We start from the raw sequence: 142,852 nt of genomic DNA, 5'->3' as shown, positions 1-142,852 counted from the left end.
ACCGCGCAGGCTCGAGCCAGTGGCGTGGTACCAGAGCCAGAGCCAGTGCTGGTCTGGACTCTGGGTACCGGGCCCGACTGACCAGTGTCGGGCCAAGATAGCCTCCCCTAGCCCATTAGTGGAGGACTCAGAGGCAGGCTAGGGTTAGCTAGAGAGGTGTGTCCTCAGATAGACGGGTGAGGGGGCCGATACCCCCTCAATTGTGTATGTCACAACGTTGGTGTTAAATAAACAAGTGTGCCTCCAACTCCGGTGTGAACGAGTCGTGAGCGTTACTACATCTGGCGTCAGAAGTGAAACAAAGTACGAACATGGATACACGCCGGACGACTCGAGTCGGGGTACCAGAGGCAGAAGACACCACTGCAGTCGGAGGGCCCGAGACGGCTGAAGATGCCATCGACCAGCCGGGGCTGGGCGCATCCACGCCACAGCAGCTGGAGGAAGGGGAGCCGTCGATGGAGGGGCTGAGGGAGGCGCACGCGAAGCTGACCGAGCTGCTGTACGCCGCAGCCGCCATGCTCGACACCATCACGCAGCTGGGGGCTGCGGGACCGCCACGGGGCAACGGCAGCCGACGATCACAGCGCCTTCCCGCCATTTCCACGGAGCAACATTTTGAAACTCCCGCCATCGCTGCAGCTGCTGTTGAGGGCGTGGCCGCTCTAAGCATCGCGTCCAACGGCGGGAGTACAGTACCTGCCGCGTCACCACCAACGGGCGGAACGTCACCACGGGTGCGACCGGCGATGCCATCGCTGGTTCGTGCCGACGCTGAGTTGAGTGAGGCGGACGAGGGAGTGCGTTCTTCCTCTGCAGCCGCTGCCTTACATCAGCGGCTACCTCCACTCAAGGAATTTGTGGGCGAGGATGGCGACTGGGGCGGCTTCCAGCGGCGCTTCCTCGCTCACCAGGAGATGGCACAGTGGACAGACGCCGAGGCTCTCCGCGCGCTGCCAGCACTTCTCGACAGCGACGCCCTCGCCACTCTAACATCGGCTTCGAAGGAGAGGCGCTCCACGCTGCGGAAGGCGATGCAGGTGCTGTCGGCGGTATATGGTCCACCATCGGACTGTCGCCAACTCTTTTACGATCGCCAGCGGGGGACGAAGGAGTCGCCCCTGGCGTACCGCACAAGCCTCCTGGCACTGGCGAAGGAGGCCTTTCCACGAATGGATGACGAGGGTGTCGACGCCATGGTGACAGAGAAGATACTTTTGCTGGCGGACGACTTAGACATCGTCATTGTCGCACAGGACGATGCAGAGATGTGCTCCCTCCAAGCGGCCCGTCTTCTCCACGCAAACCTGTCCTCTCAACGACGGAAGGCCAGCAAGGCGGCGAGCGGGCGTGCCGTCGCTGCAGCCACCCTCCCGGCGGAAGAGGTTTGCGCCATCGACCATCAACGGCAGCATGGAGCGGGAGTACGGGAGGACCGGGCCGGTTCAAGCCGTCTACAACATCCATCGTCGTCACCAGCGCTTCCACGCTGTTACAACTGCGGCATCCGGGGCCACGTCGCCTCGGGGTGCCGCTCTCCTGGGCAGCGCAGGACGACACCTCAACGGGACGCCGGCCCTCGTCACAAGCTCCACCATCATAATCCGGCGAGTCGCGGCACCCCTCACGTTTGGCCCACGCACACGCCCGTCGCACACTTAAACACCGCAGCGAAGGGGGGGCCAATATCGCGTACCATGGCACCAACACGCACCGCTCTGGGTACTCAGATTGAACCCAGCCAGTGGTCCGTGTTGGCCCATCGGGTTGTAGCCGCGTCGTCAGGGTCGTCGGCCGTTGTGGGTCACATCGATGGGGTCGAGGTGCGCATCCTGGTCGATACAGGAGCATCGGCGACCATTATTTCGGAGTTGATTTATAACATTCTCCCTGCCCAAAGCCGTCCCTTGATGCCTGTTAACGTGCCATTCTTTGCTGCTAACGGGGGTTCACTTGGCATCATCGGACAAATTCGAGCCCAAATTTGTGTCGGGGATATTAAATTATCTGGGCCGATTTTTGTTTCCTCCTCGCTGGCGGTTCCGTGCCTGCTGGGGACGGATTTCCTGGCCAAAATGCCGATTAGGATATTAATCGACCAGGGATGCATTGAGCTCCCATCGGGCCGACGCATGGCGTTTTTGCCATCCCCCGCTACGAGCCGGACGGCGTTCGCGACGGTGCCGGCGTTCGTAGATAGAACGGTGCGCGTTCCTCCGGGGGCGCAAATGTTAATTCCTTTGAGACTTCGGCGGCCCTTCGCTAAGGGCATTGGGGCTCAAGGGGTTTTGCTGGGACCGTCTAGGGCCGGGGTCAGTGGACCTAATTTACTCCCGGCCCAGACCATAGTGAGAGGGGATGGAGAACCCTTCATCGCGGTCCTCAATGTGGGCTCGCAGACGGTGGTGGTCCCACAGGGGACCGTGCTTGCTCACGCAACGCCGGTGCCCTGTGAGGAACCCGTCGCGAGTCATGTCGGCGCTGCCCCTGCACCGCGACCACATTCAGACAGCGATGAAGGGTGGCTCGAGGCGCTTTGCGCGGGATCGACGGACCTGTCAAATTTAGAGCGCCAACGTCTTAAGACACTACTGAGGGAATTTTCCGACGTTTTCAGTCGGGATAAATATGATTTGGGCTGCACTCATCTGCTGCGTCACCATATTGATACGGGTGACAGCGCGCCAATACGCCTAAATCCTTTTCGGTTGAGTCCCGCCGAAAAGGACCATGTCAAATCGGCTGTTGATGACATGCTAGCCGCCGACATAATTTCTCCCTCCAACAGCCCTTGGGGAGCGCCGATCGTCCTGGTTAAGAAGCAGGACGGTTCGTTGCGGTTTTGCGTTGACTTTCGGCGCCTTAATAAAATTACGGTTGCCGACGCATACCCGCTCCCACGGATGGACGAATCGCTTGACGCCTTGGCGGGAGCGCGATTCTTCTCCACATTGGACTTACTTTCGGGATTCTGGCAGCTTCCTCTGGACGATGATTCAAAGTCTAAAACTGCTTTCCGTACTCCGCACGGCCTGTTTCAATTCAACCGGTTGCCGATGGGCTTACACTCAGCGCCGGCAACTTTCCAGCGGTTGATGGAATTGGTTTTGGCTGGATTGCAATGGGAGTCGTGCCTGATTTATTTGGATGACGTCATTGTCTTTGGCAAAACTTTTGAGGAACATCTCCAGAGGTTGCGGGCGGTTTTCCTAAAGATGCGGGCTGCTAATTTGAAATTTAAGCCCCAAAAATGCCATTTGTTACGCGAGTCGGTGCGTTATTTGGGGCACATCGTGGGGCGCTCAGGTATTTCTACCGATCCCGCCAAAACGCAGTGTGTAAGCTCCTGGCCGACTCCCACCTCAGTGGGAGAGGTTAGGAGTTTTATTGGGTTTGCGTCGTATTATAGACGCTTCGTCGCTAATTTTGCGACTATCGCCAAACCCCTACATGCTTTAACATCTAAAGGGGTTCGGTTTTGCTGGGGTCAGGAGGAGGAGGCTGCTTTTTGCTCCCTTCGGGATGCTTTGGTAAACGCTCCTCCCCTGATTTACCCTGATTTTTCAAAACCGTTCTTGCTCGACACCGATGCGAGCAACACGGGTATTGGGGGCGTGCTCTCCCAGGTGGTTGACGGCGTGGAACATGTGGTTGCGTACGGCAGTCGGGTGTTGTCTCCAGCGGAGCAACGATATTGTGTCACCCGTAGGGAACTGTTGGCAATTGTCCATTTCATCCAACAGTATCGCCCATATCTGTACGGTCGGCGTTTCACCGTCCGCACAGATCATGCGGCACTGCAGTACGCCCTGAGGGTTCAACAGCCATCGGGACAATTGTCCCGATGGTTGGAGGTCCTCCAGGATTACGATTTCCAAACCACATACCGTAAGGGCGTTCGCCACACCAACGCGGACGCTCTGTCACGCTTGCCAACCGCCTCCGAGTGTGCATGCCTCCTGGGGTCTGGACGTTGCAGGCCTCCAGGGGACACATCGCTACCTGTCTTGGCGGCCGCCAACGACGACGATGCAGTGGTTCCTAATTCGATCGAACAACAGGGCAAAGATTCCCTCTTGGGGTTGCCCGTCATTGAATGGGGGCGCCTCCAGATGGAGGATGTCTCCCTCCTCGGGTGGCGACGTCGCGTGGGCGGTGCGGCGGGGGGAAAAAGAGGTGGTTCCGACGCATGGGAAATGTGCCAAGGTCTGCTGATGCATTGGGACGGGAAGTCACGCCGACATCGGCTGGTGGTCCCTACTGGGTTGCGGGGTAGGGTGGTATGGGCCGCTCATGAGCGCCTCCTACACCTGGGGACCCAAAAGACTCTCGCCTTGTTGCAACTTGATTTTTATTGGCCTGGCATGACGAGGGATGTTGGGGATTTGTTGGGATCATGCCCTCAATGTGCACAACGCAAACCGCCGGCACGGGAGTCTAACCCGCCTTTGCAATCGATCAAAGTGTCCAGGATAAACGAGCTGGTCGCTCTGGACATTTTGGGACCATTCCCCGCCACCCCCAGGGGGAATAGATATTTGTTGACTGGTGTCGAGTATTTTACACGCTGGCCTATGGCCTGGCCTCTGGCCAACCAGTCGGCAGCAGCCATCGTGGAGGCCTTTGTTCAGGGTTATGTCCTGGACAAAGGTGCTCCGGAGAGGTTGCTGACCGACCAGGGCAGAAATTTTTCCGGTAAACTACTCAGACAAGTCTGCGATCTCCTGGGCACAAAGAAAATTCGGACCTCCCCATATCACCCACAAACTGACGGGATGGTCGAACGTTTGCATCGCACCATCTCGTCCATGTTATCACAACAAGTTTCGGACTCGCAAACGGATTGGGACCTACAAATTCAGGGGGTCTTGGCGGCGTACCGGATGGCACCCCATGCAGCTACGGGGTTTTCTCCCTTTTACCTCATGTACGGCCGAGAACCAGACCCGCCTGTTCGTGCCCAGTTGCGGATCCCCGTGCCGCAGGGAAAAACTAATCTGGCTGACCATGTTAAATTTAATCTGGACAAATTGACCGAGGCACGGGATGCTGCAATGCAAAACTCTGACCTCCGTCAGAAGGCGAATGAGCGCCTCAGATTGAGTCGAGCGCACATACTGCAGTGGAAGCCGGGGGACAAGGCATGGTTGCACTGCCCCCAGGTGCCACTGGCAACCTCCTCTAAACTGGTGCGGCCGTGGCGGGGCCCTGTGGAAGTGGTGGAGGTGTTACGTCCGCAGTGCGTGCGCATAAAGTGGGGGAAGCGGAGATGGTTCGTGCACCCCTCTAGGTTGAAACCCTTCGCAGCGGTACACAATCCCACTTCACACGCGCGTGGCCAAACGTGTGGGGGGTCGGCCGACTCGCTGGGTCCGTCTCCGTCGCTCTCACCTAATGCCTTGCCGGCTGTGCCACCTTCAGGAGCATCGGGAGTGACGGGCTCACGCCCGATCACCCCTCCTGCGGATACCGAGGGTCACGCGGAGTCGGATGAATGCTCACCCCAAGACGGACAGTCGCCACCTGATGGTCCGCCACGCGGGGTTACCCCGTGCGAGGGTCCCGCTGCAAGGACGCGCGCTAAAATGCGCAAACTGTTGTGAGGCCGGAAAATGTGTACATAGCTGTTGTGTTTATTGGGTGTTGTGTGGGTGGTGTGTTCCCCGCTCCTCGGATGTACATATGTTGGGTTCACCGTGTGTTGTGTGTGCGTGGTGGGTTCCCTGCTGATTGTATATAGGCTGTTTTTTTTACGGAATTCGTATTTATTCGGGGGGGGGTGCGTCGGGTTGTTTCTCATCTTGTTGTTGCGTTCTTGTTCTGGTTCCTGTTATTGTTCAAAAATAGTGAGGCACACGCGCGGTCAGGGGGTGAAGGCACCTTTATTGTCAAATTTTTGTATGTTGGCAGCCGGGACGGCTGCATGCTATGCGGGGGGGAGTGATGTAGGGGTGTTAGAGAGAGAGCCCGTTATGCATGGCAGCCTATGGTAAACAAACACAGTAGGCGGGGCTACATGTGTGCACAAGCAGGTGCCCTCTGCGACGTCCGCGCCAGACACCCTGGGGGGTCGATTCGGTCGTTATGATCCCCCGGGGCCCCACCCCTCAGGGAGGGGTTGGGTATAAAAGGGGAATGTATCGAAGGGCTCGGGAGTGATGTTTAGCTAAAGAAGAGGAGGCGGAAGACGTCTGAGATAGAGCCCTGGACTCCCCCTGGTACGCCGTCCTTATCAGGACCGCGCAGGCTCGAGCCAGTGGCGTGGTACCAGAGCCAGAGCCAGTGCTGGTCTGGACTCTGGGTACCGGACCCGACTGACCAGTGTCGGGCCAAGATAGCCTCCCCTAGCCCATTAGTGGAGGACTCAGAGGCAGGCTAGGGTTAGCTAGAGAGGTGTGTCCTCAGATAGACGGGTGAGGGGGCCGATACCCCCTCAATTGTGTATGTCACAACGTTGGTGTTAAATAAACAAGTGTGCCTCCAACTCCGGTGTGAACGAGTCGTGAGCGTTACTACATATATAAGCGTGGGAACTTTAGTGAACAAATATTCACAGGTTGCTGCTCGTTGCTCTCATACATCTACGTCACCCGGTATATAGGAGATTGGGGGTTCGACTCCAACTCTGTGTCTGTATATTTGGAGTTTGAATGCTCTCTCCCCGTGGTCACGTGGATTTTTCTCCAGGTACTCCGGTGTTTCCCTCCAGATTTAGCAACATGCGTTTAAAGTATTTGGCTGCTGTACATTTCCACATGATGAGCCACTTTGTTGCGCTATCATTTGTGGCCAGGTTGCTTCTGAAAAGAGCTTCATAGCTCAGTGGGCCTTACCTGGTAAAATAATAAAAGATAGTTTCTAGTTTACATAAAGAGTCTCAGAAACTTCAGTAACCTGCACTGATTCTGCTTTAAACTATTTCAAGAACTCTTTCATATTTTTCTAAAATTCTACCAGCTAGGACGACGCTCTTCCCGACTCCTGCAGAGGCCATCTCAGTCCTTGGCTGTCCTACGCTGATACAGGGTCATGACCCTGAGCTTTCGAAGCATCTTCCACAACATCCTCTCGAAGTTCATGTCATGGTTGACATAGAAGATAAGCTGCTGGATTGGATCGAAGTAGTGGTCGGGAAAACTGTTGTAGTTGCTGGTGATGAATCCGTATGCAGAAACCTGCAATTGAAGACCCTAATTATGACTTGAATTAATTATTGGATATGCTATTAGCAGATCCAATTATCCATGCACTTTATTTTTGTATCCGTGCTAATAAATTCAAATACATAACAGGATGAATTTTTCATAACCTCTGAGTTTACCACTCTTATTTGAAGGTGAGCACGGATAACAGGATGCATTGTCTTATGGATAACAGGAAGATCCACAAATCAATTTGAGTAGGCAATAGGAGGGTGAATAATAATGTCAAAATGACTGTCGGTTCAATTCCCACATCACATGGACCCCAATGCAGAGAATTCTCAATGGGTGCAGTGGACAGTACTTCAAAATGGATATGTAAAATCCTATTTTATAATTTGGCAAATTCCGCTCTTGTCTGCTGGTTTAATTCCAATGTTTGACAATTATTTTTGCATATAGAGTACATTAATTATGGTCGCTTGAGTATTAGCAGGCACTGCAGTCTCCCTTGCAAACGAGATAATACATATTCTTGGTTCTTTCGGTAAAGTCACGTAGAAAGGTAATAATAAAATAATAAAAATAAAACAATAATATTCTCACGACGTTTCGATTGCAACACAAGCAATCATCACCAGGTGTGAAAACCACAGCAATAAAATATTTTATTTTATTATTTCTCTTCTACGTGACTTCACCGAACGAACCAAGAATATTAATCCCTGCAGTCACGAAAGCTTTAAATCGAGAAAAAATACATGTCCGTAACATCTCAAGTTAAAATAGGGGCATCAGTCTTTAATAGAGTCTACACCAAATTCCCTTCCTGTAATTAGACTACAGTTAGTTAAAGCTTAGAGCTTTACCAAGTAAGAAAAATCCTGAATATGCATGATTGTCCTCGAAAGTATTTAATTAGTGATAAGAACTGGACGTTCCTAATTCTAGATTTGAAGTTTTCGTGACTGCAACGATTCATACTCTTTGGGTTTTTTCGGTAAAGTCACGTAGGTAAAAATTTTAAATAAATAAAATCACGTTTCGGAGGCAACACAAGCTTCCGTCTGTATCAAGTGATACAGTAATTTTGCTGTGACGGTTCCACCTGAAGACGGAAGCTTGTGTTGCCTCCGAAACGTCGTGATTTAATTTATTTTTTTACCTACGTGACTTTACCGAAAAAACCAAAGAGAACGGACGTTCCTAGTCTGCAACGAGACAACAAAGCTCCATACCGGCTCTACCAGGGAGGGCACCAGCAACAATTTGATAAATGTGACCAGTGCGCTCAGGTTATTGTCCTGAACTAGCAACTAAACCTTCATATTATAGCAGGACCTGGATCAGGAAGCTCCTTTCACTGGAAATCCGAGCTGTTAGCCTGATGATGCTTGATGTATTCTTCAGCAAAAACGTCGTACCAATTTAAACAATTTTTTTTATTTATTTGAAACTAAAATGTAAACAAAAAGGTCATACCAATTTAAATATTGTGAAATTACTCTCCAAAAACAACACTTGGATGCTGAGGCAGTAATAAATGTTGCACGTTTGTTCACGTGGCACTTTTATTAATTGTCTGTGTCAGATAGAGGAGAGATTACGACGCACTCTTTCCATGACTTGACTCATAAAACCGTAATAATGAAGCTTTCAACCTTAAGGTGGAAAGCGTTGAAAAGGTCGTAAACGTGTGCTTGGTGATGCGGTGTTGGTAGGTGGGAACCAGCCTTAACCGCCGTACCTGATCGCAGGTGTGCAGGGCAGTGAGCAGAGCAATGGCTCCAGTACTTGGTCTGTAAAGTTCCTTGAATCGAGTTTGTAAAATTGTGGATGGGAGGAAGCTGTGGTCCATGGGCAGGGGTGTGCATGTTGTTCATAGTTAACATTAACAAACCACGCGACTTAATTAAAAGTAAGCCGTTGTGCGCTGGTGTTACGGTACACATTTTAACTGCACATGCAACTCCAACATATACATTCCATACATAACCACAGCTATAGAGCATAGCATACAATAAAACACGAGCGCACTTTGTGTATTCAAAAGTCATTAAATTAAGTTTTTAAACCCATTACTGTATCTTATTTATATCAATGTATCGCATTCATATTTATCGTCTGTGCCTTTTTACATTACTATACGTCGTGGATTTTTAGCTTTAAATTTAGATTTTTGTTTTTTATCTACGTGACTTTACCGAAATAACCAAGAATATGAATATTACGATACAGTTTTGCATTTCAAGATACATCTGGAAACTCATCACAATGTTTACATCACATACGGCTTTCAAAATCATCATGGGAAGGGCAACAGTGCTATAGTAGCAATCAATTCAACTTGTAACCCGCCACACAGTATTCGCTCACAGTCGAAGAGAGTGAAAGACAGAATGACTTTAGAGGCACAAGGAAGACCACATATACAAGCGGGAAAGCGCAGCCAGTGAGACGGCGCCAAACCCCCCCCCCTGATGCTCTGCGGTCCTCCATCTATTAAGATGTTATCAGCCAATTAATAAGCGGTGAGTCAGTAGCGCACTGCGCAATGGAGTTGATCGCGGACAGGAATTACACAGGAAGCTGATGTGGAGGGACACTTAGAAGCATTAGTCGAGAGTAAAGAGTGGTGGGGTGGAGTGGTAGCATTGTGCTATAAATCCAGTAAAAATTTTGTTCGATTCCCAGCCATGGCTAACATCAGTGGTAGGCGATATTTGAACTGGTCCAGGGTCCCCTCCCCCCTTCAATCTGCACTGATCAATGTGGAGTTGGGTAAAAAAAAAACATGTCCGACATGGCACAGGGAGGCCTTAAACAAACGGTCGATTGTCAAAGGGCTGCGATTAATATAAAAATAACATCCGTGCTACTGTAACGGGTGACGGAGTTGGAATGTTAACGAAGAAACCAGAATATGAACGCCTCGCATTTGAATACAGATGCGTGCAGTGGATTCGAGGTGTTTCATAGAATGGTGGGGCAAGCAACTTGGCAGTTCGGAATTGAACTGTGCAACAAAGTGCGATGGGTGTAATCAGGCAACGGAGGTTTCGACGAGCGGGACACGTGTGTAGGATGGAGGAGGGCAGATTGCCTAGACAGGTATTGGAGAGAACACCCAGAGGTCGTGAACCATGGGCAAAACCTAACGCCAGTTGGTGGGAGAGAGTAAGAGAGAGGACTTTGAGGGTCACTTGTTGACTTGACAGAAAATATGGGATCTGCGAGAAGGAGATGAGTGATGGCAAGGTGTGGTGTCATCATCAGCATTGGCCATGATTATGTTAAGACCCTAACTTACATTAAAATAATCTGTTAAATAAATATAATTGACCCCTTTTATGATTAAGAAGAAGAAGAGAGCCATACACTTACTTGTTTTTCAGGTATCGCAGAAAATCAGGATGGAGCATTTTAACTTTCTTTTTTACATCTTCTGTCCCAAAATACGTGGGAGGACTGCAAGAGTGAAAACACCGAGGTGTGAATTCTTTGTGAATATAAATTGCACAATGATCGTCCGGCGACAGACATAATGCGAGGCTCTGGCACCCGATAAAGACAACTGCAGCAAGCCACGGGACATTTCACCCAATAATTGCATTCTCTGATCCAGGTCTGAGGTGTAGCAAAGTCACATCTTAAATAGTAATTTCCAATAAGGAGCAATAGGACAGGTAATCCAAGAACAAAATTGACACCGATAAACCACGGAAGATATACATGTATACGTGACACGAAAACCATTATAGGCTGTGTTAGGCCAGATATCAACACGGTTTGTTGGTCATATATAAGATTTACTTTTATTGGAGCTCTTGAGCATGACAGGAATGGTCGTGGCCTATGGCCCAACTTAAAGGGTGCAAATTCTCTGCGTGTAATTGCGTTGCATTCTTTGAAGGTTGTACAGGTATGTAATGATGATCAACAGTGATTCTTGAGTCAGTGAGAGCTCATCGTCGTGTGGAAGAATCGCTTACGGAGAGAGTCTATTTGTATATTCGCTGTTTTAGCAACCTGTTTGCTGGTGCTAAGGTCAGGGGTCGGTGGTAACCTGTAGCTCTGGAGCTGCATGCGACGCTTGAAGGATTGCTCCGTGATGTTATTTACATACAATTGCGACTCTTGATGAGTTTTTTTACTGAATTCGCAAAAAAGTTCTCATCTTGTTATGTTGGTTGCTGACCCCTGTTCTAGGTGGACAACCAAGGCGAGTGGGTTATTTACATTTATAAAGATAGATTAATGTTGTTTTCTTATAGAACACATCCACGCTGTCGCAGAGGAAAAACATTCTGTCATGTTACATGTTTACATCCGTGTTGCCATCAGAAACCATGCGACCCCCCCCCCCCACATCTAGCCAATCAGAGAAAAAATATATAGATCTAAAGTGACTTTATTACAGAGTAAGGAGCTCGCGAACCACACGCGAACTTGAATTCCTCTTTGTTGCGGTCCGTGTGGAATGGAAAAACCCACGGTTAACAATGACAGTGTAAAGTTGCACTGTTTAACTACAGATTTAATGTACTGGGCTGACTCTACTTATTGTATTGAAGTGGAACTCAAGCAAATATTTACCTTCAGCCTATAGAACAACACTTTTCCTAAAACTAACGCGATCATATATCACGGCGACCTTCATAAGCGGCGGAGCTTTCACCTCCAAGCATTGAAACTCTGGTTAAACATGCCAGTATTGACGCCAGCCTCAACCGGACTAAGTGACCGAGGTCAAAATGCGAGAACCCATTTAAACCTACGGCGAGCCAAAGTCACGTGAGGCCAAAAGGACATGCAGTATCTTGTACCTAAATTTCGATATAAAGCTTTCGTGACTGCAGGGATTCATCTTCTTGGTTCTTTCGGTAAAGTCACGTAGAAGGGAGATAATAAAATAATAAAATAAAACATAATAAAATAATACAATTCTCACGACGTTTCGGTCAGCGTCTTTCCGACAGACCTGTTCTTCACCTGAGGACGGCTGCTCGCGTTGTGGCCGAAACGTCGTGAGAATTATTTTATTATGTTTAATTTTTATTATTTCGCTACAAGTTCAGCACATCGATCTGCTATCCCAACAAAAACTCCATTATGGATAATTTATTTCTAGATTTGAAGCTTTCGTGACTGCAAGGATTCATACTCTTAGTTCTTTCGGTAAAGTCACGTAGGTAAAAAATGAAATAAAAATTTATAAAAAATCTACATTACAAAGGCTCAGTTCCAGCAGCAGTACTGACCATCTCACAACTCCTCCTCTCCCGCGGCCCTTCCTGGCTGTGACAGTTTCACCTGAAGACGGAAGCTTGTGTTGCCTCCAAAACGTCGTGATTTTATTGTTTTTATTTTTTTATTAATTTTAATTTCATTTTTTACCTACGTCACTTTACCGAAAGAACTAAGAGTACTGTATTATGGATCATGTTGGTCGTGAAAGCCAACGTGTTCAACTGGATGGAGGGCTCTGTTGGCATGGTTCAGATGTGCCAGCGTAAAAAATTAACCCGTAAAAACAAAGTTTTTCACTATAAATCCTTTATATGCGTGGCATCGGGGCGGCTAGAGTCCTCTCGTCCTCTGGCTTGAGATGGCTGCCACCTATGGGTCAGATGATTGTCTGGCAGCATTAAGCAATTGGGAATTAAATATTTATTTATTTTTCCCTAAACCGTGTAAAATTTTGGAAACATTTTTTCACGAAAATGCATTGTCACGCACAACGAGTCTGTGTGCAAAATGTCAGCTCGATTGGAGCACGGGAAGTGGGTTAAAAACGACCGAAAGATTTGCACGGTCCTAAGCAAGCAAGCAAGCACGCAAGTGAACTTAATATAAAGGATTTAAAAATTAGAGTAGTCGCAGCAGTGTCGTGATCCACCCACCTCTGGTATTTCTTAGGGCCCTTGGACACGCTCACACCCTTCACAGCGGCCGTCACCATGTAATAATCCTGATGCCCGCACGGCACAAACACGTACCTGGTTTCCTGAGGAACACAGATCGGGGGTTGGCACAGAGAGTTTGGGGGCTCAGAATCAAGTTATATCGTTGAAAGCAGATGAGGACTCGATAGACCACAATATAAGATCTCATTTGCAAAATCACAGATGAAATGCAGCGATCAAACAAAACATAAATCAGGGCCAAAAGCAACTGTATCACGTGAGATATAGAAAATACGATGCAGAAATAAATGTATATTAAAGAATGATCATAGTACAATTAAATGATCATAGTACAATTACATTTAAGTTAGAGACCACACTGTTTAATGTTTGTGTAACTGAAATATAAATGTACGTTCTAGTGTAAATCGGCTCGGGCGGATTATTTTTATACTGAACCATCGTACAATTACATTTAAGCTACAGAAACTTTCAATACGTATGCACTAATGTGTAAACAAACAAGCATATACATTTACACATAGGCTTTATATATAATGTTATCTTGATAGAATTTATATTGCGCCTTGTTCAAAGCGCCTTACACAAAAACACATTCCTGCGGAGGGAGCTGGTAGGAACGTTGGGTTGCTCGGTCAATGGCCAGGGTCAACGACAGCGTGGTGTATTCCGCAAATATGCCCGACTGTGAGGGCGGGCACAAGCCGGCGTGAGTAGGTTAAACGTTGAGTTTTATAAGGGCACCACGGGGTGACCAGCCCCTCCCCACCAAGCCCCACCCCTCCCACCCCCCACCCTGCCCCACTTTCCCCACCCAGTCCCTCCCCACCCTCCCCACCCAGCCCCTCCCTGCACAACGGACACAATAATCCCATGTGGGCTGGTGTAACCTGGCGGTTCCTACCAGTATCAACATATTAATGTAATGGTGGAGATGAGATGAATGAAATTGATAAGAGGAAACAATGGGCAATTCGGTGATGCGCGAATTCAGTAAAAGCGAAATTTATGACAGGAAATGATGAATGGATTGAATGAATGGGGCATGAGTAAAAGCCACGTAATGAAATTATGAAGAGAGAACAGTAACGGTGGCGGTTATGAGGGGGGTACTAAGGGGTCGTGGGGTAAACTTGGGAGCAAAAACTCACTGATTATAATCAGATTGTTTCATTTATCTCCACCATTGCCGAACCGAGCTTGGGCTGGACCCCCTGTGGAAACGAGCTTCGTAACTCATCGGACTCTTTCAGCTGAACCATTTCCCATTCCGATGATGTACGTGAGAGTTACGATGACGACGGAGAGTTTTTCCTCCGATTCCGGAAGAAATCAGAAGTAAGAGGCCTTGCGGGAGAGAGCGTGGCACAGTTTGGCACCGGCTATCATAAAGTGCGGTCGTGTCGTCACAGTTCTCTGCGATGAGTACAATGTCCTTAAAAGCAGCGTGCTACGCCTCTATAAATAAAATTAGTGCTAACCACTTATGCATTCCGAGATTCAGCGATAAGCGGGACCCCCACCCTGCAACTTGCGGATGTCTCGGAACGGGAAAGGGTTAAATAAGATGTCTGATATTCTTAGGTTTTTTCAGTAAAGTCACGTAGGTAAAAAATTCAAATTAATAAAAGTAAAATAAAATAAAAATCACGACGTTTCGGAGGCAACACAAGCTTCCGTCTGATGTCTATTGCCCTGTAAATCGCTCACGTGCATGAAGCGGGCGACTGTGTGGCCAGGAGGGGGGAAGAGTTACCTTTGACCACGGCGGGTGTTTGAACCCGAAATGCTTGTATGCGGCCATCGAGTTTGCCAAGGTGTTTGTCGAAAAAAAGTAGAACGAGGTTCTTGTTCCGACGTCTTTTTCAAAATTAGCTGTTATGGCGCCGTTCACCCTGATGCACACACACACACACAGTCACCCGGACGCATCGTGCACGCAGCAGTACAACGCCGCGTACCCGACTCGCAGCGGACGCACGCACAGGCGGATGTCGTGCAAAGGCCAGGGGTTTTGAAGATGGAAACAGAATGATCCGTACAACCGTCCACAAATTCTGCATTGGGTGCGGGCGGTTAATTCGATATCCGTTGGTCGGAAATGTGAACTTGTACCGTACGACTCATGATCATCCGCTGGTGGCACAATAAAAGGGTACGTTAAAATAAAATGTCTTACATGCACGCTGCTAGTCTTCTAAGTGCCCAATTACTTCAAGAAACAATTTAAAAAAATACAATGGTGCATTCCCTGTCTTCAACCACATTCTATGTAGGTAAACATTTAATAGCCTAGTTTATGTGCACTTTGTATTGTGTGTGTTTTTGTATTACCCATTTACTCTTTCATTGAGGCCTTAGTTTTTGTGAGTTTGGATCACTGCATGGATTTTCACGGAGTCGAAGCTCACTTCGTCGTTTGCAGAGGGCTTCTGTTTTATCACGGTTGCTGAGCACAGGCCCAAAGGCTCAGCGCATTGAGCAACAAGCAACAAACAGCACCATTGGAATATCTTAACAATAAAAAAATATATATATATAACAGCAAAGCCCCGCGTGTTTGTGTGTCTGTTCAAAGGTGGTCATTCAAAGGTGGTCATTCAAAGCTGGTCAGGCGTGGTGCTGGCCACCCACCCCCCGTCGTGTACCGTGCTGGCCTTTATAGGTGCTCACTAACAGCACTTGCCCCAAAAGTCTGTTGAGGCTATATGGAGGGGATCTTTGTCCGTTCAAGAGCACCACGCGGAGACCGATGAGCCCTGCCGACAGTACCTCTTGATTGACTGCCGCTGACCACCGATCGCGTTCGCGTGCGCCGATCGGTTCACAGTTCATATGATTGCTTTTTTCATTGCTTTCATGGCTTTATTTTGGTGATTTCGAAAAGTGTATTGGTTTAGCCATGTTTGTTTGTTGTAGTACAGAGATAGACTGATTGCCTTAATCTAAATTGTCTTATGGTTGTTGTTGTTGTTTGACTTGCATCCCACTGGGATTTTTGCAGACAGCGTTGGTGTACGGTGTTTTTTTCTGCGATATTTTGCTGTCTTTTCTTGGATTTTCTGTTTGCACTTAGTCACATGTTTTTGTTGCGGTTGCACCCGATTCAAGAGCCGAATGGCTCACAGGGCTATACCTAATAAATGAACTTGAACCGTTGCTCGAGATTGAACTGGATCCGACCGTCGATCCAATGAATTCCATAGAAACAATTACCGATCAACGATCAACGACCCTAACCGCGACGACGCTCGAACATCGCTCACAGCGGCTCCTACCTGAACACGTGGTCATGAGCGTCGATCTCCTCGCCCTTGCCCGAGCCGGCAAGGATGCCTCCGTTCCCCACGACGGCGCAGCGCACGCACGCCGTCGGCCCGCGTTCTCGCGTCGTCACGTCGAACATCTCACGGTGCTCGGGCCGCCCCAGGGCCTCCTTTGCCTCCTCCAAGTCTGCGTGATCGAAACGGGCGGGGGGGGGGGGAAGCAGGCGAGACGGCGGCCATATATAGTTGACCTTTCGATTTAAAGCTTTCGTGACTGCAGGGATTCATCTTCTTGGTTCTTTCGGTAAAGTCACGTAGAAGGGAAATAATAAAAGAATAAAAATAAAATTTATTTTATTATGTTAACTTTTTATTATTTTATTATTTCCCTTCTACGTGACTTTACCGAAAGAACCAAGAAGATAGTTGACCTTGTTTTAAAGGTCACGCTGTATAGCCCACCGTGCTAAATCGTGCACCTCCGATTAGCACGATGGTTGGCTATGTACGGTGCGAAAGAAGTTCAACATACGTACGTGCGAAGGGGGCAGCGTACGAAAACTCAGGGTGGGCACAACACGGTCAGTGTTCCAGCCCCCGAAGCTAGGGGGCTGGAAGGTGGTACAGCTGGCACCAGAAATATAACTATATTTATTAAACAGGAATGATGCGTTGGCTGGGTGGCTCAGAGGTCAGATCGCTGAACTTGGCACCGCTCAGAACCTGGGTTTGAATTTGGCGTTTTTAGCCGACAGTGAACTCAAAAGTATCGCGAGTTGGTGCTCTCAGGCCGGTCACCAATGACTGCACACAAACAAAAACGCCATCATGTTAAGTACATTTTTAACACCGAGAATTCGAAAAAAGATCAGATTGCCAGGTGACAAACAGTCCTGTGTAACATCGCATATGGGAAAGTACTTCATCCCATAGAATATCACTTGAAGGGCTCAGAGAAGTCGTTCTGTGGTAGCTACTCCGGCTGGCAATTGTCTAACGTGGGAGCGATGCCCCCCCCACCCCTCAACCTCTCTCTGAGAGTCCTGATCGGGCAACGTCTTCTCACGACACGACGGCGACAGCGCAAATGGAAGGAGAGAAAGAAAAAAAACCGACGAAACAATCAACGCAACAGACGAAACATTTGCAACGGCTCGCTCTTACCAGTCCAGTTCATCCCTTTCCAGCCGTAGGGAGTGCGGTAATTGCTCAGGCGCTCGAATTCACCGGCGGTGATGTGGTCGCTCCACAGAAGCACGGGAAGGTCGAATCGGAATACGGACTTGAGGGTTTGGTCTGCAGCAGTCACCCCGCGCAGGCTGCGTCCGCAGTTCTAAGTCAATAAAATCCACAATAGGTTACGCTGGCATCCACAAGGGAGATAGTATCTGAATAAGGGCTAAGAGAGAGCACCTTTTATCCACACCACAGTGGAGGGGGGGGGTGGAGATTCTCCTTTCTGTATTACACTTTCAATAGTGCTGTTTGTTGCTGGCCACGTGGCGTTCTGGGCTTATAGGCCTATGCTCAGCAACTGTATTGAAAAAATGAATCCTTAACTTGAACGGAGTCTCATGACTCCTCTGCAAGAGGGTCTCGCTTCGAAGGTTTATCCAATTTCCGAATTGAGCTTTTTTTTCTTCCATGCCGGTGTCCTAATGCACATTGTGATGTTGGCATGATCCACCAACTTCCAAGCCATGAACTCTGAGATGCACCTCCAGTCACTGTACGCACGTGACAATACACAGCGCGTAGTACCCACAATCAACCAAGACAGTGCAGAGTGCATTTTGCACGATGTTGCTGTACTGCTCCCGACTCTTGCTGGATCTCAGAAGCTAAGCAGGTTCGAGCCTGGATAAGTGCTGGGATGGGTTACCACCATGCGCAAAACACGGGTGGCATAAGGAGCTGTGGGGGCAACGGTGTGGTCAGTAAAGAGCGGTGCATCTACGTCCCTCACCTTCACCAGCCTGCGCTGGCCACCGTGGTCAAGTACAATCCCCCATCTCATGACTGACACGGTGTGGGGAGGCCCTCATCCAGCAGTGGATTGACCAGCGGCCTGTACTGACGCTTGCTCTCGGCTGCTGGCTCCTTTGCACTCGAACCCGTTATTCATGGCCGTGGTCGTCAGCGATCACGCATTGACGCGTGTAGTCCGTAACTCTTTCCAATATCGTTTGACCTCGGAGGTATTCAATTAGCGGTCGTAATAATAAAAATGTTACGTTCCAAGCTGCGTTGTGACGTGTGACATGATGTGTGACAACACGATGCACCGGTAAAATACATCTTTGTCTTGAAAGGGAAACGCTTTTAGTGCAAATTTTTTGTCGTCAATTTTCTGAACTTTTCTTTGATCAATTCGACCGGCTTTCTCTAGGGTACGTCTCCAATAATAACAACAACAACAACGCAACTACATGACACTTCGCCTTCCTTACAAATCCTTCTGTCTTCCATCATCACGATAGCTGTCGCGTCCCCGTTACCATCATTCCTCACCCCTCACCACCCAACCTCAAGTCACGGCCGGCGTTGCGGAGGGAATCCGACCGGCAGCAAGCTCCGCACGGCGTAGCCGCCGTGACGACCGCCCCTCCTCGTTAGCCGGCGAGCTCACCGCCGCGAATTTGTTCGCCTCCAGACGGTAATCGTCGTCGTCGTCGCCGCTCTTCCCCTTCGCGCGGAGCCACTCCTTGACAGTCGAGTCGACGCTCTCGCCGCGGTCCGGGTCCCACGCCGTCGGGGTCGTCGCCGCCGCCGCCGTCGCCGCCGCCGCGGGCTCCGCGGTTGAGGGGGCAACCGCCGCCGCCGCCGGCGCGTCCGTGCCCGTTGGTTTTGGCGGGAGAATCCGACCCCAGGTCACGAGGGGCGCCAGGTAACAACTGCGTCGTGGAAAAAAACATCGTTTGTGAGGAGCGAGTCAACGAGACGACGCCGCGCGTCTTCAAAACGCAGCCTTCGGGTTGGAAGAACGTGAGACGGGCGTTGCGATGTGAACCCGATAAATACTCTTTGGTTCTTTCGGTAAAGTCACGTAGTTGGAAATAAAATAAAAGAAATCTCGACGTTTCGATCGCAACACAAGCGGTCGTCATCAGGTAAAGGAGTCAGCCTCTAAAGGCAAACTGTTTATAAGGGATTTGGGGATGAGCGTAGCCCAAGTGCACCACCAACAACAGCAGAAGCACGAGCGGTGCACGAGTGCCAATGCAGCAACAATGCCAATGCAGCAGCAATGCCAATGCAGCAGCAATGCCAATGCAGCAGCAATGCCAATGCAGCAGCAATGCCAATGCAGCAGCAATGCCAATGCAGCAGCAATGCCAATGCAGCAGCAATGCCAATGCAGCAGCAATGCCAATGCAGCAGCAATGCCAATGCAGCAACAATGCCAATGCAGCAGCAATGCCAATGCAGCAGCAATGCCAATGCAGCAGCAATGCCAATGCAGCAACAATGCCAATGCAGCAGCAATGCCAATGCAGCAGCAATGCCAATGTAGCAGCAATGCCAATGCAGCAGCAATGCCAATGCAGCAGCAATGCCAATGCAGCAGCAATGCCAATGCAGCAGCAATGCCAATGCAGCAACAATGCCAATGCAGCAACAATGCCAATGCAGCAACAATGCCAATGCAGCAACAATGCCAATGCAGCAACAATGCCAATGCAGCAGCAATGCCAATGCAGCAACAATGCCAATGCAGCAGCAATGCCAATGCAGCAGCAATGCCAATGCAGCAGCAATGCCAATGCAGCAGCAATGCCAATGCAGCAACAATGCCAATGCAGCAACAATGCCAATGCAGCAGCAATGCCAATGCAGCAGCAATGCCAATGCAGCAACAATGCCAATGCAGCAGCAATGCCAATGCAGCAGCAATGCCAATGCAGCAGCAATGCCAATGCAGCAGCAATGCCAATGCAGCAACAATGCCAATGCAGCAACAATGCCAATGCAGCAGCAATGCCAATGCAGCAGCAATGCCAATGTAGCAGCAATGCCAATACAGCAGCAATGCCAATGCAGCAGCAATGTCAAACGCTGGGGATGCGAGGGGGGGGGGAATTAACTCGGAAAAACAGACTAATACCCGGCAGATATGATGGAACAACCATAAACTGTTAAGGTTTTACCTGGTTAATTACATCCTTCCAATGATTTCTCAATTTGTATCCAGCTTCTCGGTTGAAGTTATGTCTATCTATGTTCATATATCTGGATGGCTTCATGAACAAACCTTTGAAAGTAGCCCCTAGGTTTGCCGAGAACCTTGGTCTCGGAAAAAACAATATCATGCGAGCCCACAGCGTGAAAACAATGGTCAGCCACGGCAGAGGTATTGGTTCTGCCGTGTTTCAGATCTGCCTTGTGTTCGCGAACAACCGGATAAATATTCGGCGTGCAACAATCCACCAGCTCATCGATTACGATCGCCAAGATCACCGATCACGATGAGCGCGCATCGAATCTCTCGGGTGAGAATCAATTGTTTATATCCTGCGCAAATGAATATATTCCGGACGCTACATTGAGTCCAATGCTGCGAACAAAACTGTTCAAAGGAGACGGAAAAAAAAGAAAAACACTCCAATGGAGATGGTTAAAAAGGAGACGAGATCAACGATTTATGAATTTTGGCGGTGGGGGGGGCGTGGGGGCTGGTGGAGGGCATTGAAGTTGACACGAGAGCACATGGCGATCCATCTCTAGACACTCCACCGATGTCCAATGTACGCCGCGTACTTTGTACTTAACAAAGTGACTTAATGCTGGGAAAGTGAAGGCCCCTCCGTCGAAATAGTTGATGACTTTGTTCATATTGGTGGGAGACGTAAAGGGCTCTCAAATGCAATGTCGTTTAAGGGGCCGTCCATAAATGACGTCACGCGATTTTGGACGATTTTTTACCCCCCCCCCCTCGTCACACGGCGTCACAAAAAGTCAGACCCCCCCCTCAAATATGACGTCACAAAGCTCTGCCCCCCCCCCCTCCCAAATAAAACATGCTTCAAATCGCTTTAAACTATTGTCATTGTAGTGCGTATTTAATGTGCCGCTGCACTCTGATGTTGTAGGAGAAAACATTTATTAAAAAGTATATTTAATTAAGTAGAACGTGTTGTTTATATTTATTTAAAGTTGCGCATTTTGATGTGATGTCTCATTTCTCAAACCTCCCCTTGTCACACATCGTCACAAATGTCTGACCCCCCCCCCCCCCCTAGGTGCGTGACGTCATTTATAGCCCCATGTGGGGCTATCTGTAAACGGATCATCCTGTATATGGGACAAAAATGCATGCAGTGAAGCATTTCACATGCATCATGCTCTATTAGAAAAACAAAGTTTTGCTGGCTGGCTCCATTTCCAGTGTGGTGAAGTATCATCAAATAAACCCCACGTCTGAGAAGGTACGGGGAGCATTCATCCAGTAATGTATTGGCAAAGGGCTGTACGTCACCGTAGCTGTGTTAAGTACATACGTTTCGCTGTGTTTATTTTTCCCATACATTTCACTGCGACCATTGCTATTATCTTCGTTGAGTTGTTACAGCTTGGTATGCTGCTTTTTGTTCCATGGTGATGGTTCTCACTTTGTTACCAGGATGACAGTTAAACAAAAGCCGTAAACATTTTCAATGGGCTCTCACCTGGTCTATCAATCAATAGTGTCAACGCAAATTGCCCTTCTCATTGCCCACACCACGTATGCAATAGCATAAGCAATGTAGGGGAGTCAGACAAGGCGAAACGCTTTAGCTAAAGTTATATTTCACGTTTCACGCCATACACAGAAGATGTACGCAGTGTTCAATTGCCGCGTGTCGGTGTGTCACAGATGAGAGGCGGTGGTGCGAGTGGTTCGCTTTCCCCTACTCAGATTCCAGCCCACTGAGTTCCATTCCTGGCCAAGGATATTTACATCGGTGGCACGGGGGGAACGTGACGCCGCTCACGTCCTCCGTTGGGTCAAACAGCGCGTAAACGGGTGCCTGGTGCGTTGTGCGGTGGGGACTCAAACCACGTGTGGCCCATATTCTTAGTTCTTTCGGTAAAGTCACGTAGAAGGGTAATAATTAAATAATATAAACATAAATCAATAAAAATTCTCACGACGTTTCGACTGCAACACAAGCAATCATCATCAGGTGTGAAATCCACGGCAACAAAACCACGTGTGGCCCGCCAACGGTGTTCGAAATCCGCAGTCGGCCCTCTCGCCGAGGGAGAGGTTTTCGCACCCCCGTGGTGTGAACTCACCGTGATCGTGCCACCCACTCGCTGTGCCCTCGTCCGCAGGACTCGGTCCAGCTCTGGTCCTGCGCGATGTAGAACACCAGCAGCAGCAGCACGAGCACGCACACCACCACGAAGGCACGCAGCCACGCGTTCCTCATCACGGTTGCGGCCCGACCCGTGGTGGATGGCGCGTCCTTCACAAGGACCAAGAGAGCGTTCGACGTCGGCGCAGACATCACAGGCGGCGTGAACTTCCCCGCTCCCGGGTCCGCTCTAACGGACACGTCCGCTGTAGACGAACTCTGCACGGTGGATATTTGGTGCTGCTGCTGCTGATGCTGTCACGTCCGTGAAGATGTGACAGCCAGCTGGATCAGCGGTAGAGCGGGCGGGCTCGCATTCAGAAAGTTATACGAGTTCAAATCCCGGTTGGGGGGTTGACTCAGCCCGTTATCCGTACAGAGGTCACTACCGTGAGTACCACTTTGTTGGGAACTCAACAGATTCAGTTCAGTTCATCTATTAGGAAGAGCCCTGTGAGCCATTCGGCTCTTGAATCGGGTGCAACCGCAACAAACAAAAACATGCACAAGAAACATCTTAAAGTGACTACACGCAACAGAAAAATCCAGGAAAAAACAGCAAAGTCTTCCAGAAAAAGGTGGATGTTTAATGAATAGACTTGCCCCGGCCAGAGGAATGTAGAATTTACAGCATTGCTTCAGAGCTATAAACAGGATATGAACACCATCGCAATGCTCATTTGAGCAGCCTATATATGTGACTTTTGACAGGTGCTGTATAAAGTAATTACTTCATGCTGTCATATTAACCAAGAACAATTTAATTGGAAATTAAAACGGAACTATTTTTGTTCCATTAGTAGAGAAAAAAAGACAATTTTAACATCCGCTAGAATTATAAAACTTTGAGCAACGACGAGGCTTTAATATTCAAGATAAAAACATGTGTTTTTTTATGAAAGACAATCCATACAAACGAAACAACAGAACATTGCATTTACGTGTTAGTCTCAGGTACGCGTACTTCGTACAAATAACTACTCCAGTGGCTAGCTCTCATAAACCCAACACACACTCGCTCACTCATATATCTTGCACCCTCACCTTTTACTGTATTTTTCGAAACGTGAAGAACCTAACACGGTACTCTTCGAAAGAAAGCGATGACTGGACGGGGATCCCTTTGACGTCGGTTTTGCAGCATTCCGTAGTAACAAAAAAAAACTGGCCACAAATTCTTTCCAATTCAATTATCGCTATTCAACTGAACACCTATCACAAGCCTCGCTTTGAATGCGTTGTTGCCAGTGGAGGTGCGTCGTGTGTGCGGGCACTGCTGACGAAGGTTGTATTGAGTCACCTGTAGACGCCATTCATATAAGGCGGGTACAAAGTTCATTGTGCAATAGATCAGTGTGTCCTTATTTACATTTCTGTATCACATTCATTTGACTGTACACTGTTAACTCGTTACAAAACCAAACCCAACTTAATGTCGCATTCATTGTGTTTATAACGACACCTGTTTCTTTACCTGATGGTAGTAATTTGAAAATGAACATTCAAAGCCACTAGTTACCTCTAAACACAAAGTCTTACCTCTGAAGATCTTTAAAGACAAACGTCTTCATAGGTAACTGTTCAATACCTGGGATAATTATTCACCAGAATGAAAATTCATTCAGACGCTGTCTTCCCGACAGACCTGTTCTTCACCTGAGGACGGCTGCTTGCGTTGTGGCCGAAACGTCGTGAGAATTATTTTATTATGTTTTATTTTTATTATTTTATTATTTCCCTTCTACGTGACTTTACCGAAAGAACCAAGAAGATGAATCCCTGCAGTCACGAAAGCTTTAAATCGAAATTCACCAGTCTGTTAGGCTATGCGCTCACCTGTGGTATAACTGTTTAGTTACCTGGCTTGGCAGCTCAGCAATTGGGGTATTACTACGGAGAAAAGATTTAAAGTAAGGTGGTGTAAGTAAAATTATCTTAACAGCACCAAGAAGACGGAGTGCAAAGATATCGGTGTATCCCTCGCATTTAAAACGAGGAGCAGTTAATTCTAGATTTGAAGCTTTCGTGACTGCAAGGATTCATATTCTTAGGTTTTTCGGTAAAGTCACGTAGGTTGCCTCCGACACGTCGTGATTTATTTATTTATTTTACTTTTATTAATTTCATTGTTTTACCTACGTGACTTTACCGAAAAAACCTAAGAATATGAGGTGCAGTTATTTAGTGAACGCATTCGTTAAGGTGGGAGACCAAGGGATGAGACGTGATGGTATGACACGCAACATCACGTAAAGACACAACCAGACACAGGGCTGCGATCGCAACAGTCAATCACAATGCCAGACAAAATAATGACAATAGTAATTGTATGTATGTTGAACTTCTTTCGCACCATACGGAGCCAACCGCGCTAATCGGAGGTGTAGTTAATAATTGAGTACATTTACACAATTACACACGCGGGAACGCTTTATTAGGATGAGCAGAGACACAAAGCCACATAGACACAAACAAACATCAGGAAAGCAGACAACAACACTTAACATGCCGATAAACCGCAAGGCAGACACAGTGTGACACACTGGAATATAAATACCGCATTGGTTTTCCATTCACAGGAGCGAAAAAACAAACTTAGTCGCTTTGATATGGTTGGCATTTTATTATGAGTATTCTTCGTATGAAGTGAGGAACGTTCCGTTCCTTGAAACAAAATTTAAAAAACTCAACACATTTGTCAATAACAGTGGCCTTAAAATAAATATATAACAGGCGACGTTTCATGCAATGGCCCTTCTTCATAGCACTCATTATGTGACATAAACACGGGCCCATTGCCCAAACTTCACCTATTATATCCTTTTAGTTTCACATTTTAAAGCCGCAGCGTTATTGACGAACGCGTGGAGTGTTTTTTTTCTATTGTTTGTTAACGCACGTGCTTGTGCACCAATGGCAGAGCAGCGGCAGCATCACCAGATCTATTAGTTCCTTAACACTTCAAAGGCTTCACTTGAAGAGCCGAGTCCATTGAATGCACCGTGATGCCGTGCTTTCCATATAACAGATGGTTTTACTGGTAGGAACCACCTGGTTCCACCAGCCCACAGGGGATTATTGTGTCCGTCCGTCCGTCGTGAATCCAAAAATGGGAGGGGTCGGGCTGGGTGGAGAGGGGAGGGTGGGGAGAGTGGGGCTGGGTGGGGAGGGACTGGGTGGGAGGGGTGGGGCTGGGTGGGGAGGGGCTGGTGAGCCCGTGGTGCCCTTATACAACTGAACGTTTAACCTACTCACGCCGGCTTGTGCCCGCCCTCACAGTCGGCCATATTTTCGGAATACACCACGCCGCCGTTGATCCTGGCCATTGACCGAGCAACCCAACGTTCCTACCAGCTCCCTCCGCAGGAATGTGTTTTTGTGGGTTAGATTGCGTAAATATCAACGTCGTTAAACCCACGTGGTGTGTTTACTCTCCAACACACAACAGGGTGTAATATGGGACCTTTCTTGCCAATATCGAAATATAACAATAGGTTTGACTCTTTGGCAAAAAAACAGGTCAGTTTAACATGGAGGCTTTCGCGACCAATATCATCCATAACACAGGTTTGTTTTTGGGTTAGATCGCGTAAAGATATAAATGTGTCGTTAAACCCGCCACCACCCGACACAGCCAACTACTAAGGGTTGTCGCGTAAACAGAACGTGGCCAATTCGTCATGAGTACAGCACGTTTTGTCTACGTGACAACCCTCACTAATTAGCTGTGTTGGGTGGTGGCGGTGGTGGGGTTTAACGACACATTTATATTTACGCAATCTAACCCAAGAAAACCACTCTTATGGATAATATTGGTCGAGAGACCATCCTCGACTACGTGTTAAACTCATTCCGTGCTTTGTTTTTTTTTTCTCCACGGTAGTTTCCTGATGAGAAGGTTCAGCGACTGAATGGAACGCATCACGTACAGCTAAATTCTCATGCCCTGTGTCCTAAAGGCCTCGACGCTACCGAATACAGGGTAATGGACATCATATTTTAAAAATCCTTTTCACAAAAAACATTTTGTTGGAAGGACATGCAGTGCAGTAAAAAGCATTCTATTCTATTTATCATTGATATATTTTCTGTCCAACAGATTTTCCGAAGAAATGTTTCGCAAGTAAAACTTGAACAATATAGACGAACAAAAGGCTCACCCAGCTACTGAGAATAAAATGTTAAACAAACAACAATACACAACAGCAAGCACTGACACAGAATGGCAGACGCACACAATTAGAGGGACACACACACAGCGGTGTTGTCACGTTCTGACTCGGCCCTAATGGACATCTGTGAAAAAATAGCTTTTATTGCTAATCGGATTCCTCCACTATACATAAAGATTCTGATTCTGACAACCCGTTGACATGGACCTGAACACAGACCACACAAACATTGTACTCTTAGATTCTTTCGGTAAAGTCACGTAGGTAAAAATAATAAAATAGAATAACAATAAATGAAAATAACTAAATTAAATCACGACGTTTTGGAAGCAACACAAGCCTCCGTCATCAGGTGCAACTGCTCCATCCTTGCAGCCACGAAAGCTTCAAATCTAGAACACAAATATTGGTTTCACACACAGCACCGATGCAACACCAAAGGTAAACATTCCCCAGGTGGTCGCCTTGTCGAGGCTGTTGAGGCAAGTGCGATTCGTGAGCAATCGTGAAGGCCAGAAGGGCTGGTGAGGGCGAGTGGTGTGGATAGCAACCACCTCTGTCCCCCCCCCCCCCACCTGGTGATGTTTGCACACCGAACTATAGTTCTAGCTATATCCTGTCACTTGCCGAAAGTTATATATCTGAATTATATTTTACTTTTAAGTGAAAATTTATGTTTTTGTTAGGGCTTATACATATTGTACCGTATTAATGTACTGTAAAATGTTGCCTACATTTGTTCAGTTGTGTTCTAAAATAGTTTTAGACGCAACCCATGTCGCCCATGCAAAAGAGGCGACGATGTTTCACTCACGTCAATGGGATTAGGGGCCGTCCATAAATGACGTCACGCGATTTTGGACGATTTTTGACCCCCCCCCCCTTTCGTCACACGGCGTCACAAAAAGTCAGACCCCCCCTCAAATATGACGTCACAAAGCTCTGCCCCCCCCCCCCCAAATAAAACATGCTTCAAATCGCTTTAAACTATTATCGTTGTAGTGCGTATTTAATGTGACGCTGCACTCTGATGTTGTAGGAGAAACATTTATTAAAAAGTCGATTCAATTAAGTAGAACGTGTTGTCTAAATTTATTTCAAGTTGCGCAATTTGATGTGACGTCACATTTCTCAAACCCTCCCCCCATTCACACATCGTCACAAATGTCTGACCCCCCCCCCTCCCGAGGTGCGTGACGTCATTTATGGACGGCCCCTTAGTTCATCTCCGGTGGTGAGATGTTATCATCCTCGCCTGCTCTGCAGAAGGTCAGGGATGTGATCCCGACCCTGGCGCCAGTCGAGTTGAAGTTCGCGTGTTCTCCCCGTGGTCGCGTGGATTTTTTTATTCGGGTCCTCTGCTTTTTTCCCCTCCACACTTAGAAACATGCGTTTAGACTATTTAGATTATTTTGCTGCCGTAAATGTTCAAATGATGGGCTACTTTGTTGAGCTATCATTTGAGGCCGGGTCGTTTTTGAAAAATAAGTTTAATACTTCAGTGGAATTTGCCTGGTAGGATGGAGATGGTTTAGTTTTATTCGTATGTGGTTGGGTGATTTGTTCACTTTTCTTGTACTTTACACTCCTATTCATGATTTCTATACTGGGTGCCGTTGTCACGACTGACATCTGTGAAAAAAAGCGGATTCCTCCAGTCTAAATACACATCCATATTCTAAAATAAAGGGTACAACTCATTTGATGCCGAGCCAACCTAGGGGGAGATCCTAACCAGTTCAGATTATCACTCACCACGTACGTTTGGCACGGCCGAGAATCAGACCGCAGTGCGTCTCTTCGCTGATATAAAAAAAACAGCGGTGGCTTAACTGGCAAAAAGGTCCCATACATGTAACTGTTCAACCCGATCTATTAATGTTCTGATACTTTGTATCGCCTTTGTACTGTCCTGTGGTCCTAACACTGGTGGGACGAGGCCATAAAGAAGGCCGTATCTGGTGTAGGCCAATCAGTGCCAAAGACAGTGCGTGGGTTATCAGAGCATGCTTGTTTGCACGATTTGCCACAAGTATCTGGGGTTAATGCAGATTCGATGGCCTTGGAATAGGTATTGTGTTTGAACATCTTAACACCTGCTTTATTGGCAATAATGGTAAAGCTTATTCTTATTAAAATAATACAAATATAAAGCAATACAATTCTCAAGACGTTTCGACTGCAACACAAGCAATCGTCAGGTGTGAAATCCACAGCAAGAAAATTAGAAAAAAGTGGCGGTTTTCTTGCTGTGGATTTCACACCTGCCCAAGTGAAAGTATTTTTCATGCAAGCCATCAGCCGCACGGCCTTCTGGGAGTGCATTCCCAGAAGGCCGTGTGGCCAATGGGTTCTGTGAAAAATACTGCAGCTAAAGGATTGTGTGGAGTAAGAAATACTTTAACTTTTTAACGTGGAGGGACGGATAAGTCAAGGAGATAGTCTGCTATTTATGATTTATATTCTTTGCAACATTAATGATTACGTCGAGTTACTTACTACCTTAAGCGGGAGTCCCGGGTTTGAACTCTGATCTCGACACGGACAGTTCGGTGCCGAAACAGGCTTTAAACACCCGAGGCGCCTGTAAAAATCCCACCACTTACCGTATATATCTATCCAAATAAACCTTTAAGATCGCCGATTTAACAAAATAATTCAACTCGTATTCGTCTGCCTTCTTTAAACTTTAAAAAACTGCAGCGAAAAAAACGACAAGTACGAAGAAGTTTGCAAAATTTAGAGTTTTTAATTGACGTTTTCTTGTCTTTTTGCATTCACAAGAAGCAAGAAGAGCAAAGAACGCCACGACATTAAACCGCGAACGAGCGACGTTGGCGAAATTCCTTCCAAAGTCCAATCCAAGTTTCCAGCACAGCCACTGCTCCTAGATTCCGGGGGTGCACTCATCAGACAACACATTCCTCCTGCGGAGGGAGCTGGTCGGAACGTTGGGTTGCTCGGTCAATGGCCAGGGTCAACGGCGGCGTGGTGTATTCCGCAAACATGCCCGACTGTGATGGCGGGCACAAGCCGGCGTGAGTAGGTTAAACGTTGAGTTTTATAAGGGCACCACGGGGTGACCAGCCCCTCCCCACCCAGCCCCACCCCTCCCAACCCCCACCCAGCCCCTCCCCACCCTCCCCTCTCCACCCAGCCCCACCCCTCCCATTTTTAGATGCACGACGGACGGACGGACACAATAATCCCCTGTGGGCTGGTGTAACCAGGAGGTTCCTACCAGTATTATCCTCCGCAACGATGAGGCTGTCTGGATCGCCGATCCCTGGGAGGAGAGGTGACTTCGCCTGTCGAGTATTTCTCTCCGCGCCGTGTCTCAAATGTCCCTCTCCTCTTTAACGAGGTTTGCTTTGCTGCCTCCGCCCACCTTCGTCAACAACAACTGTGGTGTAAACAGAATGCTGTGTTTCTTCCACGGCAGTGAACTTGCAAAATAATTTAGCAACTTTCGCAAAAAGGGGGACCATAATTCAGTGCAGGAGCTCGGTGACCTAAAATGGGCACAAGAGATTACCGGCCCGATACTGTTTGCTAAACCTGGGTAAATTTAAAGTTTAGCGATTTCAGATATGGCACTCGGGGTGGAACAATGCATAAATTCATCGGTTTATATCGTTTCTTAAGCTCCCAATATACAGGCATCAAACCGTGTCGGAATAAATATATTTCGACTCGTATATGTTGCACGCGATGAGTTCACGTCACCCCTGTAACCACGAGGGGAGCACCCATTTACCACAAAGTTAAAATAAATAATTCTTAAAACGAGGCGGAGGGATGTTAATCGTTCAATCCATTACAAGGAACGAGCGCAACACGTTTGTTAAAAACCACTGCTTGATGAAAGCCTCCCCACGCCGCGTGGGTCGTGGTGCTTATTTGGCCAAACTTCACCGCCCTAATCAAGTGACAGACCCATCTCAAAAGCCGTTGACCTCCATTTCACACCACGACGGCGCAACTTCCCCGGCTCACCTTCAAGCCGAGACTTTGAATCTCACCTCGCTGCCGCCTGCCTTTCAACCAAAGCCTCCACCGACGTCATCCACCGAGGTGCGAAGCCGGCACAAGCGGCCTAACACTGTTTTTCGAACGACGCGGCCGCTACTTTAACCACCCGCTGTGAAGCAGGCGGTGGCCGCGTTTCGCCGTCAACGCGCCCGGCGCGGTGTTAACGGGAGCGGGCGGCTGCAGGACCCGGACCGTGCGCCTCTCTACGCAAAACAACAGCAGGCAAAGGCGCCGCGCCGCTCTCTGGCCCGGTCACTTGGCGACGATGTCCTCGATGTGGCGCCGCTCCTTGGGGCAAGAGGAGGAGAGCACGAGGGGCTCGGCCTCTGTGATCACGACGTCGTCTTCCACGCGCACGCCCAGGCCCCGAAAGCGTGCGGGCACAGACTCGTCCGCGCGGGGAATGTACAGGCCTAGGCCGGGGGTGGGGGGGGGGCGGGGAGTGGGGGGGGAACACCGGGGACGTTAGTTAGCCCGACGGCGCTCCGATGTCTTCTTCTTGGTTCTTTCGGTAAAGTCACGTAGAAGGGAAATAATAAAATAATACAAATAAAACATAACAAAATAATTCTTACGACGTATCGGCCACAACGCAAGCAGCCGTCCTCAGGTGAAGAACAGGTCTGACGGCTGCTTGCGTTGTGGCCGAGACGTCGTGAGAATCATTTTATTATGTTTTATTTTTATTATTCTATTATTTCCCTTCTACGTGACTTTACCGAAAGAACCAAGAAGATGAATCCCTGCAGTCACGAAAGCGCTCCGATGCTTTTTGGGGTTTTTACTGCACCCGTTTGTCTGGCACGGTGTCTGACGTTTCGCCGCAAGCGCTTGCGAGCTTTTTCCGGAACTGAAATGTCGGACAACGCGCGGTGCAACCCAGCAACGCAATGGAGAGAGCTATGGAGCAGACACTGCACAAAATAATAACCTGCATATGTTTGTGACGTAGTGTAGCAGTGAGCGCATTGCACTACGATCCCGGCGAATGCCGTGAACCTGGTTCAATTCCCCACTGACCAGACCCGACTCTCCCCTAGGTCAACCCGACCTTAAATGAGTACTCGGTGTGGTGAAAACATCAGCACTGGGAAGTCAAAGGCGGGCGGCCCCTCGTGCGCTGTGCTGGCCTTCGTGGGTGCTCACTTACAGCACTTGCCCCAACAGCCTGTTAAAGGCTACACAGGGGATATCTGCCTTTGTCGGGGAGAGTTGGAGGAGGGACTTGCCAGGTTCGATGGTGATGGCCATGCCAGGCTGCAGGGCGATGCTGCGCGACACGTCCGGAGTATCGTGCACGTCCATGCCCAGGTAGTGGCCTACGTGGTGTGGGCAGTACTGCCGTGCCGCCTGTAAATACACACGCTCACGCTCGGGTGGTGCTCTCGATTTTTCTGAAGAATCTGAAAATCAGACGATCCAAAAAAAGTCTACATGACCCAGCCAACGCAGCCTTGCCTGCCGGAGGAGCTCACCGATGGGACTTTGTCCAGATATTTCAAAAATATGTGAGCTCCTCACACAATCCAGTCTGGTTAAACCCAGGATGGATCGTAGGAAGGCCAGCCTAAATGTTTCTAACCGGCGAAGATGTTCCATTAGGGGGGGGTCCACGTTTCGCAAGCATAGAGAAGGGAGGGAATAACCGTGGCCGAGAAGACCTGAAGCTTCATGTGGAGCGACAGACCAGGTAGCTTCCACACAGCGTTATGCAGCCGATGAAAAGATAATTCCGCTCGACTGATTCGGTGTGAGACCTCTGCTGTCAAACCGAAGCTGGTTCATGAGCATGCTGCCCAGGTATGGGAAACTCTCCACTATCTCCACAACTGCCCTATCACCAATTTGGAGTTGTGGGAGTGGAGTGTCCGCCGATGGTAAGTCCCCACCTCTTCGTGGCAAGCTCCAGGTTCAGCAGCAGCACCTCTAACTCCTCCTTTCGAGTGAGCAGCAATTACCAGATCATCGGCATACATAACATGGTTTAGCAATAGGCAGCCATCCCTTGACCGCACCCGGGCATCGATCAGCCTCCCATTGTATCTGTAACAGATGGAAATTCCTCCGGTACAGCTATTGAAGGCTTCCCGAACTCCATGGTCGAAATGGATGTTAAATAATGTGGGAGCCAGAGGACATCCCTGTCGCACCCCAAAGTGAACAGGGAATGGTTCCGACTCCCGGCCACGTAGTTTTACTCGGGCCCGCTCACCATCATGAAGATCCTTAATGATCGTGAGCAGCGGGTCAGGGACTCCAAAAGCACGAAGAACAACCCAGAGCCCAGGCCTACTGATGGTATCCTAGGCCTTGACCAGGTCAATAAAGCAGAGATGTAGATCTTGTTGGAATTCTCTACATCTCTGCTGTAGTAGACGGACAGAAAATATGGCATTTGTGCAGGACCGCCCTTTCCTGAAACCGCATTGGGGCTCCGCAAGCCTCTCCTCAGCGTGCCTGGCAAGGCGAGGTTGAATAATCCTTGCCAGGACCTTTCCCGGCACACTGAGGAGTGAAATACCCCTGTAGTTGTTACAGTCTGTGCGGCCACCCTTTTCATGTACACACACACAAGCCACTGGGCTCAAACCTCCGCGATAACCGCCCGGCAACGTCGGCGACTGGACCCAGCGCCGCGATGATTCACGGCGACTGCTGTGCGGTGAAGAGGACGGCGTAGAGTCATAGATGGTTAATACGCCATCCGCAGCAGTAACCGGGGCGGCCTGCCAGATCAGAACCGTGAACCCCCTGCGCGACGAGCGGCGAGCGCTTGCCTTGGCGGCGGCGCCGGGGGAAAGGCCGCCGTCGAGGATGCCGAGCCCCTGGAGCCGTTGGCCGAGCTGGAGCAGCATGAGGGAGTAGAGGCCCTCCATGGTGGAGCCCGCGCGGCACCCGCACAGGCACAGCTTCTGCACGTCCAGGACGGCCTCATACAACTCCGCCTGGGGTCCCGAGAAGCTGGTGGGGGGGGAGGGGGGGGGTGCAAAAACGAGCAGCCGGGTAACTGAGGCATCGATTGGCAATAGATTCTCAATCTCAGGACAACGCATCGCACGTATCATTTGTGGGTGCTTTTTATTTATTTTGTATTCCCCTTCGTTAAGCCCTCGGGTTTTTGTTCGCGGAGTTTCCGTTGCCCCCTTCCTGGACTGTGACCGGTGCTTTGTACTGGGCTGGTGTTGAGTCGCAATTAAAAACAAAAATTTACAAATATGGACCATGACACTGGCACACAATGGCCGACTCGTTTCAAATGCCGCAAGCGAATCTTCAACGTTCACTGCGAAGCAGTCATAGCATACATTTTACGTATAATACACCCCCAGTGATAATCATATGCATTACACATTCTATGCAAGTGATAAGCTCTTACAGCTAGGCTAATGACGCAATTTAGAACGCGCGAGACGGAAAAACAAGAAGCAATATAAACGAGCTGGTAAAAAACGAGAAACACAAATTGATTCTTAAATATTTTTTTTTTACATTCCACAGAATCACTGGTGGGGGTTTGGCGGGGGGGGTTGGTGTCACAAGTGTTTGTAAGAGCACTGCTGCTGCTGCTGCTGGTGTGAACGCTGCTGCGTCGTACCAGCCCGACACGGGCCAGGTGCGGGTGACGTCACTCGCGTAGCCGTGGAGCTCACAGCCTCCATCCAACAGCACCATCTCTCCATCCTGCACAGCGTCACGCAAAGACAAAGATCCCCCGTCTCACCTCAACACCTCCGGTGGGCTAAAGAAGTGAATTATTTTGTCCTTTGAAAAACGTGACACGTTTTTTACTGTTTGGCCGTGTCGGGTTGGTGGAGGGTTACGACACATTTATAAATAACGCGATCTGACCCAAAAACCTATATTATGAATAATGTTGGTCGCGAAAGCCTACGTGTTAAACTCAACACCTCTGATTAGCAAAATTGGCTACATAAGGCATGAAAGAAGTTCAACAGACATACATAGGCTGTCGGGGGAAGTGCTGTTAGCGAGCACCTATCAAGGGCGGCACGGCACACGAGGGGGTGGGTGGTCAGCACCACGCCTGGCCGCCTTTGTCTCCTCGGTAGCGATTTTTACACATCGCACCAGGTACCTATTTGATGTTGAATTGACGTAGGGGAAACCCGGGACCGATTCAAATATTTGTCGCCGATATTGTGTGAACATGAATCGAACTCGGGTCGCCGGGTTCATAGTGCAGCCTGCTAACCGTTACACTACTGGCGCTGCCCATCACACACACACGCATACGTGCCTATTTGCAAGTGTGCATGTGGGTGCCCATCGGGTGTGCAGTCACCTGTATAATCTGGTTGTTCTTCACGTAGTGCAGGATGTTGGCGCGGTTCCCTCCAGCCACCACGGGGGGGTACGCGAGGATCTCAGCTCCAAGGGCCCGGCACTCAAACTCAAACTGCACCGTGCACGCACAACGCAACACAACGGCGCTGAAACGATTCATCCTGAATCAAGCGAATCCATGCTCATGATTCGGGATATTGATTTTATTCTATAAGCGATTCTTAATTGTCTCCTGTCGACTATCTCGACGAATCAGATAACACTGGCGAACAGTGGCACTAATTTTCCCAAAATATTATTGTGTTATATCAAGATTAGTCAAGTGAATGGACCGATAATCGGCAGAGTAATTGATTGCTTCAACAAACTGCACTACTGTCATTGTTTTTCTTTTAGTATCATTTTGTAATTTTTGTCCGGGTTATTCGGCAAAATTTTCCATGAGCATTCAGCATATAGCTTGCACAAAATCACATTTAACTGAATGTTACGGGCATAATTTGGATTTATGTATCGTAAGGGTTAATAGATCATTGATGCCTAGTTGCATGCAAACTAATCATGGCGGGTCATTTCTCCTTTCCTTTTTTATGACCAAGTGTTTCTGCTGTGGAAAGCTGGGATGATGAGCCCATTAAGTCAATTAATCGATCAGAAATATGAAGGAGGTCGTGGGTTCGATCTCGACCCTGACGCCTGTATTTCTGGAGTTTGCTCCGGGTCCTCCGGTTTTTCCCTCCACATTTAGAAACGTGAGTTTAGAGTATTTGGCTGCTGCTATAATTTGCCACGTGATAAGCCACTTCATTGGGCTATCATTTGTGGCCAGGTCGCTTCTGAAAAAGACCTGTAAGCCCAGTGGACCTTACTTGGTAAATAATTTAGTTCATAGTTTGTAGTTCTGACACTCTCTGTGAACGATGAGGAAGGCATCGGAGCACCTTGGCGTAGAGGAATGCCTCGTCCACAGGCGGGGAGCTCGCTCGCATCGTCTCCACCATCGCCTGCAGCACCGCACCATGGGGCCACAGAGTCAACTCAGTCACTCGTAGGGTTATTTACTCACATAGTCAGTCACTAGCCCACTCACTCACTCTTCATAGTACCACTCACACTCACTGGGATGGGTCACGCACTCGCTCACTCACTGGGTCACTCACTCCGTAGCGTCATCCACTCACTCACTGGGTCTATGTCTCACAGGGTGACTCCATTCACTCACGGGGTCACTCAATTGCTCTCGTGCACCTGTTACAAGTTTACTCACGCACACTGGGTCTCTCACTCAACGCGTCAAACACTCACTCACTGGGTCACTCAATCACCCACACCGATACTCACTCACTAGCCCATTTACCCCCTCGCTTACCGTCACAGCTCACACCCCGCCCTCACCTGCGCCGTGATCTCCGCAGCAGCCCTCATGACGCGCACCTCCGCCTGCGACTTGACGAGGCGTAGCGCGGCCACGTGTTTACGCAGCGAGTGCACGCGGCCCTGCGCCGCCGCTGGCGCCAGCATTGGCCCCACGTGCCGCTCGTGCATCTCCGGGTGCGGGGGGTCCCTGTGCGGGTAGTACCACCACGCGGGGGGTTCGCCGGCATGCGCCAACACGCGTGCCAACTCCTGCAGCGGGAAGGCCTCGTCCACGCCCGTAAGGGCCACCGCACCGTCCGGGCCTGAGCGCGGCCCGTCCCAAAGCTCCCGCGTCGCGTCGCGCGGAGGCACCAGCAGCACGGCCTTGTGGGTAGCCGCAGTCGCCCCACCTAGGCAAAAGTTTTTTGGTTTTGATCGCTTGCTCGCGTGATTCACTCTCTCGTGCAGCTGCTCCAAGGATTGTTTTTTTAGCTGAGATTCCCTCAGCTAAAAAGCAGTGGCATAACTATCATACGTGCTGGCCATACAAATGCACCAGGGCCCAATGGACCGGGGGAGCCGAGGCACCGAGCTATGAAGAGGGAAAGAAAGTAAGAGGTACCGCCTTGTAATTCTCTTCACCGGGGCCCATGCCAACCACTCTACTCCACTGCCCGCAACAGAGACAAATCGTCTGAAATGACTCTCGGAGGGGTTGATGAAAGAAGCATGTCAAAAAACAAATGTCGCTCATTGAATGAACATAGGCAGTGTGTTTTGAGCTTTGTGAAATATCACAATCCTTTAACGTTCTGGAGCGCTGCATGTGCGCCATCTAGTGACGTCAAGGGGTATAACTGCTGCACCTTTACCGTAGGGAAGACTTGATGCTCCAGAATTTCTACATTAAAACGCGCAGTGCATGATGGGAGTCAGGACTGCAAAGAGCTACGTCACAGCACACAATGCATTATGGGAGTTGGGCAGGTGAAGCCACAGTGAGCCAGCATTCACCGGGTAACTTCAAACCCAGTATCGCGGCACTCGATCCAGGAGCTGCCATCTCAAGTGAATGAATTGGCAGCTGCTATCTGTGAATAAGCAGAATGAATTCACAGGAGAAGACTTCAACTCCGGCACTGCTATTAATTGATGCTGTTTTGCTATAAAACAGCACCCAATTGTTTTTAATGTCGTGCTTTGCACGCCGAGGATTTAGGCACCTCGTCTGGGCAGCAGCAGCAGCAAGCTGTCGGGTTCCTGGAAGCCGGTAAGGTACAGCAGGTCGCTGTGCTGGTGGAAGGGGTAGGGGATGTCGTTGGTCATGATGCACGTCGGGTTGGAAGGCACCAGGACGACGCTGCCTGGCGACTCCGCCTGCACTGCTGCCATCAGCCGGTGCCGCCGCAGAGCAAACTCCTCGCGCGTGAACCCTGGCATCACCTCCCCTGCAAGCGTTAACCGTCGCCCCCATTGTGAGCGGTAGCACAATATGCACATGGTACAATACGAGCAGCAGCAGGAATTACAGAGTCCATTGAAAAAGTTAGTCATTAATTTATTTTGTCTGTAACATTTCAACAAGTCTCAATCTAACGTGGGTTCCCCTTCAAAGTACAGGCCCAGGAAAAGCTCCATGGCTCGAATTAGAGCCATTCTGAGTTCACCCTGGGGTGCGACAGTGATGTCCTCTGATCCTAGGATTATGAAACATATTTTTTGAATGTGTGTATGTACAGGTGTCTGCATTTTGTGCATGTGTGCATATATGGTACCTGGTTGGAGGAGATGAGGGTGCGTGTGAGGTGCCGGCTGGCCCAGGTATCGTCCCGTCAGCTGTGGGCTGGAGGCTCCCTCAGGCTGTCCGCTCGTCACGCTCCGACAGAACCACCGCGTCTGCGGAAGCCAGGCCCTCAGATTCCGCACTGCATCTGTAACCGAACGTGGCGGCCAGCAGCGATTCGTCAGGCTCAGGCAGACAGGGGGCTATGCAACAATACATAAAGTAGAGCTCCCGGAAGTATGTATGGGTTGCACTGCGTGTTGCTCCGCAGGATGTCCAACGTTTTGCTCCATGTGCTGGGAATTCAGTTCCTGAGATTTGGTGTCAGTTGGTTAGCTGCTCCTGCATATTGTCTTATGATGCTCCACACCTTACTGATAAAGACTTGATAAAATAACACCCACTCTCGATACGCCATTACATATGGGTATAATGATTATACACTTTGGTTTTTTTCGGTAAAGTCACGTAGGTATAAAATAAAATAAATCGCGACGTTTCGGGCGCAACACAAGCGTCCCACCTGATGACGGACGCTTGTGTTGCGCCCAAAACGTCGTGATTTATTTTATTTTATACCTACGTGACTTTACCCCGAAAGAACCAAAGAGTATGGATTCCTGCAGTCACGAAAGCTTCAAATCAAGATATCATGATTATTATATTTGTTCCATTGTAAATGTATTTCACAATTGTATTTGTTCGTGCTTTCTTTGCTGCACTTCCAGTACGAAGATTACTGAAGTTATGCAACTGCAGTCCACATCGACCAGCCTGACCTCAAGTCTTTTCATCGTTGCAACTTTACAGTCTACAACGCTTATAGGCGGCAGGATTGGGCGCCGCGGTGGAGAGGTGTTAACTACCCCCCCCCCCCCGGTATACAGGAGGTCGTGGGTTCGATCCCGATCCCGACCCTGACATCGACAAGCTGACAAATGATCTGCAGATGACACGTAGCAACATCACTCCTCCAGAGAAAAGTTTGTCAGGACACGCCTGAAAAAGTTTTAAGCCTCAATGTACTGTAGCTTTCTTGGGTAAACCGTAAAAAGGCAGATGTCAGTTACACAATAATTGCTTAATACGGTAAATTAATTAGCTGTTAAAATTATTACATCATATAAATCACCGTGACGTCAATTACTCTGGAAAGATTTGCAAACCACCAGTCTTGTAAATGCGTGCAGAGCGCAGCCCTGCAATTGCTCGCTCATGTCACTGCTGGCAGTAGGGCCTACAAAAAAAAGCCATCTAAAAAGGTAATTTAGGCACCCTTTTCATTGCTGACTAGACTCCTTAAAAATGTAAATGAATCCCAAGTTAAATTGTGAATATTATTATTTCATTGTCATAAAATATTAGGGGCCGTCCATAAATTACGTCACGCACCTGGGGGGGGGGGTCAGACATGTGACGAGGGTGGGGTTTGAGAAATGTGACGTCACATCAAAATGCGCAACTTTAAATATAGACAACACGTTCTGCTTAATTAAATAGACTTTTAAATACATATTTTATCCTACAAAATCAGAGTGCAGCGCCACATTAAATACGCACTACAATGACAATATTTTAAAGCGATTTGCAGCATATTTCATTTTGGGGGAGGGGGGCAGAGCTTTGTGACGTCATCTTTGAGGAGGGGGGGTCTGACTTTTTTTGACGCCGCGTGACAAAGAGAGGGGGGGGGTCAAAAATCGTCCAAAATAGCGTGACGTCATTTATGGACGGCCCCTTTAAAAAACAGAGCAAAGATATACTTTTTAAACGGACTGTAGAGTATACAAATACAACACAACAAGCGAACGCCGCTCCTTCCCATATCTGTCCCCTCCACATACAAAAAAACAAAACAAATAAAAAGGTAAATATTTTCTACACATATTCTTAGGTTTTTTCGGTAAAGTCACGTAGGTAAAAAATTCAAATTAATAAAAGTAAAATAAAAATCACGACGTTTCGGAGGCAACACAAGCCTCCGTCTTCAGGTGGAACCGTCACAGCACGATAGCTGTATCAAGTGTGTTGCCTCCGAAACGTCGTGATTTTTATTTTACTTTTATTAATTTAAATTTTTTTACCTACGTGACTTTACCGAAAAAACCTAAGCATATGAATCCTTGCAGTCACGAAAGCTTCAAATCTAGAATTTTCTACACATCTCATCAGGCACCCCGCGCGCACGTGCCGACACACGTGCCGGGCATGTTGACATCCGGGTCACGGGGTCACGGCTCGTCAACTCAACGGGGTCACGACCCTCACCGTTGGCGCGGCGCGCGCTCAGCGCGGCCCGGCACGGGAAGGCGAGCGCCATGGCGGGCTTGGCGGAGAGGGTTGGCGGCGAGTTGACAGTGCGGCGATACAGCAACGACGACGAAAAGTGTTTGGGAGAGGGGACCCCCCACAAGGCGGAGCGAGGAGAAAACCGCGAGATGGGGGGGCGAGAGAGGTAGAGGAAGAGCAAGCCCGGTACCGGTCACGTGACGCGAGCCCGGCCCCTCGGGGGTCATGACCTTCACATGCCCCGCCCACCGCCAACTTAAGCTCCGCCCAGCTTCCCCCCCCCCCCACCGCTGTAAGCCCCTCCCCCCCGCCCACAAGCATTAAAAGGTTCCCACCCATCATGGGACCTCCTTTGCCAGTACCAAAATATACTAATAGGGTTTTCCCCCTTTTTTTGGCAACAAAACTGACACCTTTTGCAAGGAATCATGCTTACATTAACCACAATACTTGCAGTCAAATGCAAAAAAAAGCTGTTTCTGGTGTGGACCAATCAGTTTCAAAGACAATGCATAAATTATCAGAGTATTGTTTTTTGTTTGCATTTGACTGCCAGTATTGTGGTTAATGTAAGCGTGATTCCTTGCAAAAGGTGTTAGTTTTGTTGCCAGAAAAAAGGGGAAAACCCCTATTAGTATAGGTTCCCACCCCTTGGTGTAGTTACGCCCCTTGTGTGATCACGCCCACACTTCACACCACCCCCCCCTCTATTCTGTGGATAAAAAAGCCCCTCGTTCCCCTGCTCGGGTTCCCACCTCTGTGGTACAAAATACGGGACATGTCATGGGGAATTTGAATATTGCGCAATGCCATTAAAAAGAACGACGTGGAAATCAGTGGCTCTCAACCTTTACTGCAGCCTTGGCACCCCCCTTTGGTTCTCAATCGTAAAAAATATATTGATAAATACATAGCTTTCATTAATTTGTATTTCGATGATTTACCTTCTAAAATCAGCTGGCCATGTCCCTCTCCACCCTCACAGTTGGGGCATCTCGCACCCTCAGGTGAAGAGCCACTGGTGTAAATGCATTGAGTTGTGTGACAGTCGGACGCGATTGACAAAAGCTGGGGCCTTTTAATGTCCATGAAAGTCTTACGGATCTCCAAGGATAACCATCTGAAAAGGACGAACCTGGGTAAACCAGCGCAGATGGCAACCCGAGCCCCCTGTCCATGCTCGGGGAATGCTTGGCATGGACTGGATCACTTTTCCCTTCGAGGGCCAGAGGAATTCAAGGTACCTGTCCCATCAACCACACATTCACGCACGCCTTGGTGACTTGTCACTGGACGAGGCCCTTGCAATGACAGACAAGACTGCACTTCAGTTAGAAGCATAGAATTGCCACTTTGAAAATGTTCCCCTCTCCAGAACCCAATTAAGGGTGGTGAGGATGCTTACAGTGACGGATCAAGGTCTTCGGAGCCGTATCGCTGTGGTTGGTCTCATGTGGCCACGGTCCGTGTGAAATGAAGGCACAGGTCACATCTAACCCACAAGTGTAAAGGAGCCCAGTGGGTGGAAGATAGGTCTCCTGGCTGCAGCAGCAGCTTGGACGTTGCCGAGGCGATATGGGGAGCTGAGACCCTTGAGTTTGTGTCTCATGGTAGACGCTACCACAAAGCGTATTGGCGTGAACTCCCTCCCCCCTACACGACTTGGTTATAAGATTGATACTGGTAGGAACCTCCTGGTTACACCAGCCCTCAGGGGATTATTGTGTCCGTCCGTCGTGCATCCAAAAATGGGAGGGGTGGGGCTGGGTGGGGAGGGGCTGGTCACCCCGTGGTGCCCTTATAAAACTCAACGTTTAACCTACTCACGCCGGCTTGTGCCTGCCCTCACAGTCGGGCATATTTGCGGAATACACCACGCCGCCGTTGACCCTGGCCATTGACCGAGCAACCCAACGTTCCTACCAGCTCCCTCCGCAGGAATGTGTTTTTTGGATTGTGTTTAAGTGAACAGCGGTGCATTTTTTTTAATGAAAGCCACATCAACACGAATCATGAAGGGTGGCCATGTGGCTTAGAGATCAGAGCACCCGAGCCGGCGCTGCTAAGATGATGGTTTCAAATCTGGGCAACCTTCCGTCATTTAACCTAAGTTTTCAAGCGTTGTCGATTGTCCCAGTCTGGTCAACCATGGTCTAAAAAAAAATCCTCACAAACGTTGGTTTCACACCAAACCTAAATTGCATCTCTTAGAATACAAAATAACAGCTTTCGAGACAATTCTCCCTCTACTATTCATCGCAATGGAATTTTTTTAATTCTTCCAGTACCAAAAAATGGCTTCTACAGGCAGCCCAAAATCTATTTTCAATGAAGTCGGTTTTAATTGGCTTGACGCATCATTGTATGCACTTCCTTCCAAAGTTGTCGCTTTTACGCAAAGTAAATTGGTTGTCGACGTCAACTGCGCACAAATGTACCCTGGGTTCATCACAGCCAGCCTCAATGCAGTCCCGGTGCCACCGAGTGGTGGGTGCCCCAGCCGAAGCACCAGACAGCACAAGAACAACAAGCTGCAGGCTGCAAAGATGACCAGCCAGATGTGCCAGTGTGTACAGCTTAGTTTCAACATTACACATTGCAGTGAAAAAGACTGCGCGCCTCTGGAACTTTGCTGCACTGGCTCGGCACAACCCTTGCGTGGCTGTGGAACGAACATTGGATGATACCGCATGCAGTCGCAATTGAGTTTGGCCATAACGTGTGCGTTCCGTGCATGTCGGGGCAGCCTGTTCCTTGCGGTCAGCTTGCACGAAATGTATTGAAACAGCTGGCATTTGGCAAGGTGCCCCATCCCCCCCCACAGAAACATGCTTCGAAGTGGTACGGAGTCATGGCCACAGCCCGTGTAAAATGAAATCGCAGGCTGGATGCATCACCACTGCATTAACTCAAAAATTGTCACGATGATGTACATGTCTTTTCAACTCCATTATATACCATTACATCTATTTAACTTTTTTCACACCGTACATATCCAACCGTGCTCATCGGAGGTGCAGGGGGAAGGACAAACTAAAACACAAAGCAGTTCTAAATAAAGTTTTAAATCTAGAATTTAAAGTGCGTCAACTCCAGTGACTTCCTAAGAGTGGAAGAGCGCTCAAGACGGCTGCATAAATGGATCTGAAAGCACATTATGCAGTGACTTTGTTTGATGGTTAGCCAAAAGCTGTTGGACAACTTGGGTTCATGTCAGAGTTTGCACTCCTTTGACGAGATCTGTAAAGTATTGTTTGTTTCTGGAAAGCGCTGTGCTGTTGTTTTTATCAACAGGCTGGGTGCGATTAAGACATTTGATTGTGTATTTTCCATTCGTTCCACGAAAACGGAGCAATCGGCCAAGCTCAAAAAACTTTCAATATACTAGTCATTCATTGTCTTGCGGCATATACTAGTTTGATGTGCTTTAGTCAAAGTGGCGTACGAATACTGGCAAATGTGAAAAAATATATCGGCAAAGAATAATTTAAGTTACATTTATTGGTCAATGGTGGAATTTAAACATCATATTGATAACAATACTGCACTAAAACAGCATTTCACAAAGCAACCTACAAACGCATGAGGGAGCAAGGGGTGGAGTTTGCAGCTTTTACACACACACAGCCTATCACAGCAACAAGCGTCACAGACCAAAACTCCGCTAATGACACTATGCGTCACCCACTTAACACTCAAACCTACGGGAGCACGGAACAACGTAGGGAGCAGACATATGCACAGAAGAGGCAATTGCACCAATCGATTAATTCAAAGGAGGGGTTGCTGGGTGGGTGCGAGGGAGGTTTGGTGATGCATTGTGGGATGCTTGTGTAAGTTTACGACAACGTGCATTGTTTTATAACCACCAAGAAGAGAAAAGTGGTTGTCAGATGCAGCCCTCTCCTGCTCAGGGCTTTAGGTGTAAATGCTGAAAATGCATTGCCTACTAAGATATATCTTGCTCCTCGGATTTAATAGATTTTATTTATGACATTTTGAAAGTCGCTGAGCACATTGAATTAATTGATTGGCAAGATAGGTAACATTGATGGCTTAAGTTATTCTGTACTTCACTTAACACCCGTCAGTGGTGGCATAAAGGGGATAAACATGAACGGTGCGCAAACGAGATGTGGGGCGAATTGGCCAAACACACAAAAAACGGCAGCAAAATCATAGCGATCCTTTTTTCGTTATATATTCGTTTCTTTTTTTGTACAGAATCTTAACATGTTACCACAATCAATTTAAATATTACTTTCATTTTTCTTTTACAACCTTAAAAGTACATGAAGAAATAAGCAACATAACGGTCATTATTTCCACGTAATTACAAAACAACCCACCGAAAGTGTTGCACAAAGTTTACGGTAAATCGGGTGAAGATTTCTTAAAATCATTCCAACGCGCAGCACCGTTCCAAGACCTCACCAAAGCTGGACGACGCTCACATCTTGGAACAGAACAAATGTCCATGAAAACGGACCAACCTCACACACGGATCACGTGTTTCAGAAGTGGCGAAGAGCATACTGATGTTACCTCAAAGTCGTGATCCTATAAATCGCCGCAATTTAGATGTATCGCTATGGGTGGAATCTCTGTACAACACGTGTATATAGTAACATGGCGGGCAGCTTCAGCGGCAGGGCTTGGGGGTTTAACGGGACGCACCGAGCGGTACCGTGGGGACAAAGGGGGTGGTTTGTCAATACGTGACCTTTAAAAATAAAAAAAAAAGACAACGAAGCCGTTTCTCGCTGCACACCTCGAGAGCTGCGCCGGGAGACATGCAAAATGAAGCACCGCCCCCTTTAATGTGTAATTATCTTTAACGACACAAGCACACAGCCTCTCCCCGCTCCTTCCGCACCATCTCCCCTTCCTTTACTTCACCCCCCCCACCCCCCCCGGTGCCAATACGTTCCCGTTAACCGAATCCCACCCCCCCGCAAGGGGTGCAGCGTTGCGCGCTCGGGCGAGCTGCGTTTTTACTTTGTGGAAAGGATGAGGGCCACGATGAGACCGTAGAGACCCAGCACTTCGGCAAAAATGAGGATGAGGATCATGCCGACAAAGAGTCGTGGCTGCTGGGCCGTGCCACGCACACCCGCGTCGCCAACGATGCCGATGGCGAAGCCGGCCGCCAGCCCGCTCAGCCCCACGCTCAACCCCGCACCCAGGTGCATGAAGCTCCTGCAGAGTGGCACACCAGGGGTGAGTGAGGAGGAACACAGGTAACATAGGTAAGCAGTGATACTCAGGGCACAGGGTCAAGCACATGGGAGACACGTTACCACTCAATAGTTATACCCCGCCACCCATCGGAGGCACCATGTGGCAGGGACCCCCCCTCCCACACCCCCTTGGAATCAATGTGGAGGTGCTCAGTGGAGTTTTACATCACGACTCCAGGATATGGCAGCAGCTTTGGGAGACCTTCAACCAGCAGTGGATTGATGAATCAATTAATATAAAATACTTATGATCACAATGCACAAAATTGCATAAGAATCAGACATTTTTAATTTGCACTGGTCCACACGACTCCACCAGCCAAGAGTGCTGCATTCACCACAATGAAAAAGGATTTGAACATTTTAATTTATGACCAAATTGTGAAAATTCGTCGAATCGAGGAATGTGAATCACTTCATCTCGAGCATAATTGCCTACCAGCGACCAGCGCAAAAATGTTTCTCTACACCCAAAGTGTTATTTTATTTGAACGTGGTGACAAGACTTGACGGTTTACCCACAGCACACCATGACAATCCATAATGAATTTGTAGGATAGGCCATTTGTTGTTTTCAAGAGCCGAAGGGATGCCTTGAAGACACTTCAGCTTGAAGTGTGGCAATCGGTACTAACAAAAACCATTGATCCTTACAATGCCAACTCAACACCCTGATTGAGGTGACCGACTGGTTGAATGAGCCACCATTTGAAGCCTTCATCCAAAATCGGGTGAATGTGATAAGATGGAGCAAGGCAAGAATCACTCTTCACCACGTACTGCACCGCCCTCTACTTTCATTTACGTCCAATGGAAATCATATTCTAGGGTGACAGAATGGCAGATCAATACACCTTTCACGGGCCACAGAATCATTGATTTTTACTACATCTACTCCACTGTAGGTGATACAATGCCCAGGTCTGCAAGGAGCCACCTCAATGTTCTAATATCCCATCTTTAAAAAAATCATTTCGAGCAGACAAGAACAATCCTTGTCAGTCTTGTGTCGGTTGGCTTACGAATTTTTCTGGAGCTCAATGCAATGGATAAATTTAGCTTCGATCCATCTGGAGTTTCAATCATTTTAGACATGCCAAACCACAACTATAAACAGATGACATGACAAATCTATCACTTCCATGCAATCAAATTATGAGATTGGCCAAAATGCCCTTCATTTCTGTTTATGCACTGGAGAGGAAAACCAATCAGCAGGCTGCCAATGAGAAAGATTCATGATTTAATCTATACAAACACTTTTGAACGCCGTACGATCGTCTTTTGTATTTAGTAAAGGTCTGGCAAACACTTCCAGTGCACATCGCATGTCAATAGTAAGTCAACCTTCACTCTGGGGGCAGGTCGTTTTTCTCCTCTGTCGTCCCATCCGTTTAACTACTTCCCTCCAGCCACCTGCGTCCTCGACTCCCTGTCCAAGATTAGGCTCAAGACTTTCACTCTTCTCCTCTGCCCTGTGACTGCTGCCGCTTTTTCAAAATATTAATTTCCGCTCCCCATATTTTCTCCCCTTGATTTTGTAAAGGACCGTGAGAACGCGGTTGTATTTTGACGCTCGACAATTCAACGTCGCACTGGACAACTTTGAATTGTACGACGCATCGGGATCCTTGGATTAAATTTCGCCTTACAAATGTAAATCATTATTGCAAGATCAAAACTAGTTGCGTAATGCCCGGCACCATCGTGTGCTCCTGTTCTGTGATGTTTTTTTATATTATTAATACCGAATACATCAAATGCCCCATTTCATGTTCTATAAAACAAATACAAATTAAGAGCATTTACATACATTTCCCGAGAACCGAATGTTATACAGACCGACAAAAATATATTTAAATATTGTGGTCCTGTATCATCCTGTGCAAATGTGTTTGTAAAGCAAAGTTTCCCCATTTGTGATGCCATTCTTTTTAGAAGAAATGAAAGTGGAACTGATCAATGTCAAGCAGAAACTATAACTTCCAGCACCGTCCAGGATCTGTAAAGCATAATGCAATGAATGTAGTGGACAGTGGAATTTGTCCAAACACCCTCTGCCTCCCACAAGAGAGTTCCATTTACACCCGTTTCTTCCCGCACACAAACACCTCAAAGGACCTGGGGCGGCCTATTGGGGAATGGGAAAAAATTCAGTTTGAGGATTGGGTTTACAATTGCATGTAATATAAAGCCTACAATGGAAATGTGTGCACTCTATTTGAGGCGCTATGGGTCAACCCTATTACCTGCGTTTATAAGAGCAAGCAGTTGTGCGTATATTACAAATAATAAGACTGCCACCACTTATGGTCTGTTAAAGGCTTATGTAACAGCAATAAACAGCACTGACAAAAATATGTTATGCCAAATGAACCTGGGCCACAGATAATATGCAGAAGGGAAATGGGTACAAGGTTGAGAGGAATTTCACAGTTTTAGCGTTAAAACTATGAAATGCCGAGTGGTATAATGGTTGGCACAATGTAGTTGCTATGATGCAGCTCACCGATTCCATCTGATCTTTCGGTACAGCAGTTGAAGCAATAAGCCAGCTAGCCAAATCGCTCTGCCTCTGTCCACCAAGCAGTATAAATGGGTACACTCCACTTAAGTCGATTGGCAGGTCACTTGTGATGGGGCAAGGTGTGGGTGGGTACTCTCAACTGTTCCAACATGCCTGGTGGAAGAGTAGGCAAAATACCCTTGAGTCGAGGTCCTTCCACGAGCAGTTGCACGAGGAAGCGATTACAGGGCTCCCACCTTTCATTACCTTTAACCATTAGCAATGGAACATCAATATTATGAGGCCCACACTGGACCATCGCGATCAGTAACTTTTCACGCACCGTGGCAATTCAGTCACGACTACCCACCCCCCTCCCCCCAAGGCACAGGGTGCCCTGCGCACGCAACGCAACGCTCACTTGAAGAGGGTGATGTTTTCGGTGAGGCCGTTGGCAATGAGCACGGCCACCACGAGCCCGTAGATGGCGATGATACCCGCCATGACGACAGGGATGATGGACTTCATAATGAGCTCCGGCCGCATCACCGACATGGCGGCGATGCCCGTGCCGCTCTTGGCCGTGCCGTACGCAGCGCCCAGCGCTGCAGGAACACGCGATTCGCGCCATCAGTCACGACATGGTTGGGGGGCAGGGGGGGAACCGACTGACAGAGGCAAAAGCAACCGAATGTAGATAATCGAGAACAAAAAGGATGAAAAACCATGCATTCTGTAACTGTCCAAAATGTGGTTTGACAATCTCCCATAAAACCCCCTCCCCCCCCAGCAGGGTGAATGGGCACACTATGGTTAGTCGATCAGCAGGTGACGTATGGTTTAACAAAATGTGGGTACTCCAAACGCTTCCAAGACGTCTGGCCCTTTTGAAGGAGAAGTCCACCGATCTTCTATCCCGCACTTCATGCAGTCAATCGTCGTTTGTAGTTAAGCGAGACTACAATCAACATCTAGTGTAGTAATCACAAGGACTGCAGCAAAACCATTTCAAGTGAAGTAGGGGAAATCCATAAAAATGTTGAGAAATCCATGTCACACGATCCATCAGTCAACTCTACAAAATAGCCGCGTTGCAAGGGTTCACTTTGAACACTCAACTCAACAAAACGGTGGGTCTGAAAGTGATCAACAATCCGAGGTCTTACGTTCTGTTGGGAGCATTCTTAACAGCTACCCCCCCCGAACCCAACAAGATAAGGAATGAATTGGCCCGCCTGCATCATGTGCAAAATCAGCAGACCGGGGAATGCAGCCGCCCTGCTGGTGCTGCACACACCCGTCTTTGACTCCATCGAACATTGAACCGTCTGCGTGGGTGTGCGTGCAGATGACATCGCCACGCGGCTGTTGGATATGCCTGCCTGCACAAGTCGCACGGCCGCAGGGTGCAAAATTGGCACCACGATGCAGAATTTAACAATGCGACGGAAGACGAAAGGAGGCGCAGGATTAAGCGTCATCCTCAATCCAGTGCGGCAAAAACAACAGTGCCGCTCCCCAAGTGTTTGACTCTACAACGAGGAGCCCGGGGTAATTAAGCACACACAGAGCGGTGCTCCCCGCTAGATTTACCAGGGTGCTTAATAGCGCTGTGCTGCCTTTTTTTGCAAGGATCACGTTTTATGGCCGATGCTCATATCATACAGCAAATCAAAATAAAACAATCACGCGTGGCCTTGGACGAGTTTGGCTCCCGAACGACACACTATTGAAAATCTACCCAAGGCTGTTATCTACGCTTCTTGGAAGGATTTTATGAAGAAACATACGAGATTGTGCGCTTTTTAAAAACACAGCATTGTTTCTAAGAGCTTTGAAACGACCGAATATTGGATTTCTCCAGGATAAATATAGATTCTGATATGATATGGGTTATTTTAGACCGTCAAGTGGCATAGTTGGATATAAAGCTCATTATCCAGGCCAATTCTTATGAAAGAGATGCTACATTTCAAATGGGTGAGGTTCCACGAGTCGATGGGCTGATGCTGCACAGCACTGGAAAGGAAAGCACAGCACGAACTCGAGCTGAAAGATTCATGAAACAGGTAATGTAGGACAAATAAATGTTCTATTCTTGCACAGTGGACATCGAGGCTCCATATCCAAGCAATGCAATAACGTCAAGCTCCAGGCAAGCAAACCTGGAATTTAGCTACCGTGCTTATGTTGCGGTATGTTGCACGCCAATGGAACAATCATTTATTAACCTTTTTTCCCCAGGCATTATGTAATGCGCAGTGGAAATTAACCATGGTAATTCCTTGCCAAAATGTCACTAATTACGAGTATTGTTTTAACATAATATTGCATGCCTTGCGCGGGTAATTGACATTTATGCAGTGCGGTGACATTTAATTGTCCAAGAGACTTTCGGTTTTTTATTAAAGAGTTAACGCTGTAAAGCAATTTTTAAATAAACATTTAAATTTCGTAATTTATACCGAAAGTGAAAACATTAGCCAAAAGGTAAACATTGCCAGATTTATAAAAAGCAAGACAACATGTAATTGGCGTGTATGTAGCGAGGGGTCTGGCCTGCAAGCAATACAATCAGCTGTCGGCAACTGGGCCCAGCAGTGCTGGGAACATATCTCCTGTACAAGTACACCGTTCGCCTGCCAAGAAAATCATTATTTAGAAACACGTAGAAAAAACACACACTGCCAAGTGAATTACTAATGTAACCGTGGTCCGGCGGCATTGCCTGTAACTTATGGTGCGTCGTAACTCATAACTGCCGAAGAATGGTGCCTCGGCACCAGTAAAGCGTGCAGCGATCAGTCGGACACGCACGCCATTTGCCCGATAACCGAAATGAGCTCCCCTTAACGTAGTCCGCAGAACGCACTGCCAATTAATCACTAACACAATGCAAAAAGTATCACACACTGGTTAGGTGCTAATTAAGACTTCTACGGCAAAAAAACCCAAGGTGGGTGCAGGTGTGATAAATTGGTGCAAGCAGCCGCAAAGCATGTGTGACCCAAGCTGCCAAATACATTTCACAAAACTGGCCTGGTGGGTGTAAGCTGGCAACCGTCCTTGGACTGGTGAAAAGCTTAATATAGCTTGGGTTTGTGTTACCTTCAGCGTTGCGGTCGACAATACTGCGTCAAATGTGTAAGCAACCTTTGCCTCGACGCAGACCAATGTTACATGTTCTCATGTTGTTCATTTTTTAACTAAGAAAAAGGTCTACAAGACGACTTCATTGCCAGCCTATTACACCCAGGGAAGTCAAATGTCATACAAAAGACTGCAGGGACTAATGCCACACCCAGCAATGGATTCCAGGGATTCTTATCTGCTCTACCTCAAAAAAAGTCTCAAATGCTGCACACGAACAATGTGACGGTCAATGTATGGACAGGACCATTTGGCTTTCCCCAACAAGATCTAGTATGAATAAAGCCTCTAACCAAATCAAACCCTGTCATAAGTGAATATCTGCCTGAACTGCTGCTACAGGGGATACATTGAGCTTACATCGACTAGATGAAATAAAGGGCACATCACGTTATGTACATTCAAGCAGCAAGAGAATTAAGTGGAATCTCAAGACAAGCGTTTCACTACATTGGCATTCCAGGTTGCGAGTGGCAAGAGCTCATTCATCAAATCGGAAGGCGAATAAAAAACAAAATGTTGCCGTAAAGAAATTCAGCTGCCCCATTTAACCAGTCTACTGTGGCAGGTTTTTTTCGTGTCCCTTGACTTCTAGATGCATAGCTTCCATTTATAATTACTAACCGTGTAAAAATACCACTAGTTATCTTCAATGCAACCATCTTAACTTTTGAATTGGGATAACTAGGCATGTAATTATTACCCTTATAAAGTGACGATTTCTGCAATTGTTGATCATATTCAAAAAATAGCTGGTCGACTTCAGTGGGAGGAGCCTTCCATTGTCACTCATTCGCATGCAGGACGACTCGCAGTGACAAAGGCGGTCGCGTGATTTCATACACTGTTAAGGCACCATTGATTCACTCGTATGGAAGCACTCATTTGTCAAGAGACACATCGAGCATTTCATCAGGAGGAAACGCTACAAGCCTCCAGTGCATTTTTATTTTCTCTGCAAAACGTACTTGGCCAAAAGCGTGTTTAAAATTCCAGTAATAGGTGACCCAGCTGAATGGACTTTGAAAACGTACAATGGACATGACAGTATAAGCAATAACGGCCATGAGACGTGACACGCAGGATGATATAAACTTTGTGCCTCTCAGTGGATTACAAATGTAAAGCCAATTTTTAAAAATGAATAAGTCCCACCATTTCAAATTCCCTTTGCACAGCCGACGAAACTAAAACGGAATTTAATTTCGTTAAAACTATTTAAAAACCATGAAATTTCAAATTGAAATCGCTAAAGCATCAATTACTTTCATCTCGATTTACAATTAGAAAATAATTAAAGGATGAGTTACATCGGCATTGATTGTGCGTTCTCTGTATTTCGGGTCACTGGTGAATAAGTCTTGAGAGTCACCGCTGCACGTGAAGTTGGGAATCGGGAAATGGCACAGAGCACTTCCGTTGGTGCAGACTATTCACTCCCACCAGGCATCAACAGTGTCCCTTACACAAGCCATCCTCTCCTTGGTTTGATCTTCTCAAGTGAAATTAAAATGCAACGCAGAGCATAAACGCCCACGGAACGTCACCGGCCATGAAACCCCGCTTGCAAATTATCCACTGTGGTATCGATTAAATGCCCTTTGAGCAGGAAACTGGAAAAATCCAGACTGTATCGTCACTAGCCACGGCAGATCGCTCGGCAAGGACGCGGGGAAAGCACCAGCAACAACGAGAACAAACCTGAACACCATCTTCGCCGAGCCGGGCTGCAGTGAGCTATATCTGGCTCGAGCTAGTCATGTGTCCGTGTCAACACCCTGTGCACATTAACCCCTATTAAAAAACAAACAAAAAACCAGTCAAGATTCCTGCAACTATGGAAGGTGCATGCAATTGTTGGTTGTGACAATACACGAGGGGGGGGAAGAGCACTTGTTAATAGTACGGGGCACAATGGCGAGGAGGCTTCTTGATGGGATGAAGGCCACACTGCGTGGGAATGTGCGCATTCCCTTTACAAGCGGATGAAAACAATTCTCCCACAATACACAAGAAGCCCCGAGCATTTTAACATTAAAAATGAAAATAATTAAGTAAATAACCACGGGGGGGGGGGGGCTCACTATAAAGTAAAGGAGTGAATAAACAAGGATCATCAATTCCGTGGTCTGGATGGAGATCTACAATGCAAAAAGACAACGGATGACCTAGCGGAGTTTGCAGCAATGGAGAGCCCATTGAATGTTTTGTTCGCTCCCCTATTGAATAAAGGACACGAACGTTGAAGAGCATAATGGTTCTGCTTTGCAGTTTCGGTCATCTGTGCGGGGGAGAAAGCGGCAACAACAATCAAGATGGCCGAGAGGCTGCGTGGCTCTGGGCTTGCCAAGAGATCAGCACTGTCCACTTCTTAAATCTGATGACAAGGACACTTTTATTGACCAACACAGCAGCCGGTTAAAAACGCTTTGGCAAGCGAGGCAATATTCTACATTGCGGTGGGCGTCGTACGTTTAATTTTACCCAAAGCCTAGATGCACCATTAACGTTACACATCAGGGAAGTTGGGTCCATTTTGTGCACTGTCCAAGGAGGTCGGGGGTTTTATGGCTGTAAAAATGTAAAACTCGAGTCACTCCCACAAGACACTGCACGAGGCGCAAGTTATTCACGTGGGAGACTTAAGACTTACAATCTTGGTATTTTGGACAAGCTGTGCAAATCGAGAATCTAACTTAAGGCAACAATTAACAAAAATCAGCCCATGGGCCAATCTTACGTTCAACAACAGATACGCATTTTAAACACTCAAATCAATTTAAGAAAAATTGGTTTCACACGTAAACATCCACCTCTCTGCGCACACGGGGTATAAATGAAATGGTAAACAGCATCCTTGGATGCCAACACCGCATCAATATTCATAATCCAAACGCATCCTTTCCAGCGCAACGGTTATGAGATTAGTGACGGCAAGTGGACACTCCTTTTTTTTTACAACAGCGCCGTGACCAGTAGTCACGAGATGGCTTTTTTTAAAAAGTCTCAGACTTTAGAGCTGGGGATTTTTTTTTTACCTGAAGCAGGAGAATCACGCCCACGCTCGGTCACCTGATCCTGACTACGTGGCACCAATGTCGCATACAAACGGAAAACAAACTCTCGTGCAGGCCTGCCGCTCCAATTTTATTTTAAATATTTATTATGTTGGACGAACGCATTGAAAGATGCATCCGTCTCATTTTCTTTACTGCCCAGGCCCACTGCAGTCTCTCCCCTCACTTACAAATTATGCACTGCGGGTAATTTATGATTACATTAAAAAAATAGGGGGGGGGTGCCTGGCCCATGTTGCTGCCAAAGATAGCATACATGTCCCTTCGGCAATAAAATCCCATTTATTAACATGTAAAAAGAGTATTTAGATCATATATATTTTCAAGCCATGGAAGATAGTTTTCAATGTTTTTTTGAAAATAGAACAATTTCATAGAGTTCCACTTGAATGGTTTAGTCAAAATTAGCTACACTGGGCAATTGACGGAGATGGGATTCACAACGCTGTACCTTTCCTTGTGTTGAGGCATGGCCTATCCAGCATAACCGACATCGAAATGTCACCAGATCCAGGTCATTGAGGTCATCACACCTCACCAGTAATTTCTGCTGGCATGGCCAATGGCTATTTTCACACGGAGCATAAACATAGCACAATCGACTTGACTGACCCTTTAACATAAATCTAGGTTACTGTATCACGTTCGCAAAAATCTTATACATTTCAAGCTTTAAACTCACCTTAAAGGAGGAAGTTTATGTTTTAAAATAATTCGGCCACAACACAAGCTACTTATTTTCAGTCTATGGTCATCCCAGGATCGGGTCAGTTCTCGGCAACAATGGCAGGCATGGTTTGGCTTTCTGGGATAGACATCCAGTGAGATGATCACTACCACACCTACCCCAGAGATGAATGTATATACAATCAATACAAATTTAAGAGAATGCGTTGGCAGTGAACAAGCGCTCGCCATGTTTGTCACGACACTCCTTTGCGAAGATGTTGGCTGTGTAAATCTTTGGGTCAGTACGGACTGGTGTATACTGGGAGCACATCACGGTAAAATGGCTTTTTTTGCTGCCCCATCCCTTGGCCCTCCCTGCCTTCGCAGTGTCACGTGATGACTTGGCGTGCCATGGTGGTTACCCATCCAAGCACCAACGAAGCTCAACCCGGTTAAGCTTCCGTTTCGAGTTGGTCACATGTCGAACCACCACTTACTTGTCTTGTAATGCACCAACACAAGCGGGCTGGGGGGGAGGAGGGCAATGACCCTCATTCAAACGGTAAGACAGAAACGCATTCTTATTATGTCCACCTTGCCTACGTGACTTTGCCAAAAAACCCAAAGAGTATGGATCCTTGCAGTCACGAAAGCTTCAAATCTAGAATACAACAATATATTTAGCGAAAAAAACCGTGGCTAGTTTTTATCTTTTAACCTGGCTCTAAACCAGTCATGATAGGGGGTGGTGAATGATTACTCTGTCACATGGGGCCCTGGCAGTCAGCTGACTGCATCTTCCGCCCCGCGTCTCGCCTCGCCTTTTGTCTGCCAGGCAGCAGAGGTGGGGAGGAGGAGGGGGGAGGGAATTCATCTTGTCCTTCTTTACACAGCAGCCACCACCACTCGAATACTCACAACCCCGGGGTACCTTCTGATCGGGGCTCACACCACATGAGGGGGGGGGTATCCCAGTAGTCGATGTCACAGCTCTCAACCATATGATCGTCACGTCATTGTCAATCCGCTGATGGATTATGGCCTTCCCCCCTGGTGAAACGCAATGGTTATTATATTCCACGTACGTGCTATTTTTTTTTGCGCGAAATTTTTTTGCTACAGTTTTTTGTTATCAACGCAGATCATCATTTCGTCCAAATGGGGGGGGGGGGGGGCGGCTCAGCTAGATATTAATGAAGGCTAAGAGGATGGTGGTTGGTTGGTGTTGGTGCCTGTCTGTACATTATGTCTTCCACACACGCACACATTGCTCCTGGGCTCCTACCATCATCATCACCACGACACGCGTTACGCCCAGCGCCACACAAGGCTCTCTCTCTCGCAGTCAATGGCGCCAGATGTTTCACGAACAAATCGCACACCGCAGCAAACCTCCGGCATTGATGATTCTCGCCCGGCCAAAACCACAGGTTTGATCATTATCCACCATCAGCCACACCACTCATCGTCACCGTGACTGTACACATTTTTATCCCTCTTTAGCCCGCATTCGTGCCGCGACGCACCCCAATTGTCCAACGCCTTCAATTTACATTAAAAACGGCGACCAGCCCACAACGAGATTTGTCCAAATTGTCTTAATCACGGGCGTTTCGTTAATTAAATATTACAATTAACGCGGGTTGGAAGGAGGGGGGGGGTATCTCCCATCGGCCAGTGCTACTACCTCTTCCTCCTCCTCCTCACCACCATCACATTCAGACGTTCGCAAGGTCAGCTCCGCGTGAGCCTCAATTACAAACACCAACATCGCACGCGACTTCAACACAAAAAAAATCCACCCTCCCCGACGTTTAATTTGAAACGCCGATGTCGGTGGAGGCTTGTGTCGACTGCACACACCCCCCACACCCACCACCCCCTCTCTCCCCATCGTATTTAACACCGTGGACTCGAGGCGACACGTTTTAAAATTGCCAAGACGTCTTTAAATCGGTCACGGAGAGAGCGAGCGGAGAGAGAAGCCCTCCCCCTCCACACCGTCAGAGAGAGAAGAGAGAAGATGGCGCCCCCCCCGGCTGCCGCATCCGCCACAAGGTGACGAGGGGAGGATGATGGTGGTGGTGGTGGTGAGGGGGGGGAACCGCGGGGAGGACGGCTTCGAAATCTCCACCGCAGACACGCGCCACTACCACCACCACTACCAGCGCATGCCATTGGCTGCACGAGCAAAACCCCCACCACCACCACCTTCCCCAGCGTGATCGCCGGGTTAACAACGACGACGACGACGCCGCATCAACGTTAGCGAATGTAAAATGACCGATCTCCCCTCCCTCCTCCCCGGCTCTCCTCTCGCTCTCTCCTCTCACCGCTGAACACCATGGCGGCGGAGGCGCCCATGACGCCGAAGAACGGCGAGTATTCTGGCGAGGACGACATCTTGCTTGTCCTTGTTGTTTCTGCGTCGAGGTTGACGGTTTGGCGTGTGGTACGTGGCGTGTGTGAGCGAGTGAGTGAGAGCTTTAATAGTCGAGCCGCCCCGCGAGTCTCGCTTTAGTCCAACTTGAGGTGAGTGCTGATTGTGGGGGGGGCAGCTCTGGAAGTGAGAGGGGCGTCACGAAGCGCTCGCTCTTATATATGTGGAGCGGCGGTCATGTGACAAGTGACGTCACGGACCGTACCATTCTCGTCCCCCCCCCCCGCCCGCCCGCCTTCCAACAGCCAATCAAAACTCTCCCCCCCCCCCAACATCGCAGAGTTGGACTTTTCCTTCTTTCATGCGGCTTGGGCCAATGTCAATGCAGAGAGCTCCGACTGCAATTTCACATTCAGGTGGTCAGACCGAGCGAGGCAGGCGGGCGACCTCGGCAGGGAGTAGCCGCGGAGTGGCCTGTCACCGGCTGTGATATCTCTCTGTCTCTCTCTCGTTCGCATTTGGGATTTTTGCACACAGCGTTGGTGTACGGTGTTTTTTCTGCAATATTGTGCTGTCTTTTCTTGGATTTTCTGTTTGCACAAAGTCACACATTCACTTTAAGATGTTTTTTTGTTCATGTTTTTTGTTTATTGCGGTTGCAATATTCACTTTAAGATGTTTTCTTGTTCATGTTTTTTGTTTGTTGCGGTTGCACCCGATTCAAGAGCCGAATGGCTCACAGGGCTATACCTAATAAATGAATTTGAATTTGTGGATCGCGCTCTCATTACGTTGTGCGGTCGGTCTGTTCTGGGTGACCGCAGTTTGCATTTTTCTTCCGTCCATTTGTGCATCAGATATCAGCACCTGCTGCTGCTGCCGTGGGCGGGTGCGGTTTGAGGGTGGCCCCAGGTTCCGGATCAAGGCACCGAGGGCTTTAGGGGCTGCAAGCCCAGGGGCCTCCGTCAGCTGGAGGGCCTCCAGAGATTTCAGTGAAAAGTTATTTCACTTGTGAATGCTGAATTTTTGTTGTTAGCCTTGTAAAAAATGTTTTACTTTGTTTTCCTTTTGAAAATATTACTGGGGGCCTCACAATACCTGTGGCCCTGGGTGGCCCATGAGCTTCGTGGAAGATCTTGCGCGTTGGATCAAACCCAAAGAGGTGGTTACGGTTGGTGAAGCGGTAATCTGCAAACCGGTAACCGATTTCACAAGTCAAACTGGTAACCGTTTTAAGCATCTATTTCAATAACCGTTTTCAGAATCAATTACCGGGGTTCCGAAATGGGTTCAGCATCGTAATCAATGGACGCGTACAAACGGATTCGGCGTGCTAAGTTATCGCGTGGTTCATTATTTTGCCCTCCACTTTAAATTGAACGGTGCAACAATGGATGTTTTTGTTCACGTAACTGGCTGCGGAAGGGCCTCCGTTAAAGGTGGGCTCTCTAGATGGTATTTGGCCAACACTTCCACGTTGATCAGGCATCGACTGTCGTGTGCGCATTTATTCTGCTGGGTGGCGGGAAGGGGTTAAATGCCGTGCGATTGTCCCATTACTTGCAGCTACTGCGCCGGGAAATGGAATCGAACCGACGACGACCTCTGGATTGCAAGCCCAGCGTGAAAACCCCGTAGCCCACTATGCGCCACCGCTCCGCTCATTACACGAGTAATGTATGCTGTTGTAAATCTGTAATGGTGTGTAGGACTGTACTTTAGCATTGGCGGATTCAGCCTATCATTTATTGGCAGTAGATGTTAGTGCCATTTGGAGGTTAAAGGATGGCAGCCCATCTACGATACGTGCTCGGGCAAAGCTCATCACACGCGGTGCCATTCATTATGCGCATTTCCTGTACGCAACATATGCTTTGCTTGCAATAAACATGTTTAATGAATAAACGAATGGGTCAAATTGTACACCTATTACAATGTACATGTACCTGTGCAGCCCCTTTTGTCATAATCAGAATCTTTATTTATCCTGAAGAATCCCGATGAGCTATGAAGTTTTTTTTTTACAGATGTCCATGTTTGACAAAGTGGCGAGTGGTATCTGAAACCGCTTCTGGGTTCTGCTTCACCAGGGTGGTGTAGTATGGACAAATAACTCCCAAAACTGACACAGTGTGGGTGGCCTTTATCCAGAAGTTGATTGCCAAAGGGTGGTAAATAGATTATGCAGCATCCCATTAAACAAATGACACATTTAAACACATTCCTGCGGAGGGAGCTGGTAGGAACGTTGGGTTGCTCGGTCAATTGCCAGGGTCAACGGCGGCGTGGTGTATTTCGCAAATATGCCCGACTGTGAGGGCGGGCACAAGCCGGCGTGAGTAGGTTAAACGTTGAGTTTTATAAGGGCACCACGGGATGACCAGCCCCTCCCCACCCAGCCCCACCCCTCCCACCCCCTACCCAGCCCCACCCTCTTCACCCAGCCCCTCCCCACCCAGCCCCTCCCTGCACGACGGACGGACACAATAATCGCCTGTTGGCTGGTGTAACCAGGAGGTTCCTACCAGCATAAAATGTGTAAAGCAATGATGCTTGAAGTCTGTATTAACTGGCTTTGAAAGATGTAATTGGGCTATTCTGGGAATGTTCTTAGAAGAGAGCAATAACCTTGGAAAAGATAATCACGCTAGTAAAGTGTGATGGGAAGACGTGCTGGGGAAGGCTACACAAATTGGAAGACATCATTAGAGATACGATGCCACCGGATGTAGCGCTTGAAAAAATGGAGCAAGACTGGAGGAAGTGGGAGGGTTTCCCAATCCGACCAGGCAGGGATCTGCTAAATAAATTAATCGTATTATTCTCAGCCAAAGGGTCCCATTATTACACAATTTCCTGTTGACTGGAAGACCCGGCCTCGTCGTCTCCCTGGACCCGTGGGGTCAACTCTTCCCCCAGGCACGCGGAGACCGTCATGTGCCACGCTTGTGACGCCACTCTCAGTCGGTAAATAATAGTTAACGAGAAGAGGAGCCAGATGGAACCGCCGGTGACCCGACCATTTCTTGTTGTTTCTTATGAGTTGCCATTTCGCTTGGTTCAATAAACGACACTGAATAGAGGATCCGATGGTGCTTGTTCAATACATTTTACCGTACCCGTACGTATTAATATGGGTGGAGCAGCGGTTAGCGGACCGCACTGTGAACCAGACTATCTGAGTTTGAATCAGGGCAACAGCTAATATCAGTTGTGAGTGTTGTCTCAAGCGGCCCCAGTTGTCCCCTTCACCAACCCGCACTGACCAGCATGGTGAAGTATGGTCAAAAACCACGACCGACGAAACAGCGTGCGGAGGCATGCCCCCCAGCAGTCAGGGATCTCAGTTGAATTGTGGACTAAATTAGATAATGGAGGCAGCACAACGTTATGATGCAAAGGCCAAAGTGATAGCTGGACAGTGTTTTAGTTATCAAATAAATACAAAATTTTTGTCTTTATCCGCGTACTGCAGTCTCTAATGAGATCAAATCTTAGTCTGTCTAAATTCAACTGTCTCTTCATTGGCAGTGGTGCTTTGGTCATTGGTGGAGAATCATGGTCATCGTCATGCTTGATGGTTTTCGTCCACTCGTAGTGATCTTGTGCTAAAAAAAATATCTTTAAAAAACACATAACGCGTTGATTAACGAACGTTTACATCACTAAGTTTCGTTCGCAACAATTAGCACTGTGGCAGAGATCACAGGGTCGCTGGTGTCACCGTGCGCCAACAGTTTTAGAGGCGACAGAGGGGAGGGGAAGAGGCCTTTACAACTTGGGGGGGTGGGGGGGTGACATGCCGAGCTTATCAGGTCGAACGCACGCTCAGTTCTCCCGGGTGAGTGAGGCGGTCTCGTCACTACCATCACACCCGTGTGCGGAAGAGCCCAGTGAAATCTACTCTGGGTACACGCTTACCAGACGCAGGCAGATCTCGCCAGCACACAGCACCTGCCCTGGTGCATAACTGTTACAAGGGGCTGATTAGAGCAATGGGATTCCAAATCAGCATGGAAGATCGATCGAACAACGTTTTGTGAACAACATTGAATACAAGAAAAAAAAACTGGAAAAACTAGAAATTTACAAGCGTAACAATTCTGGCTTCTGAGCCAAGAATGCGATTTTAATAGTGGACAGGCTGACAGTGACGTCAAATCTAACACGAGTACCAGCTAGTTCGACTCAATCTTAAGGGTGTACCTGGGGCAGTGCGTGTTAATCAGTACTGGGAAGACAAAGGCGGTCAAGCATGATGCTGACCTCACTGTCATTTCATTATGCCCTACATGCACTTGCCACTACTCTACAGTGTATGCAGGCTGATAGTAAGGTTTTTGGATTTGTTTTCTTTTTAGCACAGTGGACTAATAGATAACAAACATACTTTGTGTATAAAACTCACGTAATATACACTGGTACGCGTGCTAAATTATAGCCAAACAACACCCACGACCGACAGTGTGGAGAGGCCTTCACCCAGTGGTGGATTGGCAAAGCGCTTGAAACAACTATTGATTTCACACGAAACATTAAGGTGCTGTAATACTGCAACTGCATAGCGCCAATCTGAAAGTTCAAAAGCGTAATTTATTCGATGAAATGCAACGCACCGGAACCCGTAAAGAGGCCCCGTGGAAACTGGCTCCCGCTGGCAGTGTCCCCATCCCAGCCCAGCTGACCCGCACAAACCAGTCGGGCCTTATGGTGGTCCTCACAACACGACGCCAAAAAACCAGCCATTTCACACGCACATAGCCTCTCTCCCCTCCCTCCCTCCTCCACTTCCCATCGACCAATCCACTCTGTTGGCCCTCACCACACACACACACTGCTGCGTACCGGTGGCAGCTGGCCGCCTTTGCTGGTTTTACTCGAGGTATCGGGTGGGACGGGGGGGGGGGTCATTGGAATGATGTCGTGGGGTCTTCGAACTGCCACTGGCCTGCCTAAACACAACTTCAAGCCGTCCACTTGTGCAATGCGTAAGGTTTGAGTATGTAGCTGGCTCACGGCTTTTGCGAGTCCATGCGAATATCAGATTTTAAAAAGTGTTGTTCATATTTGGGCAATATTTTTTTTTCACTCCCATGGGAGGTATGTAAGGGCTCACGATCAAAAGCAGCTTGAATGATCACGTGATTTATTGTCTTTAATTTTAAACGGCTGCACGATGAGTCAAAATTGATTACGTGACATTGTTAGCCAACAAAATAAAAACAATCTAATGTTAGTTTTTTTTGATCGCACATGAATTGGTTATGTTAGCCGTTATTGTTTTTGAAACAAAATGTAACATTTTCCTTAAAAACACCAGGAGTTACACTACGCCTGGTGTTGTTGTTTTTTGTAAGACCTTTCGCTGTTGTTAAGTGCAATTCAACCACACCTCCAATGTGGTGGACACATCCTGTGAATTGTCTGCAATTGCCAGAGCAATCCGCATTATTATTTTTGCCAATAAAGTTAACCTTTCGGTGACATTCTGCTACGGACATCCAGGAACCCATGGGTGGCTCTGATTGCAGACTGACATTTTTGGCATTCACCCACGGGCCGATAGATTCATTGCTTAAAACGTAAATACTGTATTTTTTTTTTAAATCCTTCACATTTTAAGTGTTTGGGTGGCTGTCATAATGAACTTTCTGTTCCAAACTCATTCATGACTGTTAACAAGAGGCCATCCACTGTAAGCACTGCAGGCTTTTGTTTTATTTCATTAATGGATGACCTTCAGCAAGGAATACTTGTTCTTAACCACAAAGCAACTCCCTTTTGACTGACTTGCTAAAACTTGTTCGATGCACACAGGCTGACATTCTTTGCTGAAATGTATTAATGGTATCAGTATTTTACTATTCTCAGGACAATGTGGAAACACCAAGTCTTGATCTTATGCATAAGACCCTGGTCGTAATTTCAAACCTTAAGACACGGTAAAGGCAAAGGTGCAGCCCTGCAATGACTTGATAATGCCAATGCTGGCAGAAGGGCCTCTTTTCAAGAGTGCCATTCTAGAGGGAATTTAGCCTACTCTTCCAAGTAGGCCAAATTCTGGCTGTCGCCTGATGATGCTGGTTATAATAACTGGAAAAATGTCGTACACAGATTATAATTGTTGTAGATTTACTCTCCAACACACCGGTATGCTGTACTAGTAACGATTTGGCATATTCTAGTTACGTGACAAACCTTACTAATTGGCTGTGTCAGTTGGTGGCGGGTTTAACGACGTAATAATATGAACACAATCTAACCCCAATAAACCCTGTATTATGGGTCTTCCAAGCTGGTCAGATATCTCTGGAGAGGTGGGTGTACCCACGTTTCACGCCACCACACGCGACGTGCCGAACGACAAGCTATGGTTGTTCCCATTTATGCTGCTGGCTGGACAGAGGTTTTGGGGATTCAAGAAACTTTCCCATTGTTTGAATTGCTGTGTAAGTCCAGTGTAGTAACCGTTACACCGCTGCAGCATCCTGAGACATGATGACTTAAAACATGTGTATTTTATAAAACAGGATATTACCCATGAAAAGCTAACGTTATCATGATACCACACTACGAAACATGCGATTAGATTATTGAAATTACTTGGGGTTGGCTGCTATAAGTTTCCACGTGATAAACCATTGTGTTGAGCTATCACTCATTTGTGGCCAGGTCGCTTCTGAAAAATAAGTTATTAGCTCAGTGAGCTTTACCTGGTAAAATAAAAAAAAACATTTTAGTTTAATTTGTATATGTTTAGTGATTTGCTTACTTTTCCCTATACTTTGCACTCCTATGCTGTTTGTGTATTGTTTGCTGTAACGTTCTGACCCGCCCCTATGATCTCCATCTGTGTATATCATATTAGACTAACACAGTACACACGCTCTTCATGACGCGCAGTATTGAATAAGCATGAATCCGTCATTGTGTAGTGAGCTACTGCCGACACACGTCGAGTCGAAGGCTTCTTAGTTATTAAGAGCACACAGGGCGATACACTTCGTAACGCGGCTACACCGAGGCTGTCCAAATACGCAGCCCCTCTCTGTTCATGCGCTACGCTGGCTGGCTGACGAGCGTAGCGACGGAGCTGCTCTTGCAAAAGAACAGCCACGTGGTCGAAGATGAAGAAATGACGACAGCAGCGACGCAACCAGGACCCAGACCCCACACGAACAGCCCCGAAGCTCTGTTTCGGTGCTCCTTATATCTGCCTGGCGTGGCCAAGCTCTACCTCTGGTCACGCCCCCTTTTCTAGAACCTACTAGACCCTTCGGGATGGTTCCCGGAGCTTCTCGACTGACTCCACCCTTCACCTTTACCCGAAATACGCCCCTTCATAATAAGGCATTATGTAATGCAGCTATAACCGTAGTTACCACATTCAGGCCGGCAGGTGTCACCCTGTCATTACAATTGTATATCAGGTGCATCACGTGGTTGGCATATGCTCAGGTGCAAAGAATGAAACGGTGACCCCCTTTCCAACTGCCTCCCTCTTCGTAGCCCGGCTCCTTGGCCCCAGCTGGGCTGCGGGGGATGGGGTGGGGGGGTTGTGCAGTTGCACCGCCTGCACGCTCGAAAGCGATGCCACTGCTGCATTCCTCTGCTGAAAATCCTGGCCAACGCCCTTGCTCTGCGTTGGGGGATACTCTCTGATGAGACGTTGCAACCCCGAGATATTGTGAAACCACGGGAACATAACTCGTGACGCACCTGAGAGGGAGAGGGTGGCTCCAGCAAAAGCACTGCACCATGGGAAATGGCTTCTGCTTGCTTCGGTGTACTTTGGCCTATACTGGAGTGAGATGTCAGGATGCTTCTGTTGTGTAATGGTCATAAGGGCCGTCCATAAATGACGTCACGCACCTAGGGGGGGGGGGGGGTCAGACATTTGTGACGATGTGTGACGAGGGGGGGGGGGGGGGTGAGAAATGTGACGTCACATCAAAATGCGCAACTTTAAATAAATATAGATAACACGTTCTACTTAATTAAATATACTTTTTAATAAATGTTTTCTCCTACAACATCAGAGTGCAGCGCCACATTAAATACGCACTACAATGACAATAGTTTAAAGCGATTTGAAGCATGTTTTATTTGGGGGGGGGGGGCAGAGCTTTGTGACGTCATATTTGAGGGGGGGTCTGACTTTTTGTGACGCCGTGTGACTAGGGGGGGGGGTCAAAAATCGTCCAAAATCGCGTGACGTCATTTATGGACGGCCCCTTTCAAGACTTCCCGTCAGCGTGGAAGAGTAGGCCAAATCCCCTCTTCTAGAGGGGCTCTGTAGAGCTCTCTCTAAAGGAGGCGAATTGTCAAACCACGACATCCGCTGGACTGCATGGTGGCCAGAGAAGGAAGTACAGCAAGTTGGTTCAGGTACCCTTTTTCTGCACAACCTTTGAATGTTATCCCTCCTGTGGGATTCCTTTCAGGTCCAGTACTCCGCTCTCCTCCACTCACACACAAAAGACTCATTGATATGGAATTGGGTAAACGTCTCAATTCGGGGCTCTAATTGAGGTTTTAGTGCGATTTTAATTTTACAATAAATTTATTTTTTAAAATACTCTGCGATCTTCTAATGATGTATGTTGAACTTCTTTCGTGCCGTACGTAGCTTAGAGTTCCCTCGATTTGTGATGTCTCATTGGACTGGCATGGACAGAGGCTTGCCCGTGTTGTGAGGACACATTTTATCATAAACATCCACAATGCCCTCCTCGCCCGATGCCCCGGTGAATTGTCAGTGAGTTTATTTCGGGTAAGGCTCATTGAGCTTTGAAGTAATTACAAACTACTAACCCATTGCAGTTTAAATCACATTTCATGGGACCTCCATGTCACTCGCTTTCCACAAAAAACGGACGTAAAAAAACAGTGCCCATTAACTTGAATGTGCGTTTCATTGAATGTGCGATTCATGCTGTGCTACTTTCATGTAAACCAGCGAGTGCAAAGGGTTAACCTTTATGACGAGAATTGAGGGAAGAGTTTATTGGTCATTTTTAGCTGGCAAGGGCAGTTTGGTCGACTATCACCGCATTAATAGACTTCTACGGGATTTCTCAGAAAATACCGATTGTTGCCAATTCTGGCTTTCGTCCCACTGTGTGTGATTGTTCATTAATTGTCGCAACAAAGACACAGATTTTACATAAGTTTATCTTCATTTGGGAATAGTTTCTTTGTGTGTGTACGCACACACCACATACGAAAATTCACTGAAGAAACATTGTGAAACAAACCTCCTTCAATTTACTTGGCATGTTGAAAACAATGTTTTGGAGAAGTAAAAAAAATCGGAATTAAAATTATGGCTCTGTCACAAAACTTTTTGTGGAAGTGCAGTGATGAGCACATGGCACTCTGAAGCCACATATCTATCCAAGTTAATTCACTCACAGTGGCTAACATCCGTGGAGTGATAGCCGAACCTGGAATTCCTGCCCCCTCCACCAATCGATACTAGCCAGCGTGGTGAAGTATGGTCAAACAATCCCCAGAACCAGGATAGGGAGGCCTTCATCCAGCAGTGGATTGACACATGTTTGTAAATTATTATTGCTATTTTACTAAATAAAAAAGGATTACAAGATCTTGAACTATGACTTCATGAATACCAACAACAGCAACAACCGCCATTCACCACGAAGTGATGGTGACGTCGCCACGGCGATTGTGCCAGGCTATGTGCACTTTAAGGCCACGTGAAGTGTCGAACGCCCGCTGGCAGGAGGTCACGAGACAGACCCAGCAGGCGCCATGGGTCGACTGACCGAGATGACTGGCAGATGAATAGGTACACTTGGATGACAAGCAGATAAACATCCGTGCAACGTACATCGCGGCACGAAGTTGAGATGTTCGTGCAGTAATTTGAGGTTACAAAGTCTTTACGTCAGCCACTGTCATGCTGTGCTGTTTGTCGTCGGTAAGTGTATCAACGTGTTGAGAAAACAGCTCTGGAATGGACTCGTTTGGGCTTTACCCAGCCCTTGAACCGGCGGTTGATTGATTATTTGCGAAGGGCAACATTGGCGTCTGGCAACGCTTACTTGAGCACCAGGTAAAAAAAAACATCACTCTGTGGCCGGCGGTCTCCGGCCAACCCGGTTCGAGGTGGCCACAGCTTGTGCCGTCATCTCGTCCCCAGCGAGAGGGAACAAGACCTGCAGCACCCCAACCCGGCTGACGAGGCCGACGCGGGCCCGTCCTTGACGTCGTGGTTTTGATTTCCTTCATCCTTCCCATCTGCGGTGCCACCGGTCAAAACCAGAGCCGGCGAAGAGGCAGGATAGAGGAAAAAGGGATTTGAGGAACAGGGAAGGAAAAGCAGACGGTGGGAGGAAGATATATCTTTTATAATGCAACAAAAACGGTTCGTTTTTTGCCGTATATATATATACTTTTGTTACCTTTCTTGAGTTTTGTTACATTGTATTGCTCTTTCTCCCTCTTTCACACGCAAATGCAAAAAAAATACACCATAAAATGCACCTTTAAGAGCTCACACAGCAAGGTGAAATTTAATCTCATCAATCTCATCAGTGCTGCGTGAGCTCTGAACGGTGCGTTCCACGGTCACTTTTGTGGACATATCCGTGTGTTCCCCAAAAAGTACCAACAAACATTCTGGGTTCAAATCCGTGTTCTCCCTTCACATATAAAAGCAGGCTGTCGGCAGCAGGGCGAGTGGCCACGCGTTCAGCTCTGCCAGAGTTGGTGGTGGTTTAGACAAGGCTGAGAGCATTGTACGGGCAATGTGGTGGTCACGGGACATGCATGGTAAGGCATAATAATCAGATGGGCCTTCCTGCTGTTCGTACGTAGCACACACACACCTTTGTGCGTGTCTTTACGCCTATCTCCACTAGACGGAAAAAGTCGTGATTGTGGCTCATGGGATCGGTTCTCCCATCATGCCTTGCACGTCACATGGTATATCACAATACTGTGGTGTACAATACACACAGCCTTGTTTTAGCCCACCAAGATAAGAATAAGAGCCATCATTTTTTTAGATATCGGCAGAACAATTAAACAACCCTATACCGGTTTCATCATAGTCAGGAATCTTTAGGACTCTGTCGCCAATATTGCCTCTTGCTGGCTCGTGCCTCTGGGGCTTTAAGTGGACAGGTCCTCGCTGTTAACCTGTGGGGATCGATTTTGCGGTGCCTTAAGGGTGACAACGAACCGATTCTAAAGCCTTCCGTAGATGGCGAGAAAACGTATCACGTATCTGGCTGGCAAAGTTTCTCATTTTTTTTTTTACAAGCAGTGTGAGAATTGCCTTATCGGGACCCTCCCGTTGTTTCGCTCACCGCGATTTGCTGAAGCCGAAGCTCCGGCCGGTGTGTTGGAAATTCTGAACGAATTCGGGTGCAGGCCGTGAGAGTTTTCCATTCCAAAACACGGTGGAAAGCACGCACCACACTCGTTGACTTGCTCCGTGCTCTTTCGGGATGGGTCAACTGCCCACGCGTGATGTCGCTTCTGCCCGCTGTGTTCCCCCAAAAGTGGCAACAGTTAGGCTTCAAATGAGCTTTTAAATGCGCGACTTACAGTATTCCTCTACCAGGCGGAACGCGGGTTAATGAATGACAGCCGTTTTCCCAAGCTCTCTCTCACACATACACACGCAAGCGAATGCCTCTCATGAGTACAGCCCGAGTACTGGTGTCTCCGTTTAAGCTGGACATGGTGATGGTAAAACAGTAAAGGGAAGGAATTTAATGTACATAGATGCCCCCCCCCCCAACACTATCACAGCGCCGGGCCCCCATTAAACTTAATCCGGCCCTGACTCGCCATTGAACCAACGAACTACTCATCTCAAACGTATGGCCCAGTCGCATCCACCTCCGATATAACCCCTGCAGCACTCCGCTCTCTCTCTCTGATGACTTTGCAACCCAGTTTTTTCCCCAATTCGTTCAATTATTGTGGCCACAAGTGCACGCCGCAATGACGCCGGCAGGCATCGACGACGACGGCGTATTTGCTTGTTGTGGCTACATGACTCACGGGGTGCCCGGCTCCGTCGCGGGATGGAAGAGAAGGAACGGTGTGTGCCTGTTGTTGGTTGACAGGGTGGGAGGGGCGGGCAGTGTAGTAATAAATCACACGTAAATTGGGGGGCGTTGACATGGCACCGGCGGAGTTTACGCGGTTCGGAACCGGCGGGTCACCCCCGGTTATTACCGCCAGATGGATTAGCCATAAAATATGCGCCGTCTGCCTCGGAGTGGATGCTGTCGAGGCTGTGACATCATTCGAAAAGAGGAGGCCGTTGTGTGTGTGTTTGTGTTAGCGTCGTGGTGAAAATTTGAAAAGCGACCCGCAAATTACTCGATTCGGATTAAACTAATGCAGGCTGCACAATAAGAATGGCGAGAACAGTCAACAATTTTGTCAAAATTTGTGATTCATTTCAACGTGAATTTCCATTACGCATGGGTCTAAGTTACGCGCCTCAAAGTAAGTGGTCATTTGCATCTAAGTTTCATGGGACGTGATTACGTGTAACTGCATGGCATTACCTTCGTAATTTTAATTTCGCCATGAAGTGCCTCCATTCATCTGAACATGACCCTTGAACCCTTGCTAGTTTCAAAGGCAAGAAAATGTCACGTGACAAGTGATCACGCAACAAAAGCATAGATGGGAATTGAACACACGATCTTTGGGTTACGCGACCAATGAATTTCCACTTGGCCATCACGCCTTCTTCTGTTGAGAATCTTTTATAATTTCACTAAAAATTTCAACAGGTGATTTTTGGGGGGGGGATTTTTTATTTTTTGGTATTGAAAACAATATTCCAAGTGATTTAGAGAGAAGTTAAACAACATTTGGCGTGGATTCAGCAAATAGCTGAATAATTTAATCTCATGCCCATATGAAAATAACTAAAAACACTGACAATACATAACCATCAGGTTAATGAGTTGAAGTGTCCAACACACGGCGTTCACTTAACACGTTATTTATGGATTGTTGAAGTCATTAACACGAGGCTCCATTGCTTGCGTGAGGCTCCATTTCTTGAGCAAGCCATTGAGTCCATGCATTCCTATCAAAGATGTGACCTTTCAACTCTCGTAGTTCCAAGGTCAATAAAAGATGACAAAGCAAGAAAATGTCACACCAGAGGCATGGATGGGAATCGAACCCACGATCTTTGGTTTACGAGACCAACGCCTTACCACTTGGCCACCACGCCTTCTGCTTGGTGTAACCTTTTACAATTTTTAGGCATTTAGTGTTTTGGATTTGGAAACCTATACCCTCCCAACGGATTAAGAAACAAATAAATCGACATTATCAGTGGATGCTTTGAATTATAATACACCTGACACTGACCTGAAATGTATGCTCTGAAGCTCATGAAGTTAGACTATATTGGTCAATTGACAAAATCAGCATAAATGGAGATGCAGGGGATTGAACCCAGGGCCTCAAACATGCAAAGCAAGCACTCTACCACTGAGTGACATCCCAACCTTTGACCTAGCTTATAATCCTGAAAATGCAGATGTGATATGAACTTGCCCTGACACAACCATACCAATTTCACGTAACAAGTATAATCTGAGTTTGAAGAAAAACTGAAAATAGCTGAATAATGTGATCTCATGCCCATGTGAAAATAACTAAAAACACTGACAATACAAAACCATCAGGTATATGAGTTGAAGAGTACAACACACGGCGTTACATAAATACACAGTTCATGAATTGTTGAGGTAATTAACGTGAGGCTCCATTGCTTGCGTGAGGCTCCATTGCTTGAGCAAGCCATTGAGTCTATGCCTTCTTATCAAAAACATGACCTTTGAACTCTCGTAGTTCAAACTCTTGTAGTTCAAAGGTCAATCAAATGTGACAAAGCAAGAACATTTCACACCAGCGGCATGGATGGGAATCGCACCCACGATCTTTGGTTTACGAGACCAACGCCTTACCACGTGGCCACACACCTTCTTCTGTTGGTAATTTGTTGTTTTCGGTATTGAAAACGATATCATTCCAAGTGATTTTAGAGAGAAGTTAAACAACATTTAGCGTGGATTCTGGCTGTCATACTGGACTTGACATTGAACTGAAAAGTATCCTCTGAAGCATATACAGTAAAACTAAACTTGTCACTTGACAAAAAGCAAAAGTAGTGGAGATGCTGGGGATTGAACCCAGGACCTCGTACATGCAAAGCAAGCGCTCTACCACTGAGCTACATCCCCAACTGTAGGGATTGTGATTAATCCTGAAAATGAACAATGAAGCTCTGACTTGAACGTATCCTCACGCAGCCATAAAAATTTGAGATGACAACAGGTTGACTTGAATTTAAAGAAAACCATTGACAGTCGCTGAATAGTTTAATCTCGTGCCCATGTGAAAACAACTATTACAATAAAAATCCATGAAGCATATGTTTGATTGTGAAATACATGGTGTTCCATTCATACACAATTTATGCATTTTAAGGTCATTCACACGAGGCTCCATTGCTTGAGTAAAGATCGTATCCTTGAGCGCGCCATTAATTTCCTCCAATCGTCTTAAAAACCTCAACTTTAAACTCTCGTAGTTCCAATGCCAAGAAAATATGACAATACAAGAAGAGTTCCAACGACTGAGGCTTGGATGGGACGACCGAACCCACTATATTTGGTTTACGAGACCAACGCCTTACCACTTGGCCACCGCACCTTCTTCTATTAAGAAATTTCATGAAAGTTGTTTTATTAAAAATATAAAACTGCCATTGTCAGGAAGAAATTATCATTGCGTTTGATATTGACAACGATATGCTTCCAAGTGATTACGATTGAAGTAAAACGCAATAACCTTTTATTTTCGTAAACATTCGGGTCGTGAACTGTTCATGCCATATAAGCAAGCTTATTTGGCCTGCTTGATTGGCCCTAAAGGCATGACATTCTTTTGGGCAACTTTCCCTTGTCCCCAGACACGTTTGGGTCTGATATCACACCACCTGCTCACAGTCTATTTTAAGGAAGGGCTTCTCAAACCCCATGGTCCACGATAGTGCATGTTTACCAATCCTCAGGTGTAATTCATTATGTTTGTATTTAAATGTATACAATTGGCAAACACAAAGCAGTGGTGGGTGGTGAGCACCGGAGTTGTAGAAGGCCTGTTTTAAGGGAAAATAAACGTCGCTCTAACACAGCAAATAGAGGGTTTAATAGTTGAATAGTGATTCGGCTGTTATCGTACGCACAGCTGTTTGGTGCATCCGTTCACAAGCAGACTGTGGGGGGAGGGTGGAGGGCAGATGGAGTATTGGGGAACAGAAAAAAAACAATCACTGTGGAAACGAAACGCGCGGGACAGCGTCCTGTATCACCACATGATCCGCTAAAACAACTGTGGAACGCTGTGGGTGATGTGGTAAAAGTATCATCGACACAGATTGGTGGGGGATACAAGTGGGAATAATCAAGACAATTCTAATGGAGCCCGGTCCTTCTTGGGCATGGAAGGGTTTGCCAGCATGCTAAGATGAATTACAAGTATCCATCTTCTTGGTTCTTTCGGTAAAGTCACGTAGAATGGAAATAATAAAATAATAAGGATTTATCATAATAATATTATCTTTATTATTTTATTATTTCCATTCTACGTGACTTTACCGAAAAAACCAAGAAGATGAATCCCTGCAGTCACGAAAGCTTTAAATCGAAATACAAACACACGGATTTTCTGGCATATACAGTGCAGCTTTTGCTATATATAGATGCACACCCATCGCGTCTCTTCTGCCCGTGTGCATGGAACACCGCTTGCTCCGCGCACCGGTCTCTGCACGCTCACGCCGCGTGCGTGTCAATCATCCGGCCGATTAATCGCGCAGCAGGTTAGGTAAATGCAGCGAATACCGCAGCAAGAGGATGAAGCGGGCGCCATACATCATCGGGCACCGCTCAGACCATTAACGCTGATGCCTGCTGAATGCTTAATGCAGAGACGATGGTTCAAAACACGGTTGAAGGTTTTGGTCGCACTCTGCGATATTGCTCGAACGGTCCCAAGGCTTTGCCGAGCGAGGAAGAGCTAAAAATACGAAGTGGTGATTACGCTATATATTATTTTAGGGCTCTACCGTACGCGTGTATTTTATGCGGCGCGAGCACGATTCAATTATTCACTGCTGGGGAAGCCCTACAATTTGCGCTCGTGTGTCAATATAAATTATACAATGGGAGGTAAGATTTGCGCAATCGAGCACTATGACCCCAGTAATCAGGGCTATCTCAGCCATGGCTTAGAATCAGTGAGTGGCGAGCGATATCTAAAACCGGTCCTGGCAAGCCGATTCATGAACCCGCCTAGACCAGCGTGGTTAAGCACCGTATGGTTAAAAAACTCCCAATGAATTGACACGGCGTGGTGAGCCTTCATCTAGCAGTATTCTGGAATTGTACATGAAGTATATTTATTTAAGGGCTATTTCTAACCACTGATTTTCACGATTGTTTTTTTTTATCGTAGATTGATCATTTCATTGACACGTCTCATTCTCTCTATGCGTTTGCGCTGCCATGAACGTTAACCCGCTTGCGAGGCTGCATTATGTTGCAAATACTCTAGAATATTCTTCATGACCGTGGATGATTTATTCGAAAACAACTGCTTAGCGTGACCGACACGTTGCACACGGACATCTGAACAGAAATACTTGAAACACCTGTTGTAAAAAAGGAACAGTTTGCCAAGATAGCAATTAACCTAGAAATAAATTGCAAGCGACAAAGATACAAAACAAACGTGTTACATTGAAAAGCATACGCAAATTACGTGGATGACTAATCACAAGAAAAGTGAGCGGAGTTAGGAAGAAGTGAGGTGTCAAATGAGTGCCAAATAATTATGAAATGGGCAAACACATTGCTGCGGAGGGAGCTGGTAGGAACGTTGGGTTGCTCGGTCAATGGCCAGGGTCAACGGCGGCGTGGTGTATTCCGCACATATGCCCGACTGTGAGGGCGGGCACAAGCCGGCGTGAGTAGGTTAAACGTTGAGTTTTATAAGGGACCACGGGGTGACCAGCCCCTCCCCACCCAGCCCCACCCCACCCTCCCCACCCAACCCCTCCCTGCACGACAGATGGACGGACACAATAATCCCCTGTGGGCTGGTGTAACCAGGAGGTTCCTACCAGTACTAAAACGTTGAATGAATGCACACTAGATGTTCACAGGGGAGAAGAAATTAATCATAGAACATCCATAGGACAGGAATTATAGCTTCATGGCTGCAGGAAAATGCATTAAAATAGAACGTTCTTCATTTATCAGTGGGTAATGAATAACTGAAAGTGGTTATGATATGTTCACTTGATTTATGGGATCCTGAGAGCAATGTACAAAGTACTATTTTTGCATTCATCAGAATATAAAAAAAAATATTGCAACACTATAATCTTGTTTTTCGTGGTGTGTAGTCTGCAGAACATCATGTGTAGATATGAAGCAAGTTTAAACCTGTCATTTATTGCATATTTTCAATCATCAAACAACGGTTGTCTCATACTGCATTTATATTGACTTGAGACCATGTGCCAAATATGAAATAGCTCCTATTTTATGAAGCTATGCTATTGATTAAACTGCAGCACAGTAAAATCCGTGATTGCTATAGTGATGGTTGGTGTAACTGAAGCACAGCGGGGGGGGGGGGGGAAAGGCAACACACACACACGTGTGACTTCTTCGAGAGTAGAACATCCGTAAAGATGAGTGTACATAGAGCATTCCTCGTGGATTATAGTATGCACTACAAAACACAACGGACAAAAGAGAAACCTCATGACATTTTGGGTACATTTGCATTTTGAAAAAAAAATTCTTGGAAGACATTAGAAAAATACTCTCTGGTTCTTTCGGTAAAGTCACGTAGGTATAAAATAAAATTAAATCACAATTCCTGCAGTCACGAAAGTTTCAAACATTAGAAAAACATTTAGTGTAATTCATAAAACATCACAAACGACTCGATGTTTTTCTGGAGTTATAGACAACATCCCATTTATTTGAGTGCTTCTTTTGCACAACTCGTCATCAAGAATGGCCCCATTTACAAACACGAACATACACGAGTTTACCCCCCTTCAAATGAAGCCTAGATTTCAAATTTGTGGTTTCCTTAAAGGGAAAAAAAAATATTCTGAGAATCAATAGCATAGAATCAATAGCAAGTCTGTTTCTGGATGCACACAGCCTGCTATTAGGAGCCCAATGCTCAGAGTTTGTGCACATTAATTGTGGTATGGTATGTGTTTTGAATATATACTGTCCACTGCACACAACTGGTTTACTGACATTACAGAATGTACAAAATGAATCCCGCTATACAGCACATGCATCTTTTTTTAAAATAGTCAACAAAGAACACTTCACACTTACTTTTAATTAGCGGGGATTAAAAACACCAGATTAAGAGAGACTAAATTATTCACTATGAGATCATATGACCATTGTGTGCAGCATACACAAATTCCTCATACGCATGCCTAAAAAGTAATGATTAATTCATATCCTAATCGAGTGACATTCTGCTCACGTTACTCTGTTCAGCAGCCAAGGGGAGGCACTTTTTCTGGCCAGGTAGGCATGATGCTAATGAATTAAACTAAACGTTTTATTTCGTAAGGCCCACCGAGCTATTTAGCTCTTTTTTCAGAAGCGACCTGGCCACAAATGATAGTTCTACGAAGTGGCTTATCACATGCAAATGCATTGCAGCCAAATACTCTAAAACACGTTTCTAAATATGGAGGGAAAAAAACGGAGGACCCGGAGAAAAATCCAGGCGACCACGGGGAAAACACGCAAGCTCCAAATATACAGCAGGCATCGGGATCAAACCCACGATATCCTGTATACCAGGCCAGGTAGTTAACATCTCACAACCACAGCGCCAAGAGGAATGCCGTAAGGAAACTTATATTGGTGCTGCCTAAATCCATACAAAATTGCACTTATATACGAATGAGCCCTCATCGAATGATTACTTCTGAACAAAAAATTGTATCCTGTCAACTTTAGAAAATGTTCAACTTATTGCACTTGCGGTACAGGAGGAGGGTTTGGGAAATGACATTTAAGTGGCATACATGTAGACAAGCTTAGCTCACAACATCCCAGAGACTCTGCAGGGTAAATCCGTCACGCAGCTTCTCCACTGCAAGACCGAGATCTTCGTTGAATATGGGATCCCTATCTTGTTGCTGTAAACCAAAGTGACACGATACATGTTGGAACCACTTCTGGTGTCTGTGGAACGACAGCCCTATTCCAGACGTCTTGTAAATCCACTTGAATGCATTTGTCCCAGCTTTGTATTATTGGTTCAGTCTGTGTATATCCAGCAAATAAGTCGAATGAGCTCTAAAATAGGCTTCACTGCATTGTGCAACATTTAATATACATTTTTTTTCACAATTACTGTGTAGACTAATGACACTACATATTAAAAAGGGATGCCAAAATGAATTGAATGGAAGATGACTGGTGACTCAGGAGAATGATGTATTATACTGAGCCAATATCACAGAAAGCCTGTGATGAAATCCTTAGCTCTCAGCTGAAATAAAATACAATTCTCAAGTGCAGCAAGCTGAATGACCTCATTTAAGTTGCCAAGGACTACACATGTTACGGGAAAAAATATTGATTGTTCTATATGGATGGTAAATGCCAAAAATGGGTGAATTTTGATTGCGTAATTTTATTGACCATCTTGTTTGGCGTACCTTGTTTCCATCGGCAAAGTAGGCCTGCGAACAACACATGGAAACGGGTATGTAACGCATAACTGGCATTCCTCGTGGTATGGTTAGTAATTAGTACTATGTACCCCATTAACAACAATGTAACATACAAAAAAGCATATAAAGGGCCAATTTGAACCAAAATAGTGATATTTTCGTTTCTAATTGAATAATATGATTTTCAACGATTCTTCTTCTTACCTATAAAAGACATTTTTTGTCTGTCCGTCTGTGTGTGTGGCCGAAACTTGCAAAGGATTTGGCTCGCAAACCGTGGGGTTTACGTTGTTAAAAAGTAGCCAGGCATCACGCCATAAGCCCCGTGCCGAGCCAGCACTATTCCCATTTCGCGCCCGTCACCTTTAAAGTAGTGTAATAAACTATTTAGTGCTGTTATTTGTTATTCATTTATTAGCTAGCGCATGTTCGACCCTACCAACTGACACGCGTTCGGTGATGGGGAGGACCCCTACCAAGTCACACGCGTTCGGTGGGGGTGAGGGGAGATTATCTTTCGTGTACACTGCGCAAGGTAACACACATTTACAGCTCTCTTCAAACATTCATTACCATGACTGTTTACTCATTACAAATTGCCTTTTATCGGTAAGACATTTAATGACAGGGATTAAGCAATGTTTTACCCGAAGTAACACGATTTTTCTCCCCGTCTACCACTACCTTTGGCTTTCACGACCACGTCTTTATGTGAGCCCATGACACTTATGCACACGTTTTCTCTTTGAAAATAGGTACATTTCTAAATATCACTGTCCTGCTGACAAAATCCAGGTTTGAGGGGAAGAATAGCCTTTTTCTGTACTCTTGAGGCATAAGCAGCCACGCAATATCACTTACTGCATAAATATACTCAATTACGTCTTCATTCTATCATATTTACACTTGCCCCCTCAGTTCAGGGGTTGAGCAGTGACGTGATGTCAATTACGCTTGATTGGTGCGCATCTGCTCATAGTTACAGGTAGGTTAGGTTCATTTTGTATTTCGTTGACTTTCATAATTTGCCGCTCTTGCTCGCGGCAAATGTTTGCACCAAAATGGCGGAACACCCTCGCAATCGCTCCTTATTACTTAGTATACACGCGTGCATTTCCCCTCTCCCTTGCTTCTTTCGCTATGCGTGTGCACGTCCATGTGTGCGTGTGAGTCCATATATGTGTGTGCGTTGTGTCTGTGCGAGTCCGTGTGTGTGTGCATCAATGTGTGTGAGAGTCAATGTGTGTGTGTGACAGTCGCTGTGTTTGTTTGTGTACGTCCATGTGTGTGTGTGCGGTATGTGTTTAAGTCGATATGTGTGTTTCAGTCGATGTGTGTGTGTGTACGTCGAAATGTGTGTGTGTGTACGTCGAAATGTGTGTGTGTGTACGTCGAAATGTGTGTGTGTGTACGTCGAAATGTGTGTCTGCGTGAGTCCATGTGCGTTTGTAAGTCGACGTGTGTGTGTGTAAGTCGATGTTTTGTGTGTGGGTCGATGTCTGTGTGTGAGTCGATGTGTGTGTGTGAGAGTAGATGTGTGTGTGTGAGTCGATGTGTGTGTGTAAGTCTGTGTCTGCGTGAGTTCATGTGCATTTTTAAGTCGACATGTGTGTGTGTGTAAGTCGATGTGTGTGTGTGAGTCGATGTCTGTGTGTGAGTTGATGTGTGTGCGTGGGTCCATGTGTGTGTGTAAGTCCATGTGTGTGTGTCTTAGTCAATGTGTGTGTGTAAGTCCATATGTGTGTGTGTAGGTCAATGTGTGTGTGACTATGTATGTGTGTGAGTCGATGTGTGTGTGTAAGTCTATGTGTGTGTGTGTGTGAGTCGATGTGTTTGTGTAATTACATGTGTGTGTGTGTAAGTAGATGTTTGTGTGTTTGAGTCCAAATGTGTGTGTGTGTGGAAGTCGATGTATTTGTGTGTGTGGGTCGATGTCTGTGTGTAAGTCGATGTGTGTGTGTCTTTTTCGCCCGGGCAACGCCGGGTACTTCCCGCTAGTAACCTTATAAATTATTTTTAAAACCTGAGGTTTGTCAAGGCATTGTGTCCAACTGAATTGTCTGAGATTGAAACGCGGCTTAAATATTTTTCAAAAAGCACTCAATAAGATTTTCTCTGTTTATTCACACATTTTTTTCCCAGCTCACAATAATATCCAATGGCCAATTTGGAGGATAACTTTTGTTTATCAAGCCATCAGGTAGTGTCAATTCTTATTTAGTGAAAGTCCTTCTGTTGAATATATCAGTCCTCGGCACAATTGTGGCAGTATGGTATTTTTTACGCATTTCACGGACAACCACTAAGGCCTGGGCATCAGATCGTAACGTGGGTGGAGTGGAGCGTTAATTTAGTCATCATTTTTCATTTTTGTCAAGGTCGCAGTCTATTACCATTTTTGGTCTTTTTCCGTGCACTGCAGTCTCTAATAACATAACTAAATTATCTTAGTGTGTCTAAATTCGGACTAATTTAATCTCGTCAGCCAATCACACTTTGGTCTTTTGGCGGGCTGTCATTGTCGCCATACCTGATGATTTTCATCCACATCGTCATCATTGACTAAAATAAAAATCTTATTTTCGTCACTAATTTTATTTTAAAAATTTACATTGGTGGGGTGCAAGTTTGTACCACGAAGGCGTCGCTTGGCTCATCCTGTTGAATTTCCACGTCATCCAAGGCATTCTCCACTGTCACTTCATCAAGTGGCTGGGGCTGCAGAAATACAAATACCCACAATATAATTACATAATAGTACAGGCATGTGGTGAAAAATCACACAACTATGCTAAACTATTTTTTTTCCAGCTATATAGCTCTTTAACAGAAGCAACCTGGCCACAAATGATAGCTCAACCAAATGGCTTATCATGTGGAAATTTATAGCAGCCAAATATTTTAAATGCATGTTGATGCTAAATGTGGAGGGACAAAGCAGAGGACCCAAAGAAAAATCCGTGCAACCACGGGGAGAAGATGCAAACTCCAAATATACAGCAGGCGTCAGGGTTGAGATGGAGCCCACGACCTCCTGTATACATTGCAAGGTAGTTAACATCTCGCCACCACCATGTCCTCAGAGGAGGCCAATTTTACAAGATATGTAAAATTGGCTGTTTTACATGAACATAAAGTGTGCTGATAATTGTCATTTCTGCCAGTCGTTTAGTAGCAAAGTATCGCTTTTTGGTGGCCAGGAGCCATATATTTTACTTTATCACGTGGAATTTCACACAGCTCTACACAATGTGAGATCATGTGATTAAACAAGCAGAAGACACACAGCCATGAATATTTAAAATTACTCACATATGCTACTTAACAATAGTAATTACTCATGTATCATGGCCAACCCATCACAGATCAGGAGGCCAATTTTGTATTTAAAATTTGCCAGTAAATACATTTAAATGTACTCTTTGGTTCTTTCGGTAAAGTCACGTAGAAAGAAGATGAATTGAATCGAGTACGACGTTTCGATTGCAACACAAGCAATCGTCGTCAGGTAGAACTAAATTTGAGAGAGAGACAAAACACAGACACGGAGACACACAGACACACAAGCAATTGAAACGTCGTACTCTATTATTTAATTAATTTTCTTTCAACGTCACTTTACCGAAAGAACCTAAGAGTAATTCCTGCAGTCACGAAAGCTTCAAATCACATTGAATTTTTTTTTATTAATGTAAAATCATTTACATTTTTTCACGAAACAATATACCCATTAATCACCTTACAGAGAGATGAGTCCGTGAGTGTTTGGCCGAGAACCAAACCTTGGAGAAACCCACTATACCTCTGTGTATGTAGGAATTCAACATTATAAACCTCAGTGGGGAACCTTTTTTCTGCCAAAGGCCATTTGGATATTCATAACATCATTCGCGGGCCATACAAAATTATCAAGTTAAAAATTAGCCTGTTATATTTGGTCAAACATTTAATTAACTCATCCCTGTGATGGCTGAACTACAGCAAAATAGGCAACCTTGCAATAGAACCGAGGTATATATAGGGACTCTATATACCTGCGATTCGTGATACATTTTTGGGTTAGATCATGTAGCTATGATGCAAAAATTACAGCCATGATCAATCCACTGTTGGATGAAGGCCTCTCCCAAGTAATTCCCATCTCTTATGGGCCATGAAATGTAACAATACACCTAGCACCTACAAACAAGCCAAATAATTCACTCCATATCCGTACGTTACTATCTCTTCCCCGTTACTCCATTGTTATTTAATAATACTCGGGGATCATTATACTAAAGCTATCCATATCACTTAGCCTCTGTATTACTGCAGGACCCCTACACACATCCCTGCACCGTAGCCCGTGTGATGTGTGAGATCACGTGAGAAGGATCCTTGTCCATACCCTGTCCTCGATCTCAAACTGCACCCCGAAAATGGGGCTGGCGGAGTAGACACGGTGCAGCGACTGGATCTCTTTCACTGCCTCCTGTAGCTTCTCGAGGGGGTCGATACGGAAACCCAGCACGTAGCCACCACTCTGCATGCAACCCGTGTAAATTTTTATCACATCAGTGACAAAAATAGCAAATTATTCCAGAATGTGATGAGACAAAATTAACTCGTTTGAATGAAGACACGGACTAAGATGATTAAGTAATGTTATTTGAAAATGAAGTGCACTGAGGAAAATCAAAAATTGTATTTGATAAACAAGTATGTAAAAGAACTGACCATGATCACTTACAAACTGATCTGACATTGGGGAGAGGGAAATTACGTGTCGCTCATTCCAAAAACTAATAACTCAGAGTGGACTAAATATTTGGCTGCGTTTGCCAACTAGACTCAGACTTGGCCAAACATCTACAGGTTGTCAGACTACACTATGATGACTAAACTAAAAATGCTAAATTAACACTGCATGCAAAGCATGCAAAGGACAGACATGGTTTATCACCACCGTTGTTCTCATCAACATACGCATTTATATGTACACGAAGGCCTTAGGTTAAAAGCATTGTATTTGGAATAGCTAAGTAATTTGGATTACTAGATATAAAGGGCATCCCGGTTAATGTCATTATTAGAGCTAATAGTTCAAAGTTAACCTTCTGGTCCTGTTGCACACAGGTAGTTGTCACCCACGTATATTGATTGGGGTTGTTCATAAAACATATTTTTGATACCAGCAAACTCACAAACCGTGAGCAAGAATACAAACCATGCTCCAATAAAAGATACCTGAAAGCTAAAAATGTGCTCATGGAGGCGACATGGCCCACACATATGCAGCTTGTTGCAGAGGTTTGCCATTGGAACCAAAGGCCACCCTGTTTAATACTGTGGGGATAATCATGAAATGTGCCGTCTGCTTTACGGTGAACGTTAAATATTCCGTGACGTTATTCGAAAAAGAGGCCAAGTACGCTGGCATAATGGCCCAGATTTTCCACCATTGAAAAACGAAAAGACGCAGAAAAGTAAATCAAGTATGATTAAGCGATATAGAAACTATTTTTTCTTATATGTATTTACCTGTTGTGATGTTTCTATTACCAATGCAAGGCCAAACTTGGAATCTCTTATCTTCACTGAACGCTGCAATAAAAATGAAAAGAACTGTAATACACACATTGTCAAAAACTGTGTTTTACTGTACACACAAAATCATGTGATTTTCAATGTAGATATAATGTTAACAATAATAATGCATTAAAATGGATGCATCAGATATTTTATTGTGGAATACATACTAGATTGCCACTGTACAATCCAATCTTTCTCTGCATTTTTCCTCTGCCTCCCTGCCTGTTTTTTTATTTTCTCCCCAACTTTATTTTCATTCCTATACACGTATTGGCCTAACCCTCAAGAAATATTGCTCCTTAATGCCACAGCGTCCTGTCTGTCCCGGGCCTCGTCTGCCACCGGAACTACCCTGGGACTCCATGGTTACCGCCCCAGCTGCCCCTAGGACCCATTGGTCCTGGACACACCCTTCATTGCTCCGTGACTTGTTGGTCATTGGGCCCCGGTGTCCTGAGGACGTCCGGGGACTTGTTGGGCCCCAGTTGCTTCGTCCCTTTCTACTTGGCCTCATTGACTCTGGTCCGTGCTGTGGTGTTGCTCTCTCTGCCCTTCCCTGGGTGGCCCTGGCGTCAACCTCCTCTTCTCATTATTCCTTCTTCCCGAATGTCCCTCACTTCTATAAAGTGTTTTGAGATGCTCTACAAATTGGAAATGTTATTTACCATGTAAAACACACTACTCACAATTTGCAGGTATGGAATGCTGACGTTGAAGCTGTCATTCATGTTGGCATGCCACACCAGACGTACGTTACTTATAAAGAAGGTGCCCAGGTTTCCCTGCAAATAATTCATCCAAACTTTAGTGTATAGTCTTCATAACCCGTCAAAAAAAGCCATCTGCTACTGAAGCTAAAATACATTTCCATGATGCATTTATCTAAGTACATACTGGTGGAGTGGTGACACCGTTGTAAGCGCACTGCGCTTTGAACCCGGCAACCTTCGTTCAAATCTTGGCCATAACTCTCATCAGTTGCGAGTGATATCTCAACTAATCCAGGGACTCCTCTTCACCAACCCAAACTGACCAGTGTGGTGACGTATGGTCAAACTACCTCCATAAGTAATGCAGTAGAGGGAAGCATACATCCAGGAGTGGATGGACAAAGTTACGCATATTAATATTCTACAATTATATTTTAAATAACAACAGTACCCTTTTATCACCAACAATATTACAATTGTGCTATTAAAGTTAAACCATGCAGACAAATAAAACGTATTCATTTTACACTACATACTGGACATCTGTGATATACTGGACATATGTGAAAAAGAGCTTTACAGTATAATTACAAATTCTGATATTTTACACTTGAAATAGTGCCATACAGATGAAGTTTAGAGGCCTTTTATGCACCAATGTTTTAAGATTAATTAGATTTAGGCCTAGCACACCAGCCAGCAGTTGACACACAAACCTGGTCGCTTGACAGGTTCCAAACGCCGTTGATCTTGTCATAAACCTGTTCCTGCGGTAGAAGCCGCAGCTGCCTGTTACTGATCAGCGCACCACGAAGCTTCAGGTCGCGGTACATCTTAGATGTCTCGTATGCCCTGTTCAGAGCAATAAGCAGTTAATGAAGTTGCATTTGTAACAGGTGAATAATAGCATAATTTATTTTTTATTTAGGACAGCCTCACCGAGTCTCAAGACTTTTCCCAGAGGGTTAGGTACCGAGATGTTTGGCTAATTCCACTTAAAGAAATGTTTTACATATATATGAAAAGGCCATCAACAAATAGGATGACATGTCAAAACTCGAGGAAGACGGAGGGTGCTCATTGTGGATGTCTCTAAGTTAACTTTCATTTCGGAAACACTGAAGGGCCTGCAGAAAATCCTGACATATGATGGGTTAACAATGAAAAGGTCCAGATAGGCAAGTTTACAAAAAACACTTGGTATACTTCCATCTCCTGGCCACTTTGCAGCGCAGTAGGTTTGCCAATATCACAAAAATACATGACATACAAAACCCTTGCCTCCAAAGTGGAGAGTTGGCTTTGTTGCTCAAGAAATGTTAAAAATAGAAGAGGCAAAATGTCAGCACTACAACTTGTCGACTCTGCTATGAATATGAAATGCAAGTTGCCAACCTGTGTACAGCCATTACGGAGGTGAACAGACGGGGGCTTCCGGGCACCAGGTTGGTGAAGATGAATTCAAAGCGCGTGTTGTTGCACTTGGTCAGGATGTACAGGGCCTCAGTCTGCCCGCGCAATTTCTGTCCACCAATACACAAGCCACGATTTAATTTAATTTTTGAATGTTGCTGTGGAGCATTCAAGATGAACCAATAAAATTAGGTTTCTTTTAAACAATTAAACCCATTACATTTTAACTTAAAATTTGCAACTGGTCTACTAAAGCTATGGAGTGACCGTTATAACGGTCATTTTCCAGATATAGCCAGGAATTTTTAACCTCTGCAATAAACCGGACTGGTTTACGTGTATGTTTTCTATGTTCCCAATACAAGAGAGGAAATAAGAAAATTGAAACCCACCGAATTTGCTGTTCGTGTTGTGATGCTTATCACACAGTTGTAGCCAATAGCTGTGAAAACAATGAACAATACAGTGATAATCTTCATAACTAACTGAAAGCCCATTGCTATTGATGACCCATATTGTTATATTATCATGGATACTGTACAAAGTTAACATTAATTTTAAAAGTCTTGAGATAACTCAAGTTCATTAACTGGCAAGGTCGTTCAGTGCTAGAGGAAGCCACTTACAATCACTTTGAAGTTCAAATCCTGGGTGGAGATAACAGCCTATCATCTCTTCGGGGTTGATAAAATAAGTACCACTTCGTAGGGAAGTTAACAGTGGTTACCCTATGGAAGGAATAACCTCTGCCATAGGAATGTAGAATGTTTACCATTGGCTCAGGGCTGTAAACCGGAGATTAGCATTGCGTTAATGCCCATATGAGCAAAAGAATCACCCACTTTTAAAAAACAAAACTGCTCTTACACAGTTGAATAACGAAACTGCCATGCACTTACATAGGTTCACTCTTGGCAGTGATTGCGAGTGCCAAATTAGCCTCAAGTTTGTAACCAACAACCGACCTGCAACAAGAAAAGTGCACATTCACACCAAATAATGTTTAAATTGAAAAACATAACACGTCAGAAAGTTCATACGTGTAGCGTGTAGTATGTCCCGCTAAAACATCATTGACAACAATATGGCCTAATGGCATGCCAGGACAGTTAGTTGGTGCTTATCTAGACATTTTAATTCCCTGCAAACTGATGATGGGAGTGGCACTCACCACGATCCCCATTATTCCCCTTGGTGTCTTCAATTGAGTCCAGAGAATCAATGAGCAGTTCTCCTGCACGCATTCTCATCTGCCTGCCCAAGGATACAACAAAGTCCATGCTCAGTCAATGTAAACATGTCACAACACAGCGAAAAGCACAATTACCACGGACAGTCAGCTGATGGATGCAACGGCGAAGCTCTGAGTTGATTTAACAGTACACTGCGCTGATACTATATTTTAAAGTCGTGTAAATTTGGTATAGTGGTTATTGTGGAGTATGGTCAAGTAACTCACAATACCCACAAGGCACGGGCATGTATTCATCCAGCAGTGGATTGACAAAAGTGCTCAATATAGCCAAGTGACTGCCCTGCTAAAGTAATTCAATTTTATAACCGGATCATTTATAATGAAATAAAACGTGTACATTCACGAGTGCAGTAACTCAAACCCCAATTTTTTTTAAGTCACGTTTAAAAAGGAAAGCATTAAGTCTTTCTTATGGACATGGTAATAAATCACTGTACTCCATAATACAGGTTTTTTGGGGGGTTACATCACGTAAAATAAATGTGTCGTTAAACCCGCCACCACTCGACACAGACAATTAGGTTTGTTACTTAAACAGAACGTGCCAATTTGTTACTATCACAAGCACACCGGTGTGTTGGAGAGCAAATCCACAACATTTACAATCTGAGTACGACGTTTCGCCAGTAATTGCAACCGCCATCATCAGGCGATAGCCAGATTTGTGGAGAAATCTTCCTGTTTCGCTCCTTAAATTGAGGGATATATGTGATGTCGTCACTGTCGCCTTATGATGCCGGTTGTAATTACTGGCGAAACGTCGTACACTCAGATTGCAAATGTTGTGGATTTACTCTCCCAACACACAACCGGTGTGCTGTACTAGTAACGAATTGGCACGTTCTGTTTCCGTGACACAAACATTACTCATAGGCTGTGTCGGGTTTAACGACACACATTAAAATTTTGATTTAAAGCTTTCGTGACTGCAGGGATTCATATTCTTGGTTCTTTCGGTGAAGTCACGTAGAAGGGAAGTAATACAATAAGATAAATATTAAACAATAAAAAAAATCCCATCGTTCCCCTTAGTGTCTTTTTTATTGTTTTATATTAATATTATTTTATTATTCTCCTTCAACGTGACTTTACCGAAAGAACCAAGAATATGACACACATGTATATTTACGCGATTTATCGCTCGCGAAAGCCTATTTCATGTTAAACGCTGCACTGTGCGCGCGAGTTGAGCGGCCCGTAACCATGGCAACACGCGACAGGCCCCAAGCCTAACGCTAAACGTTGCAGCGACGCGGCGCTTTGCGGGAAATAAAACCGGCAGTGGCCAATGAAGCCGGCCTCGCCGAAGAGCCTGCGGGGAGGAAGGAGAGGGAGGTGAGGAGAGGGTGCCCGCTCCGTTGCTCTCACTGCGGGGAGACATCGAAGCGAATGTCGCGGTCTTCCCACAGCGCGTCCAAGGAGGCCGCCATCGCGGTCAGCCCGACGCTCCCGTCTCGCCAACGCTTCCCCGACGAGGACCAATCGCAGCGCAAGGCTCGCGTCACGTGAGGCATCCGGGGCCAATGGGGCGAGCGGAGTAAAGATGCGTGGTGGTGGGTGCCAGGTTGGGGGGGGCTGGGCGTGGCCGTAAATGACGTCACGCGATTTTGGACGATTTTTGACCCCTCCCCCTCGTCACACGACGTCACAAAAAGTCAGACCCCACCCCCCTCAAATATGACGTCACAAAGCTCTGCCCCCCCCCCCACAAAACCATATTTCCATTTTGAAAATAAAACATGCTTCAAATCGCTTTAAACTATTGTCATTGTAGTGCGTATTTAATGCGGCGCTGCACTCTGATGTTGTAGGAGTGTTGTTATAACAATTAGTGTTGTTATAACAATTCTATATTTATTTTAAGTTGCGCATTTTGATGTGACGTCACATTTCTCAACCCCCCCCCCCGTCACACATTGTCACAAATGTCTGTCCCCCCCCCCTAGGTGCGTGACGTCATTTATGGACGGCCCCTTACTGAATTGTACCTCCAAAAGGTAAAATAGTCCACACCGTGTCAACCCACACGGTCTACCGCAGTCTTGTACGGGGGAATTGAATCAAACAATAACTGTCTATTTGTTTGTGTTTCTCCTTTGTAGGAGGATGAGTTTATAAAGGGGCACGGGGTGACCAAAATGGTCTGAATTGATCTGTAATAAGTTAGTCACTGATACGGGATTGACAGCTATGTGTAGACACTAAAAACTATGAGTTAATAAAAAAAAATGTGTTGTCTCTGTTTCTCCCTTGTGATGGGACTTTGTACGATGAACGTTGAGATTTAAAAATTAACCCGTAAAAACAAAGTTTTGCACTATAAATCCTTTATATGCGTGGCGGCTAGAGTCCTCTCGTCCTCTGGCTTGAGATTGCTGCCACCTATGGGTCAGATGATTGCCTGCCACCATTAAGAAATTGGTAATTACATATAAAAAAATTTTCCTAAAAAGTGTAAAATTTAGGAAAATTTTTTCACGAAAATTAATTGTCACGCATAACGAGTCTGTGTGCAAAATGTCAGCTCGATTGGATCACGGGAAGTGGGTAAAAAAACGACCGAAAGATTTGCACGGTCGTAAGCACGCAAGCAAGCAAGCAAGTTAACTTAATATAAAGGATTTAATAAAGGGTACGGGGTGACCAACAAGGTCTGAATTGGTCTGTAATAAGAGAGGCACTGGTAAGGGGTTGACAGGTATTGCTTTATATGCAGCCCATGTTCAAGTTGGATGAGAGCCTCAACTCGGTGTGCGAGTCATAAAAGGGGTGGTTATTTGACCATACAGTAATTGACGACGCTGGTCAGTGTGGGTTTAGTTAACGAGGGGAGCATAGACGTTGGCCCAAAGTGCAGTACAATTGATGTCGCTGTATTGCCCTTTACTGACAATGTTGCCCCTCGGTACTAACCAGGCTCAATTCCGCTGTGCTTCCGATATCTGCCACTGATGCCGACTATCCACAAATATTATACACTATTATGCATTGGACTATGTATGTTAATAGAAATTCAAACATTCATGTTCGCCAATATCTTCGTATTTTATTGCAATATTGTCCAGTTTATGCATTTGCATCGAACAAAAAAGATGTCAAAACTGCATCTCAATGCGCTTGGAGGCCATTGCTCAAAATTAGTTTAAAAAAATATATACTTTAAATCAGGGGCGCCTATCACACATGTATTTCATAATTTAAGTTAAAAGGCACTTCATGCACAAGACGAATTAATGTTTCTGAAGCACAGCATTTCTTCAATCATTGTCAAAAACTTCAAACGTTTAAAATTACTTCCGCACACACTTTCAACACAATTCCAGTTTTCAAATGAGAAAATATGGCACTAGGTTAACACCTAAATGTTTCATTTAGTAAATTCTGTAAAAGTATATTTTCGTTTATACAACACATACAGCATAAAATATTCAAATCGGCACGGATGTTGGAAGTATTGCCCATTTGGTACAAACATTATACTCATTTATCCAGAAAAGCCACACTTCAGTCCAATTACTTTGTTTATCAGGAGGGTCCTGCCTTGGGTGTTTTTTTTATTTTCAGCCAATTTATGAATTAAATCTTAACTTAAAGCTTTCGTGACTGCAGGAATTCATACGCTTTGGGTCTATCGGTAAAGGCACGTAGATAAATATTTTTTTTTAAATCACGACGTTTCGATCGCAACACAAGCAATCGTCTTCAGGTGAAAAAATACAGCAGGCGGACTGCTGAGGCAGGAAGAAATATAGCGAGAGAAGATGATTGCTTGTGTTGCGATCGAAACGTCGTGATTTTGTCTTATTTTATTATTTTTCTATCTACGTGACTTTACCGAAAGACCCAAAGAATATAATTTATGAATTCTTTATACATGTGGGAGGAAACCGGAGCACCCGGAGAAAACTCACACATGCGAAGGGGCAACACTCTATCCCCACCGAGATGGAGATTAGTCCACTTGCTGTACTGCCTTTTTCTGGCGAGCCAAGGTATGGCACCTCGACCCCCACAGGGAGTTTAATAACATGTATGGTCCACCTACCCTAGCATTCACAGTGATGGATTACAAGCAGGCGCCGCCATAATCCTGATAATTGACATGAGACAATTTTAAATGTATTGTGGATTATTAGACAACTTGTTATCTCAGTGGTGGACACACATACAAGCGGGCTAATTTTCTTGCACTCAACTCAATAGTTGTTATCCACATGGCCATTTCAAAAGTTGATCAAGAAGAATGTGTTCTGCTTTCCTGGCATAAATTGCAAGTTTTAAAACAGTTAACCATGCTTAAAACTGTACCTGTGTGAACTTTACACACACAGTTGCAATATGAAAGGGATTTTGAAAACGGATTTCGTTACATTTAAATAGTAGGTACCACTGGGCTATCAATATAAAACACATTTACGATACTGGGAGCGTGGTAAGTTTATGTTTCAGAGTAATAATAATCACCACTATAACTTACAAGCCTGTATTCATCTACACACCATGTTCCCTTTAGGGGTGTATTGACCATACTTCACCACGTTGAGCAGTGCAGGCTGATGACGAGTTCAAATATTATTTCCCATTCACGTTAGCCAAGGACAAAATCGAATTTAGGTAGAGATACGCATTCAGGGTTACTCGTGCAGTGCGCTATGTGTGCATAACCAGAGGTGGTGCAGTCACACCCTCTCGTGGGAAATGTGATAAGTGCATGCTGTTTCATATACACTCAGTGACAGTCTGACAGCACAAGACATAAGCAAAGTGTTTCATATCAAATTAAGCAAAAGTTTCATGAAAACAGATGCACCAAACACTGCATCAGCTCAAACTCAGATTATAATAAACATAACGTTTGCAATTCTAAATACACTACCAAAATTGTAACTACACTATTAACATAATTAGATCACACTAAATTTCGATTTAAGGCTTTCGTGACTGATATGCATATTCTTTTGTCAAGGCGCTCTTTTCCCCCCTTCCAAACCAGCTTATATATATGCTCCAAGCACGTGTGTTGTTTCATTCAGACGCTGTCGCCTCGACAGACCTGGTTTTTACCTGAGGACGGCTGCTTGCGTTGTGGCCGAAACGTTGTGAGAATTTTTTATTATGTTTTATTTTTATTATTTTATTACTTCCCTTCTACGTGACTTTACCGAAAGAACCAAGAAGATAGATCACACTATTTTGATATATGTAGCTTGTCCAATATGTAATGATTAGAGTAATGTGACACACCCGAATAAGTTCTGCTTAGGTCCAAGTTAATGGTTAGAGTAATGCGACACAACCGGAATAAGTTCTGCTTAGGGACCCGATGCGCTAGCACCACCCCTAACTCACTCTCACCTTTGGACTTGTCAGGATGCAGAGGCAGTAAGCTTTGTGTCAATGGCCTCAATCGTGACAGCAATTTCAGTGCGCTCTCAATCTTTACACGTACTGAAATTAATCATCATGTTTATAGGTTGTTTTCCATGCTAATATTTCCAACGCAAACCTTGTTTAGTTCTACTGAAGCATGTAATTATGCATCACGTGCTCATATTAACAAGGGTACAACCGTGCAGAGGCAGGTCCAAGTCAGACAAAAAAACATTTTACTTCCCCAGCCATCATACATCTGTTGTGAAAAAAGATAGCGTATTTAATCTCAATGGACTTTCATCCACCTGTCATGGTTTGAGAAACTATAGTTTAAAGCAATTTTCACATCTTATACATCGATATTAACACATCTCCCATTGCTGTCTAAATGTGCATACATATGTAGTAGGAATATACCAAATCACCCGGAATCCACCCAACCTCATCACATCTCAGGAGCTAAGCAGGCTTAAGCCTGGATAGTGCTTGGATGGATGATCACCAGGCATGCCAGTTTGCCAAAGGTGGCTGTGGAGCTACGTGGTGGTCTGCAGAGGGCAATGCAACGAAAACCCACTGTTCTTTTGTATCGTACTTACATGCCCCCCACCCCTCCCCACACCTATGTTCCCCACGTTTACCAATCCGCACTGACCAGCGTGGTGAAATATGGCTAAAACAACTCCCACAACTGACATGGCATGTGTGTGTTTAATTTAACATCAGAAATAGGGGAGCCAAAGCTACTCCTTTGTGTGCCATGCCAATACAAACGGGTACATCGATCATGACGACAATTCACAATTACTCGATGGAATATCAGTGTTATATGTGAAAATTATAACAATAAGTTACAGACCTTTGTCAATTCAGTTATTTTCAGACAGATCCTGGCTAAGTTCTAAATTATTTTGCCACCAGTGTACATGGACAGGAAATTAACCTGGGTGACCGGGGATTGTGATGGAATGTGACATCATAATTTCCCACTTACAAACACACACAGCATTTGCAATACTCTGCAAACAGGGAGGTCATGATAATGAATGGTAATCAGTCGTACTCAGAGCCGATGGATATGCAGATCTCTCCAGGGTGAATGTAGGTGGAATGGTACCATTGGTTGGTGTCCACAATCACTGCAATGGAAAAATAGGTAAATGTAAGGAATCGAAATTACTTTCTCACGCCACTGCTGGGGGATGGAGCTCTAGAACTTTCCTCTTATGCATATTTTGGTATACTCTCACACTGGTCAGATGCCTTGAAAGAGATGTGAATACCAACCCTTTACCCCACCACACGTGACCTGCCGATCGACTGTGGTGACCCCATATATACTGTCGGGTGGGCAGATGTGGCGGGGATATAATAAATTGCCCATGACTTCAACTGTCGCGCCAGGAGGTTGAACCCGGTGAGCTTTGTGTTGCAAGTCCATTGTGCAAACCATTATACCACAATAATGAAAATAATTAGTTTCTCTAGGAAGTACAATATTGAAGCATTACAAGCAGGTACGAAAGTGTGCTCCATGCAACTAAACATTAAATGGAATGATTGTTTTTTTAAAGATCTGTATAATTATTCTCCCTAACATTGAGGATGATGACCGCTAGGACTCCTAGGAATCGGGGTAGTCCAGCCATCAGCAAATTGCATCATGAACAAAGAAAGAATTTTACATCAATCACTTCTAACAGTCATTTTGACCCCTTTGGTAAGGTCAAATACGAAGGTGTTTATTAAACCAGCACCTTTTGATGTATTAACAAGTCAAACCTAACCTCTTGATGAATATTTAACATCAACAGTTCATTCAAAATCACAGAATACATTGCAGTCTACAAGGAAGGGGAACAAAGAGCTCACTGAGATCAAATCTACGTGATCAGCTGCAGCAAAACTCTCCTTGTGCCTGCAAAGCATCACAGCAGAGTCACGCAGAGCGGGAAAATGTAAATGCGGTGACAAATGTGGCCGCTCATGAGGGTTTCTGTCATGTGGCTTTGTCCAAATGTGCCAAATTTAAAGATTACCTGCAAAAATGTCTCATTCGGGATTACACAATCAATGATTGCGCCCTATTGGTGGACTAATGCCCACTTGCATGAGTCACATTGTGCCGCACCGGGACAGCTGCCATTGGGGGTGCCCTTCGTATGTTTGATACGAGATGCGATGTGCTTTGAGTTGGTGGGGCATTTAAGCGCCATATAAATGCAAAGATAATTTGTTACGGCAATATTACGATATATATCATACTTTAACACACGGAATTATCGATGCTTATTATATTTATCTTCAAATATTTTATTTCCTCACAAAATGTCTGTTGAATAACAGACTCGATAATTAAATTTGCCAATAAATAACTAGTATCAAATTAAATCATTGCTTCGCTAAATGTTTATTTCCAAGTAATTGACAATATGGCAATCGTACTATGTAATCATTTTTGTAGTTCTTGTATTTATTTCTTGTGCAGCAATATTTGCCTTATAAGCATTATGGGTATGAAGTAGATATTATTTGAAACCGATGGCAGGCAAAATGTTGAACGAAATGCATTTTAAGACTTTCAGAAATCGTTTTTCGAGGAGCAAAGTACAACAATACAATTGCAAAGAGCGATTGAAAAGTTAAAAGAAACGGATATTTTGATAATCGCCATATTCTTCTTGGTTCTTTCGGTAAAGTCACGTAGAATTGAAATAATAAAATAATAAAAATAAAACATAATAAAATAATTCTCACGACGTTTCGGCCACAACGCAAGTGTCGTGAGAATTATTTTATTATGTTTTATTTTTATTATTTTATTATTTCCATTCTACGTGACTTTACCGAAAGAACCAAGAAGATGAATCCCTGCAGTCACGAAAGCTTTAAATCGAAATCGCCAAATTATGATATCTAATGTTGTACCATATCGTAAAATCATAGTGGCAACCCTACTGCTCATGCACATGCCATACGTACGTATGTCTCCCTTCTGAAGTGTTGCTTGCAGGGGATGGCAAACCTCTTCACACTCCGGGGGTGGCAACAGGTCCCATGTTTTCATTCCTGAGATCTGAGCCTGCCAAGACGGACGCTGCACTTTGTCCAGCTGATTATGAGAGAGAAAAAAACGTAAACTACTTTGTTATTAAATAATACATTCCACAGCGAAAGGGTTTTAGGTCACACGGTGAAGAAAAAAACCCCATCCAGTTGCGAGCATCTCTGATTGCACAGTGCTTCAGTGTAATCGATCAGGCTTCATATTTAACTCGCCATCAGATGTAGTGCCAATGACTAAATCACCCAGAAGATAAACAATTTTGTTAGATCTCAGAGGCTAAGCAGGCTTGAGTAAGAGTTGGAAAACAGGAGTTTTTAGCAGCTTCGGGGCGACGTTGGCAGTAGAGGGCAGTGCAGAAAAATGCATTGTTGTAATGCTATGTCCACAATCTCTGCCCTCACAAACCCACACGGTGTGGGGAGGCTCATACCATGTGGGTTTGTGAAATGACCAAGAGCTGTACAAGTACACATAGACATTGGCAGGGGGGAGTTGCTGCAGTGGTTCAGTGGTTCCCGCACTGGGCTCTGGACCTGGGCACCTGATAATTCAATTCCCCACAACAGATAACACCAGTGACAAATTATATGTACATGTACTGACTCTGGAGACCCCCACACCCCCTGTGTTGGCACATTGAGCAATGGGCGTACGTGAATGTGGCTTCCCTGGCCGGCCCAACCCATGAACACCCAGTCAAGCGTGCTGCTCTCCGAGTTGGCAGGGAGGAAGGCTGGCCGCTGGTAGTAGCTTCGCAGGATGGGAGTCAGCTCATCGCTGCAGCTGCTCCTGTGGTGAAAACACAAAATCCCATGTGCACAATTCAATATGAACCCATACAAAACTTCTCAAATCCCAAGGTGTAATGTAAAACCTATTTGAACAATGAAATTCATGATAACTATACAAATTGTTATTTTCAGACCTTTGTCAGTCTACTGCTAGATGAAAACCTTTCCATGCTGTTGCTTTCGATGGGGGTTGTTTGACCATACATCATCATGCTGGCCAAAGCAAGTTAGTGGAGGGGGAGGGTAGCGCCCAGAATTGCTTCAGATATCACTCGCCACTGATGTTCGCCGCGTCAACACATTACAGTGTGTCAACCATTACACCACAGCAGCATCCTTAATATTGTATGAACTATAAAGCAGTACTACAAGCCACCAAATATTCCAAGCATAACTTTGCACAAGATGACCACTATAAAAACCTCATGTTATAAGTTACAAGAGGTATTTTATTTATTTTATTTACTAACTCTTCACCTTAGACCCGAGCGAAAGAATCGATGTGTGTGATGTAGAGCTTTGTGCTTTCATCCATCAACACCGACAAGGTGTGCCGCCAACACTTACCATCCCACGTACCAACTGGGGCCGCCATCCTTCAGGGTCGCTCTCTCCTCTGTCATGTTGAACACGTCGGCCAGAGAGGTGAAACCCGACGAATACGAGAAAAACTGACACTCCTGCACAGTCTTCCGCAGCGCTTCGCTGTGGTTCAAGTACATCAACTGGAAGAACGTGAAATTGAAGTCAGCGAGTGCTTTCCAGCCGCTTGTGGCCCCGCGCACAAGCAGCGGCCGACCTGTGTAGGCGAACGTCCTCAAAAACTCCTGCGGCGACAGCTGGTCGCAGGCCAGCACGGGCACCTGCTCCATGTCCGCACACAGGCTGGGGCAGTGAGAGGGCGGGCGGCTGATCTCGGTCGCCACCAGCCCCATGTCCATGAGGCAGGGCTCGGAGAACAGCGAGTCGCCCTTGGCCACGGCCAACACGATCGAGGCAGCCAGGGCTGCCACGGCGCACAGTCTCGCCGGGGTAAGGGCACAGTAGAGGCGGGTGGCCCACGTCCATCTTCCGGCTCGGTGGCCGGATCCGTCTCTTAGGTGCTTTTTGCACGGTCGGCGCCTAGGCTTGCTCAGGCACTGCATTAACGCGTCCCTTGCCTCGCGTGGAGTTAAGCCGCCGTCGACGGCGCTCTGGTAGAGCTCTAGGAACTTAGCTGTGAGTGCTTCCACGGAGCGGGCATCTTGCAAGTTGTTCTCATCCGTCGTACCCATTGCTCGCTGCCGGGAGAGTGCAAACACGACGGGAAGGGCGTGGGTGTGAGATAAAAGTCATTGGCGAGTTCGTGTTTTGGCTTGTTGCATGGATGCCATGTTACGACTTGGCAACCCCAGCACACTCCTGATTTATAGTGGACTTAAAAACGCAATTTTGGTATATCTGCTAAGCAGTCAGAGGGCAGTGTAATGTACTTTGTGTTGTGAAGTGGTTGCAAAGTGGTTGGTGCACTATGCTGTGAACATGGCTCCCTACATGATTCCTGGCTATGGCTAACATAAGTGGGGAGGGATATCTGAAGCGTTTTTGGGGACAACCCCTTTCACCAACCTGCACTGACCAGCGTGGTCAAGAATGGTTGAACCTCCAGGATCGACACGGCGTGGGGAGGGCTTCATCCAGCAGTAGGTTAACAAACGTCTGTAAATGTAAATGATAAAGTTTTAGTACACAGTATTCATTAATTCATGCAATGTAATTCAATGTCAATGCTATTTTCAATATTTATTTAGGCGAGCGATAGTTTGTGACTCCTCTTATGTCAGGTAGACTTTGGCACACATACTATAATAAAATAAGTCATCACAGCATTGCAACCAATACGCCAGTAATTGGGTTAAGAACTGCACACATCACATCTGAACTCAAGATTTTGACCAAATCACCAAGAATATTCGCCCGCTCTCATCAGATCTCCAAAGCTAAGCAAAGTTGAGCCTGGACCACCATGCATCTGAGTGACCACCATGCTTAGAGTTGTTATTGTGGGCCAACGCTATCAGCAGATGGCACTGCAGCAATATCCATTTGTACTGTGCTGAACTTCTATGCTCCCGCGACCTTACGCTCACAAACCCGCAGGGCCCCCTCGTCCAGCAGCGGATTGACAACACGGCACTGATTCTAGATTTGAAGCTTTCGTGACTGCAAGGATTCATATTCTTAGGTTTTAAAAACACACAAGTAGCTCCGATGCCTAGAGCTGGCTGGTAAACAGTGCGAGCGTTCATACTGGCAGGACACACAACACACTCCCCTCTCTCTCTCTCACGCCTTGCAAGACGCGATCACTAAATCACGTCTCGCGTGTTTGTCCGGCAAAGTTTGTTAAAGGCAGTGAAGATGGGGGGTGGGTTAAAGTAAGCGTAACTCGTAGTTCATGAACTGACCGCACAAGTGACCAGGATAACCCGCGTGGCCGGTGCGAGAGATCTCGACTGCCGCTGAGCCTCTGCTGGGCGAGAAGTTTCCTCTTCTCTCTACAAGCGACAGCGACGAAATTCCAGCACGGGTGGAGGTAGCAAAGTGGCAGCAGCAGCAGCAGCGTCCAGACCGGGGCGGTACGGAGGCCGGGGTGAAAGAGGGCGGGGCGAGGGCGGTAGGGGGCGGGGCGAGGGCGGTAGGGGCGGGGCGAGGGCGGTAGGGGGCGGGGCGAAGGCGGTAGGGGGCGGGGCGGACTGTGGAGAGGCGGGGCCACGCGTATATGGCCACGCCCTTCACAGCTGGAAACCAAGTCCACCTCGGCTGATAACACCCCGGGTGACAACAACATAACCTACTGAACTTATAGTTTTTTTTTATTTTACCAGGTAAGGGGCCGTCCATTAATGACGTAACGCGATTTTGGACTATTTTTTACCCCCCCCCTTGTCACACTGCGTCACAAAAAGTCAGACCCCCCCTCAAATATGACGTCACAAAGCTCTGCCCCCCCCGCCTCCCAAAATAAAACATGCTTCAAATCGCTTTAAACTATTGTCATTGTAGTGTGTAGTTAATGTGGCACTGCACTCTTATGTTGTAGGAGAAAACATTTATTAAAAAGTATATTTAATTAAGTAGAACGTGTTGTCTATATTTATTTAAAGTTGCGCATTTTGATGTGACGTCACATTTCTCCCCCCCCCCCTCGTCACACATCGTCACAAATGTCTGACCCACCCTAGGTGCGTGACGTCATTTATGGACAGCCCCGACGACCCAATGAGCTATTTCGCTCTTTTGTGACAACAAATATCTATAATAAAAATACTGAACAATTTTATTTTTATTTTACCAGGTAAGGCGCACTGAGCAATTTAGCTATTTTTCAGAAGCGATCTGGCCACAAATGATAGCCCAACAAAGTGGCTTATCGTATGGAAATGTATCGTAGACAAATACTCTAAACGCACGTTTCTAAATAGTGTAGGGGAAAACCGGAGGACCCGGAGAAAAAAAATCCCACGTGGCCACGGGAAGAGAGACATGCAAACTCCAAATATACAGGCGTCAGGGTCGGGATCGAACCCACGCATTCCTGTGTACCAGGTAGGGCAGTTAACATCTCACCACTGTGACATTGAAGATCCCTGGATTTAATCTACCACAATCCTAAACTGCATCCGTACAAACCATGGTAGATGCGGATACCTGATGCACAAATGGAAAATTAAAAACTCCCCAATCTGTGACTGTAGTCATCCAGAACGGACCGTAACGTATAATGATGCAATTCGCGATCCACAAATACGAATGAGACATCACAGCGATACATTCCGCTGCTCCTGTGATGGGGTTATCTGGCTTGCCCACCTGAATGTGAAATCGTAGTTGTTGCCCTGCATCTACATCAGGAGCCATACGAAAAGAGAAGATTGAACACTTATTAAATGACAAAAGTTTTAAGATTATTTGTATTTGTTTCACGGCTAGTTTACGAGGGAGAACTATGGTGAACGAGCACAAGCAGCAACGCCACGGTGGTGAGATGTTAACTACCTCGCCTGGTATGCAGGAAGTCGTGGGTTCGATCCCAACCGTGACTCTTGCTGTATATTTGGAGTTTGCGTGTCTCTCTCGCCGTGGTCACGTGGATTTTTCTCCGAGTCCTCCGGTTTTCCCCTCCAAATGTAGAAACATGCATTTGGAGTATTTGGCTGCAATAAATTTCCACCTGATAAGCCACTTCGTTGATCTATCATTTGTGATAGCCATGTCGCTTCAGAAAAAAAGCTATATAGCTCAGTGGGCCTCACTTGGTCAAATTTAAATAGTGTAGTTTAGCAGCAATATAAATAAAAGATGAAAACATAAAATATTGCAATGACCGAGCATAGAGGGGTCCTGAATGAATATTGCACAACTATCAAACCGTAACGGTTGTAAACGAAACACGAGAATAAAACAATTGTCGAACTTTTCATGACGGAATTTAACATCCACATAAGACATTTAACTCAGACTGCTTTGAGCTTGGTCTACTCGGAAATCGAGTGGGCTGCATCATCAAGGAATAATTTATTGTATTTGTAATTTAGACCTAGACGTTATGTTGATTATTTCAAACATCTTCACGCCACGCCTCTTAAAATACAAGTCACCCACCCCCTTACCGAAGTCATTGATTTATGTGTGTGCATATTTTTTGGTATTTCTCATGTGACAGTTGTGTTTGCTCTCATTTCTAAGCACGATCTGTTTGGCTTTTGTCATTCTGTTGACACGTGTCTCTCGATGTCTCACCTGGTTAAATAAAATAAACCTGAAACTTAAACTGCGAATAGTCATGGCCTGTAAGGTCGCCTATTATACAGTTTTTCTTTGAAGGCAAGTGGTATTGACGAACATGTTGACTCGTTGGTCACGTGTGCTTGTGCAACTCTGCCAACAGAGTATCACCAAATAATTAGTTTAATCTTACACGAAACACAAAAACATATTTTTGTCTTTAGTTGGTTCTTCCCCCCGCACTTCTGATTAGCACGGTTGGCTTCGTATGGTGCGAAAGAAGTTCAACATACATGGGAGAGAAAATAATAAATTAAATAATAGCATACGACGTTTCGATTGCAACACAAGCAATCATCATCAGGCACAAATGAAAGAGAAAACAAAACCTAGTAAACTTAGAAATGTAATGCAATACAACACAGATAGTCGGCTAACATAACAGTCAACACCCTACCTGGTTGATTACGTTCTTCCAAAGATTGCTAAATTTAAGAGAGAGATTAAACAGAACCGGAGAAACATAGAGAGACACGTAAGCAGAGAGAGATAACACAGAGACACACAGAGAGAGAGACAAACACACATTTATTATTTACTCTTTCTACGTGACTTTACCGAAAGAACCAAAGAGTAATTCCTGCAGTCACGAAAGCGCCAAATAAAGTTTGATACATGGGAGACTATATCATCATCTCTTTGGATTCTCATCTAAACAAATCCAACTTGAATCTTCCACGAGTAACCACGCCCACACAGCTCAAGCCACGCCTCCTCAAATACAAGCCACGCCCCTTACGTCACAAGCCCCGCCTCCTGCCACACAGCCCCATGTAAAGCCACGCCCGGCAAATTACAGCCCCGCCCTCTCGTGCAACGGACCAATGAGGAGGCGCCGTCGCGAGGACCCCGTGGGTGCCCCGCGCGGTGCCTGTTCGCGCCGCTGACCCCGCTGGGTGCGCGTCCGAAGGCTCCAGCGTAGCCGCCCGGGCGCCGCCTTCGCGGGTTTTTGTTTACGAGCGCGAACGGTGGAAGCGACGGCGGCGGTGGCAGCAGCAGCAGCAGCAATGGACCCGCTGAGAGGCTGAGCCATAACCCCGGAGACGATGAGGGATAAGGAGCAGAAGAAAGGGCGCACTTGGCTCGAGGCGGCGCGCATGGTGAGGCGCTCCCCGCGGCTGAAGCGGCCGGGGCGGCCCGCAGGCTTTGGGCCTAAACCCCGCGCATCCTCCCCGTGTGGCGGCTCGCTTATGTTGTATGTTTATATACGTGCGTGTGTGTGTGTGCTTATAGGGGTGTCTTTGTGTGGTTATGTATGTTGGTATTTCTCGCGTGTGTTTGTACATGTTAGCGCGCGTATCTGTGTGTTGTTGTGCATATCTCTGTGCGTATCTATTTTTTGTCCATGTGTACATCTCGGCGTCTGCTTTAATGGTGTCTGTTTATCTCTGCGTGTGCATCTGTGTATTTGAATGTTAGGTTTAGTGTGTACGTTGATGTGTGTTGCTTTATCTTTTTGTCCGTGTGTATCTGTATGCATGTCTCTGTGCGCGTGTCTTGTTTTGTCCATGCTGGTCGATGTGTATCTGTGTATCTCTTTGTCCATGTGTCTGCTGTGTTCTGTGTTTTTTTTTGCTTCGCTGTCTTTCTGTTGTCAATGCCTGTCTGGTTATGTGTGTCTTTGTGTGGATATGCGTGTCTGAGTGTCTTTGTGTATGTGTGTGTACGTGTCCGTCTTGGCGTGTTTGTGTCTCTGATTGTGTGTGTGTATACGTTTGGGTATCTTTCTCCAGTTGTATGTTTCTTTGTTTGTCTCTACTATCTCGGTTTCTTTGTGTAAATCTAAATGTATCATCGTCTCTGTCCCATCGCCTCCGTGTCTCGCTTTAGCAACACCACCCCCCTCTCCATCGCCGTTTCGGATGGTGGGGGCTGTTTAAGATGGAGGGTCTTGGGGTGGATGGTAATGGTGGTGATGATATTCGTGATTATGATCATGGTGGTGATGACGGTGGGATTGGTGATTACGATGAAGGTGGCGGTGATTATATCAGTGATATTGGTGATGATGATTAGTGTCGACTGTGATTATGGTGGTGATGGTGAGATGGTATTGGTAATTGAGATTATGGTGGTGATGGTGATTGTGATTATAGAGTGATATGAGTGGTGATTGTGATTATGGTGGTGATGACAATAATGGTAAGTATAACACGTAGGCTTTCGCCTATTATTAATAATGGTAAGGTTGATGATGGTGGTTGTGATTATGATGGAGATGATTTATCTTACGCGCTCCCCTCGTCTGTTCGCTCTTGAGATGTTATCAGTGATGATGATCGTGGATGATGATGGATGTTTTGGCAATTTCGATTATGGTCGTGGCGATTATTTTAGCGCTAATGGTATTGCTGATTGTGATTATGATGGTGGTGATTATGATAGTGTGATTTTGGTGGTGGTGATGGTATGTGCCGGAGACGATTCGTCTGTCCCTCTCCCTGTCTCGTCTGTCTACAGAGACGTGCTCACGTAGAATTCGTATGCAGAGGATGTGTGTGGGGGTTGGTGATAATCGTTGTGTTGTTTCTGATGAGGACGATGTTAATGTTTGGTAATTATTTTTTGTGAGGATTGTGATTGGGATAGTGATGGTCATGTTGGTGATGATGATTTTGGTGTCGATCGTGGTGGTGATTCATCCTTCTTGTCTCCCTGTTCCCTCCCTATCCTGTCTGTCTCATTGCTGGGAATAAGTGGCAGATTGTTTCCGTTCTTTTGCACTTTGATGGAGTGAACTGTGGGAGACAAGGGTCTTGGTGATGGTCGTGGTTGTGGTGATTGTCGTGGATGTGGTGATGATGTTGGTGACAGGGATTTGTTGGGATGCCTTATAATGTTTACAAGGCAGTCAAGTTGATGTTATTCTGCTGATTATTAAGGTCATGTGGTATGTACGGTTATGGTGATGGACAAGATTGCGGTGATGTTCGTGTTTTACAGGGAACTGCTGTTTGTTCGATAATCCAATGGATCATTGTTTAGTTTGCAAGGCAGTACTACTGCTGTTGATACTATGGCTCACAGGACCTTGCGGATGATTGTTCAAGGCCATGCTGATTCCTATGATAAATACAAAAAAATATTAACCATGGTAACTTTTGCTGATGATATAGCAATGATAACAACCAATGAGAATGAACTGCAACAAATTATTACATTATTTGTTACGTCATAAAAGTTTTGTTCCAGAGAAAGGTTCAGTAAGTATGTTTGCTGAAAAAAATAGTACGTTTTTGAGGGACATAACTGTAAAACACAAATGTGCGGTTTTACCGAGGCCAATAATTATTGCAGGCATGTCGGGACTGAAAGTATGAAATAGAGATGAGGAAGAGCTGTTTAAGAGTGCTTTTGTAAAACTGAACTTAATGAAATGCAACTTACCCAATGTGCTTAAAGAATTGTATTAATTTGATGCACATTACTGACTGACATGAGTCGGAAACATGGACACTGACCTCAAAATGTAACAAAAGATGAAAAGTCTGCAAAGCCATGGCCATGTGTGCTTGGAGTTACACTGAAAACAAAAAGAGAAGCACATGGCTCAGAAAATGCACATTAGAGATGTCATTGACTGTTAAGATCTTAAGTGGGCTTGGGCAGGACTCATCGTTATCAGGGATGACATTTGATGGACGAGGCTCATGGTCGAATGGCAACCAAAAGAGAACACGCCTGAGAGAAAGACCACAGGGGAGATGGAGCGATGAGGACCACAGGGGAGATGGAGCGATGAGATCCACTCGCGGGCAGGAACAAAATGGATTGTGGCATCGCAGCACTAAGGGATGGAGATGACGTGGGGAGGCAGTGGATAGATCGCGAATGATGATGTTGAGGGTCATGGGAAGGTGTTGACATGTGTGTCTGTTTGTGTCTGCCTGCTGTGGATATTGCATTACCTTTTAACAGAATGATTTCCCGTTAGGTAAGCTGCTGATAGACTGCACATTTTAAATAATGGCTCTTGTACGCAGGCGAGATGTCAAACTGTTATGTGGAAATTAATGGAATGCAGTGACTCTCATGTGTTTTTTGTTTTAGTGTGGTAGATTAGCTTGAATAAGGTGGCAAAAGCATTGCCAATTAGGCTGAGGATGCATTCATAGAAAAAGTATAAACGTCTTGCTTGTGTTTCAATGATCAATACAGGGCATTGTGTACATAAGTGGTTTGTGTTGCTATCGGATGGTCGCTTTTTAACATGACGGAAGGACGTGCTTGGCATGGATGATGGTGGTGGGCATGTTATGGATTCCTTGTGGTAAGAAAGAGTTCAATAGTGGATGTTGTGAGACTGATGAATCAAACGCTCGTAATGGAGGTCAGCCTTTAAAAAAACGATGGCCTGCTGTGTGCCTGTGTGGCGAGACATCATTTAAAAGGGCACAGTCGTAGTATGGCCATGCTGCAATGTTGGGCTGAAAATTGCACCGTTTGTAACTCTGCATTGATGCGTTGTGTCTGACATGGATTGTTGTTTGGAAGGTGCTTGAAAAACACAAGAATGCTCCCATGAGCCAAAAGGACATTCTCAACTTCATTCAGAAGGACAAGCTCAAAGAGATCAGGTTGGTAAATATTGGCGTTTGAAAGTAAATTAAAAAGCGAGCAGCAGTACACACGTTTTGGCGGTCATGGCTTTAGAGGCCAACACATTGTCTTCACACTCTAGAAGTGTTGGTTTCGATTCGCAGTAGACAACCGACCAGGGTCGATGCACATAAGTTGATTGGTGGAGCGAGTGTGGTGGGTGAAAGAGTGGGTACCCCCACGGTCACAGCCCATGTGTTCGGCGTGCAAGAATAGGCGAAGGGGGAAGCCCCCGTGCTTGCCGTGTCGTGAGCGAGCGTTCCTGGGTGCGGTGTTTTTAAATAAAGTGCAGTTTACCTGTTCAGTGAATGCAATTGCTACGTCTTTGATATGTGTGTTCTTTGTAAATGTCACGTGTTATATCGTCAGTGGCATGTTGCTTTCTGCAGTGGTGTGAATTACCCGCTGAATGTGCTGGGTGCCATGCTGTATTCTAATGCTCGGACCACCAGCGGCATTTTCTACAAAGTTCCAGGAAAACTGGGGGTTTATAAGCTCAAAGTAAGCATGTGTTACATAAACCACCCACCACACTCTGCGCAGCATGATCACCTATTAAATAATGTAAATTTTATTATTGCCATGGAATTATACTCTTGACACGATATGCACATTTTATGGTGTAATTATTAGGAGGTTTGAACAAAACCTTTTCTGCACTATTGTATACTTTTCATATACAATATACTGTTTTTGGCCAATTTAAACTGTGATAAGTGGAGTTTAATATCTACGCTAATTTATTCCACTTATTTCACTTCTGAGGATAAACACTTCATACATTTGCACGATATAGAATGAGGCGTAATGGAAACGGACCCCTAATCTGCAAGGCATGAAGGAGTGTTGTGGTAAGAGGTGTATTGATGTGGCACCGAGTTACGTGCGTTGGCTCTTCCTTGGTCATTACCCAACTTGACGAGCATCTGTAATTGTCTGTAAGGATCGGCATTGTAGCCCACCCACCACTACACCGTAGTGCATCTAACGTACACCGCAAACACATCACATTCTTGCGCGTATGTACGCAGTGCCATCCTCCGTGTTCTTGCAGAAATCCGCGCCTAAGAAGAAGAAGAAGCCGCAGTCAAAGAAGCCGAATAAATGTGGAGGCTCACAGGGGGCTAAGGGCGTGAATAACAGCAAATGTAACTCGGCCACGCCGGGCAGGGAGAGCGGGAGTCGGGCAGCACACGCGCCGGAACGCGCATCCCAAGCGACCATCAACACAAGGGCACGCACCATGATCAAGCGCAGAGGTGACGGCTCGCTTCTCCTGGTTCTTGAGACCAAATATAGCTTATCGGTACCACCCAGAGAGGGCAAATGCTTACCATTATTTTATTCAAGGGTATTATCTCCAGATCACAAACAATTGTGAGAGCAAAGTCACCGTGCTAGTTTTTTCGGAGGAAAAAGAAGTCACTGTAAAGTTTACCATGATATGTTTAAGAGAGAATATTGTTTGGAGGAAAAAATACGAAGAAGATATGAAACGTACGGAATAAAGAATTAAATAGCAAGTGTGTCTTTAAAACAATATGCTATGTTTTCTCCCCATGGTGGGTATTCTCCATGGCGGATTCTGGTAATATTTGCCACCTCAGGTGGTACCGACCAAACCCCTTGGCTTATTGCCCCCCTTAATCAGACTGTGAAAGACGTGTGTCAGTTACCGCATTGGTGCAATGTGCGGAGAAGTCGCCGTCCTGTGCATGCGACGCACACCTGTATAATTTAGCACTGAAAGTAGGTTTGTACAGACTTGGGAGTGCAAAGTTTTAGTGTTATTCTCTTATGCGTATGTATGTGTGTATGTATGCAAAATTTTCTCTTGGAGCTGTGTTTTTATTTGTATTCAAATTGCATGTACAATACGTAAATAACGGTTAGCTTTTTTGTCTATCACCTTGTTTAGTTTTAGCCACTGTGCAAGAAGTCTGATTACGGTCGACCAAATGCTGCCAAGTGTGTTTCTGATGTGTGCGAGCCGCATTTATGCATGCTCTTCCGTTTGAAGTGACAGCGCAGCTCCACTTTGGCTCAGTGTCACGTTTCGCCCCCCCGCTTGTGCCCGTGCAGTGTCGTCACGGCTGGCCTTGAGACGGAGCCTGGCCCAGTCGGGAGGTGCGGTCCCATCGGCCTCTCCAGGGCGGCCAGTGTCCGTCAGCCAGCAGCACTCGCGCAAGGCTCTTAAGCAGGTCACCACAACCCCCGTTCCCTTATTGCACGACTCGCCGAAGTGTTCCCCTTGATGCTCAATTATAACATTTGTTTTGCAAGATAAAATGGGATAGGTTTCGGATTAAACCTTATTTAGGATTTTTATATGACTGGTTATTTACATGATCTTGTCGAAAAGCTTTCGTGACTGCAGGAATTAAGATTCTTTGGGTCTTTCGGTAAAGTCACGTAGATAGGTTCAGTTTGAGTTTCTGTACCGACAAACGTGATGTCACCTGTATCCACGGCGGGAAAAGCACCAATGTAACTTCATGTGTAGTGACTTAGCACTTCCAGTTTTAGAAATAATCTGAAACATTTTATCTGAAATTTCATATCAATGCCCGATTTTTCCAATTAATATGAAAATGTGGAACCCAACCCAATAATATAGTTTCGCAGTGGTATCACCTCACAGAAAAGTGTTAGATTTGGTTTATTACGGGGTTACTGCGATGTGGTGATGCTTCAGTCTACGTAAAATGTCTTAATTTGGAAACACATAGCAATCGTCACCCCCTAATGCGAAAGGTTTGTGGGACTCCTGAAAACAAACTTTTGAATCGGTGTGATCACGGAGGGCTTGTCCACATTACTGTGACAGTTTTATTTTACCAGGTAAGCCCCACTGAGCTATCTAGCTCCTTTTCAGAAGTGACCTGGCCACAAATGATCGCTCAATGAAGTGGATTATCATTTGAAAATTTACACCAGCCAAATACTCGATACACATGTTTTGAAATGTGGAGGGAAAAATAAGAGGACCCAGAGAAAAATCCACCCAGTCACAGAGATAACATTAAAACTCCAAATTTCCAGGCATCAGGGTCGGGCTCATACCCACCATCTCCTTTTATACCAGGTGAGGTAGTTTACATCTCGCCACCGCGACACCACAAAGCCCCTGAAGCGCAAAGCAGCAGCATCAGAAGACAATGAATGATGGCCATTTATTGCTGATGATTCCTAACAAGGATGTAACAGGTATATTGTGTCATTGTTTTGTTTACTGTCTAAAATAATATGGCCACTATTTTGATTCTTTCGAGTTGGTGGTTTTAAAGTAGGCTGTGTGCATTCCGCACGCAGCATGAAGATGTCACGTGACATGCAATGCGTGATGGGAGGAATGATGCAATGGTCACGTTTGCATCCATTGCGGTCTTTTGCGTGTATTATTATTACTCATGAATGGTGTCTCTAGCTCGGCCGAAGAAGCGGAGAATGTAAGCGGGAGGTGGTGTTGTGTGGTGCGGTCGCAGGCACTGAAGCGGCAGCAACAGCAGACCCAGCGCCGTGGCGTGGTGGTGTCGGCCGGCAAGCTCATGTCCCGGCTCATCCTCACGAGCTGCGGCACTTCTGAGCACACCCCACCCCGTGAGTCTCCTCTTCTCCATCTTCTTCCGAGCGTTTGTCGCGGCAACTCGGTGGGGTCACGACGAGACGCAATAAAGAAGGTGGGAGTGGTGGCATAACGGGGATAGCGTGTTGCGCGATGAAATAATAAGGTTGGACGCACCATGTCTCGCTTATAAGCGGTGTTTTTTTGGGCAACCCGAAAAATCGAATTAACAAAAATGTGACGAGCATGCAAAGCGATGCCAACTTGGTTGTCAGCTTCGGCTCCACGCTGCATATAAACGTAACGTGCCAGGCAGTCCCGGTTTAGAACTGTAGCATTGGATTGCAATGATCCAGAATTGGCTTGTCATCTTCGGTGGGATGCCACGGTGGCGAAATGTGAACTCCCCATTGCCCAGTATGCAGGAGGTCATGGGTTCGATCCCGACCTTGGCAACTGTATATTTGTAGTCTGCATGTCTCTATCCCTGGGGTCACTTGGATTTGATCCTGGTCCTCCGGTTTTTCCCTCCACATTGAGAAACGTGTGTTTCGAGTACTTGGCTGCTTTAAATTTCCACATAATAAGCCACTTCATTGAACTATCATTTGTAGTCGGGTCGCTTCAGAACAATATTTTTTTTACCTTTTTATGTTCTGTTTTAATATGTGTACAATATACAACTGCAAATAAAATATGTTCCAAGGTGTAGGTGGGCTAAATTTGGTTGGAATGGACATAGCAGGCTTTTATTAAGAAAACTCATCCCGGGGCACACACCCCTTGAGTAATTCCGTATTTTGGGTACACGCTACTGACTGTATTCGCTCCACTCGTAGTACCGGCGAGTACGGAGCTCACTTTTTGGTTTGATTTTGTCGTTCGGAGCAGCTTCGTCCAATGGCAAGGTGGAGCAGAACAACAACTCGAACAGCAACTCGCTCCGGGCTCCCGCGCTCGCGCAGACCACGTCGCTCGCCATCAAGAGGAGGCTCCCGTCTCGGCCTGACAAGCTGGATGCCGGTGAGCCACACGCGCATCCCCGGCATGGGGAGACCTTTCGCCGGGTTGCCCCCCACGCGCACGGGAATGGAACGTCGCCAACGTTGATTGTCAAAATCGGAATCTTGATCTGGACTCAAAGAATCCGATGGGCTTATGAAGCTCTTTCACACGTGTCCAGTAAGGGTGGGGGTTGGCGCATCACAAAGTTAGAACAACAAACGATGCAAAAACAGATGGGAGTGAAAAGTATATGAAAGCTAAGCAAGTAATTAAATGTAAATAAAAAAAGTATTTAAGTACAAATTGCATAAGTTGATTAATTCCTTCCGATTTTCCAACACCAAAATTTTTATCTTGGCAAGGCAGCAAAACAGAAACAGTCCCAGACCATACCAAGACAACACACAGTCCCTCAATAAAATTGCACATTAACATTGAACTATCACGGATTAACGTCGATTCTCACACTGATATACGCCCACCCTCTACATTAATTGGCAGCGATTCTCACGCTCGTTATGCGTGCATCGGTTCATAAAACATTCCTCTTTGGTAACTGATTACCGCGGCTAAGGCGCTGGTGGCGATTGATCCCCGAGTTCTTCAGCCCTACGTCTACAAGAAAAGCTCTGCCTTTGCGTGTGAACCGCCCTCACGCCGCAGGCGAGTTCAAGCGCGGCAAGGACTCCGGCATGGACGTGGAGAGCCCCGACTCTGTGCTGGTCAACATCGACCTGAAGGCGCTCATCAACCGGCACACCTTCGCAGCGCTGCCCAGCTGTAGCCAGCGCACACTGCTCTCCCTGCTGCCGCTCGGGGATGGGCAGGTGAGGGGGGCGATGATGGGCACTTGAGGGGGCGATGGGCACGTCAGGGGTGATGAGCAGATGATCGGGTGAGGAAAGGTTGAGGGAGGAAAGCGATTGAACTTTTCACATTTAAAACCCGTTATTTATTTAGAATATCTGGCTTGGCACCCGTTAGTGCTCCACTGAACATCTTTGGCTCTCATCTCTCTATGAGAGAAGAAAGGTTCAGTGATAGTAAGGGTTACTCTCCTGAAAAATAATTCCCATGACAATCGCCAAGAATGCAGCGTATCAGATCTCGGAGGCTAAACAGGCTTGAGCCTGGACAGTGCTTGGATGGGTGACCACAGTCCATGACAAGTTTCTATTGGCTGCTGTGTGATTACATGGTGAGCAGCAGAGGGCAGTTCTGCAGCAAAAGCCATTAGACTGTTCTACGCCTTCGACTCACACTGACCAGAGTGGTGAAGTATGGTGAAATAACCCCCATGAGGCCCCTAGTCCAGCAGCGGATTGACAAGAGGGATGCGCATACTGGAAAAATGAACGAGCGTATCTTGTCGATTCTGAGACAGTTGTGACCACCTCTTAGTTTACATGTCCCTAGTGGTGCTCAGACGCAGGTTTATGCTTCCATAGTCACCCGTCTTTATTTTTTGCATTGTTTAATATTAACTTGAAAGTAACTATGGTTATGAGCGAAGACACGAGACTTGGCCGGGTGCCGTCTGTACGTTCCAGGCCACGGAGAACGGAGTGAGTCTCAAGAGCACGGCCCTCAACAATGAGTTCTTCAATTTTGCAGCTGGGGAGTGGACGGAGAGGCTGGGGGAAGGTGAGACGACATCGAGGTGGTCGGGCTTTCAGGTTTCGATTTCGTAGCCTGGCTCTGAGCCTTTCTGGAGCGCGAGGTGAGATGCAGCGTGGTGCCATTTAATGACCCGGGCGATTCGACATGATGCGGGTCGCTACGACGCATCGTGAGCGAGCGCCGTGCCCCGTGGAGACGAAGTGTGGGCAAGCGCAATGGAGTAAGCTGCGTAGAGTGAGTGGCGTGAGATGCGGGATGTATGTGGAGTGGGCTTAGCGAGGGCAGTGTGCAGAGAAGCAGATGCTTGCGTGCGGTGATTGGAGATGCATGGAGCGAAAGGGGCGGAGATGGGTACAGCATGGGAGTAGGGAAAGCAGAGAAATGGCAGGGGAGATGTATGGAGTCAGAGAAGCAGAGCGAGACATGGTCGGAGATAAGTATGGAGTGAGTAGCAGCATGGAGATGTATGGATTGTGAGAGGCAGAGAGAGGCATGGTAAAGACATTATTTATTCACCACCCTGAATCGGGACAATTCATCAAATCGCTTGGGAGAGGGATTTACATACAGTCAAGTCAACATTTGGTCCTCCCATAATCAATAAAGTGCAGGACACTGTGGGAAATTAACAAATGGTTTTCATTAAAATAGACTTGATCCTTTCCAAAGGGATAAGAAGTCTGCACCATGACTCAGGGATGGAACATTAGTGGTCGGCATGATGTTTTCTCATCAGTTTACAGCTGCAGAGCCACTGAGCTGGCACGCACTTGCGGTGCCGTGTGCAATGTGTGTCCAGGTGAGTTTACGCCCGAGATGCAGCTACGGATGAGACAAGAACAAGAAAAGGCGAAGCCCGTTGAGCAGTGGAAGGAGCGCTTCTTCGAAAACTACTACGGGGAAAAGTACGCATCCCCCCCAAGTCCTCGATTTCTGTCGTGACCTCTATGCAAATCTGACCGATGGGTTACATTAAATCTTTGACTGTACATGTGGGTGTAAACATAGCCGATGGAGCGGTAGCATCGTGGTTAGTGCACAATACGACCAATCGAACGATCCCAGTTCGATTCCTCGCCGCCACCAATATCGGTGGCAAATAACTGAATCAGTTCTAGGCCCTCCCTTCAAGTCAACTTTAAATGAGCGCCAGGTGCAGTTTATAAACAGCATTGGGGAGATGAATGCAGCCGGCACGCGGTTTCCAGCCCCACTACTGCCCATGCTGGCCTTCATCGGTGCTTACCGACAGCATTTGCCCCGACAGGCCACCGCAGTCCAATTTGATGTCTTTGTATGCAGTATGTGCAATTGTTTGAACGTCCGTGTATTTCTCCACGAGGTCTGGCTTAACAAAAGAAGAGTCGAGGCAGCTCGTGGAGGGACACTGTGAGTTTTACTTGAGCCCAAAGCACGAGGCCGCCTCTCCAAATAATGAAACCCCCAACGGATCGGACGAGAAGCCCGGGAGGCGATCGGGGTCCAAGACGGAAATCTACGCTGCGGTGAGGCCCCCCATTGCATTCGTGATCATCCGCACGCTGCCCTTCGCGCGACGCCTAACTCGCGTGGAACCTGCTTTTTTAAAAATCCTTTATATTAAGTTCGCTCGCTTTCTTGCTTGCGCGCTTACGACCGTGCAAATCTTTCGGTCGTTTTTTAACCCACTTCCCGTGATCCAATCGAGCTGACATTTTGCACACAGACTCGTCGTGCGTGACAATTTATTTTCGTGAAATTTTTTTTCCAAAATTTTACACTTTTTAGGAAAAATTTCATTATTTAATTATCAATTGCTTAATGGTGGCAGGCAATCATCTGACCCATAGGTGGCAGCCATCTCAAGCCAGAGGACGAGAGGACTCTAGCCGCCACGCATATAAAGGATTTATAGTGAAAAACTTTGTTTTTACGGGTACATTTTTTACACTCATTGTGTGTCATCTACTGGATATCTGTGAAAGAGAGCTTCATAGCTCATCGGATTCATCCAGTATAAATAAAGATTCCGATTATGTGTATTGAATTTTAAAGAGGCCTTTTTTTTACACTTTTTGAGGTAAATACGGGTGTTAAGATTTTCAAACATCAAAGAAACCTATTACAGTGCATCATATTTTAGCGTAACCACACATACTTGTAGCAAAAACGCAAATAAATATGCTCTGATAATGTATGTATTGTCCTTGAAATTGATTGGCCTCCACCAGAGACAGCCTCTTTATGGCATTGTCTCACTCATCAGTGCTCGAGCAAACGCCTCCAAAAAGTGAGCAGTACAAGAACAATACGAACACCAATGCATGAATAGCTTACGTAGCTAGCTATTCATTGTGTGTATTAATGATGACGTTTGTAAGAATTTTGTTTCTTGAAAACTTTCATTTGAAGTATAATGGATGTGTCTGTGTGCGTGCGTTCCTCCACGGGTTGATTGCTTGTGGCGTGCACATGCTCGCTGCTCGCCCACCCGCTCAGAACTCTGCGCTGCCGCTGTGGAAGGCGCTGGGCTTTGTGAAGGAGCCTCCGTGGATGGTCGGCGGGCCCCTGGTCGCCTGGCTACAGAAGCTGTGGCAAGAGCAGCCGCCCCCTCTCAACGGCCGCTCCCTGCGCAGGACCTCCGAGAGACGGTCCGAGGCGAAAAACGACTGCAAGGCGAGCACCGCTGCCTCGGCGCTGGGCAAACTGGCCGCCTGCGACGAAGGCCGGCCGACGAGGTTGCCGGCGAGACGGAAACGGACGTCGGAAGCGAGCGGCGAGTCGACGAGGTCGCACGCGAAGGTCAGGCTGACGAGGTCTTCGGCACTTGCCGAGGAAATGGATAGGACGCTTTCGCAGCCGCCACTGGCAAGGACACCGGAGGGATTTGCGCCCGGCAACAACAGGGTGGCGGCGTTTGCAAAGAGGAGCAGGGACAGCCCGGCGGCGATGGTGCCAACGCAGAACCACCTGGTGGCTCTGATGTCGCCGCACGAGAACCCGCACAGCGCTCACGGCCGCCCGCACCCTGCGCTCATCTGGGAGGCGAGCGAGGCGCAAGCGCCGGCCCACAGCATCATCAGGTGAGTGTCTGGGCATGCGAACAATCCGGCCACATCCTACACGAGCTATGTGCTCTGTACTCTACAGTTCAAGCTGGCATATTGTAACCCACCGTATGAACATTTTCTATTATCGTTACGTAAATAGGGCTACAGTAACAGAAAATAAAAGTTTGTCTTCACCAAGTGAGCATGGGAATGGATCTTTGAGGGGACTGTCGGTGGTCAGTGTGCTCACCGCCAAGTAGTTCAACCACCCATTGTATTTCGATGCTGTATTTAACTCGCATTGAATATCACGTTGCGTTTCACTGCCCTCCCTCTCTGGTGTCCAATATTTGCTGCTACTTGCGCACCTATTCGCAGCTGCCAAGATGGCAAACGTAATGTGACGTCCTCCGACAGCAGCAGCAGCAGTTCAACTCTGGACATGGCAGCACGCAGACCAGACCCACAGTGCGAGAAAGACAGAGTCCAGCAGCAGCTGCAGCAGCAGCTGCACCAGCAGCAGCTGCACCAGCAGCAGCAGCTACAGCAGCTGCACCAGCATCAGCAGCTGCAGCAGCTCCAACAGCAGCTGCACCAGCAGCAGCAGCTGCACCAGCAACAGCAGCTGCACCAGCACCTGCAGCTGCACCAACTGCAGTTGCAGCAGCTGCAGTTGCAGCAGCAGCAGCCACCGCCAGCGAGGCGAGCACGCAAGCAGCGCATGGACGCCCAGAGGCAGCTGAAGGACCTTGATGCACAAGAGGACGGAGAAGTCCGTCTGGAAGACGGGGAGGTGGAGGAGGGGCGACGACGCATCCTCAGCAAAATATGGCAGGGCCTCCAAGGAGCTTGGCCTCATCCACTGCCGCTGCAACAGACTTTGCTGCTGCCCCCACTGCCACAGCCGCCGCCGCCACCACCACCACCGAATCCGCAGCAGACGCAGAACTTTTTAGTGCTGTTGGAACATAATTACTGTCGGCCGGCCTCATGACCAGCGTGCAAGTCGTGACGGTGCGGTTCCGACGTGAGACGGGGGGGGGGACGCTTTACGAGAAGAGGGATTCGGCACAGCTCACAGGAGGAGTGGAGTTTCAAGAGAGAATTGTATGGAGTAAACATTAACTGCATGGAAAAGTGTTTACTTTTCTAATGCTGTAATGCTCACAGGTGGCAGGGAATTTTGTTTTCTCCAGAGAATGGATAAAAAGAAAAGTTGCGCTTTGGGTGTGGATGTTTGGGGATATGCAACCGTCATACCAGGAATTTTCGGAATGAAACAATGTGCATTTTCTCTGTGACAAGTCTAGGGATGCGGCTGGTATAGCAAGGCACCGTAAAATAGTTCCGAGTCTGGATGAATAAGATAATTTTACGTAAGATTATGATTTGTTCTTCACTTAAACAGCAGCTCGGTAAAATTAGGGCCCAACACCTTACAACAGCAATATGGTATAGCAGCAGCCTAGAAACAATATGCAGGCTTGTAGTGTGAGAAAACCTCTTTGGTGTTGTGTAACAGTGGAACCTGTTTTCTTGAAATCTCACATTTCCATGCCAATTCTTCTCTGGGGAAATAAGGCCCAGCTATTTTTTGTTGAAAATTCACAATGTTGTGCATAAGAGGTCAAACATTAGCGTAGTTCATCACACACGCGAAGGAAGATATATATATTTGTTTTGAAAACATGAGAGAGAAGCACTAACAGCCTGCAGCTTTAAGTGTAGCTGTACAAATACCAACCAACAGCAATTGGTCAAATATCTGGGGGGAAAACCAAGGCAGACACCAAACAGAACTTGTGCAAATATATGCACGACATGCAGCAAACAATACATCATTTCTGATGTCCGTGCCCACAGTTGCATCTGCATATGGCTGGGTGGTGAGCTGAAGGCTCTCTGGGCAGGCATTTTGGGTATGGTGCAGAAGGTGCATCACAATATCATGTTTTCTATTTGTTGTGCATGTATGTGCGTGATGTGCCACGTGTGCATATGTAGTCTTCTGCACTCCAGATGGTTATTGGCAACACTGGCAATGGCACATGAGCTTTACGCTTAACAAATTTTAGTGTAAAAGTCCTTTTGATGCTCTTAGAATTTTTTATTTAATCTTGAAGACATCAGCCTGAAGCTCACATTTCGGGGAGTAGAAAAGGATGGGGCTAGTGACTGTCATGCTCACCTTGGAGCGAGTTTCAAGTGAGCAGAGCACGGTCTAATCTCCCAACAGCTGCTAAGTTACTTTCTTGTTCTCAAGAAATTTCCAAAATGCACAATGTGCTGTAAACTGGATGTCAAAAATAACCAGGTGGTATCATACAAATCCCAAATGTTGAAATATTATATTTAATTTGCACATCATAGCATTAGATATGCAAGGCCGACTGATCCGCTCAACGGCTGTGGTCAGTCTTGAGCCACGGGGGGGGGAGAGCACCTTTCTAGGTGACTCGCACAACCACCCAGACCCATTTCACAGCACTTTGTATCAATGAATGGGTTTTGTTTAATATTGCCTTTTTTTGATTTCCTGTGTTGCAGTTTCACTCGCATGTGGTAATTTTTTTAAAGTTAAAAGAACTTCAAATTGTTCGTTTTGGTCAATTGAGTTAATTTTCAGGTCATGGAATCATTTCGGTGTGTATTGACATTGAGATGGAAGGTCATATCCTAATTTGCCTTCATAATTCGTAATAATTGAATGGACACATTTTACAAAGGAAGATAAAAACAAATGGAATCATTAATTTTTCTTAGTTTTTTTTGTTTCTAGGAGCTGCTTTACATCAAATTTTCTTCAAAAGCTCTTACGTTATGGAACATTTACTGTAGTTAAAATTGGATTTGTGGTTTTACTTCAGGAACCTGGCAACATGGGTGAAATCACACGCGTTTGTTTTAAAAGTAAAGTTGTACGACTTGTTATGCACATTTCAGGTTTTTAACTAAACGTGTGTTCCTTGTTGATTTGCATTGGGTGATGTAAACCAATGTTTCTTCTCAATAACAACATTAAAAGTACTTTTTAGGCTGGAGCGTTAACAGTTGCCACCACATTCTTTGGACAAAATGGAAGGTTTATGAAATGTACAAATGCATACTTGTAGATACGTAGTTTGGTTGCTGGGTGTTTTTGTACAGATTTTACGACACAGTTTACGTTGAGAGCTTGCAGCCGAGAATTGTGTACTTACATGGATAAATTAGGAGGCCACCCACTTGGATAGAACCGCAGTCTAAAAAGGTGAGCGTACACGATGCCATTAGTTTCTCAAGTCTAGTGCAATATTTAAGGAACTGACAGAAACTCGCAACAGCATTCACATTTGGGCAGACGTCCGATTGCATACGATGACGCGACTGGTTAGTTGGCAGCGTCGATTTTAAAATCTACAGTAATTGCTTTTAATAACCTTTTGGTCATGCACGTGGACAGCGGAAATATACATTGAAGAAGTTTATTTTGCTTGAAAGATAAAACATATATATGTAAACCTCAAGTTGAAACTATTTACGCGTGTTATTTTTTTTGTTCCCGGAGTACGTTATATCCCCAGTGTACTTATTTTAATGCCAATTTTGTCGTGAACAAACCTCAAAGTGTTACAGATGCTCACAAAACCTCAGGTCTGAAAAATACGTAGGGCTCAATGTGTACCTTGTCAAATATAATAGCACACTGTAAGTTATTATCCCTGCCTAATTTAGATCAGGTTTAATTTAGCCTTAGAATAGTAAAATAAAAACAGTTATTATTTTTGTTAGTTGATGTCCAGACTTGTTAAGATATCCAGAACACCCTAATAAGGAGTATGTTGTTTAAAATTGTAAAATATAAACGTCAAATTTTTGTTTAATATTCCTGAAATAAATTTGAACCTTTTAAAAAAAAAGCGTTGTTATGCTTTTAAAGTGCAGTTTTGGAATATTGACTTAAGCTGGCTCTCATTTATTCAATTACTACTTCATGAAGGCTGTCTTTGCTGATTTTTTACAATTTTTATATGCGATTAGACACTATCAACTACTCCAAAATTTTTATTTTTGCGCAAAAAAATACATTGCCTACGACTTTATTAAACTTATATTTAAAGACGTACCCATCCGAAACCGCTCAATTTCAAGATTCCTTGCTTTTTTATTAGAACAAATTAATGAACTTAATACTCTGAGAGGAGTTCAACACGTTGGCTTGAGGGGAAGCGCTTGTTTTTTTTTACCGTTTTCGAATTCAGATTTGAACACCATGAAATTAGTGTTTTTTCGTTCAAAACCGCTTGAAATCCGAAATATCTCAAAAACAATAAAAGGTAGAACAATGATTCTCGCTTTAATCTTATTTGCTATTTAACGCTCTTATCAAACGAAAAAACCCCGCAATCTCATGTTTTGAACGGTTTATGAATGACACGCACAAACATGTTTAATGGGGCACTTAAAATCCATATTTGGGGGGGGGGTCTTAAAATGAAGATTTTCGGATTTTCAGATTGTTCCTGTTTGTGTATCAAATTTTCAGCTTTCTACCTTGTCGAGAAGTACCCTCGATGTTTTTGAGATATACAGCTTAAGGTCTTTATCTAGATCAGTGAGCAGTTTTTACAGCCCATTGCTGGGAGCTACTGATAGCACACACAGACGTTAAGTGGTTGTGTAGCATGAAAAATCATTCATATACATTAACGTGTATGTAGGCTTTACGTCTTAAACTCCATTGGCTAAGGTTGATAAAACAAAGCAAAGCTGTTCTAAAACGCACCCTCCAAAACAATTGTGAATTATGGAAATGTATTATACAAGGTGTGTACAATTAAATGATTGCGCACATCTCAATAGTAATCGCTATAAAGCAAGGATGGGGATCTTCAGGGCCCACTACTCGAACACGGGGACAGACCTGCGATATTTATTTGTCACTCCCAAGCATTTTAGCTGTACTAATTGTGAACTCAAGGCTAATATTTTCAACCTCGAAACATCGTTTTAAATTTTTGTTGCGCGCTCGCGGGTCACTTCTGTCGCCATGAGGTCCTCTTACAGTCGGGGGCCCCCTTGCATTGTGACGGAGTGAACGAGGAGTGTGTTAATGCGTGGCCCTGCCAAGGGTGATTGAAAGTCCTGTTCATCAGGAACGTGTTCCCCACCCATTGCTGTGACGTGTTTTGGACGCTCAGGGTTTCCCTGCATTTAGAAACAAAAGTTTATTTCAGCGTTGTGGCATTTAATATCGTGTAGTTTGCATCTTTGGTGAATTATTGTTTTTATTGCTAGGGGCAGGCAGCAATCGGCGATGGTCATGGTACACGTTAATAACTAACGTTAGATTGTGCTTCGTGTCGCGTGCAAGAAATGTCTCTGATGTGATGACATACTCCACCAAAGGTGTGAATTCGTAAGCCGTGAACGTTCATTTTAGGGATCTTATTGTGACCGAAATGTGTGCTTTTATGGCAAATGGCCATGCTAGTAATGAGGGTAGTGTGTGTGTTTTTGTCTTTAAAGCAAAAAAAGTCTGCCAAAGCCAAGCACAGATGCCTGAGTGAATGTAAATCGATGGCCATACAGGAAAGATTCAAACAAAACCCCAGTCTGGGAATGGCTTAAACGTGGCCTCAACTGGACATTATTTTAAATTAAAAATTCTGTGTCACAATGGCTTCATCGCTCATCTTAAAAAACATGTTTTCTTAAATATTGTGGCCACATTGCGAACAAAGTAACGTGTTTTTAAGTGTTAAAAACATTGCAATCGGTACAAAAGAATTAGTTGATAACCTTAAAATGAATTAAATTTAGCAAAAGGCATTCAAATTCAATTTCACGATGTCGGGTCACGATTTGATTTTTGTTTTGTTTTTACCGTCTCATTTGTATTCGTTCTCGTTGTGCCTCGTTTGTACAGTCTCATTTACTTGCATAGACTAAATGTAATATCAACATAGCTTTAGCGTGTAGATTTTATTGTCGATCATTACGCGCGTGATTCATTGCAAGTATCGCGAGCGTAAGAATTCATATTAATCGATGAATCACAACATACCCATTTGGAATAAATGGTAACAGCTATGCTATTATACATCTGAAAATATGCAACGTGAATTGCTGCAATGAGCCCTACATCTTATCAGTCAGAGTGATTGTGAGCTCGTAATTAAAAGCAACATATTACCGTAAGAAATACATGTGCAACTAAAACCGGCTGTGCTGAATACCAGTAAGCATATTATGAAGGCGTGTATAAAGGTTGCTTAGATGCTAAGGTTATATTTAGTAGGGAGTGGAACGATGCATTGATTCATGCGCGATACATGCATCGAATCACACGTGTAGGAATCAATGTATTTAGATTATGGTGAAAGATAATTGGTTACATGACCCCTGAAGCGACTAAAGCCGGTTACATCCACCGTAATGTCAAACAAAACATATTCTTGAACCCAATTCACCACCGTGAATTATGAATGGGGTGGTGAATCGTTTTAGCCTCAATGCTTAGTATACACGTTAAATTGTTTGACAAATTCCAAAAATCTTTGAGAGAATAAAAACAACCTTCTGCACTTGATGTATGAAACGCACGCAGTTTTCCCATTGGTTGACTCTTTTCGGATTCGTTTCCTTTAGATTTGCTTTTGAGTTCAACTTAGATCTGTGGTTGATAAATGAATGTATACAAAACGGTGGTCATAATGTTTTGACGAGATTAAAATACACAGACTTGGTGATTACCTATACGTCGTCAATACAGAAACATGTAACAGTGCACTTATTCTGCTGTTATCAATCAGTACTGTACAGTACTTGGTCTTTTGGATGAGAGACCTGGGGTTGCATTTGGAAAGCTCAAAACTTGGACTGGTTACTAAAAAGCGGGGATTTAAAATATGCGTAGTGCCAGGATGGATGTGGCTATTTGTGTATTCTTAATCTCAAAACGTCTTTACCGCCTTTCTCATGCTGTGTATATATGTACAAAACTTATACTGTATTGTATACAGTAGATTATGTATATGCAGTACATGTATATAAATGATATACCTTACAACACGTACAGAATGCGTCTTAAACTTTAATTTGACATGTATGTCTCAATAGGCCATTACAAACACATATACTAACAATTTAATATTTCAATTAAAATAAAGTCATGCAACATTCATTCACTTGGCTTCATAATGTATTTAAAGGAAACAACGGAAGTGCATTTAAGGGCATATTTAAATTCAAAATAAATAAATTACAAATTAGATTTACAATTCTGTACAAAAGACACTTGGATATTTCATGACATTTGAAGCATACCATGTTTAGTAAATGTCAGTAACTATGGCACTATATTATTCGCAGGCATAATTTTTGGGTCTTTTGGCAGACGTGGGGTTAAGCCTAATCGGGGTCACTTTTGGTAAACAAAAACCATTTCAATCTGCCCGACATGTCCACTTCTTGCACTAACCCTTCCTGTTCACTGCACTGTGCACAAACTGTTAACGCTGAGCCTTGTACATTTTCATCTCTCAACAATTAACGTAATAATGTATATCTTGTAAAAAAAAAGAGAGCCCGTTGTAGCATTTGTTTGTTATACTGGACCCAGTTGTTTTATACACGTGTACACAATTGAGTGGGGTTACGTCTTGGTTATATAGGTTTATGTATATAAAATCAATAAATGACCCATTGTACAGTTGCATACGATGAAATAAAACTCTTCTGTCTCATTGTGACTGAATATGGCTAGTTATTTTTCTAAATGTTCATTTGGAACCTTCTTTGCCATGCCCATGATATTCACGTGCTCGCAGTTCCTGCATCGCATTGCGTGCGTGGGAAATAATATATATATAGAACGGAGGTTGCAGAAACTATAGTAATCATAAGTAACAGCAGACAAAACGCATTCAAACATAACAAAAAAATTACATCCCATCAACCACATGGCCTTTTGAAAGTGCATCTTGACAGCACTGATTAGTTCAGTACTCGCAAACTTGACTGGTTTCGAAATAAAATCAATAAGTCACAGTGTCTTTATCAGCAGAGTCAAACATACTGGTTGCTACCAGAATTATATTTATACTGGAGGAATCCGATGAGCTTTAAATCTTTTTTTTAACAGATGTCCAGTAAATTTCGATTGAAAGCTATCGTGACTGCAGGGATTCATCTTCTTGGTTCTTTCGGTAAAGTCACGTGGAAGTGAAGTAATAAAATAATAAAAATAAAACAATAAAATAATTCTCACGACGTTTCGGCCACAACGCAAGCAAACCAGGTCTGTCGAGGCGACAGACCTGGTTTCACCTGAGGACGGCTGCTCACCTGAGGACGGTTGCTTGCGTTGTGGCCGAAACGTCGTGAGAATTATTTTATTATGTTTTATTTTTATTATTTTATTACTTCCCTTCTACGTGACTTTACCGAAAGAACCAAGAAGAAGATGTCCAGTAGTTTTCACAAATGGTTTGACCCAGACAGTTCGTGAGTTGGTGTCTTGTTTGGAAGCGGCAGTAATTGGTTTGCACGAGGATCTGGTGGCGTTGCGTTGAACCTTTACGACAGTCGACTGCACAGTTTTGATAAACAGGCTGATTTATAAAAGTGCTAGTTTTGTATGTTGGAAAGGTTACAAGGCGAGCTTAACTTGGTTAATGCAAATTATACGTTCATTCGGCATGTAACTATTAATCCATTAAACATGAATATTTTAACGACACAATCGTATGCGCACGATTGAAATAAATTAACATGCTGTTATATTTACAGTAAATGACCAAACAAAACTATAACAAAGCAAACAGTAAAACCAAAGTAATCGATTTCCTGATTCGGGTGCTTTATTTAATTTTGTTTGATTTAAAAAAATGTGAGAACTCATTTGAGTGACAACTCAAATGACAAAAGCGATAACATAAAATCAGTGAAAAAAATATAAATGGGAGTAATATAACAACCGCGTTACGCTAGAAATCGGAAAATAATGCACCAACGTTCGTCAACACATAAAATGTATTTCCATTGATTCCCGATAACTTAGGGGCCGTCAGGGGCGGTTTCTTCATTCGGGCGATTGGGCGACGCACCACCAATGTCATTCAACCACAGAGTCACGCTAGCCGTCACTGTGCCTCTGGATATAGTCCAATCAGCGTCATGTCACGTTCTGTGGAGTACCGCCTCTTTTTGGGCGATTTCACTCCGGCTGAGAATCGCCCAGAGTGTTCCCATAGACTTACATTCAAAGATGTTTTTTTTCGAACGGGGGGCGCTGCAATGTATTCTCTATGGCTTCCGGGAGGGCTCGCACTAACGTGCTTACGTCATCATACGTAAGCACGTTGCATCCAACAATATTATTTGTCGCCACCTAGTGGAATCTTTAATAAAAGAAACTTGAGTGGATTGTATTAATAGTGAGTATAGAAACAAACAAGATGTATTGTAAGAGTCACTTTATTTTTCATTAATATTAAAGAAGTGAAGTTGCCTTTACATGCTTAAGCTGTTAATTTATCCTTTGCATGGGTGGACCTTATCCTTATAAATCATCCAGACATTTGCCCCCCCTGAGAGATTTTGCAGGAGCCGCCACTGGGGGCCGTACATAAATTACGTCACGCACGGAGGGTGACGATGTGTGACGAGGCAGGGGGGGGGGGGTTGAGAAATGTGACGTCACATCAAAATGCGAACTTTAAGTAAATATTAACTAAATATAATTGTTATAACAACATTAATTTTGATGAATTTTGATTATTAACTATTTGATAATTTAAATGTACTAAGATCACCTTCTATTTATCCCATGACGGAGCATTTTGCTTCTCCTAGGGAGAATGAAGAAGCATACATGTTGTCAATTGTTTTAATGTTATTAAACATTTTTATTCTAATTGTTCTACGAGGGCTTTTCATACTGTGGAATGAATATGTGATTGTTATAATCGTACTACTACAAAGTTTCAAATATTTTTTTATAGCTACAATTACTTTTAATATTTTATAATTATAAGAGAATTTCAATATAATATTCTGAACATCTGCAGTTTTAGTTAGACGTTTAATATTTTCACGTTAATTTTATGCTAAATGTAAGCTTTCCAACGCCTCCTTTTTAATAAATGTTTTCTCCTACAACATCAGAGTGCAGCGCCACATTAAATACGCACTACAATGACAATAGTTTAAAGTGAGGGGGGGGGGGGCAGAGCTTTGTGACGTCATATCTGACTTTGTGACGGCGCGTGACGAGGGGGGGGAGGGTCAAAAATCGGCCAAAATCGCGCGACGTCATTTATGGACCGCCCCTTAAGACAAATGAAACGCATGACACTGACCAAACGATACAATACAAACGAAATCAAAAAATGTCTATTTTTAAGTGTCAAACAAACGTAAACGTCACCATGTTCCCACGGCGATGATGTTGGCACGGACTCCGCACGTTCTTACTTTCCCGCGGTAAAATGACGTCACCGCCTTACCCCGCACGCCACCGCTTAAGAAAACGTTCGCGTGACGTCACCAAATTGTAACCGTGATGACGACAATGATGACGTCACCGCCACATACATTCGCATTCGTCACCGCGTCAACAAAGTTCTGGCGGTGATGACGTCCACACCCACCGGGGGCAAGGCAGCGGGTTGGGGGGAAGATTTGACGCCTACGTCACGGCAAGCCCCCCCCTCCACCTAACCCCTTCGCTCAACGTCACCGCGTATTCGTGACGTCACCGCGCTTCACGGATAGTGGGGGGGGGGCAACGGTAAGGAGGCGGGAAAGTCCCGGCGCCGTGACGTCACCGCGTCACGGCACAGGCGTGTGACGCGGTGACGTCGCGGCACACGACGCCTGGGACGCGATGACGTCACCGCGGCACACGACACGACGACGTGCGACGCGGTGACGTCACCGCGGCACACCACACGACGACGTGCGACGCGGTGACGTCACCGCGTAAACGCAGACGCCGCCGAATCGTGAACTCCGTCGACGTGGCCACGCGGAGGCGGCGGCGGCGCCGATGAGAAGAAGCAGCAGAGGGGCGACCGCGAGTGTGCGGCAACGTTGGCGGTGGAGGTTTCTAGGAGGCCGGGCTTCTATTCCCCTTGTTTGTCTGCAGGCTGACGTGAGGGGAGAGAGAGAGACACACCAAGACTTCGGGTGGTTGGTGGCGACGGTGAGGTGGGGGGGGGGTGGACGATAGAATAAACAAGCAAAGTCATTAATGGCAATGTACAGTGCTGTGTCTTTTTCTGCAATATTTTGCTGTCTTTACTTGGATTTTCTGTTTGCACTCAGTCACATAGTCACTTTAAGATGTTTTTTTGTTCATGTTTTTGTTGTTTGTTCGTTGCGGTTGCACCCGATTCAAGAGCCGAATGGCTCACAGGGCTTTACCTAATAAATTAACTTGAACTCGTCTTCAAAGACGTTTGGTTGGCGTGGAAGAGTAGGCCGAATACACTTTAAGCAGTGGTCGTGACCAAGCGATTGTGCAGAGCCACGCAATTTTTTCTACGTTTTTTTTTTCTGAAAGCTTTATTTGTGGATTCGGTGACTTGCCTTGGGCCGTGTGTTTGTGTGTGTGGCTTCCCTGGCGCTGCCAGGATCGAGCCTGAAACGTCGGTCAAGGATAGTGAAGAAGGTTTGGGGCGATGGGGTAAAATGACTTTAAAAGCCACAACAGCGCCCTTGTGACGTCATCGCGCCTGTGACGTCATCGCGCGGAGGCCGTGGTGCGTTCGTTTCGACGTCAAACTCGGGCCGGCGGTCAATTTTAATTGTTCATAATAAAGGTTTTTGGGTTCGATCGCGTTATTATTTATAAATGTGTCGTAACCCTCCACCACCCGACACGGCCAATCAGTCAAAAAAAGTGTCACGTTGACAAAGGACAAATAGTTCACTACTTTAGCCCACCGTTGTTTTGAGTGAATTCACAACATTTATAAATAACGCGCTCTAACCCTAAAAAAACCCCCTTTATTATGAATAATATTGGTCGCGAAAGCCTACGTGTAAAATTTTTATTATCTCATTAGTTATATTCTTGGTTATTTCGGTAAAGTCACGTAGAAGGCAAATAATAAAATTATAAAAATATAAAACAATACAATTCTCACGACGTTTCGACTGCAACACAAGCAATCATCATCAGGTGTGAAATCCACAACAATAAATAAAAATTTATCCCATTAGTTGTAAAAAAAAATCCAAATCTTAACGAAAAAGAACCAAATTCATTTATTATTATTTTATTATTATTTTCTTACCTACGTGACTTTACTGAAAAAACCTAAGAGTATGAATCATTGCAGTCACGGAAGCTTCAAATCTAGAATTAGGCTCCCTCCTTCTCTGAGCATCACGCGAGGCAAATCACGTGCAATCCTCCTCGTCGTCGTTGTTATAAATCTACTGCTGGATTGACCGGCCACGCCGCACGGGTCGGTTAAGGTTAACTTGACCACGGATTTGTGACGGCGGAAACAATAAGAGGCCAGAGCATATTAAATACTGTACAATACGACGAATTATATTCTGACATGACTTAAAATGATTGAAAGCAAGAGGACGTTTTTTTATTACATTATTCTATATTAACTTTCTTTTCACCACGTGTTTTATTGGAACACCATTATTCATGTATTAACCAGTGAACTTGTTAAATGCGAATATACCCGTTGATTGGGACCCTTTTGACTTGATGGTGAGGTTTGGTTGGGTAACGTTACTTGCAATGCCGACATTGGATTGTGCTCAGCTTGGCCACGTCCCAGAGCAGTTCCCTCTTGGCCGCTCGAGGCTGATGCTCTGGACATGTGGCTCAGCGCAAGCATTTCAGGGCTTTACGAGTGCGCATGTGTGGACTGTTGAGTGTCAACAACTTCTTCTTGGTTCTTTCTGTAAAGTCACGTAGAAGGGAAATAATAAAATAATAAAAATAAAACATAATAAAATAATTCTCACGACGTTTCGGCCACAACGCAAGCAGTCGTCCTCAGGTGAAGAACAGGTCTGTCGGAAAGACAGCGTCTGAATTTCTAATTTTCAGACGCTGTCTTTCCGACAGAATTTCTGAATTTCAGACGCCGTCTTTCCGACAGACCTGTTCTTCACCTGATGACGGCTGCTTGCGTTGTGGCTGAAACGTCGTGAGAATTATTTTATAATGTTTTATTTTTATTATTTTATTATTTCCCTTCTACGTGACTTTACCGAAAGAACCAAGAAGATGAATCCCTGCAGTCACGAAAGCTTTAAATCGAAATGTCAACAACTTGTACAGTACACTATATGCAATCTCTTCATGGGTTCAGCCACGGAGGTGAGATGTTGTTTCCGTCGCCTGGTTTGCAGGAGGAATATATAGGTTCGATCCCGACCCTGACGATGCCTGTATTATATTTGGAGTTTTGCGTGTTGTCGTAGTCGCGTCACGCGTGGATTTTTCTCTATGTCCTCTGGTTTTTCCCCTCCACGTTTAGATACATGCGTTTAGTTTAGATTATTTGGCGACTATAAATTCCCTTGTGATATAAGCCATTTCGATGAGTGACCACGTGTGGGCAGGTCACCTCTGAAAAAGAGCTAACAGCTCAAAGGGCTTTACCTGGAAAAATTAAAAAAAGAAGTTAAGTTATTGTATACAGTAGTTTTCAAGTGCAAAATAATGTCAAGTGTACGCAACCAGAGATCTTAAGCTATCACTCAATGAAAGTCAGTGGAGGTGGATTCCCCCATGTCCGTTGACATTATCACCGGATGCTGTTTAACATAATACACTGGACATGCCCACTTGATATTGTATAATCAGTGTATCTTTTGGTTTGACAAAGTGTTTTTATGAATTTACACTTGTTTTTTTTAGAAACAAACGAAACTTGAAGGATGGAGGGAGATGAGAGTAAGGTGGACGCTGCTGAGGAGGAGGTTGCCGAAACTGTGGACGTGGAAATGAGTGCCGTTGTGAGCGGCACAGAGGCAGGAGCAGAACCAGTGGTACTCCTACACCATTCTCGACACTTCCATAGAGAAGGAGGTCCTGCATATAAACTGTGACTGGGTGGAAGGCTTGTCTCTGTGATCACATTTAATTTTTTTGATCAGACTCTCAATGTTCAATTCCAAGATATTAGGTTTGAATAGAATGTGTATTCTGATGTCATGGTCAAAGCCCTACATGTTAAGATTTTCACATCATTTATAAATATAACATATCTGAGGTCCTTCTGTTGTTACCCATGCCTTCCTTTGATAACCTATCATCATGCCTTCGTGACTCTAAAAAATGACTTCATTGATGATAATCATTATCATCAATTGTGTTCTTTCAGGCAGAAGATTCCAGCTCCACAGGTAGCGGAGAGAATGAGCCTGTGTCAGCCAACCCTGATGGTGTGGATGTCAAGGAGGTTGCCAAGGAGCTTGCCAAGGAGGATGTCAAGGAGGTTGTCAAGGAGGTTGCCAAGGAGGTTGCCAAGGAGGTTGCCAAGGAGATTGCAAAGGAAGAGGTCAAGGATGATTTCAAGAAGGATGCCCTGAGCACAGCCGATACCAGCGAGGGTCCAGGAGAGACCCAGACAGCTCAGCCCGCCACTCGGAAACGACCAGAACCCAAGCCGGGTTCCCCTTCCCCCGTGGAACCAGACACCCAACCGCAGCCACCACAAGAGGTGCCTGGCATTGTCGGATATCCGTCATAATTTCCATTATGGGCTAATCAGTTTCGCATGTTTGGAACATGCACCGGCAGTGTATTTTTGAACGCCCGCTGACGGCAGTGCAGCCATGATCGAGAACCAGTGATGTGAGAAGATCTTAATGTCTGAGTGCCCGTGTGTTTTTTAATCATTTGCACAGGTTATCTCTAAAAGATGACATTGAATATTCTCAGCCTTCTTGTGAGCTCTCGCATGTATTTTACTATCAGTACAGTTGAGACATCGATCGTGTCCTGATAATTGTTTTGTGTGGGAAAACTAAATTCGACTGACCAGCTCACATCGTATTAACCTTATTAATGTGTGTCACACATCTCAAAATTTCTATCATCGTAGCATTGCACTTTTGCACGTTCTTTGCAGGCATTAGCTGGATGTATGTTGAACTTCTTACGTACTGTGCGAAATAAGTTCAACGTACACACGACCCACAGAATGAATGAATTTTGCTGATGGCTGTGATTTGTTGGTTAGGCTTCTCAAGGAGGGGGCTGGGGGTCGTGGGGCAGCTGGGGAAAATCCCTTCTTACCTCTGCAACTGCAACAGTCTCCTCCGTTGGTGAGTCTCGCGTTATTTCCACAACATGCACATTTACACCATTTGCATCCAATGTGATTTTTTTCAACAAATATCGTTGAACGTTTCTAGCGGTTTCCTTTAAGTTAAATCATTTTGAAATTTTAGTCCAATAATAGTTGGAACTAAATAAAAAATAACTGTAAAAATACACTTCGTTTAAACCAGAAAAGAGCATCCACTTGAAAATAAGATAATTGCCAATTTGAACAAGTTTCAGATGAGTGTAATTATTATTTTTAACTTCAAGGTAAGTAATCCAAGCAAGAAGGGAGCGGTATCATTAGCTTTGTGATGCACTTTAGATAAATGGTCAACTGTGTAAATCATAGGGGAAACAAATTTACATACAAGCAAATGAAGGGTTTGAGTCTGACACTTCGTGTTTTATGTGACTTTACTCCTGCGTTTGTTGCCGTACCTGTAGGCCATGGAATAACACACGTCATGGAGAAAGCCGAAGCTTCTCTGGGCATCCCAACACCGGCTGATCTTTCGGCAGATCAGAAGCAGGCCGAGGATGCTGCAGTGGAGACCACCACCCCACCAAATGAGACAGGTACCTCGACGGGGAATGTGCCGACTTGCACCATGAGTTCAGTACCATATGTGTCATACGTCACCGTGTGTTGGCCTGTGCATTGACCTACATATTTAATTGTTTTACTCCTGCCAAACCCATAAGAAGTTTGAACTCCTTGGGTTTTCTTACAGCGACGGAGGCAAGCGGCAGCCCTGTGGTGGAAGGGCAAGGAAAACCAGTTTCACCGACGGGTGGGGCGTTCGGCATGCTGTCTAAATACGGTGGCATGACTGCATCCGCGATTACAAATGCTGTGCAGAATACGGTAGCTCATCTCATTTGAAATCCACATCGGTGCATTTTTACACGCCTTGCATTTAACCCATTGACCGTGTTCAAAATCACGACTCCTTTTTCCACGTGTTGATGTAGAGCAAGACCGTCATCACTGGTGGCCTCGATGCACTTGAGTTGATTGGCAAGAAGACGATGGACATCTTGGCGGAGGGGGACCCTGGTTTTCGGCGTACAAAGGGTCTTCTGCACAAGACGACCACCCTCTCTCAGGTCAGAGACTCACAGGTGGATGTTGTGGAGGTACTGGCCAGTTGTGGTTAAGCAGTGCCTCATAAATGAAAACTGTAAACATTTTTTGTAAACTATAAACTATTTAGTTTAATTAGGTAAGGCTCACTGAGCTATATAAAACAGAACATAAAAGGTAAAAAAAAAATTCAGAAGTGACCTGGCCACAAATGATAGTTCAACGAAGTGGCTTATCATTTGGAAATGTATAGCAGCCAAACACTCTTTAACGCATGTTTCTCAATGTGTCGGGAACAACCGGAGGACGTGGAGAAAAATCCACACGACCAAGGGGAGAACATGCAAACTCCAAATATACAGGTTTCAGGGTCGGGATGGAACCCACGACCTCTTTATTGACCAGGCGAGGTAGTTAACATCTCGCCACCGCAGCGCTCCAAATCATCATCATGTCCTTGTGGCATTACATGGAAAAGAAAGGACATAATGGTGTTAAAGTGAGGTACATGCAAGGATCTAACTGGGTGTTTGCGTGTTTTCAAAGTGTGTTTAATTGCATTGTCATGCCATGCGGTTGACCATAGGTCCTGCGGGAGGCCAAGGAAAAGGAGGAGCAACGTCTGTCTCAGGAAGGTGCGGCCGGGGTGATTGGTGATGGGAAGAAGGCCCACTATGGCCTCCTCTTCGATGAGTTCCAGGGCTTGTCTCATCTGGAGGCCCTGGAAATACTGTCCAATGAGAGTGAGAACAAGGTACATGTGATGCAGGCACAGCCACTGTGCGTGTTGTGAGTGTCTGGACGCTAACATTTTTAAAATATGCCTAAGAGACACCTACAACAGTTTGTACAAACACGTGGTATTTTTGAGTGTGTGGTTTTCTTCGTTCAACGAGGTGACATGCATATTATGCTGCTGACAGAACCTTTAAATACAGGTATCCCATGATTTATGAGCGTTAAGTTTACGAAATGTTGCGTTCACACAATTGACAAATTGTGGACACTTTTCGATTCACGAAATCGAATTTCCGAAAGTTCACACAGCACACGCCATGAGGTCAAACAAGAAGCACCCGGGAGGCTGCATCATCCATCCACGACAGCGTCACGGCACCCCTTCAGTGTGACAGTAATGCATTTCTATTGGCGAGTTTCATGAAAATTGTAATTTTTTTGTAAATGTATTATTATTCAATCACTTTAATATTTATGTTCATTGTTATTGTTATATTGTGAAAAGTGATATAGCTGAATATTTATGTTAGGAGTAGAGTTGGAATGACTGTCTGAAACACATCCCCAATATTTTGTATAAATTAATGGGAAAAACCATTCCGATGTACGAAATTTTGTTCTACGCTTGTTTTTTGGAAGAACGCATTCCTTTCATAAATCGACGGGGGATACCTGTACACAGTAGCATTTACACAGACTGAGTTGTTGTATGTATTTAGTATAATTATTTGTACAGTAGAACTTATTTGCGAGTCTGTTACCTGCAACTCCTATTATCTGCGGCACCTCTGGATGTGGGACTTCCCCCCCCCCCCGCCAACTTCCAAACTGCGGCTGCATCCCTAATGCGAAGCCAGCACTAATTTCTATCATAATTACACTTGTGACCTCATTAAGTGTCAAAAGTATGTTTCGTGATAGTGTACCGAGGACAAATCTGCATTCTAGGGGTGACAGAGCTTTCGGTAGTCGGACGCTTTATTTGTGGAATGTCTTGCCCCAGGCCGTTAGGGACACTCCGTCAGCCGAGGTTTTTAAGGCCCGTCTGAAAACACATTTACTTTCTCTTGCATATCCATCTGCGTAGAGTTGTTTTATTCTAAGTTTTAATGTTAAGGGTTTTTACTGGGATTGCGTTGTAAAGCACTGTGAAGCCGTGTGTGAATTGCGCTATGTACTTTACTTACTTTGGTATCGATTGCATCTTTAAAAAACAAATCTCACGGAAATGTCTGCAAGAACTTAAAATGCCCGCTGGTGTGCTCTATGTAGGTGCAGGCCGTGATAGCGGCATTGTCGGGAGAAGACCTGGATCGCACTCGGCATGAGTTGGAGCAGATTAAATCTGCGCTCGCCCTGGAGGAGTTGGATGAAGAGGCGGAGGCCACTGACGAAAAAGGTGCTGTGGTTAGCACCCACAACCGTTTAAAATGTTTTCGTATGACATGGGACTGACTTTCAGTCTAAATGTTACTGGTTATAGCCATCATAGTCGACACAAATCTGGAGCTGGGATGTTCCGATTGTTGAAATGATGGGAGTATTGGTACGATTATTTGACTAACGCGCACTCCATATGTTTTCAGGAGAAGAGGGCCATGATTTTGTGAACGTCATAACTGAGCTCCTCTTCAGCCTTCACGTTGGGGTCACACCGGACAAACTCAACAAGGTAGACGCCTGCAGGCTGCAGGGAGTGCAGAACGCGTTCAAAGTGATGCCGACGTTGGTTTGTAAAATAAGATGCACACACCTGAGTGGTAAAATTCTCGCGTGTGACTCAGGCGAGAGAAAAAGCGGACACCTGGCTGAGGGAAGTGGGTGAGGAGACTCTGAAGGAGGAAGAGGAGGACAAGAATGTGGAGGAGAGCCCGAAACAGAAGAAAACCGTGCAGGCAATAATAAGAAACCGACACAAGACAATTAACATTAACACACACACAGTAATAGAAGTGCCACTTTAGTCAACTTGATAAAAGTAGAGAAATCGGCATTGTTGGTGCAGTGCCACGCTAACGTCTAGCCAAACGACGCCTGGCAAATGTCTTGTGCACACGCATCGCTTGCAGTGATCATTTATTACTGATGAAGGTTATTTGTCAACAAAGTGTGTTTTGTTTTTATCCAACGATGTCCGAGTGGACAAATCATCAAGCATGATGATGACTAACACCCAAGCGTAACTGACTTTGACGAGATGACTGATGAAATTAGCGAGTCTGTATGAAAACATAGACTAAGATAATTTTGTTTATGTAATTCGAGACTGCAGTGCACAGAGGAAGACTGAAAATGGTAATTTGCTATATTTGTCGGAAATAATTTTTACTCTGTTCACTGCTTGTCTGACCTGATAAAACAGGGGTGAGGGGGAGGAAGCACGTACCCCTAACGCCCACATTTAATAACGAAGGGTGAACTAACATTTTGACTGCTTTAGATATTTCGATTTAAAGCTTTCGTGACTGCAGGGATTCATCTTCTTGGTTCTTTCGGTAAAGTCACGTAGAAGGGAAATAATAAAATACAATTTTTTAAAAATTATCTTTTATTTTATTATTTCCCTTCTACGTCTACGTGACTTTACCGAAAGAACCAAGAAGATGCTTTAGATATATAAGTGAATGGCTAAATCAAAGCTACAGACGCCTAAAAAACTGGACTCAAAATTCCACAACTTATCATCAACTAGACTTATCCCTATGACCGAGACGAAGCATGCCGGCTCAATTAACGCTAATTGCACCAATGGCCCCGGCCCTGGGTGTTGCAGGACATCCATGGCTTGTGCATCGAGAGCCTGGCGGAGGTGACCGCTCGCTCCATAGAGCAGTTCCACAAGGCCGGCGAGCTCATCCTGCACGGCACGGAGCAGGAGCACACAGCCCTGCAGAGGGCGCACAGCCTCACCAGGCGAGTCCGCCACACGCCGCCGCCCCCACCCCCTTGCGTGCCAGAGGTCGCAAACGGGTTTTGATTCCTTACCCGTACCCGGCCGCACCAGGGTCGCAAACGGGTACCCGTACCCGTACCTCTGGGATGAAGCCATGTTGCAGGCGCGGGTGGGTTGATTCTAGGAACTTGAATTGTGAGAAGAGACAAGACGTTGGGAAATGAGTGACAAACAGTTACTCACCAGTGACTCACGGTCTACCCGTACCCGGCCGCACCAGGGTCACAAACGGGTACCCGTACCCGGCCAGGTACAGGTAGCCGGGTATCGGGTAGGGTACGGGTATTGGGTACCCGGTTGCGACCTCTGTTGCGTGCCTCGCGTGGCTCGACAGTGTCACCGCCCCTGTGTCACACGTTCACTGCTTGTTTCAGTGCTTCGTGGTTTGAGCATTAGCGGGTTCCCTGTTTAACAATGGGGCGCGGAAGTATTAGACGCACGTACAAGCCGACTGCTTTCACGTTGGACATCAAGGATGTTTGTGTGTGTAGCAGGCCGCGTGTGCTGGTCCAAATTGGTCAAATAGCTTGCAGATTACGCAAATTGGTCAAAACCACACTGCTGTTCCTGTGCCGGTGTTTCAGTACCGGGACAGAAACGGCAGCACGGCCTGAGTCCCCAAAACGCTGCGTGAGCTGTGTGGCTTCTTCGTAGGATCAGCACCTACCGCTCCGTTCTCCCACTCGCCGCCTTTCCCCCACCACACTCCCTGAATGCGGGGTGGGAGTTGAGAAGCAGTCTTACTGAGCATACTTCACCGTGCTGATGAGTGTGTGTTGGTGAAAGCGGGGAGCATAGACATGGTACAGGACAATGGATGTTGGTTACACTGCCTTTTTCTGCCCATGAGTTGGCCTCACAGTACCTGTTATGCATGATGGTCGCCCATCCATTCACTATCCGGGCGTATGCTGGGTGATTTCATCATTGGCCTTTAAATTTCGATTTAAAGCTTTCGTGACTGCAGGGATTCATCTTCTTGGTTCTTTCGGTAAAGTCACGTAGAAGGGAAATAATAAAATAATAAAAATAAAACATAGTAAAATAATATAATAATATTTTATTATTTCCCTTCTACTTGACTTTACCGAAAGAACCAAGAACATTGGCCTTTACTTATAATGGTGGCAGTTGCCACCGACTCATAATTTCCCTTCAAGTCCTGAAGAAACACCGATTAAAATATAAATCAATTTACCAATTATAGTGACAAATTAACAAGCTGATTTCACACCCCCCGTAGACCAGTATTGAACTATGGATTTCGGCGATGTTATCTCAGATTTTTTACGAGGATTTTTAGACCTTTGGAGTCATGTAGCCCACTTAGTAACGTGTGCAATGTTGTGTACTTTCTTTGCTTCTTTCAGAACCAGTGGTGCATCTATGTCTTGATGTGCTCACAGGAAAACATAACTGCCGTTTTATTTGATTGTAGGTTAACAGTGGTCTTGTGCAAGGAGTTGTCGACGCTTTCAACAAAGTTTACAAACTGCTTGAGCACCGTTGGGGTAAGAAAACATCCCTTAAATTTCGATTTAAAGCTTTCGTGACTGCAGGGATTCATCTTCTTGGTTCTTTCGGGTAAAGTCACGTAGAAGGGAAATAATAAAATAATAAAAAATTTACATAATAAAATACAATTCTCACGATTGTATTTTATTATGTTTTATTTTCATTATTTTATTTTTTCCCTTCTACGTGACTTTACCGAAAGAACCAAGAAGAAACATCCCTTACTTTATGAATCGCACCAATCTAATAATGGATTTTATTATTTCAGCCATTTTATGACACTCCTCTCTGCCGTTTGAGTCGGTGTCCTTTATCACGATCACTCGCATTCGATGAGTAATGACTTCAACTGTCATCACAGGCTCACGAGAAGTCAGAGGTGCTGAATCCACTCATCACCAGCATTTTCTTGGAGGTAAGCTTTACCCCGTGAGCATGCACACAGTGTGCGATGCACCAAATGTCCAATTCACCTGTGGCTCCAGCATATAATAGGCATTTATTGTATTCGAATACATTGTTTAAAGTAATGAAGAAATGCCTATGGGAGCAAAGGCCACACGATGTTCAATTCAGCTCAATTCCGTGCTGTCTGGTCGCTTTCCTCCATTGCAGATGTGTCTTAGTCTGCCAAGAATCCTCACATCACCCCAATGTCTCTTTGATTTCCTCTTGACCTGTAGTGACATAACAAACGCTTCCTCATTTAATCGTTTTGGGTACAGTAAAAGTCCTCTATTTACGTTGGGTATGCTTCCCGGGAAAACACAAGACTTTGTACGAAACGATGTAAATATAAACTGAACTTTCGATTTTAGAAAGTAATGCCTCAAAAGTGACCTGACCACATATGAAAGCTCAACGAAGTGGCTTATCACGTGGAAATTTACATCAGCCAAAAACTCTAAACGCATGTTGATTCTAAATGCGGAGAGAAAAACCGGAGGACCCAGAGAAAAATCCACGGGGAGAACACGCAAACTCCAAATATACAGCAGGCGTCACGGTCGGGATCGAACTCACGACCTCCTGATTGCCAGGCGAGGTAGTTAACATCTCGCTACCGTGGCAGCCCTTATACCTATTTGCCGTTGACTTAAGATTATATACATTTTGGATACGTTCCTGGGGGTCATTTTTCATACAGAGTACTCACCAGAGATTGCTGCGGAGATTGCATGTAGAGAGAGTAGCGAAGCGTACAGTATGGCGATTTGTAAACACAGGCTTGAGCCCTCGCTCGAGGTCGCTGTTGGCGTAGCGCGCCGTCGTCGTTATGCACACGCGGCCCGTACGACTGCATTCTTTCAATTTTACGAAACAATGTAAGTGAAATTTCGATTTAAAGCTTTCGTGACTGCAGGGATTCATCTTCTTGGTTCTTTCGGTAAAGTCACGTAGAAGGGAAATAATAAAATAATCAAAAGAAAACATAAAATAATTCTCACGACGTTTCGGCCACAACGCAAGCAGCCGTGAAAATATAAGTGAATCAACGTAAATAGGAGCAATTTCTCTGAGTTGCCTGTGATGTTTTTTTTTCTTTCTCTGCCCACATCCTTTGTTATCCCCAACCTTCACCTACAACGCAGGCCTCAAACAGCACGACGTACATCCAGGATGCCTTCGCACTGTTGCTGCCCATACTACAGGTTTCTCACATTCGGCAAGATACGGACTGTGCCTCCTCCTCCTTCGCCTAAGGCTGATGATATGCTGAGTTGTAGCGCACGTCACTCCTGCGGTGTGCCGTCATGCCCCAAGTAAACTATAAAGGGATCAGCGGGAGTTGTGCTCTCTCGTGGACTGAACAATAATGTGTTTGCACTCACCAGACCTTCTCAGTTCCCCTGGGTTTTTGTCTCACGTCTTGATGCATCGCAAAAAGATTGGCTTATCAACGAGGACGGGTGGCATGGATTGCTAACACTTTTGTCTGAGTGTTGAGCCAGCACCTCTGGGATTGGTTCGAATCTCGGGGGGGGGGGGGGGGCCTCGATGAAAGATTAAACCACGTTCTCAAGCGCAGCCGGATTTAAGTTCCTGACTGGCATTCTCAAGTGAACTTGCCGGAACAAACATCTCTCGTACCTTGCGCTTGGCAAAACGAATGCTATTAAATTAAGAACAAACATCCGCGAAGAAAACCATTACCTTGTTTACATTTAAAAACACTACCATTACCACACCCATTGAAAGTAACGGCACAAAAGTTTGTTCAAAATCCAGTGGTTTGCATTTGCAGGCTTTTGATGTCCCTGTGTATCTTGACTGACTGAGGCCAAATTGATCGGCCAGTGTCAACTTGCCATGAGAGAGGATATTTAAAGTGTCTGTTATTTACGAGAGGCGATTGAATGTCTGTGGCCTGACATGGAGAGCAATAAGTGAAGCTTAGGAAATGTATCTTGACACACATTCTTGAAAAGGGCAATTAACTTAGGCCATTTGTTTCAGGGTTTTAACCCCTACCAGGATGGAATGTTCCTCTTGCTTCTTAAACCATTATTTCACAGCACGTAATTTCACTGCCACTGAAACATTTATTTTTCAGCAAATCACAATTTTTTTTTTCTTTCTCTTTTTCTTGGTTCGGTAAAGTCACGTAGAAGGAAAATAATAAAATAAAATAAATAAAACATAAAATAATTCTCACGACATTTCGGCCACAACGCAAGCAGCCGTCTTCAGGTGGAGAACAGGTCTGTCGAGAAGACAGACCTGTTCGAGAAGACAGACCTGTTCTCCACCTGAAGACGGCTGCTTGCGTTGTGGCCGAAACGTCGTGAGAATTATTTTATTATGTTTTATTTTTATTATTTTATTATGTTTTATTTTTATTATTTTATTATTTTCCTTCTACGTGACTTTACCGAAAGAACCAAGAAGATGAATCCCTGCAATCACGAAAGCTTTAAATCGAAATTTACACCACAAATTTACACCACAAAAACGGAAGTCACTTGTAGCCAGTTTTGTGGGGATTTCTTCAATATGTTATGGATATCTTAAAATGTCTCCCCATATTCCTCTGGGGTCTAAATATTTCCCGACAATTCGGTTAACATAAAAAGCAAGGTTTCAAGTATCTATTCAAATGACCGGTATAATCCATTGCTATGAAATGCGATACTGCTTTAACATTGCAAACTTATACAGCGAAACGTTTCCCCGTTTTGTCGTCGCACCAATACTTTGTGAGGCTCCAGATTCTTCGATCGGTGTGAGTGTCGTGCCTGTGCGTGGCCATTCTGGTTTTAAGCCCACGTGCAGTTGCAAACAAACATGTGGCTACCAAATGGCTACCAAATGAGCAAACCACTCCAGCAAGGTGAATGTTTTAATAATGAAAAAAATTATAATTTTCATAAAGGACATCTGACCACCCAATTCTATAAGCTGCTGCAATAATATTTTGTTTTTTTTTACGTTTGTGTGACCGCTTCTGTTTTCTTTCCGAGGTAGTTGCCATTGGAAGTGTCAGATAATGACTTGTCAAATGTATCAACTTGTTCACCTGCGCTGTACGCAAGAATGGAAGCGCTTTCGGCGCATAGGAAATATGTCGGTGGATCCCAAGTGGGTAGAGAAATTGAAAATGAGGCCAGTGTGGATGAAATGTTTGTCCAACCTAATTCCTCTCAATCCTGCGCAGCGTAGCAATGTTGCTGCTTCTGTTACCTTGCACAATAAATAATGGGTTAAGGAAAATAAACAAAAATGGAAATGTTCCGCCTGACGCATGCTTTTGCAGAAACATCCACAGAACATTGCTTATTGCCACTAACAGGCTAATCAGGCCCTGTTTGTCACTAAGCAACAGAGACATCTTTTAATACAATCATTGCTTAGGAATTTCTGTACTGTATTGTATTTAGTAAATATTCAGTTGTATCGCAATGATTTTTTTGGATTGTGTTGTTCCCGTTCGTTGACAGTGTAAGTTTTCCAAGTTTCCTTTCAAATTTTTGTCTTTTATTTTCAAGCATCGCTACTAATTCCATATTGCTGCAAATTTCAAGCACGAGTACTGACATGCTTAACACATGATAATTGGTTTTTTACCCTTCTAGCTGGCAACAAAACTGACACCTTTTTACAAGGAGTCATGTTTGCATAGACCGCAATACCTGCAGTCATAATACAAACAAAATAACATAACTGATAATGTGCACTGTTATCAGAGTTATCAGAGTTATGTTATTTTGTTTGTATTATGACTGCAGGTATTGCGGTCTATGCAAACATGACTCCTTGTAAAAAGGTGTCAGTTTTGTTGCCAGCTAGAAGGGTAAAAAACCAATTATCATATTTTTACTGGCAAATGAGGTTCCCATAATGCTTAACACATTCAACTCTTTTAACGTGAAGTCATTTGATGTACCTTACCGGCGCTGATGAATCAAACATTTTGATACGATACATTGTTCTTGTGAAATAAGTTCAAGAGGTTTCAAATGTATAACACAAGTAGGTGGCTGGGATGTTCATTGTAGACTGTGTACGTTGTTTGCACCCGGCATGTCAGTTTCTGTGTTAAAATCATGGGTTCCCTTTTTGACGTGCGTAGACTTTGTCTTATTCACCAATGATTACGCAACCGAAGACGATCCTATGCAATGAATGCAGCCTTACCCAAACATTAAAGGGAACAACATGTCTGCAAGACAAAGCAAAGCTGCAAATCCTCGCACCCTATAACAAGGCATTTAATTAAAAGTAGATTTAAAGAAGACGGATCGTTATGGGTGTCTAGTTTAAGGATTTGTACTCCGCCGTGGCCGATGCTTTGCCAATGCTGATCTGACGGTTGTCCAAAAACGGACAAGAATATGTATTACCTTGTGCGGAGTAATGCTTTAGCAGCCTAATAGCAGCAGCCACATGTCGGGTAGGAAAGTGCAATCACGAGTTTTTGCTCATATCTATGCTCAACATTCCGATTATTTAAAACGACTGAAGGGCTGCCTGTCAATAGCATGCAATGTATTTTATTGACCTGTGTTTGAAACCTATAAATAAATAAAAACTTCAATTCTCCTTATGTAGCTTTTTGGGCATCGAGGTCTATGTTTTATATAGTGACAGATTTTTTTTCGGAATTCCACTGATGTCCTCTTCACCACCCCCCCCCCCCCCCATGTGTGCAGATACTACTGGGTTGTACCTCAAACGTTCATTATTAGATGCAAAGAGAAATTGTACAAAATTCAAATGTCTGTGTTGGTATTTTACTCGCCTGTTTAGCACCATCCTTGACCACACCAAACCGAGCAGTCAAACTGAGACGTCTGAACATCAGTGGTGGGGGGGGGGGGGGAGACAGACGGATGTAGACATAAATGCCGACAAAATAAATCTCGACTCTATTGTATGTAGGGTGTGTAGGCATAGAGGCCTACAAAATACATTTCTTTTTTTGGGGGGGATCAACTTTTTACCCCCACAGTTGGGGAGGGGTCCACTTTCTAAAACATTTTAATTCAGCCCTCATGAAACGCTCTAATAATTTAGTTGACGGACACCGGGCTTTTATAATAAAGATGGTTTGGTCACCCCTGGACTATACCATTCTAGGAAAGCTAATGTTTCGGAATATTTATAACAGCTCTGAAGGTAGCTAATGATAATACTGTACAGGGTGGGCCAAATGTCTTATGCCCCCCAATTAATTGACCCCCTATTTTTACCCTTTGCATATTCATTTCTTCAAATTAACCTCGAAAAAATATATAAAGTTTTAGAGAATTAAATGAAGGTCGCAAGACATCTGGACCACCCTGTGTGTAAAATGCCAAACAAGGCGCGCATCTGTTGATGTCGGTGACTTCAATAGCCTCACAGGCTGCAGTCTAAACGATTTGTAGGGGGCAAAGGATTAACCGACTGGGCATTATCGAAAGATACAATTCTTTCATCTTCTTGGTTCTTTCGGTAAAGTCACGTAGAATGGAAATAATAAAATAATAAAATAAAACATAATAAAATAATTCTCACGACGTTTTGGCCACAACGCAAGCAGCCGTCCTCAGGTGAAGGCCAGGTCTGAATGAAACAGCACCATGCTTGGAGCGTATATTTAAGCTGGGTTGGAAGGGGGGGAAGGGCGCCTTGACAAAATAATTTGCATTATTATTATTTCCATTCTACATGACTTTACCGAAAGAACCAAGAAGATTAATCCCTGCAGTCACGAAAGCTTTAAATCGAAATACAATTATTTATTTCCAAAACAGTGCGGCACTTTCCACTGCAATAAATGGAACGGGACCGTGACCTTTAACGACGGTCAATTTCCTGCACGTGAAAAAACATGTTTTTGTGCCCCGATGTGAACCCAGCGCCACGCTGTTTTCTTTAAATCGCAATACATTTATACATCGAAGTAGCACTCCAGCTCACTCCCAGAATTTGCGATGTAAATTTCCACGAGGTAGCCTGGCGTGAATTTTATTTGTTTTCTTTACAGATGCAGATGATGCATCGCAAAAAGATAGGTGGAGTTGAGTGAATATCGCCGTCGCCAAAACACGTCGGCATCGTTTGCCTGGGTTCAAAATAACGCCACGAAGCAGCCGTGCCTTAGGGGGGGGGGGGGCTACCGCAAAGCAGAGGTCGCAACCGGGTACCCGATACCCGTACCCTACCCGATACACGGCTACCCGTACCCGGCCGGGTACGGGTACCCGTTTGCGACCCTGGTGCGGCCGGGTACGGGTACGGGTAGGCCGTGAGTCACTGGCGAGTAACCGTTTTCTTGGTTCATTCGGTAAAGTCACGTAGAATGGAAATAATAAAATAAAATAAAAAATAATCAAAGTAATAATAAAAATAAAACATAATAAAACTAATATAATACATTTTTTTATTATTTCCATTCTACGTGACTTTACCGAAAGAACCAAGATGATGAATCCCTGCAGTCACGAAAGCTTTAAGTCGAAAGAGTAACCGTTTGTCACTCATTTCGGGTAGGGTACTGGTAAGGAATCAAAACCCG

The 142,852-nt window shown here is 45.6% G+C and overlaps 7 protein-coding genes and 2 non-coding genes across 15 annotated transcripts; 2 read left to right on the top strand and 7 right to left on the bottom strand.

Annotated features, from left to right (window-relative positions):
• Positions 1-6,522: 6,522 nt before the first annotated feature.
• Positions 6,523-24,014, bottom strand: LOC144726369 (alpha-N-acetylgalactosaminide alpha-2,6-sialyltransferase 2-like). The gene is made up of 10 exons (XM_078605013.1): positions 23,718-24,014; positions 22,612-22,784; positions 18,965-19,229; positions 17,500-17,668; positions 16,348-16,522; positions 14,826-14,964; positions 13,046-13,149; positions 10,527-10,610; positions 8,890-8,989; positions 6,523-7,175 (listed from the first exon to the last, which is right to left on the bottom strand). Exons 2-10 carry the CDS (start codon positions 22,746-22,748, stop codon positions 6,996-6,998), a joined length of 1,353 nt encoding a protein of 450 aa, XP_078461139.1. The 5' UTR covers positions 22,749-22,784; positions 23,718-24,014; the 3' UTR covers positions 6,523-6,995.
• Positions 24,015-30,169: 6,155 nt separating this feature from the next.
• XPNPEP3 (X-prolyl aminopeptidase 3) lies at positions 30,170-40,840 on the bottom strand. The gene is made up of 10 exons (XM_078605011.1): positions 40,590-40,840; positions 38,314-38,469; positions 37,762-37,986; positions 36,578-36,948; positions 36,124-36,186; positions 35,181-35,294; positions 34,473-34,558; positions 33,655-33,838; positions 32,107-32,227; positions 30,170-31,290 (listed from the first exon to the last, which is right to left on the bottom strand). The coding sequence occupies exons 1-10, from the start codon at positions 40,639-40,641 to the stop codon at positions 31,130-31,132; spliced, it is 1,533 nt and encodes a 510-aa protein (XP_078461137.1). The 5' UTR covers positions 40,642-40,840; the 3' UTR covers positions 30,170-31,129.
• Positions 40,841-44,093: 3,253 nt separating this feature from the next.
• Positions 44,094-57,826, bottom strand: ATP6V0C (ATPase H+ transporting V0 subunit c). The gene is made up of 3 exons (XM_078605010.1): positions 57,586-57,826; positions 48,778-48,961; positions 44,094-45,809 (listed from the first exon to the last, which is right to left on the bottom strand). Exons 1-3 carry the CDS (start codon positions 57,653-57,655, stop codon positions 45,605-45,607), a joined length of 459 nt encoding a protein of 152 aa, XP_078461136.1. The 5' UTR covers positions 57,656-57,826; the 3' UTR covers positions 44,094-45,604.
• A 12,971-nt stretch (positions 57,827-70,797) lies between these two features.
• TRNAT-CGU (transfer RNA threonine (anticodon CGU)) lies at positions 70,798-70,869 on the bottom strand. The gene has a single exon. It is a non-coding gene; the product is annotated as a tRNA-Thr (tRNA).
• A 946-nt stretch (positions 70,870-71,815) lies between these two features.
• On the bottom strand, positions 71,816-71,887 carry TRNAA-UGC (transfer RNA alanine (anticodon UGC)). The gene has a single exon. It is a non-coding gene; the product is annotated as a tRNA-Ala (tRNA).
• A 3,783-nt stretch (positions 71,888-75,670) lies between these two features.
• LOC144726366 (BBSome complex member BBS5) lies at positions 75,671-87,885 on the bottom strand. The gene is made up of 12 exons (XM_078605009.1): positions 87,760-87,885; positions 86,308-86,390; positions 86,036-86,101; positions 85,529-85,578; positions 85,119-85,246; positions 84,440-84,575; positions 83,700-83,795; positions 82,963-83,025; positions 81,830-81,964; positions 80,077-80,160; positions 77,428-77,451; positions 75,671-76,902 (listed from the first exon to the last, which is right to left on the bottom strand). The coding sequence occupies exons 1-12, from the start codon at positions 87,819-87,821 to the stop codon at positions 76,801-76,803; spliced, it is 1,029 nt and encodes a 342-aa protein (XP_078461135.1). The 5' UTR covers positions 87,822-87,885; the 3' UTR covers positions 75,671-76,800.
• A 1,532-nt stretch (positions 87,886-89,417) lies between these two features.
• Positions 89,418-98,238, bottom strand: LOC144726364 (bifunctional arginine demethylase and lysyl-hydroxylase PSR-like). 2 transcript variants are annotated; one of them, XM_078605007.1, is made up of 6 exons: positions 98,070-98,238; positions 97,231-97,320; positions 96,190-96,902; positions 95,485-95,620; positions 94,747-94,876; positions 89,418-92,903 (listed from the first exon to the last, which is right to left on the bottom strand). In XM_078605007.1, the coding sequence occupies exons 3-6, from the start codon at positions 96,894-96,896 to the stop codon at positions 92,818-92,820; spliced, it is 1,059 nt and encodes a 352-aa protein (XP_078461133.1). In that variant the 5' UTR covers positions 96,897-96,902; positions 97,231-97,320; positions 98,070-98,238; the 3' UTR covers positions 89,418-92,817. The 2 variants fall into 2 exon arrangements, with proteins under 2 accessions (XP_078461133.1, XP_078461134.1); XM_078605008.1 differs by having other exon boundaries at positions 97,241-97,320.
• Positions 98,239-101,272: 3,034 nt separating this feature from the next.
• LOC144726363 (uncharacterized) lies at positions 101,273-121,994 on the top strand. Of its 6 annotated transcripts, none has more exons than XM_078605005.1 (13): positions 101,273-101,549; positions 104,944-105,026; positions 105,418-105,549; positions 106,103-106,307; positions 107,131-107,249; positions 108,534-108,648; positions 109,505-109,636; positions 110,282-110,445; positions 111,169-111,262; positions 112,038-112,143; positions 112,581-112,743; positions 113,717-114,300; positions 114,646-121,994. In XM_078605005.1, the coding sequence occupies exons 3-13, from the start codon at positions 105,472-105,474 to the stop codon at positions 115,259-115,261; spliced, it is 2,376 nt and encodes a 791-aa protein (XP_078461131.1). In that variant the 5' UTR covers positions 101,273-101,549; positions 104,944-105,026; positions 105,418-105,471; the 3' UTR covers positions 115,262-121,994. The 6 variants fall into 6 exon arrangements, with proteins under 6 accessions (XP_078461131.1, XP_078461130.1, XP_078461129.1 ...); XM_078605004.1 differs by having other exon boundaries at positions 101,316-101,549; positions 105,438-105,549; positions 114,691-121,994; XM_078605003.1 differs by having other exon boundaries at positions 101,316-101,549; positions 105,438-105,549; positions 114,688-121,994.
• A 3,240-nt stretch (positions 121,995-125,234) lies between these two features.
• Positions 125,235-138,478, top strand: LOC144726362 (protein FAM114A2-like). The gene is made up of 15 exons (XM_078605000.1): positions 125,235-125,455; positions 128,150-128,280; positions 128,616-128,954; positions 129,477-129,561; positions 130,007-130,138; positions 130,294-130,427; positions 130,535-130,669; positions 131,233-131,400; positions 132,657-132,783; positions 132,971-133,056; positions 133,169-133,279; positions 134,158-134,297; positions 135,776-135,848; positions 136,214-136,267; positions 137,445-138,478. The coding sequence occupies exons 2-15, from the start codon at positions 128,170-128,172 to the stop codon at positions 137,553-137,555; spliced, it is 1,806 nt and encodes a 601-aa protein (XP_078461126.1). The 5' UTR covers positions 125,235-125,455; positions 128,150-128,169; the 3' UTR covers positions 137,556-138,478.
• The last annotated feature ends 4,374 nt before the right edge of the window (positions 138,479-142,852 follow it).

The sequence above is a fragment of the Lampetra planeri genome, chromosome 23, assembly GCF_965212315.1.
Source record: "Lampetra planeri chromosome 23, kcLamPlan1.2.h2, whole genome shotgun sequence".
In the NCBI taxonomy this organism is placed as follows: Eukaryota; Metazoa; Chordata; class Hyperoartia; order Petromyzontiformes; family Petromyzontidae; genus Lampetra; species Lampetra planeri.
The sequence above is the reverse complement of the archived record's forward strand: the minus strand, read 5'-3'. Positions and strand labels throughout refer to the sequence as shown.

What these genes read in the sequence shown, in the direction of transcription:
- LOC144726369 (XM_078605013.1), bottom strand. Translation starts at nt 22,748, where the DNA reads ATGAGGAACGCGTGGCTGCGTGCCTTCGTGGTGGTGTGCGTGCTCGTG. An exon ending in GCTCATGACCACGTGTTCAG is followed by an intron (nt 14,965 to 16,347) that starts GTAGGAGCCGCT and finishes TGTGTGCATCAG; the next exon opens with GGTGAACGGCGCCATAACAG. An exon ending in CTGCGATACCTGAAAAACAA is followed by an intron (nt 8,990 to 10,526) that starts GTAAGTGTATGG and finishes CATGGACCACAG; the next exon opens with CTTCCTCCCATCCACAATTT.
- LOC144726362 (XM_078605000.1), top strand. Translation starts at nt 128,170, where the DNA reads ATGGAGGGAGATGAGAGTAAGGTGGACGCTGCTGAGGAGGAGGTTGCC. An exon ending in AGGCAGGAGCAGAACCAGTG is followed by an intron (nt 128,281 to 128,615) that starts GTACTCCTACAC and finishes GTGTTCTTTCAG; the next exon opens with GCAGAAGATTCCAGCTCCAC. An exon ending in TCACCAGCATTTTCTTGGAG is followed by an intron (nt 136,268 to 137,444) that starts GTAAGCTTTACC and finishes CCTACAACGCAG; the next exon opens with GCCTCAAACAGCACGACGTA.
- ATP6V0C (XM_078605010.1), bottom strand. Translation starts at nt 57,655, where the DNA reads ATGTCGTCCTCGCCAGAATACTCGCCGTTCTTCGGCGTCATGGGCGCC. An exon ending in CGCCGCCATGGTGTTCAGCG is followed by an intron (nt 48,962 to 57,585) that starts GTGAGAGGAGAG and finishes GTGTTCCTGCAG; the next exon opens with CGCTGGGCGCTGCGTACGGC. An exon ending in GAAAACATCACCCTCTTCAA is followed by an intron (nt 45,810 to 48,777) that starts GTGAGCGTTGCG and finishes GCCACTCTGCAG; the next exon opens with GAGCTTCATGCACCTGGGTG.
- LOC144726363 (XM_078605001.1), top strand. Translation starts at nt 101,496, where the DNA reads ATGAGGGATAAGGAGCAGAAGAAAGGGCGCACTTGGCTCGAGGCGGCG. An exon ending in TGGGGGTTTATAAGCTCAAA is followed by an intron (nt 105,550 to 106,102) that starts GTAAGCATGTGT and finishes GTGTTCTTGCAG; the next exon opens with AAATCCGCGCCTAAGAAGAA. An exon ending in CACCATGATCAAGCGCAGAG is followed by an intron (nt 106,308 to 107,130) that starts GTGACGGCTCGC and finishes GTGCCCGTGCAG; the next exon opens with TGTCGTCACGGCTGGCCTTG.
- LOC144726366 (XM_078605009.1), bottom strand. Translation starts at nt 87,821, where the DNA reads ATGGCGGCCTCCTTGGACGCGCTGTGGGAAGACCGCGACATTCGCTTC. An exon ending in TAATAGAAACATCACAACAG is followed by an intron (nt 81,965 to 82,962) that starts GTAAATACATAT and finishes GGTTGCATGCAG; the next exon opens with AGTGGTGGCTACGTGCTGGG. An exon ending in AGTTTGAGATCGAGGACAGG is followed by an intron (nt 80,161 to 81,829) that starts GTATGGACAAGG and finishes GTATTTCTGCAG; the next exon opens with CCCCAGCCACTTGATGAAGT.
- LOC144726364 (XM_078605007.1), bottom strand. Translation starts at nt 96,896, where the DNA reads ATGGGTACGACGGATGAGAACAACTTGCAAGATGCCCGCTCCGTGGAA. An exon ending in CCCAGTTGGTACGTGGGATG is followed by an intron (nt 95,621 to 96,189) that starts GTAAGTGTTGGC and finishes TTTTCACCACAG; the next exon opens with GAGCAGCTGCAGCGATGAGC. An exon ending in ACTTCAGAAGGGAGACATAC is followed by an intron (nt 92,904 to 94,746) that starts GTACGTATGGCA and finishes TTTCCATTGCAG; the next exon opens with TGATTGTGGACACCAACCAA.
- XPNPEP3 (XM_078605011.1), bottom strand. Translation starts at nt 40,641, where the DNA reads ATGGCGCTCGCCTTCCCGTGCCGGGCCGCGCTGAGCGCGCGCCGCGCC. An exon ending in CTGCGGAGATCACGGCGCAG is followed by an intron (nt 36,187 to 36,577) that starts GTGAGGGCGGGG and finishes GCGGTGCTGCAG; the next exon opens with GCGATGGTGGAGACGATGCG. An exon ending in CCCCCGGCGCCGCCGCCAAG is followed by an intron (nt 32,228 to 33,654) that starts GCAAGCGCTCGC and finishes GTGTATTTACAG; the next exon opens with GCGGCACGGCAGTACTGCCC.